Genomic DNA, 144,179 nt, shown 5'->3' on the forward strand with positions numbered 1-144,179 from the left:
GCTGGCATTGTCATAACTTTGACCATGGCAATCTTTTATATCAATGTCATTTTCCTTTAAAAAGTCAAGTAAACTTTGAGCGAGCTGTTCAGCACTATGACCTTCCATATCCAAAAACTTCACAAACCTTTGAACTGGTCCAGACGGCAAAACATAGCGTACAGTCAAAGTCAGCTGGTCCACATTAGATATATCTGGAGCAGAATCCAATGAAACAGAATAATACTTGTATTGCTTCACTTCACTGATAATGAGATCCAGTATGCTGGATCCAATCAGATTGAAGAATTCCTCACATGTTGTTTTAGATTGGTATGATTTCTGTTCCCTTCCTGTGTCTGCTTGAGCATTTATATGCTCTGTCAGAAAAGAGTCAAACCTGATCAGTAATTCCAACAAACCCAAGTAATTTCCATTATGAGGAGAGCCAACAGTTTAATCGCCACACGAAATGAAAGGCCTCGCTCTGCTAAAAACTTTACAACTTAAATTATCCGCTCTAGAGGTGTGCGCCAATACTTTTGTTCCATCTCCATTTCTTTCACAATGTGGGAATCGATACGCTTAGCTTTGTTTTTGCGCATCAACAGTGAAATTAAAGCTTGTCTATGTGAGGAAGTTTCTTCATGTTGATGTAATAGATTGCTTGCATTTTTCCAGTCATTAAACCCCTCTCCCCTAAACTTTGATGAACATTCTGAAATCGTAACCTTCATGGGAAACAGAATAGGCTTCCTTTGCTTTCTGAATAGCATAACCAATTTCTTGCATGTTGCTTGTTTGTAGGTTTATGAACAGATGTAAAATAAGACTTCTGACAGTGCCGAGGTTTCTTTTCACTGTCACACAATCGCATGAATGGAGAGAAGTCGCTCCCAGCATGTTGACATTCATCACTTCCCTTGGGTATCCAATATTCACAATCACAATCATCTAGATTGTTTGGTCATTCACCAATATCATCGGAGTACTTGTTCTTTTCACTTGTTCTTTTGCAATCAATGGATGCTGGCTGTTGCTCTATCCTGCCTTCTGCAGCACTAGTACTTGTTGTTCCTATATTTCCAGCTTCAGCCATTATAGCACCATTACCATCTCCATGAACATCAAAATATTCTGTCAGTTTACATGTTTTTGATATCCCGAGTTGGTTTCTTCTTTCTTTTTCTTTCTTCGCTTTAAGTTTTGCACTTCCAGAAGCATAATGACATCCAATATCTCTGGCTCTGTTGCTCATTGCTATCTACACGAAAACAACAGCGTTGCCAGATTGTCGTTGTGGCGTGGATGAAATCACAGAGCATTGCGTTACCGGTAGGTACAAGGCCGTTTCTTTATTCAACAAAACAAGGCTACAGCAGGCAGAGACCCCTGGCAGAACAGATCTAACCACCTTGTGATTTAGGCTCGATATTTATTTGCTAAACACAAAGGACAGTTCATAGTTATAGATAATTCTTTGAAGTTTTCACATCTTTTGATTAAATTCATTCTACCAATGCCAGTATACCAAAACTGGCATTCATGGCCTTTAGAAATGCAAGTTAAAATCCATAATACACTATTTGGTATGTCACATGCTAACATAGAGGACAATTCATATTCAAAAAGGTGGTGTCTTCTCAACTACCTGTAAATTTAGCATTCTTGCCTCAGAGGTGCCAGAGATGCATTGTTACAAATGAAACTGGGTTCACAGCTTTTAGGAAATGCATTGTTATGAACTCAATCCACAGTACTTTGTCAAAGAACAGAAGTCTGATGGCTGAAGTCATCTATTTGTGTAAATGAATTGTCTACCCACAGCTCACTCTGAATTGTGAGAATACGGTGAGATGCCGATTTCACCAGACTGCAGCTTGCAAGCATTTAGTGCGGGCAGGGCCCTTGAAAATGCGGGGCCTGTAGTTTATGCTATTTTTGCTACTAGGTTAATCCGGCCCTGTGCAGGACTGCTTTAGGGACTGCAGCTCCAGATTTTTCCCTTGGGGTTTACTCCCAAAGCCTTCCCCATGACTTGGTATAGCCACAAGGCAGCAGAGGTTTGAGATCAGAGTTTTCCTTCTCCTAGATGCACTACCATCCACAGCTGCGAGCCCCATCTACCCAAAACAACTGGTTTTAAGGCTTCAGTAACCCATGCTTTCCCCTTCTCCTGTCAGTAGAAATGGTTCCACTGGGCTTAGTAACTAAGCCACACGTGAAGGCCAGCAGCTGGACTTTGTTGTAAGAGGCTATTTGAGGTGCACGCCATTAGGAGCAGGTAGGGAAAGCTTATCCTCATTACCCCAGCTATAACTAAATTAAGGAACTAAAAAATACACTATAGCTTTTCATTAGGGTACTTTGACAGAAGATTCTAACCCCTTGAATGACAAGGACATCAAATGCATTGGGAATCCCATCATCTACAGGTTCTCATCCAAGTTCCAATTCTTTTTGATCTGTAATTATACCACCCTATTCATCAGCAAGATGGGAATACCTTTATCAGAAGCATGATCACAAATCAGGATGGCGGCTGATCACCAATGTCAGATCTTGGTTATTTTCAATCCTTTGGTTCTTTTAGGAATTCAAGAATGAGTGAGAAATTTTGATTTTCATGATCACTTATTTTACAACTTAAGCAATGATAACAGAGCATTTGAAACTAAGAGAGAAGCTGAGAAACAAAGTATAGGTTAAAGGGATACCATAGATTCAATAGATGTAATATGGCACTTTGAAATGTCGATCACCTTTATACTCCAGTTAACTGACATTTCATAGATAACCAAATCCAATCAAATAGCTACACAATCAAAACAATTATAACATGTGTATAATGTGATAATACTTAGCCAATTAAAAAAATGAAAAGTTGTCAAGCCTTCTGTTAGTAAGTGGATGTGAACTACCACATACTGTGAAAAATACTCGAGTTCGTTAACAGATCCAAATTCTGTCAGTCAATAACTATGTTTAAACCTATGATTTTCGTCTTGCATTAATTCAACTAATATCTTATAAAAAGTAAAAATGTAACAACCGACTTCAACAGCAACATCTCAAGGGAAATTTGGGAATGGTAATGTATGCTGCCTTACAAGCAATCCTCAGAACCTGAAAATGAATTAATTAAAAATATTTACTTTGCTGCTTCCTGTTCCGACATTCGGGGGAAGAAAGCAAGTCCATTTCAGTGAGTTATTTTGAAAACAACGTAATAGTTCAGTTTTGCAGTTACTTTAGCAACGTTACCACACCATGACCCATCAGTAAAGAAGAAACCACAAAGTGATTCACAAAAATATCATTGGATTCACCATATTACATTAAGATTTATTTTCCTGTAGGCAGGAAAATAAATAAGTACAATCGAATTTATGAAGACATATACATAAGTAAAAACTGACAAACAATCAATTTGCAGAACAAAACAAATTGTGCAAATCAAAATATAAAAAATAAGTTAGTGATTCTGAGAACCTGAATTCTAGAGCTCCTTCACGTGAGACTGTAAGTTGTGGAATCAGTTCAGTGCTCAGCGGATGGTTGTAGGACAATTTGCAAATATTAGGATGGATTTTCCATTCCTACAAGCTTCAAATAGTCTGTAAGCATGTATTTTGTGGAACAACTCTCTGTACCCCAAATCCTAACTATTATCCTAAAAAGTTTTGAATGAATGAATGAATGAAATTAATTTATTTCAGTCAGTTCAAACATAACAAAAAGAATCATTTATGATGATTCACAGGACAAAATTTCAACAAAACACATAGATATTCTTTAAAACAGACTGAAAGGGTGTAGGCTGAAGCTACAGCTTATTACGCCTACTCCTCTTACTTAGACAACAACAACGTCAATCATCACATCAAAAACAAAAAAATTCATTATCTCTTAACACAAAATCCAAATATCATTTATTTACATTACTCCCATTCATTTTAAATCCTGTATTTTATATTTGTTCATTAAATAATTTTTTAAACTTGTTAAGTGTGGTGCATGTCTTTAAGTTCTTACCACAACTTTTCCATAGATTCATCCCTCTGACTGAAATACAATGATTCTTTACATTTGTTCTTATCTTTTGTTTTTGAAAAATACATGTTCCTCTCAAATCATGTTGACTTTCTCTCATTTTAAACAACCTTTGGATACTTTGTGGTAGCTGTCCATTTTTTACTTTATACATAATTTGTATTATTTTAAAATCTACAAAATTTCTGAATTTTAAAGTGTTTAGTTGAATGAATAGTGCATTGGTTGGCTCATAATAACATGCCCTATTTATAATTTGTATGACTTTCTTTTGGAGTAGAAAAATTGAATTTGTATTTGTTCTGTACATATTTCCCCATACCTCTACACAATAAGTCATGTATGTGACTATAAGTGAACAGTATAATGTTTACAAAGGTTCCTGATTTACGAGATCTTGCACTTTGTACAGTATTGCAACAGATTTTGACGTTTTTGCTTTGACATAATTTGTTTGTGGTTTCCAGCTAAATTTACTATCTATTACCACTCCTAAAAATTTTGTTTCAGATACCTTATCAATTTCAACATCATTTATTCTGTTTACTATATGAGTTTGGTACACGGTTTCCAAATATTATGAATTTAGTTTTACTTAGATTCAGTGATAATTTGTTAGTATCAAGCCATTTCTTTATAATTTTTAGTTCTTTCTCCACTGTATCCAAAAGTTGTTTCAGATGTTCCCCATTACAAAATACAGTTCACTCATTCTCCCTTGTAATGAGAGAACTGTTGTATTCCTTGTTGTATTCTACATAATGACCATTGGAAATTTAGGAAAATAATAGAAATAAAAATGTTAAGAGTTAGTGAAACACTGATTGTAGGTGAAAGAAGAAAGGGAGATTCAACCAATTGCTCTAACTAAGTGATTTATAAAAATATTCTGCACAGCATTATAATTAATTATACCTGTGTGATCTTAGCCAAGACACAGTGGATAGCTTCAAAATTGAGGATATAGTGAAGGGAAAAATATAAATGAAAATATTCCAACTCTTTCATTTCAGCTCCATTCACACACTGGTTTACCAGTTAATAGAAAATAATGACTTCAAATACTTTAGAAAAATATTTACCCATTCTTTACACAGAATTCAACATAATGGCATAACCAAATTACAGCAATATGATTCACAACTGCTCACTAAAGAAAATGAAAGGAGCATTTCATTCAACTCACAGTACATATATAATAAGGGATAAGATAGTAAGCAAAAGAGCAAAATTTTCACTTAAACTGAAGAAGCCATTCAGCACCACTATTGTTTATTAAGAACTTTACAAATTGCTTATGTCTGACCTGACAACTTAATGTTCAGGATTCCACTTATCACTGAAATATAAGAATTGGTCTTTGCTGGTGGTCTCTCTATACAAAATTGGCTCTTAAAACTTCACCTGGCTGTAACTGTGGAAAACTTGATCAAAGATTATAATACCTCCCTGCCTCCCTAGCACCTATCCTTACCTCATCTGACATGTTCTGGTTGTATACTTTTGGTCCTTCTCCATTAGAGCATTGAGTGGTTAGGAAAACAGAAATTAGTAAATATTGTGATCACAGTTTGTACCTCTAAAGCTATAAGAAAGAGAAAGATCAGTTTGGTGGCCCCGATGCTTCCTCTTCATAGCAGTCATTCAGACTGCTCTAGCATAGGTCTATGTGCAGGAGTATGGAAAGAGAAAATGCATTAAATAAGAAAACATTCCAGAAAATCGAATAAGTTCTGACAAATAGCAAAAAGACATTCCAGAAAAAAAAAGCATTACGATTCTAGTTCCTTTCATTTGCATTAAAATTCTGGGCATTTAATCCTGGGATAGGATTTGAAGTCCCAGATGGCAACTGGGGAATTTAAATTTGAACTATTAATTTGAAAGAAATATAGAGTTAAACACACATCTCAGCTGGCCTCTATTGTAAAGACTCTCATTTGGATTCAGTCAGAATCTATCAATAGTATTTTTGGCCTGAGCAACACTAATGAAAAATTGTTTTTGTTTGTTTAATAAAAACTTCCTGTGGTAGCAAGGTCAATCCCATTCAAATGCACTACACAAGCTGTCCATGGAGCAGAGATATAAAACTATTTACTATTTCATCTTTTAAGGACTATTTCATCATGCAGTTGTGAGTCTGTACTCAACTTGCCAACTGCTGGGTGTACAAACTTCAGCCACCGACTTCATGTTCCAAAAGTCATGTGTATACTGATGTAATGGAAAAACTTACTTGCAGTAGGATCACGTGTACATAGGATTAGAGACAAAGCATTCACAAGAAAAATGAAAATGAAGCATTAATTATACAAAATTATACAATGAACAATGTAATCTGAACAAATAAAAAGCAAAGCCCATTGTGGTAGAAAGTGGTCAACCTAGTCACCTTGTTGGTGCACTGAGGTGATGATTAGAGTTGTGCAGGTGATGCCAGGGTGGAATAGTTGATGGAAAGTAGCTGCTCTTGAAACAAAATCTATGATTATCTGGAGACAAATAAGATGTTTAAACCTGAGTTTATATGCAGTGGAAGCTCACCTCTTAAAATCAGTACTCACAAGTAAAGAAGAAATCACTTGTCAGAAATGCACACTTTTTGTCTTCTTTAATACGCAAAAAGCTCTTAAAACAACAGTGAATGTCATCGTGTCCATTTATGTATTATCTACAAAAGAAATCTGCCTACTGATTTATAATTCGCCTCTTCTCATTAAATTCAGCTGCCTTTCAAGACTACAGTTTCTAATTCATATTCATAGATGCCTCACTGGTACAGCCAACAGATTACACACCGGTCAATTAAAATTAAAAACTTCTTTGGTAAGTGAGGCCGATAATAGTGACACTGAAAATATATGCATTTAAGACGAACAGTGGTATGTTCAAAGGAGAAGTGCAGGGCACGTATTTCTTACATGTAAAACAGTGGGTGCCTGGAACACACTGGCAGGAATGCTGGTAGTGGGGGATACAACAAAGTCTTTTTAACGGCTATTAGACATGCAGAGAATGGAGGAATATGGCACCTGCAGGCAGAAGGAATTATTTTAATTCAAGTCATTCGTTTAATTAGTTTGACACCATATTATGACTTAAATGGCTTCTCCTTTTGCTGTGTTCTAAGCTCTATGCCTGGTATGGATTCCAAAATTCACAGCACTCATTAACTGTCTCTATAAACTGGAAAAATATGGATCAACTAATGATACTTGTCATCATTGATCTTAATGGGAATTGCAAACATGCCTTTTGACTTTCAGATTTCCTTCTTATCTCCCCAAATCAAGTCTCCAAAGATTTTATAATGAAGGTAGAAATCCAGCTTTAAAACTCCACTCAATACCAGATATGGATCATGTAAACAATAATCAATAGCTGAATAGCCACTGCTCAACTAAACAGTGTTCGATGTGTACACAGTATGTAGTTAATGTCTAGTGAAATAGATGTATCTGATTGCCATGTGATAAACCTTATCATTCTTGAAATTTTCAGCAGGGTCTTTTAAATCCTCTTGATGTGATTTTCATAATCTTCCTCCTATACTTGTACTGAGCCCTCCAGACCTGTGTGGGCAGCCGAGCATTTTTCTCCTACGTATCTAGAGAACCTTAATTGGTTAATTGTTGTTTAACCTTATTAAGTTTATTTTGATGGCTGCTGGTCACCCGTACTATTTTAGCCGACATCCCTTTGCACTTAGTTTTGGAGAAAGTTTTGTTTCGCAGTGTCACTCTGCCAAGCCACTGATATTCTTTTGAAATTACCACATAGAAATTCTGTTTGCTGTCTCTACATGGGAGCCTGTTTTCCTCCGGATTTGGGTTCAATCATTGCCAGCACCCATTCTGACAACACTAAAAAGAAGCGCATGGCAGAGGACCCCACGATATAATGGACCCTGCAGAGGTAGAACAACAGCTTGGACATCATTTAGCTGGAGGCGAGGATGCCATCTATTCTCAAGTCCATATTCTGATCCTTGTCTTGACTGCTTCTAATCTTTGTTCCAAGTTTCTCTGGTGCCTCATTCTGAGATCCTGTTCTGTGCTTTTCTGGTCTACGTTCAAAGCTTTCTTAAAACTTCTTAAGGTCTCCCTTGGCCTTCCATGTTTCCAAAGTTATTTCTATGCTTCTGAGACTTATTTAATATTCCCATTTTATTTCACACTTCTGAGTTATATTCAATGTTCCTGAGTTTTATTCCATGATGCCAAGCTTTATTCAGTGTCTTGAGTTATCTAGGCCTGCCTCAAGACCATCAGCCCTGTCTCGACTTTACCAGCTATTTCTCCTGTAGTGCCTGGATCTCAAGTTGCCCAGGACTCCTCAGGCTGTCAGCTGCTGGCTGTAGGGCGTGTGGTACTATAATGAACTCTCCAGGCTTGTGCGGGGAGCTGGAGAGCATTTTGTTCCTAAGTTTCGAGAGTATTTGGTTAATTGCTGTTTAACTTGGGTTATTAATTGTTTAACCTTGATAGGCTTGGGGCTTCTGGATCACATGTACTATTTTAGTGGATGCACTATCTTAGCACTTATAGTGGGGTTCCAGTTTTGGAGAATGTTTCGTCTCATGGTGTTGTTCGGTCAAGCCACTTTTGTTCTGTTGGAGTTCCTATCTATAAACTCTGTTTGCTGCCTCTACATATCTTTTCTCTGAACTTTGCTTCCATCATTGCCAGCACACAACGTGACAATACTTGAAGTTATCATTGCCTGATTAAAGATAATATTACAAAGTTTTAACAATTAGGAAAAGTAAAGGAAATGTTTGAATTCCTTTCTGAAAAGCAATCACACTGTAAATTAGTGGTTGCCAACCCGTCGATCTTTTGATCGACTTTCCCAGTAGATCCCAAAAAAAAAAGAAAAATAAATACACAAATACTGTTGAGAGATTGTTTCTGGGTTGCGGGGTTTTAGTTCCGTTCTTTCTGCCCAGTGCGCATGCGTGTAGCTCCCCTGCATTACACAGTGTACTTCAGTGGTCCCCAACAAGGAAACAACATGAGTCAGTTGCACCTTTCCTTGTTCCCTGTCATGCCCACTGTTGAACTTGAACCCACGCGAGGTCATCAATCGCCTAAACCAGGGGTCAGCAACCTTTACCACTGAAAGAGCCATATGGACCCGCTTCCCACAGAAAAGAAAACACTGGGAGCCACAAAACCCGTTTGACATTTAAAATGAAATAACACTGCATACAACGTTTTTTTTTGCCTTTATGCTATGTATAAACAAACTATAATGTTTTGCATTTATGAAATCGATGAACTCCTGCAGAGCAAACGAAATTACATTTCTGCATGCAACAAAAACATTTTGAACTCCGAAAAAAGACCTTGGGTTGAAGGTTACTACATCGTTAGCCTACCTTGGATCGAAACATTAAAAGAAATCACGCACTGGCGGGTGTCAGGCATTGGCAGTGGTGACGTATATTAATAGCGATAAAAACACGATGTAGCAGCGCTAAAATAACGACACGGAGTGGGTAAACTGCAGTCAAAGATAACTTTTTTCGAACTACACAGCCTTGCTTTTAAGCCTCTCTCAACCTGCCCCCCACCCCCCCCCCCCGTGGGCGCGGATGCTCCAAAAGACAAGTACTCACAACCCCCCATAGGTTATCTCCCTTAGCCAGAACGCTGGCTAATTGTGAGCCGGTTCGGATGTGCCAGGAAATGGGTCGCCACAACGTTTTATTTAGATTGTGCAAGATCACCATAATCTTCAAATTTAGAATTACATTTCAAAAACTAACAAACTAACATAAAATACGTTTTAATTAAATACTCATTTATTTTCCAAAGCCACAGGGAGCCGCAGCACAGAGTTGAAAGAGTCGCATGCGGCTTCGGAGCCGCGGGTTGCTGACCCCTGGCCTAAACGCAGTGATACCCTTGCGTCAGTGTGTTCGCCTCGCGAGTCCAGCGAGAACTGCCGATGCTACTGGCCTGGAGAGTGGCCAGCAGGCAGTGCCAATGCTATTGGCCCGGAGCATGGCTGGTGAGAAGTGCCGATGCTACTGGCCGGGAGTGCGGCTGGTGAGAAGTGCCGATGCTACTGGCCTGGAGTGCGGCTGGTGAGAAGTGCCGATGCTACTGGTCCGGAGTGCGGCCGGTGGGAAGTGCCGATGCTACTGGCCCGGAGTGCGGCTGGTGAGAAGTGCCGATGCTACTGGTCCGGAGCGTGGCTGGCGGGAAGTGCCGATGCTACTGGTCCGGAGCGTGGCTGGCGGGAAGTGCCGATGCTACTGGCCGGGAGTGCGGCTGGCGGGAAGTGCCGATGCTACTGGCCTGGAGTGCGGCTGGTGAGAAGTGCCGATGCTACTGGCCCGGAGTGCGGCTGGTGAGAAGTGCCGATGCTACTGGCCCGGAGTGCGGCTGGTGAGAAGTGCCGATGCTACTGGCCCGGAGTGCGGCTGGTGAGAAGTGCCGATGCTACTGGCCCGGAGTGCGGCTGGTGAGAAGTGCCGATGCTACTGGCCCGAGTGCGGCTGGTGAGAAGTGCCGATGCTACTGGCCTGGAGCGTGGCTGGTGAGAAGTGCCGATGCTACTGGTCTGGAGCGTGGCTGGTGAGAAGTGCCGATGCTACTGGCCTGGAGCGTGGCTGGTGAGAAGTGCCGATGCTACTGGTCTGGAGCGTGGCTGGTGAGAAGTGCCGATGCTACTGGCCGGGAGTGCGGCTGGCGGGAAGTGCCGATGCTACTGGTCTGGAGCGTGGCTGGTGAGAAGTGCTGATGCTACTGGTCTGGAGCGTGGCTGGCGGGAAGTGCCGATGCTACTGGTCTGGAGCGTGGCTGGTGAGAAGTGCCGATGCTACTGGTCTGGAGCGTGGCTGGTGAGAAGTGCCGATGCTACTGGCCGGGAGTGCGGCTGGCGGGAAGTGCCGATGCTACTGGCCCGGAGTGCGGCTGGCGGGAAGTGCTGATGCTACTGGCCTGGAGCGTGGCTGGTGAGAAGTGCCGATGCTACTGGCTGGGAGCGCAGCATGACCCTGAGCTAAATCTAGAATCAAACGATCTCTCAACTGTGCCTGATCTGTACTCTTTTGGTTTACAGCTAGGAGTATTTTTATTACTTCAATAATATTTGAGTAATATTGAAGAATTAAACGATTTGATTAACCGTTCTTTGTTGTTTACAAATTCATTACATGTCATATGTATGAAGTATGTGAATAACATATGTCATTATGCCACAGCAACATGTGTGCAAGCCTCAACAAAGTAAAATGAAGCGGCTCTCATGTTTTTTCTTTCGGTGAGTTTTGGAGTTACAAAACATAACAGCGGCATTGAGGAAGTTCTAAAATGAACCTGAGGTGACTGACTCCCTTCTTCAGTTGTCCATTGGAATCCGATGACGACGTCCACTCCTTTAACGGTGAGATCTTTGATGACTATACAGTCCTATCCCGGACCCACAAGTTCCGTTGCAAGTGGGACATGTATATGTGGTAGTGATGGCAACCATGGCTGCATTTCTCCTGGCTCTCTTCTGCTGTCTTCTGGTTGTTCTTTCCATCTCCAGAATATGAACCCCGACCCTATACAGCTGTCGCCAAGTGTTACGGTCAGCAGCAACATCCTCCAGGTCCTCAGGTCTGATCTTGCACTTCCTTAAAGCATTCTTCATCTGATCCTTATAGCGCTTCCTCGGCCCTACAGCTGAGCGACGACCATGATGTAGTTGGCCGTGTAACACTCTGCGGGGTAGATGACATGGGGGCATCCTTATCATGTGCCCAAGCCACTGCAGCTGAAACTGGGCAATCATGGCCTCAATACTTCTGCAGTTGGTCTTTACAAGTATTTCAGAGTGAGGCACCCACTCACGCCAGGTAATTCCCAGGATGCACTGAAAGCGGCTTATGTGGAAGCGCTCCTAGGGCTTGATGTGACGGCTGTAGGTTACCCAAGCTTCACAGCTATAAAGGAGGGTGGTGACACAGACCGCTTGGTACACAGTAACCTTTGTGGAGGGATGAAGACTCCTGATCTGAAAGACTGTACGCCGAAGTCTCCCAAAGGCAGCTGATGCCTGTTTAATGCGGCTCTGGATATCGTTGTCAATGCCGCTATCCTCAGAGAGAATGCTCCCCAGATATTTGAAAGATGGCACTACTGACAGCTTTTCATCACCAACAGTGAAAGCAGGTAGGGTGGGTGGGACACTGGTACTCCATTGGCAAACCACTTCTGTCTTGGTGGTATTGACAGTCAGCCCCATCCCACTGTACACTCTCACCGCAAGGACAGTCTGAAGATCCTCCGGAGTCTGGGCCACAAGAGCACAGTCATCTGCATACTGCAGCTCCAGGACCCATTCTGTACGGAGTTTGGTGGCTGCGTGGAGCTTCCTGATGTTAAGGAGGTTTCCATCTAATCTGATGTCCACGGCCACACCACTGCTGTCCTCAATCTCGCTTCTCAATCTTGAGAAATGCAAACATCGTTGTCATTTATAAGAACAAGGGTGACAAGGCCATCTGCGGCAATAGTAGGGGCATATCACTGCTTTCTGTTGCTGGAAAGGTCCTGGCTAAGGTGACGCTTCAGAGGCTCATCAGCACCATCACCAAGTCAATGCTGCCTGAATCGCAGTGTGGATTTAGGAAGAACAGGAGCATGATCAACATGATCTTCACAGCCCGGCAGCTTCAGGAAAAGAGCCGGGAGCAACATCAGGACCTGTTTCTGGCCTTTGCCAATCTCTCCAAGGCATTTGACCCCGTGCAAAGAGAGTCTTATGGGATGTTTGGCTGTCCCAATAAATTTGTTAACATCCTCCACCAGTTCCACGATGGGATGACTGCTCGGGTGACAAGACTGACTACCTACCTGTTGAAGTACAGTGAGACATTTGAGTTAAAAAAAGCCACAAGAAGGTTTTTCCTTCAAGAGGGGAGAGAGAAACGATCAAATTAAAGTAAGTGCAGCACATGTTTCTCTGAAAGGGGAGAGAGACCGTTGAATTTAAAGAAAGCCGAAGTCAGATAAAATTCATGGGTTCATAAAGAGTGAGTACTGGATGATAATAGTAATAAATAAATAAATAAATAAATGGAAGTAGCTGGCTACATCATAAAAGTAAACATGTTTGATCGCATAACATATAACTGGATAACATACACTGAACAAATTGCGCAGTGTTTTAAAGCAAATAAAGCCAACAAAAATTGAGTGGCAGTTTTGCTGACTGCCATTGGTGAAAAAACATACAGCTTGCTTAGATGTTCAATTGCTCCAAACAAATCAGCTAACGTAATCTTTGCTGATATTGTGAAAATAACAAAGGAACAGTTCAACTGGTTCAATAGGTACATTTAGTGTCAGAGAAATGTACACAATAGACATCCTGAAATTCTTTTTCTTTGCAAACATCCACAAAAACAGAGGAGTGTCCCAAAGAATGAATGACAGTTAAATGTTAGAACCCCAAAGCCTCCCCAGCTCCCCCTCCCATGCGTAAGCAGCAGCAAAGCAATGACCCCCACCAGCAAACAAACATCTGCACCCTCCACCAAACACTCAAGCGTGCAGCAAAGCATCAATAAAGACACAGACTTGCAGTACCCCAAAGACTACTCGTTCACCCGGTAATTCGACATACCACAGGCTCTCTCTCTCTCTCTCTCTCTCTCCCTAATAAGGAAAAAAGAGGTGTCCCCATCTCACAGTGAAAGTGGAGACATAACAAACAACTTGCTGACTTAAGATGTTAGAAGTCCGTTGAGTCGCTTTTTCCGAGCTCTGCCCAGAGAGTCAGCACCAAAGAGCCGCAGCTCTCCGGACACACAGCCCACGGCAGTTAACCCGCTGCTCATGATGTTCCATGTTCTCCCGCGATGCTTCAGTCAGGGGCACCGGCCTAGAATCAACACGTCACCAGAGCCACGAAAATCCAGAACCCTGCAGGTGTGGTTGTCTTCCCTGCCGCATCCTTGGGGTATCAACAAACAGCCTGGCCTAAGAAGTTGTGTTGCTGTTGTGGCAGTGGCTCATATACACCAGACCAATGCAAGATTAAATGCAGCAAAGTAGGACACACTCAGAAAGCATGTCAGGCAGACAAAAATAAATGGACTGCGGGGAAGCGAAAAAGATAAAAAATCAAGTTGCAGTTTCATAAAGAGCATTAATCTGCATGTTGTTGATGAAAAATTTATAAATGATGGAAGTGACACAGGGACTAGGTAGCCTTGGGATTTATCATACGAAAACTAGCAGGAAACAAGCAATATGGCGTACACCAGAAGTGAACAGCAAATTAATTAAAATGGATTTGGACACTGGTTCAGCTGTTTCAGTCAATTCCCAAAATGATTCTGAACAACATTTCAAAGATACCAAGCTGAGGCCTGCAGATATCCAACTAAGAACTTATACTGGAAGAAAGATAACTCCTGTGGGAATGACATTAACAGTGAAATACAGCAACTAACAAGCCACTTTGGGTTTGCAAGTGGTAAAACAGGAGGGCCAGCATTGTGAGACAATGCTCAGAGAACTGACTGAGACAACTACAGATAGATTGGAGATCCATCCGCTATTTACATGCCACATCCCATGCAATCGATTCAACTGAAAATTAATTAAGAAAGGTTCTAGATGATGCCACAGTAGTGTTCAACCATGGTATTGGAAAACTCAGAGATATCAAAAATAAAATAGTGTTAAATAAAAATGCCACACTCAACTTTTACAAAGCCCTTCTTGTTCTCGATACCATTTGTGAGAAGTTAGCCAGTGAGCTAGATCACATGGATGCTGAAGGAATTCTTTCTGAGGTTGAGTGGAACTCAGAGGTAATGCCAATGGTCCCAGTAGCCAAGAAGGATGGGTCTGTCAAGATCTGGGATGATTTTAAAGTCACCATCAACCTAGTACTGAAAGTAGATCAATACCCTCTGCCCAGGATAGAGGATATTTGTTCAAACCTTCCCAGAGGGAAATACTTCACTAAAGTGGACGTAACTGAGGGCTACGTAGAGATGGAGATGAAAGAAGAGTACAAAGTGTTCACTACCTTAAACATGCACAAAGAGCTTTATTGCTATAATAGGCTTATTTTTGGAGCAGTATCTGCACCTTCGCACTGGCAGAAAGCTATGGACCAGGTGCTGCAAGGCTGGCCAGGCACTCAGTGTTATCTAGATGATATCATCGTTAACAGTGAGGATGACAAGGAACATCTCCAAAACTCAACACAGTGTTAAAAAGATCAGAATTTATGGGCTCAGCGCATGATGCAACAAACATGAACTCTTTAAACCAGGCATCACTTACTGTGGTCACACTATTGATGCACAAGGCTACACAAGTGTGCTGAGAGAATTCAAGTAGTGGAGGATGCCCCAAAGCCAAAGAACTTGTCCCAGTTATGGTCCTTTTCAGGATTTATCAATTGCTATATCAGGTTTCTGCCAAACCTAGCTTCTGTTCTGCACTCTATCAGTCTCAGACCGGACTATGATGCACGTCAGTAATCGTGACACAGCAGTTACTGTCCCATGATAATCTAAGAGTTGACATAAAGCAAATACGAAGTATCTCTGTCATCTCTTTCATACTTAAAGAATTGGATCTCCAAACAAAATGGGAGATTGTGTAACAGAATCCCAACAATAGATGAGGTTTTGTTCAGTTTGATATCATTACTTTACAAGTAAGTATTACTCAGTATTGTCATTAAAAAGAACAAGTATCTAACCGTAGCAGAAAAATTATAGGAGGATTTCATTTTATGGAGAACTGGAAGGGAAACATTACAGATCTTTTAGACTTAAACCAGAACGGTGACTTTGGACACAGGAGAATTGTGTTATCAGACAGAGCAATTAAGGAGGACAAGGAATACAGCTTAAAGTTGATGTTATTTAAAGAATCTATGTGGGGAAAAATAATTTTAGAATTGTGTAACAAATCATCAGCAGAAAAGCATGGCAATCCACATGAGTTCCTATTGATCAGAAAATTTACCACGTTTCTCTGATCAGTGATCAATGAATTTACCTAAAGGCTGCTGCCAAAAACAATGCCCCTCCTCCCCAACACATTGTATCATCGGCATTCACAGTTTCCTTTTATATAGTCCAGAGAAGAGCTGAATGAAATCAGGTTCTGCAATTGACAATGTCCTAACTGGGTATGAGGAAAAATGTTCACAGAATTTTTGCATTTTGTGGTGAACTATGTGCCTGTCGGGACACGCCCCCTGCTGACTGCTCCTGTGGCTCCTCCCACAGGCCCCTGTATAAAGGAGATCTGAGGCCTGACGCTCGGCCTCAGTCTCCAGGACATTGTATGATAGACACTCACTCCTGGTTCCTTCTTCCAGTCAATAAAAGCCGATATCTCGCCTTACGTCTCAGTGTGAGTTATTGATGGTGCATCAATTTTATTGACTGGAAGTTTTAAAACATGGAACCCGTTTTGCGTCCGGACCGGTTGGATTTGGACCCTCAAGACCCTGACGCGGCTCTCGCTTTTGAACTCTGGCTTGCATGCTTCCAATCATACTTGGCGGAGCTTCGTGCGACTGAACCCGCCGTTATGCACAGAATCCTACTCTCGAGGGTCACCCCCAAAGTTTACTCCATTATCCGGGACCTGCCGACCTACGATGGGGCACTGGACGCCCTCAAAAGACAGTACCTGCGGCCAGTGAACACCGTCTACGCAAGACATCGTTTAGCTACCTGACAACAGCGGCCTGGCGAATCGTGCGCTGAGTTTCTCCGAGCACTACAGACACTCGTCCGAGCTTGTGACTGCAAGACGCTCACGGCAGAACAGCATGCGGTGCTGCTGGTGTGAGACGCCTTTGTGACGGGACTGAGGTCAGTGTACATGCGCCAGCGCCTGCTGGAAAACTCAGACCTTACCTTAAGCTCTGCGATCGAGACGGCCAATGCTCTGGAAGCTGCTTTGCATAACGCCGACGCTGTCCAGTCGCGCGATTCCCCGCCGGTTCCGTGGACACCTCAGACCCCGCCACCGCCGGCTCCCGGGAGCGAATTCGCCAACGCCGCCGCCAGTCGCAATTCCACGAGCTCCCCGACCCTGACCACGGCTGTGGCCCGTCAGAAGCTCATGCTTTGTTATTTCTGTGGACATAAAAAACATCCTCGACAACGCTGTCCAGCGCGAGAAGCGACCTGCTCCAGCTGCGGAAAGCGGGGCCACTTCGCCAAGGTCTGTAAGTCTCAACCTTGAGCGGAGTGCAGCGCTGTGGGTGAAACGTGGGGCCGCCATCTTGCATGCCCGGATGTGGGCGGCCATCTTTGTCGACGTCAGCACGCCCCGCCCCCGACCCTCCGATGCTGACCGGGTACCCCGGATGTGAGCGGCCATCTTTGTCGACGTCAGCATGCCCCGCCCCCGGCCCTCCGATGCTGACCGGGTCTCTGGCCACTGTAACTCTCGACCAAAGCGCCCCACACCAGCTTGCAAGGTCCATGATGGACATCCGGGTGGAGGGGCACAGGACTAGATGCCTGTTTGACACGGGCAGCACTGGGAGTTTTATTCACCCGGACACAGTGCAACGCTGCGGACTCGCAACGCGGCCGGTCAGTCGGAGGTTCCATTTGGCTTCTGGGTCGCAGTCCACAGACATCCGGGCGGGTTGTGTAGTGACATTGGTGGTGCAAGGCACAGAGTATCGGGACTTTGAGCTGCTGGTCATGCCTAATCTGTGCGCACCTGTGCTATTGGGGCTGGACTTCCAGAGCCATCTCGAAAGTGTGACTATGGTATATGACGGGCCCCTCCCACCACTCACTGTCAGGAATCCTCAGTTTTGAGGGACTTCTTCACATACCCCGCTACTGACCACACACACACACGGGCACACACATCCCATCGAGCACCAGGCCGACAGCTGCGCTACCGACACCACTTGCAGCCTCTCCACTCTCAAGGTCCCTCCCCCACCGCTGTTCGCCAACCTGACCCCCGACTGTAAACCTGTGGCAACCAAAAGCAGGAGGTACAGCTCGGGGGACAGGGCCTTCATTCAGTCGGAGGTGCAGCGGCCGCTCAGGGAGGGGATCATTGAACCAAGCTCAAGCCCTTGGAGGGCCCAGGTGGTTGTTGTTCGGACTGGGCAGAAAAATAGGATGGTGGTGGACTATAGTCAAACCATCAATAGGTTTACGCAGCTTGACGCATACCCCCTACCCCGCATCGCGGATATGGTCAACCAGATTGCTCAGTATAAGGTGTACTCGACAATAGATCTGAAATCTGCTTATCACCAGCTCCCCATCTGCCCAGAGGACCGCCCCTACACCGCCTTCGAGGCGGGCGGCAGGCTCTATCACTTCCTGCGCGTCCCTTTCGGTGTCACGAATGGTGTCTCTGTCTTCCAGAGGGAAATGGACCGGATGTGGACCAGTACCAACTGCAGGCCACATTTCCCTATCTGGATAACATCACCATCTGTGGTCACGACAGGCCAGATCACGACGCCAACCTCCAACGATTTCTCCAAGTGGCCGCAGCTCTGAACCTTACTTATAACAGGGACAAGTGTGTGTTTGGTACCACCCGCCTTGCTATACTTGGGTATGTCATGGAAAACGGGGTTATTGGCCCTGATCCCAAACGTATGCGCCCCCTGTTAGAACTCCCTCTTTCCACCACTCTCAAGGCCCTCAGACGGTGCCTGGGTTTTTTTTCCTATTACGCCCAATGGGTCCCCCATTACGCAGACAAGGCTCGCCCCCTGGTCAAGTCTACCTCGTTTCCCCTCTCTGCTGAGGCCTGCGCGGCCTTCAACTGCATTAAGGCGGACATTGCCAAAGCTACAATGCATGCAGTGGACGAGACCGCTCCCTTCCAAGTGGAGTGTGATGCCTCCGATTTCGCTCTGGCTGCTACCCTCAATCAGGAAGGCAGACCAGTAGCAATCTTTTCTCGCAACCTCCAAGGCTCCGAAATTCTGCACTCCGCGGTGGAGAAAGATGCCCAGGCCATAGTGGAGGCTGTTAGGCACTGGAGGCACTTTCTTGCTGGCAACAGGTTCACCGTGCTGACCGACCAGCGCTCGGTTGCGTTCCTGTTCAGCAACCAACAGCGGGGCAAAATCAAAAATGATAAGATTTTGCGGTGGATAGAACTCTCCACCTACACCTATGATATCCTGTACCGGCCTGGCAGACTCAATGAGCCCCCTGATGCCCTATCCCGGGGAACATGTGCTAGCACACAGCTCGACCAGCTATACGCCCTTCATGCACAACTTTGCCATCCGGGGGTCACCCGATTTTACCATTTTGTGAAAGCTCGGAACCTGCCATACTCCCTGGAGGACATCAGGACGATGACCAGGGACTGCCAAATTTGTGCTGAGTGCAAACCGCACTTCTACCGTCCTGACACGGCACCACTTGTCAAGGCCACCCGCCCTTTTGAACGACTGAGTGTTGACATTAAGGGCCCCGTTCCCTCCACTGACCGCAATGTCTATTTTCTCAGTGTTATCGACGAGTACTCACGGTTCCCTTTTGCCATCCCCTGCCCCGACACCGCTGCCACGTCCGTCATAAAAGCCCTGCGCCAGCTCTTCACTCTGTTCGGGTACCCCTGCTATATCCACAGTGATAGAGGGTCCTCCTTTATGAGTGAGGAGCTGCGCCAGTACTTGCTAGCTAGGGGCATTGCTACCAGTCGGACCACGAGTTATAATCCCCGGGGTAATGGCCAGGTGGAGCGGGAGAATGCCACAGTGTGGAAGGCCACACTTTTAGCCCTTAAGTCAAAAGGGTTGCCGGTCTCTTGATGGCAGGAGGTCCTCCCTGAGGCACTGCACTCTATCCGCTCTCTGTTATGTACGTCCACCAATGCCACCCCTCACGAACGCCTATTCTCTTTTCCCAGGAAGTCTGTCACTGGGACCACCCTACCAGTTTGGCTGACATCCCCGGGGCCAGTGCTGCTCCGGAAACATGTGAGGAGCAATAAATACTCCCCGCTGGTAGAGAGGGTTCACCTTCTCCATGCGAACCCCCAGTATGCTTACGTGGTCTTACCTGATGGGCGGGAGGACACGGTCTCCATCCGCGACCTGGCACCCGCAGGTGCAGCAGACCACTACCCTGAAGGCTCTCCGGTAGCTATGAACCCTGCACCAGAGGTGACACCGTACTCACCAGGCCCTACACAGACTCCTCACGACACTTGTACACCGGGCGTTTCGTACGTATTTATACCAGGCGCCTCGCACATGCATGAGGGATCACCGGCGCCTAGTGGGCAAGAACAAGCGCAACCTCCGTCCCCTGTGCAATCACCAATGTTGCCGGCATCTATGCGGTCACAGCCGGTGCTACGTAGATCGCAGCGACAGATTCGACCACCTGATAGACTTGACTTGTAAGAAACTTCGCCACATGAGGACTCTTTCAAACGAAGGGGGGGGGGGTGAATGTGGTGAACTATGTGCCTGTCGGGACACCCCCCCTGCTGACTGTTCCTGTGGCTCCTCCCACAGGCCCCTGTATAAAGGAGATCTGAGGCCTGACGCTCGGCCTCAGTCTCCAGGACATTGTATGATAGACACTCACTCCTGGTTCCTTCTTCCAGTCAATAAAAGCCGATATCTCGCCTTACGTCTCAGTGTGAGTTATTGATGGTGCATCACATTTCCTAAGACCTGATAACTAACAAAAATCATAAAAGAAGGTGTAACCCTCGGGTTCTGTCGCCTGCATAAGTCCAGGGAAGACAATCTCTGGCCCCACCAAACATGTGAGATTGAGGTGCAAAACCTCCTGTTTGTGTGGATGCTGTGTGATTTGTTCCCCTGTTACAAATCAGTACCACAACCAAACAGACAGTACACCAAAAGCAATTAAACAATTTAGCTTTATAGTTCTTAATTTGACTAAAGGGTTAGTAAAACAACACAAAGAGAAGGGCCCGTTTTTATGAAACAGTCTAATGCTCACATTGAAGCTCACAGTTTCCCTTTTACCAATCCTCCATCATGTTCCCCGGGCTTCATCGACTCCCAGCCTCACTCTAGCCCACTCCTTTTGGGTGTCTACGACCTCCCCTTTCTGCTGTCTTCTCTCTCCATCTCCCACCAAACAAAAGCCCCAGATCACCTCAGAGTCAGGCACACAGCACAAAAACACTCCCCTCATTGGACAGCTCACATTCTAAAACACTCTTTATCTTCAGTCATAACCCAAGCACTGCTTCTACAGAAAGACCATTACATTAGCAGTGAAACCTTTCCCAAGGTGTTACACTCTCCCTCCCCCCACCATATTTAGTCACGTCCTCATGACATTGAGATAATTTGCCAACCCTTCATACAAAGCACAAAGTCTAACCTGGGGTAAAAGGCAGTGACATAGCTTTCCAAGGCAATAGATGCCACACCCTGTTCCCCCAGTACTACATAGGCCAGCCTATGGTCTCCTGATTCTTTGAGACATCCTTACCCCCTCATCTACTACTTCAGGTTCAGACACTCCTTGGGATACTTCTGGCCTACACGGTGAGGCCTCCCCGATCTATTACTGATGCCCTCCTGTAACATGGACTTCTCTGTCCCTTGGCTGAGCCCCTCTTCATCCATTTCATGGTCCTGTTGAAACCCAGTCTGTCCACCGATAGCACACCCCCCTCCCCAGCGATTTCACCTGACTCAGTGTGAGAAGGGTTGGGAATCTCCTCAATCAGTGAGGAGTTAGCAAAAGGCAGCATGTACCACACCTCCATATCCTCATCCTCTGAATCAGTATCCCATTCAGGGGTGGGGGCCAATTTAATCTCTCTTGCTATTGGTCCTTCAGTCACCCCACGTTGTCGCAGAGTTCTTTCGTGAGGTGTAGGCTCCAGGTCAGGCTCAGGGTCAACCCACACTTCACCGTGATGGAAAACTGGCACTCCCGGGGTAGAAATGCTCTCCTGTATCAGGATCAGTATCAATGTTCTTACTTCCCGGCTGGTACTTCAGGCTGAAATCCCAGGCAGACAATGCCACCAACCACAATTTTGCTGGTGTCAGGATATAAGTTGGGGGGTTGTTGTCCGTCCTCACCTGAAACTTGGCACCATTGAGCTAGTCACTCAGCTTATCCACCACAGCCCACTTCAATGCTGAAACTCCAACTTGTGCATGGGATAGTTTTTCTCAGAAGACGACAAACATGACATGTCTCAACCTGGTACCCTGATCCTGAAACAGGACACCCCCTAAGCCCTCCCTGCTGACATCCATATACAGTACATACAGCATCAGAGGTGTCCAAAAGCCAGCACAGGTGCCTGTGCCGGCAGCTCCTTCAGTGATTGAAAGGCCTCTTCACACTTCATATCCCACCTTGCTCCAAAAGGCTCAGAAGGGCTAAGCTACTCTTTACCCTCCTCTCCTTTTGTCCTCCTCCCTTTCTTCTCCAAGGGAGGGTAACCACGCAAAAGCTGATTTAAAGGGGGACTCACTTTCATGTAGCCCTTCATGAATCTCTGGTAGTACTCACAGAACCCAAGGAAGGAGCACAAGGTGCTCACTGTCTGGGGCTTTGTCCACAGGTCAACACAGCTATCTTGGACAGATCCATGGCTACTTCATCCCATGAGACAATGTTACAAGTTACAAGTCCATCAACATTGCTGATGGATGTCTTACAGAACTGGCATTTGTCAGGGAAAGTCTTAAACCTTCAGCTTTTAGTCCGCCCAGCACCTTCAGCAGCCTCGCTTTATGTTTCTCGAAAGTAGTATACAACTTTAGATATTATCGAGAGGGACGACCTAGCGGGGGAATCACGATGACCAGTTCTCTGGCACTGAATCTGGTGCTGTGGCTCAGAGGAGCAGAGAGGTGAAGAAGACTGCAGTATTGACAAGAAATTCCCTAGACAAGAAACAGAGATGAGGTTCTGTGAGTGTGATAGAGTTATCCGGATGGTATGTAGTCTCCTTGGTGCCAGGATCAGGGTTATCTCCGATTGGGTCCATAGCATTCTCAAGGGTGACGGTGAGCAGCCAGAAGACTTGGTACATATTGGCACCAATGACATAGGTAGACAAGATGAGGAAGTCCCGAAGAAAGAATTTAGGGAACTAGGTAGAAATCTGAGAAACAAGTGCTCTAGGGTAGTAATCTCAGGATTGCTGCTTGTGCCATGTGCCAGAGAGGGTAGGAATAGGATGACTTGGCAGGTGAATGTCCAGCTGAGGAACTAATGCAAGGAACAGGTGTTTAGATTTATGGATCATATGTATCTCTTCTGGGGAAGGTATGTCCAGTACAAAAGGGATAGGAACCGTAGTGATAGTGCTGAAGATGAGGTAGTTGGTTTACAAACAGAGGCAATGTGTAGTGAGGAAAGGCTGTTGCTAAGGCAAAATTGCAATCCACTGGATGCAATGTAAAAGGTGGACAAAGTCAAAAAAGGTGAATACAGGACTAAAGGTGTAATATTTGAATGTGTACAGTATATGGAATAAGCTAGATGAACTTGTAGCACAGTTGTTGGTTGGCATGTATGATGTTGTAGGCATCACTAAATCATGGCTGAAAGAACGTTACACTGGGAGTTTAATGTCCAAGGATACACATTGTATTGAAAGGACAGGTAGGAAGGCAAAGGGGGCAGTGTTGCTCTGGTAAAAAAATAAAATCAAAAGATGGGAGTTGTATACAGACCCTGAAACAATAGTAAGGATGTTGTCTCCAAATTACAACAGGAGATAGAAAATCAGCTGTTCAGGATAAGGGGTTGTGCAATGAACTGGAATTAGAGTACTTAAGGTAAAGGAATTCTTTGGGGACAGTGATCATAATATGATAAAATTTGTCCTGCAATTTGAGAAGAAACAAAGTTTGATGTATCGGTATTACAGTGGACTAAAGGGAATTACTGAAGCATGAGGGATAAGCTGTCCAAAATTGATTGGAAGGGAACACTAGCAGGGATGATGGCAGAGTGGAAATGGCTGGAGTTTCAGAAGGCACAGGATAGGTACCTCCCAAAGAAGAAGAAATATTCTAAAGACAGGAGGACATAACCACAGCTGACAAGAGAATTCAAAGCCAACATAAAAGTCAAAGAGAGGGCATATAATACATCAAAAATCAGTGGGAAGTTAGAGGATTGAGAAGCTTTTAAAAAACCATCAGAAGGCTAATAAAACACAATAAGGAAGGAAAAGATGGAACATGAAGTGAGCTAATAATACTAAAGTGGATACTGAAAGTTTCTTCATATATATAAAGTGTATAAGAGAGGTGAGATCAGGTATCAGATATGCTGGAGAGTTAGCACGGGGGACATGGAAATGGTAGACAAACTGAGAAAGTATTTTGCACTAGACTTCACTGTGGATGACACTGGCATATGCCAGAAGTTCAAAAGAGTCGGAGGGACAAAAGTGAGTGAAGTTGCCATTACTAGGGAGAAGTTGCTTGGGAAACTGAAAGGTCTGAAGTCAACTGAAGCAAATGGACTACACCACATGGGTTCTTAAAGAGGTGGCTGAAGATATTGTGGAGGCTTTCATAATGATCTTTCAAGAAACAATGGATACTGGCATGGTTCTAGTGTGCAGGAATATTGCAACGGTCACTCACTCTTTAAAAAGAGAGAGGGCAGAAGAGAGGAAATTATAGGCCAATTAGTCTGACAGTGCTTGAGCAGATATTGGGGACAATTTTTAAAGATGTTGTTTCAGGGTAATTGAAGGTACATGATAAAATAGGCCAAAGTCAACATGATTTACTTAAGGGAAAATATTGCCTGACAAATCTGTTGGAACTCTTTGAGGAAATAACAAGCAGGATAGAGAAAGGAGAATCAGTGGATATTGTGTACTTGTATTTTCAGTAAGCCTTTAAGAAGGTGATGCAGATGAGACTGCTTACCAAAGTATGAGCTCAAGGTATTTCAGGAAAGATACTAGAGTGAATAGAACATTGGCTGGCTGGCAGGAGGCAAAGAGTGGGAATAAAGGGAACCTTTTCTGGTTGGCTGTCAGTGACTAGTGGTGTTCCACAGAGGTCTGTGTTAGAAATACTTCTTTTTATTATATGTCAGTGATTTGGACAACAAAATTGATGGCTTTGTGACTAAGTTTACGGATGATATGAAAATACGCAGACAGGCAGTTAGTTTTGAGGAAGCAGTGAAGGTACAGAAGTACTCATACAGATGAGGAGAATGGACAAAGAAGTGGCAGGTGGAATACAGTGTCGGGAAATGTGTGGTCATGCACTGTGGTAGAAGAAATAAAAATATCGACTATTTTCTAACTGGAGAGAAAATTCAAAAATCTGAGGTTAAAAGGGAGTTGGGAGTCCTTGTGCAGGGTTCCCTAAGGGTTAATTTGTATGTTGAGTCAGTAGTGAGGAAGATAAAAGAATAGAGTATAAAAACAAGGATGTAATGTTAAGGTTTTATAAAGCCATTCATGGGGTATATTTAAAGCAGATCCTCGATTAGTCAAGGCATGAAAGGATAAAGGGAGAAGGCAGAAGACTGGGGCTTAGAGGGAAATGGATGAGCCAGGATGAAATGGCAGAGCAGACTCAATGGGCCAAGTAGCCTAATTCTGCTCCTGCATCTTATGGTCTTAAACCTTAGGGAATTCTGCATGAGGACACCCAGGACTCTTTGTACCTCTGGATTTTGAATTTCCTCTCCATTTAGAAAATAGAATATGTTTTGATTTTTCTACCAAAGTGCATGACCATACACTTCCTGACACTATTCCATCTGCCATTTCTTTTCCCATTCTCCTTATCTGTCTAATTCCTTCTGCAGCCTCTCTGCTTCCTCAACATGACCTGCCCTTGCACCAGTCTCCATATAGTCTGCAAACTTGGCCACAAACCCACCAAATCTGACATTGATATATAATGTAAAAGGAAGTATTCACACACTTTGACTTCTGCCAATCAGTCAATGCTCTATCCATGCTAGTATCGTTCCTGTAATACCATGGGCTATTATCCTTTAAGGAATCCATCTGATTTCAGCCTATTTTATCATGTGCCTACAAGTGCTCTGAAACCTCATCCTTAACAAGCAACTCCAACACATTCTCAACCACTGAGTTCAGGCTAACTGGCTTATAACTTCCGTTCTTCTGGTTCCCTCCCTTCTTGAACAGTGGAATGACATCTGCAAATTTACCAGTCTCTGGAACCATACCAGAATATACTGACTCTTAAAACATGCCTGCGTTTTATTAAATCTTGTAAAATACTGCATGAATGTTTGAACAGTTCAGAATGACAATTTAGCTCATTGTGACCTTTCAGCATACAAAGTGTCTGCACAAGGATTGACTATAACAGTGTAAGTTTGTTAATGTTTTATGCTTGCTGATAGCAGCTGGTGTTTTTCTTAGTCTCAAGCACCATTTAACAAGAGGATGTCTTTTAATGACTAAATGTCTGTTGGTCACTTTGAGAGCTAGGATAATGGATCCTTACCCTTTAGAAAAGAGAAGAGAAGGAATTTCTTTAGCTAGAGAATGGTGAACCTGAGGAATTCATTTCCACAAACGGCTGTGGAGGCCAAATCATTGAGTACACTTAAAGCAGAAGCTGATAGGTTCATAATCAGTAAGGGTGTCAAAGGTTACGGGGAAAAGGCATGTGATTGGGATTGAGAGGATTAATAAATCAGTCATGATGGAATTATGGAGCATACTCAAGGGGCAGAATGGCCTGGTTCTAATGGCCCAAGATGAATCATTAGATCTGGAGCATTATAACCAGTAAAATCCCAACAATGTAAAATTAAACTAATTTTATCCACAGTTACAGTTTATACATTTCTGGAGGACTGAAATGAATTTCTGATATGCAAATTTAAATAAAGAATCACTGGTTGAGATTGAAGATTAAGGAATTTGAAGAGCTGATTATCAGGTACACGTGGAAAAAATCTGAAGGTCCATGAGCCAGTCCTCATCAGGGGAACTGATGTAGAGAGGGGCAACAACCTTAAGTCCTTGATGTTTACCCAAAACAGCACATCTGTCCTGGGTCCAGTACATACATGTCATCACAAAGAATGTAGACAGCACCTCTACTTTCTTCAAAGTTTGCATAAATTCATCATGTCAGCAAAGACTTTGACAAACTTCAGTCTGTCACAGGCAAAACCCTTCCCACCATTGAGCACATTTATGTGGAACGCTGCCCCAAGAAAGTAGCATCCATGATCAAAGGTCCCCACCATCCAGACGATGCCTTCTACTCACTACTGCCATTGGGCAGGAGGTACAAAAGCCTTGGGTCTCAAAACACCAGGTTAAAATTCAAAGATTCAAAGTATGTATGCAGCATACAACCCTGAGATTCATCTTCCTACAGACACCCTCAAAACAAAGAAAAACCATGGAACCCTTTCAAAGAAAAACATCAAATCCACAAAATAAAAAAAAAGAACAAATTATGAAAATGGCAAGAAAGAGCAAAAACACAATATATATAAAACACAAAATCTACAGCACAGTCCAGGAATGTTCAGTTTCAGCTCAATTCAGTCCGAGAGGGAGAGAGAGAGAGACTGAACGCAGGCACCTTCCTCTGGGGGCAGTGACCAAGAGCAGGAGAGAGACTGGTCACTTGCAGACAGACAGCGCTGAACACCCACATGCCTTCCGCTCTCATGCTCATTGATTTCAATCTTCCTCAATGCTTTAATCAGGGAGATTGGTGAGAAATGGAGTCAGTTATTGGCGTCTTGGACTCCAGGTTGCACGGTTCTCTCAAAACTTCATCAAACTCCTGCGGAGACAGCAAAGTGCCAGATCCCTCAATCAGTCTGGATATACACCATCAAACTGTGGTTCACAGGTTCCAGTAGCAGCTGAATCATATTTGGAAGAAGTAGTGAAGGAAGTACTTTTGTGAACTATCTGAAAGATCTCGCCTTTGATCATGTTGTACACTGGCGCCATTTCTTCAGGAACAGTTATTAGCCTACAGCTGTCAGTTTCATAAACTGGCATGGATAACTTCAGTCACCTCTGTTCTATAGACCTATAGTCTCACTTTCAAGGATTCTGTACAACTAATGTTTTCAGTGTTCTTTTAAAATTCAGTTTCTTTATTTGTACAGTTTGTTGTCTTTTACACATTGGTTGATTGTCAATATTTGTTTACATATGCAGCTGCTTGTCATAAATCCTATCGTATTTCTCTTTATCCTGAAAATGACAACAGAGAAAATGAATCTCATGGTAGTATATGGTAATATATGTGGACTTTGATAATAAGTTGGGATTCATGGAAATTATAATCTGCTGAACATGATAGGTATTAGTTCTGATCAGGTTGAAGTTTGTGTTGGTGGTGGGAATAGCCTACGACCACCTTGTTGTTGCTGGAAGTACAGGACTTCTGTCCTCCTGCGAGTAACTTGCAATTTATTATCATCAATCAATCCCAACCTGCTGGGTCAATTCCTTATTTGTGTTTGCGGGCACCCCCTCATCTGACCCTCCCCTGAGCAATTGACATTCACAGTTTTTTCATTTCCCTGATCAGCCAACAGTGAATAAGCACCACCTACCCAGTCATAGGGGACGGAGACCCCAGTGAACATCTCTGCAGTTTTTACAATTCTCTGTAGGGCCCTGCCAGCCAATGACTCGCAAACTCCCTGCCATACAATGATGCAGCCAGACCGCTCATCCTTGATGGTTGTCCAAATGGGGGCAGGAAACCTTGCACACCTTTATCTCCTCAGAAAGTGTAGACACTCCTGTGAACTACTGAGGAAGTGCTGTGGGTCCAGGTTGGATCGTCCATTAGGTGCACACCAAGGAATTTTGTGTTATTCACGCTCTCCCTGGCAAAGCCATTGATGTGCAAGGGAGAGTGGTCGACCTGCACCTTCCTGAAGTCCACAATCACCTCTTTCGCCTTCTCCATGTTGACACTCAGGTTGTTGTTCTCACTCCATTTGACAAGCCTCTCTACCTCCATTCTGAATACTGACTCATCATTGTTGATATTGAGGCCAATAGCACAAACTTGATGATGTGTTTTGAGCTGGATCTGGCAGTGTGTTCATGAGTCAGCAATGGGCTGAGCTCTCAGCCCTGGGAGCACCACTGCTCAGCATGATAGAGCTTGAGATGTTTGCTGTCCAGAATGACTGGACTACTTCCCCCACCCCACCCTGCACTCCAAAATGAAAGGAGTTGAAATTGCCAGTTTTGGCAGCTTTTCATGTTATTCTAAATAGAAATAAAAGCAAAAAGGATAATAAGTAGAATAATTTACAAATCTGAAAGTTATAACAATGATTTATTCACTTACAGTATGTGTCTAATAGAAAGAGACGGCAGAACCTAAATAAAACATAGCAACACACACAAAATGCTGGAGGAACTCAGCAGGCCAGGCAGCAGCTGTGGAAAAGAGTACAGTCAACGTTCTGGGACAAAACCCTTTGGCAGGACGTTTCTCAGCCCGAAACATCGACTGTACTTTTTTTGCCATAGTTGCTGCCTGGCTTGCTGACTCTCTCCAGTATTTTCTGTGTGCTGCTTTTTTTTTCCAGCATCTGCAGATTTTCTCTGGTTCCACATAAAACATTTATGTTAGTATTACTTAACTCACTGTGAACAATAATGTAAGTTCCACATAAGACATAAGTTTATTCTGAATTCAATCATTTCTATCAAAGTTATTATATATCTGCACCCACACCATCCTGTCCCACACATGATTGTATTTTGAGATGGTGGGGATTATTAGCAGTCACAATTAGAAGCACAATAGAAGACACTGAAACTAAAATATTTTGTGAGGCTTAAGACAATAAGTGCACAGTATTACCTCACCTGGCTGTGGTGTAAGGAACCATGAGTCACAATCTCAACATAACACAATCCAAGTCAGAGTTCAAGAGTTCTAGAAATGCTACTTCTCTCCAACCACTCAGTTCCTGAACCAACCTGCAAAACCCTAATCACTACAGTTCAGCAAAACTGTAAGCTTCAACCATTTTATACTAAAATGGATTTAGCTTTTTTGCTCTTTTATGTTTTCTTGTAAAAAATATGTATAATTTGTTTATTTTTCCTGTTGTCTTTGTTCTAGTTGTGTTTTAACATAGTAACATGCATAATGCATATAAAAAAGAGCTTTGACCAGTGACCAATCGGGACATTGGAAGTTTTGAGAGGAGGGAACTTCAATCGGGTCCACTGCCCAAGGATAAAAGGCAGCAGCAGGTGAGTACAATGAAAAAGAACTTTGACCAATGACCAATTGGAGTGTGGGATTGATTAGCAAGAGTAAATTTTAAAAAAGGCAGAGGGAAGTGCTACGGCCATTGTCTGAGTGGACAGAGTCAGAGTGGTGATCTTGAGCCTTTGGCTCTTCGGGGCTTTTGCAAAGAGAGGCTTCAGTCAGAGAGCAAAGGAAAGAAAAGTTCATGTTTTCTTCATTCTCTTCTTTATATCTGCCCAGCTAGGACAGTAGAGATACCGGGCAGGATAGTGGAGTACACCTCTTGCGGGATGTGAGAAGGCAGGGAGACCTCTAGTGTCCCTAACGATTACAACTGTGAGAACAGCATCCAACTGAAGCTTCTAACAAACCACATTAAGGAACTGGAACTGGAACTGGACGAACTCCGGATCAGTCAGGAGGCTGAAGGGGTGATAGATGGGACATATAGAGAGGTAGTTACACCCAAGGTGCAGGACACAGGAAACTGGGTGACAGTCACAAATGGGAAAGAGGTTAAGGAGCCAGTGCAGAGTACCCATGTGGACATCCCCCTCAACAACAGATATATCACTTTGGACACTGTCGGGGAGGAGGGTGGAGGGAAATGACCTAACAGAGGAAAGTCACTGTGGGTGACTCTCTGGCACTGAGTCTGCACCTGTGACTCAGAAGGGAAGTAGGGAAAAGTGGTACTGTGTGAATTCATTAGTTAGGGAAACGGACAGGAGGTTCTGAGGGCAAGAACGAGATTCCCAGATGGCATATTGCCTCTCAGGTGCCAGGGAATGGCATACCTCAGACTGAGTCCTCAACATTCTTAAGTGGGAGAGTGAACATGTAAGAAGTCATGGTCCATGTAGGTACCAATGACATGGGTAGGAAGACTGACAAGGTCCTGCAAAGGGAATTCATGGAGTTAGGTGCTAAGTTAAAGGGCAGGAACCTCCAGGGTTGTGATCTCAGGATTGCTACCCATGCCACATGCTGGTGAGGCCAGAACTAGGAACATTATGCTGTTCAATGTGGCTAAGGAGTTGGTGTAGAAGGGAGGACATAAGATTTTTGGATCATTGGGCTCTCTTCCTGAGAAGGTGGGACCTGTATAGAAGGGACAACCTGAAATGGAGGGGTCTAATATCCTAGGGGGAAGGTTTGCTAATATTGCACAGTGGGGTTTAATCTAGAGTTGTAGGAGGATAGGAACCAGAGTGCCAGAGCAGTTAGTGGAGAGGTTGTGGAGGCAGATGTTGGTAAAACCTCACACAAAGTTAGGAATCAAAAGGTTGAGCATGGTGTGACTAGTATCCTGAGGTGCATATATTTCAATGCAAGAAGTATCAAAGGAAAGGTGAATAATAGTGCTCATGATGAGGTAGCTAGTTTACAAAGAGAGGCAAGGTGTACTGAGGAGAGGCTGTTGATAGGGCAAAATTGCAGTCAACAGGAGAAGTTGCAAAGTAAAAGGCAAACAAAATCAAAAAGGGTGAATAAGGGACTGAAGATTTTGTATCTGAATACACGCAGCATATGGAATCAGGTAGATGAGCTTGCCGCACAGTTGCAGATTGGCAGGAATGATGTTGTCAGCATCACTGAATCATGGCTGAAAGAAGATAGTTGCTGGGAGTGTAATGTCCAAGGGTACACACTGTATCGAAAGGACAGGCAGGAGGCAGAGGGTGCAGGGTTGCTCCGTTGGTAAAAATGAAATCAAATCATTAGAAAGAATTAACGTAGGGTTGGAAGGTGTTGAATATTTGTGGATAGAGCTAAGGAACTGCAAGGGTAAAAACACCTTGATGAGAGTTGTATACAGACCCTCAAACAGTAGTAAGGATGTGGTCTACAAGTTACAACAGGAGATAGAAAATTGATGCTAAAAAGGTTATGTTATATTGGTAATCGGGTACATCAATTTGCAGGTAGATTGGAAAATTCAGATTGGTGCTGGATTCCAGGAAGGGGAATTTCCAGAGTGCCTACAAGGTGGCTTTTTAGAGCAGTTCATGGTTGAGCCCACTAGAGGATCAGCTATTCTGGATTGGGTGTTGTGTAATGAACTAGATTTGATTGGAGAGCCTAAGGTAAACAAAATTATCAAATTAACCCTGAAATTTAAGAAAGGAGGACCTAAAATCAGATGTATCAGTATTACAGTGGAGTAAAGGGAATTACAGAGGCAGGAGAGAGGAGCTGGCCAGAATTGATTGAAAAAGAACACTGGCAGGGACGATGGCAGAACAGCAATAACTGGAATTTCTGGAACCAATTCGGAAGGCACAGGATATATACATTCTAATGAAGAAGTGCTCTAAAGGAAAAATGACACAACTGTGGCTAATAAGAGAAGTCAAAACCAGCATAAAAGCCAAAGAAAAGGCATATAATAAAGCAAAAATTAGGGTGAAATTACAGGATTGGGAAGCCTTTAAAACCAGCAGAAGGCAACTAAAAGCATCATTAAGAAGGTATAAATGGAATACAAAAGCAAGCTAGTCAATAATATTAAAGGGTATACCAAGAGTTTCTTCAGATACATAAAGTATAAACAAGAGGTGAGAGTGGATATCAGACTGCTGGAAAATGTTGTTGGAGAGGTAGTAGTGTGGGACAACAAAATGGCAGATGAACTGAATAAGTAGTTTGCATCAGTCTTCACATTCAAATACACTAGCAATATGGTGGAAGCTCCAGGTGTCAGGTGTCATGAAGTATATGAAGGTATCATAACTAGAGAGAAGTTTCTTGGGAAACTGAAAGGTCTGAAGGCAGATAAGTCACCTGGACCAGGTGGTATATACCCCATGGTTCTGACAGATGTGACTGAAGAGATTGTGGAGGCATTAATAACGATCTTTCAAGAGTCATAGATTCTGGAATGATTCCAGAAAACTGGAAAATTGCAAATGTCATTCCACACTTCAAGAAGGGAGAGAGGCAGAAGAAAGGAAGTCATAAGCCAGTTATTCTGACATTAGTGGTTGGGAAAATGTTGGAGTTGATAATTAAGGATGTGGTCTCGGGAATATTTGGAGGCACATGATAAAATAGGCCAAAGTCAGCATAGTTTCCTCAAGGGAGAATCTTGCCTGAAAAATTTATTGGAATTCTTTGAAGATATAACAACAGCATAGACAGTGGAAAATCAGTTGATGTTATGTACTTAGATTTTCAGAAGGCCTTTGAAAGGTTGTCACACATGAGGCTGCTAAACAAGCTACAAGCCCATGGTATTACAGGAAAGATTCTAGTATGGATTAAGCAGCGACTGATCAGCAGGAGGCAAAGATAAAGGGAGCCTTTCTGGCTGGCTGCCAATGTCTAGTTATGTTCCACAGGGAGCTGTGTTGGGACTGATTCATTTTTACATTGTATGTCAATGATTTGGATGATGGAATTGATGATTTTGTTGTAGAGTTTGTAGAAAATATGAAGGTGGGTAGAGGGGCAAGTAGTTTTGAGAAAGTAGAGAGGCTACAGAAGTACTTAGACAGATTGGGAGAATGGGCAAAGAAAGGCAGATGGAATACAGTGTCAGGAAGTGTATGGTCATGCACTTTGGTAGAAGAAAAGAAAAGGTTGACTTTTTTCTAAATGGAGAGAAAATACAAAAAACTGAGGTGGAAGTGGTCCTTCTGCAGGTTTCCCTAAAGATTAATTTGCAAGATAAGTCTGGTGAGGAAGGCAAATGTGATGTTAGTATTCATTTCAAGAGGACAAGAATATAAAAGCAAGGATGTAATGTTGAGACTTTATAAAGCACTGGTGAGGCCTCACTTGGAGTATTGTGAGCAGCGTTGCGCCATTTATCTTACAAAGAATGTGCTGACACTGGAGATACTTCAAAAGAGGTTCACAAAATGTGGTGAACTATGTGCCTGTCGGGACACGCCCCCTGCTGACTGCTCCTGTGGTTCCTCCCACAGGCCCCTGTATAAAGGAGATCTGAGGCCTGACGCTCGGCCTCAGTCTCCAGGACATGGTATGATAGACACTCACTCCTGGTTCCTTCTTCCAGTCAATAAAAGCCGATATCTCGCCTTACGTCTCAGTGTGAGTTATTGATGGTGCATCAATTTTATTGACTGGAAGTTTTAAAACATGGAACCCGTTTTGCGTCCGGACCGGTTGGATTTGGACCCTCAAGACCCCGACGCAGCTCTCGCTTTTGAACACTGGCTTGCATGCTTCCAATCGTACTTGGCGGAGCTTCGTGCGACTGAACCCGCCGTTATGCACAGAATCCTACTCTCGAGGGTCACCCCCAAAGTTTATTCCATTATCCGGGACCTGCCGACCTAAGATGGGGCACTGGACGCCCTCAAAAGACAGTACCTGCGGCCGGTGAACACCGTCTACGCAAGACATCGTTTAGCTACCCGGCAACAGCGGCCTGGCGAATCGTGCGCTGAGTTTCTCCAAGCACTACAGACACTCGTCCGACCTTGCGACTGCAAGACGCTCACGGCAGAACAACATGCGGAGCTGCTGGTGCGAGACGCCTTTGTGACGGGACTGAGGTCAGTGTACATGCGCCAGCGACTGCTGGAAAACTCAGACCTTACCTTAAGCTCAGCGATAGAGACGGCCAACGCTCTAGAAGCTGCTTTGCATAACGCTGACGCTGTCCAGTCGTGCGATTCCCCGCTGGTTCCGTGGACACCTCAGACCCCGCCACCGCCGGCTCCCGGGAGCGAATTCGCCAACGCCGCCGCCAGTCGCGATTCCACGAGCTCCCAGACCCTGACCACGGCGGTGGCCCGTCAGAAGCCCGTGTGTTATTTCTGTGGCCATAAAAAAACATCCTTGACAACGCTGTCCAGCGTGAGAAGCGACCTGCTCCAGCTGTGGAAAGCGGGGCCACTTCGCCAAGGTCTGTAAGTCTCAACCTCAAGCGGAGTGCAGCGCTGCGGGTGAAACGTGGGGGCCGCCATCTTGCATGCCCAGATGTGGGCGGCCATCTTTGTCGACGTCAGCACGCCCCGCCCCCGACCCTCCAATGTTTACCGGGTACCCCGGATGTGAGCGGCCATCTTTGTCGGCGTCAGCACGCCCCGCCCCCGACCCTCCGATGCTGACCGGGTACCCCGACGGCGATTCAACTCTGGCCACCGTAACCCTCGACCAAAGCGCCCCACACCAGCTTGCAAGGTCCATGATGGACATCCAGGTGGAGGGGCACTGGACTAGATGCCTGTTTGACACGGGCAGCACTGGGAGTTTTATTCACCCGGACACAGTGCAACGCTGTGGACTCGCAACACGGCCGGTAAGTCGGAGGTTCCATTTGGCTTCTGGGTCGCAGTCCACAGACATCCGGGCGGGTTGTGTAGCGACATTGGTGGTGCAAGGCACAGAATATCGGAACTTTGAGCTGCTGGTCATGCCTAATCTGTGCGCACCTGTGCTATTGGGGCTGGACTTCCAGAGCCATCTCGAAAGTGTGACTATGGTATATGACGGGCCCCTCCCACCACTCACTGTCCGGAATCCTCAGTTTTGTGGGACTTCTTCACATACCCCGCTACTGACCACACACACACACGGGCACACACATCCCATCCAGCACCAGGCCGACAGCTGCCGACACCACTTGCAGCCTCTCCACTCTCAAGGTCCCTCCCCCACCGCTGTTCGCCAACCTGACCCCCGACTGTAAACCTGTGGCAACCAAAAGCAGGAGGTACAGCGCGGGGGACAGGGCCTTCATTCAGTCGGAGGTGCAGCGGCTGCTCAGGGAGGGGATCATTGAGCCGAGCACAAGCCCTTGGAGGGCCCAGGTGGTTGTTGTTCGGACTGGGCAGAAAAATAGGATGGTGGTGGACTATAGTCAAACCATCAATAGGTTCATGCAGCTTGACGCATACCCCCTACCCCGCATCGCGGATATGGTCAACCAGATTGCTCAGTATAAGGTGTACTCGACAATAGATCTGAAATCCGCTTATCACCAGCTCCCCATCTGCCCAGAGGACCGCCCCTACACTGCCTTCGAGGCGGGCGGCAGGCTCTATCACTTCCTGCGCGTCCCTTTCGGTGTCACGAATGGTGTCTCTGTCTTCCAGAGGGAAATGGACCAGATGGTGGACCAGTACCAACTGCAGGCCACATTTCCCTATCTGGATAACATCACCATCTGTGGTCACGACAGGCCAGATCACGACGCCAACCTCCAACGATTTCTCCAAGTGGCCGCAGCTCTGAACCTTACTTATAACAGGGACAAGTGTGTGTTTGGTACCACCCGCCTTGCTATACTTGGGTATGTCGTGGAAAACGGGGTTATTGGCCCTGATCCCGAACGTACGCACCCCCTGTTAGAACTCCCTCTTCCCACCACTCTCAAGGTCCTCAGACGGTGCCTGGGTTTTTTTTCCTATTACGCCCAATGGGTCCCCCATTACGCAGACAAGGCTCGCCCCCTGGTCAAGTCTACCTCGTTTCCCCTCTCTGCTGAGGCCTGCGCGGCCTTCAACTGCATTAAAGCGGACATTGCCAAAGCTACGATGCATGCAGTGGACGAGACCGCTCCCTTCCAAGTGGAGTGTGATGCCTCCGATTTCGCTCTGGCTGCTACCCTCAATCAGGAAGGCAGACCAGTAGCATTCTTTTCTCGCACCCTCCAAGGCTCCGAAATTCGGCACTCCACGGTGGAGAAAGAAGCCCAGGCCATAGTGGAGGCTGTTAGGCACTGGAGGCACTATCTTGCTGGCAAAAGGTTCACCGTGCTGACCGACCAGCGCTCGGTTGCGTTCCTGTTCAGCAACCAACAGCGGGGCAAAATCAAAAATGATAAGATTTTGCGGTGGAGGATAGAACTCTCCACCTACACCTATGATATCCTGTACCGGCCTGGCAGACTCAATGAGCCCCCTGATGCCCTATCCCAGGGAACATGTGCTAGCACACAGCTCGACCAGCTATACGCCCTTCATGCACAACTTTGCCATCCGGGGGTCACCCGATTTTACCATTTTGTGAAAGCTCGGAACCTGCCATACTCCCTGGAGGACATCAGGACGATGACCAGGGACTGCCAAATTTGCGCTGAGTACAAACCGCACTTCTACCGTCCTGACACGGCACAACTTGTCAAGGCCACCCGCCCTTTTGAACGACTGAGTGTTGACTTTAAGGGCCCCCTTCCCTCCACTGACCGCAATGTCTATTTTCTCAGTGTTATCGACGAGTTCTCATGGTTCCCTTTTGCCATCCCCTGCCCCGACACCACTGCCACGTCCGTCATAAAAGCCCTGTGCCAGCTCTTCACTCTGTTCGGGTATCCCTGCTATATCCACAGTGATAGAGGGTCCTCCTTTATGAGTGAGGAGCTGCGCCAGTACTTGCTAGCTAGGGGCATTGCTACCAGTCGGACCACGAGTTATAATCCCCGGGGTAATGGCCAGGTGGAGCGGGAGAATGCCACAGTGTGGAAGGCCACACTTTTGTCCCTTAAGTCAAAAGGGTTGCCGGTCTCTCGATGGCAGGAGGTCCTCCCTGAGGCACTGCACTCTATCCGCTCTCTGTTATGTACGTCCACCAATGCCACCCCTCACGAACGCCTATTCTCTTTTCCCAGGAAGTCTGCCACTGGGACCACCCTACCAGTTTGGCTGACGTCCCCGGGGCCAGTGCTGCTCCGGAAACATGTGAGGAGCAATAAATACTCCCCGCTGGTAGAGAGGGTTCACCTTCTACATGCAAACCCCCAGTATGCTTACGTGGTCTTACCTGATGGGCGGGAGGACACGGTCTCCATCCGCGACCTGGCACCCGCAGGTGCAGCAGACCACTACCCTGAAGGCTCTCCGGTAACTATGAACCCTGCACCAGAGGTGACACCGTGCTCACCAGGCCCTACACAGACTCCTCACGACACTTGTATACCGGGCGTTTCGTACGCATTTATACCAGGCGCCTCGCACATGCATGAGGGATCACCGGCGCCTAGTGGGCAAGAACAAGCGCAACCTCCGTCCCCTGTGCAATCACCAATGTTGCCGGCATCTATGCGATCACAGCCGGTGCTACGTAGATCGCAGCGACAGATTCGACCACCTGATAGACTTGACTTGTAAGAAACTTCGCCACATGAGGACTCTTTCAAACGAAGGGGGGGGTGAATGTGGTGAACTATGTGCCTGTTGGGACACCCCCCCTGCTGACTGCTCCTGTGGCTCCTCCCACAGGCCCCTGTATAAAGGAGATCTGAGGCCTGACGCTCGGCCTCAGTCTCCAAGACATTGTATGATAGACGCTCACTCCTGGTTCCTTCTTCCAGTCAATAAAAGCCGATATCTCGCCTTACGTCTCAGTGTGAGTTATTGATGGTGCATCGTACATAACAGAGAGCAGATAGAGTGCAGTGCCTCAGGGAGGACCTCCTGCCATCGAGAGACCGGCAACCCTTTTGACTTAAGGGCCAAAAGTGTGGCCTTCCACACTGTGGCATTCTCCCGCTCCACCTGGCCATTACCCCGGGGATTATAACTCGTGGTCCGACTGGTAGCAATGCCACCCCTCACGAACGCCTATTCTCTTTTCCCAGGAAGTCTGTCACTGGGACCACCCTACCAGTTTGGCTGACGTCCCCGGGGCCAGTGCTGCTCCGGAAACATGTGAGGAGCAATAAATACTCCCCGCTGGTAGAGAGGGTTCACCTTCTACATGCGAACCCCCAGTATGCTTACGTGGTCTTACCTGATGGGCGGGAGGACACGGTCTCCATCCGCGACCTGGCACCCGCAGGTGCAGCAGACCGCTTCCCTGAAGGCTCTCCGGTAACTATGAACCCTGCACCAGAGGTGACACCGTGCTCACCAGGCCCTACACAGACTCCTCACGACTCTTGTATACCGGGCGTTTCGTACGCATTTATACCAGGTGCCTCGCACATGCATGAGGGATCACCGGCGCCTAGTGGGCAAGAACAAGCGCAACCTCCGTCCACTGTGCAATCACTAATGTTGCCGGCATCTATGCAGTCACAGCCGGTGCTACGTAGATCGCAGCGACAGATTCGACCACCTGATAGACTTGACTTGTAAGAAACTTCGCCAAATGAGGACTCTTTCAAACGAAGGGGGGGGGGGGGGTGAATGTGGTGAACTATGTGCCTGTCTGGACACGCCCCCTGCTGACTGCTCCTGTGGCTCCTCCCACAGGCCCCTGTATAAAGGAGATCTGAGGCCTGACGCTCGGCCTCAGTCTCCAGGACATTGTATGATAGACACTCACTCCTGGTTCCTTCTTCCAGTCAATAAAAGCCGATATCTCGCCTTACGTCTCAGTGCGAGTTATTGATGGTGCATCACAAAAATAATTCCAGCTTGTCATATGAAAGGTTTGAAGGTTCTGGCTCCATATTTACTGGAATTCAGAAGAATGAGGGGTGACTTCATTGAAACTATTGAATGGTGGAAGGCCTTGATAAAGTGGATGTGGAGAGCATGTCTCCTATGGTGGGAGAGTCTAAGACCAGAGGACCCAGACTCAGAATAGAGGGGCATTATTTTAGAATGATGAGGAGGAATTTCTTTAGCCGAAGTTTTCTTTGCCACAGGCAGCTGTGGAGGCCCATGTCTTTATATGTATATTTAAGGCAGTGGTTGATAAATTCTTGATTGGTTAGGGCACAAAGGGATACAGGGAGAAGGCAGGAGATTGGGGCTGTGAAACAAATTGGATCAGCCATGATAAAATGGCAGAACAGACTCTATGGGCCAAATGGCCTATTTCGCTCCTATATCTTATAGTCTTATGGTCTTATAATTTGTGTTTAATTTATATATGTAATGCTATTTACACGATGCCAAATATCTGTTGATGCTGCCAGTAAGCGTTACTTAGAAACTGTGTGTATGTGTTTCTGCACATGACAATAAAATTAACTCTCGACTGTAGAGCCAACAAGAAATTTCAATTTCAAGTTTAATTGTCATTCAGCCAAACATGTGAATACAGCCAAATGAAACAGCATTCCTCTGAGGCTAAGGTGCAAAACTCAGAACCAACAGTCACACATAGTGCAGCACATATAGTGCATATAGTATTGATAGCAGAAGTACATAGTTACAAAAATATTCAAAAATATTATTTTAAAAATATTAATATAGCCCAAGTCCCTGAGTGCCATGGCCTGAGGGTTGACAAGGCATGGATGTGTCCAGGAGCCATATTTCTGCAAGAACAGACCACTACAGTTCTTCATATTGAGTAGTGCAGCTGGAGACATAATGCATCCGAGCTTGTCTTCCCTGAAGCAAACACTGGAGAGCAGCACTGGGAGGGAAAAACCTCCAACCTAGCACAGAATACAGAAGCATACAGCTGACTCTGGTATCTCCTTCCTCGGCATCCACGAGTGACCCCAAGGCATGAATGAGGCCTGATCTGTGCCACTTGCAGCTCCCCCTGCCATCAGTCTCACCAATGAACCAGTGAATCAGACTCGCAGTATTCCACATTACCAATGTCCAACAAGGTCTGTGATCACAACAAAAGCCTCCAAGACAGTCAGCTGTACTGCCTGCTGGATGGCAGACTGGCTTCGTACACTGCCACTGAAGGGGAATTCTTCCCTGGGTAGCTGAAGCAAGCTTCAACATGGTACACAACAACCCCATCTCCACCGCTATCCAGCAACTCGCTTGTGGGGCAGATCAGCAGTACTTGATGTTCTTCATCATCGGCAATGGCTTACAATCGTGAGAAAGAGATAACAGACAAACAATTGCATCTTTGGTTGGGCCCAGAGAAGTTGCTGCAGCTGAGCACGTCAACATCTTCCTGGAAAATGTGCAATAAGTCTATGGAAATCTCTACTCAAGAGGGCTGCGGAAGCTCAGTCACTGAGAAGGCCAGGACAGACATCGACTGACTATCAGTATTAAGAAAGTCAAGGGATATGGGTTAATACGGGATAGTGGTACAGAGGTAAAATGTCATTAATACGTGAAGGGCCAAACAGCCTCTGTTCTTATCATCAAATGCAAGTATGGGGGGGAGAAACTAAGAGCTGCACCTAGAATCTTCTATCATTCCTGTGGAGTTTATCAGCTAATTTTGTGAGCAAAATCATCTTCTTTGAATGTGTTAAGATCGCTTTTGATAATCTCCTTGGGAGTTGCAGTTCCAAGCTTTCTACTCGTGTATGTGAGCTTAATATCACCATCTAGAGGACCCTGTTAGTATTTAAGCCCGATATTCAATGTTAGCTGAATCTGATTTGTTGACACATTGGAAAAGCTGAAACGGAACATTTTTCTTTATGCTCTTCAAGAAGCAGGCTCCAAATTGAAGGCTGCTGATCTGAGGAGAAAGGGAAGTTGTTCTGTTTATTTTTATTTTATGTTACAAACATGTTAATTATCTATAATTAATATTGTTGAAATCTCTAACAACAGCTTGTGGCACCGTGGTAATACAGACATTGCCACATGCACACAATTCCACTAACTCAGCTTGATACTGACATTTTCCCTGGGTAGTCTGGTTTTCTCGCACATCGAAGTGATATGCTGGTTATTTGCTCACTGTAAAGTACTGTTTACACCGTGAAGTGTCAGAATGGTTGTAGTGATGCATCTAGTCCGGGAGTGTAGTGGGTAGTGCTTGCCCCTTTCACTTTCAGCTTCCACCTCTGGCTAACAGCCTTGCGAAAAGCAGAGTCAAGTGTCTAAGTTTCTCCCTGGAAGTACATAGCCTCTCCAACAGCAAGCCTCATGTAGTGCCTCCTCGTTGGTGACAAATGGAAACTGAACTCCTTTCATTCACAGGCTGAACTACAAAGGACAGGGAGGAGGTCTAGTCCTTGTACATGTAGCATGCAGGTAAATTGCCCCTCTGCCTTGTGGGTAGCCTTGGGAGAGACAAAGACTATGCTAGAGTGGATCCCCCAAGGCAGCTGGATGTCATTGAACATCCTTCCAGCAGCTCCTGCAGCCAAGCATTGCTTTATAAGCTTTTCTTTGGCCCTCAGTGGTGAGGCCGAAAGCAGGATCTTGATGACTAGACATCTCAGGACGTCCATATCTTCTGCCCAGGCTTGTGGTGATAGTGATCATCACCCATTGTCCTTTGAGACAGACGAATGCCAACCACCAAAGTACCCTTTGTGATGTTAGCTGGTGGGAGAATCAGGGCACATATAAGTGAATAGATTACAGAGAAATAAATGGAGGAGTGGGATTAATGGTACAATTCTGAAAGCCACTGCTGAAGAAGGCTGTTTAGCCAATTGATTCCATGTTCTGGAGAAATATGGAACTACTTGAGGAATTAGACTAAATTATTATATTGTCCCTCCTTGTGTACTTTCTGTGGAGTTTTCATGTTCTTCTTGTGACTGTTGTTGGATTCAACTGTTTAATTCTTAGATCAGACTGCTTAATTGTTATGTTCTTTGCAGTTTAAAATTAATTTAACGATTAGTGCTGACAACGCTCACAATGGATTATCGAGCAAAGGGTGATTGAGGAAAGCGGTGGTGAAGGAGGAGGCACAGGTGAGGCCTGGCTGTGGCAAGCAGGGTTGGGCTCGGAGAACAGTCAAGTCAGAATTGAGGTGCGCTTGAGAGTGAGGAAAGTCCCGATGTCTGATCGATTTAAGCACCTGGCTGAATTGGAAAGGTTGGTATGGGATGAATCGTGACAGCAGGGATAATACCCCACAGTGATCCAAAAGCAACAATTTAAGCACCGGACAAGATTGAAAAGCTTATGATGTCCAGACTAGGGGTGTGGTGAGTGCCAGTTCACAATGTGTACTCACTCTACGCGGAACTGCAGTGATGCCTGGCTTCAGGTCTGTGATCTTCTGACACTTCTTCGGCTTTGCAATGAACTGTGGCTGTTGCCTGCTCCAGCTGCAGTGAGGATTTGCTTTGTGTCTTTTGTAAAACTTCAGTTCTGAATGCTATTCACTAACTTCTATTGTTTGCACAATTTATTTTTGCTCTTCTATGCTTTGGGTGTTCGACAGTCTTTTTTACAGAGTTCTTTTGAGGTTTCTTTGTTATGTGGCCGTCTGCAAGGAGATGAATCTCAAGACTCTATAATGTATAAATACTTCAATAAAAATATACTTTGAACTTTGAACTTTTGAACTTTAATTATCTGCTTGTATTTTAAGTAGATTTTTATATGCATAACAGTTTATTATCCCTTAGTGGTTATATAAAGTATAATTGTGGAAGGCTCTGGCAGTTTTTGTTCTGCATTAAGTGAATAAGTGTTCTTTCATTGGTTAACTTGATACTACAGTATTTGAATAGGTACTTTCTAATTGGTTATCTCTTACAGATTTGAATGGATTTTTTTCTTCTCTCAATAGTATACAAACAGTTTTATGTCAGGCGCCATCTTTAGTTTCTCTATTCTTCAGCTAGTAGACCCCCGATCACTATCTGTTCAATTTCTCTCATTCTATCAACTCTTAATAAAACAATTGTGAAGCAACAAGTTTGCCTTGTTCCTGACTTCTCATTTTAAATCTTTTTTATTAATTATTATTGATTAACTACAAAAGATGTATTAAGTCAATGTCATTATGTACAATAAAGAATTGAATTAACAAATAACTCATTAACAAAGCTAAGCGATATAAGCAATATATCAATAATAAGAAAAATAAAGTGTTAAGAATATTTTTTTGAAAGAATAAGAAAGAGAAAAAAGAACCCCTACTAACTGAAAAAAAGACAAAAACAAAAAAAAACCGTTGGGAGCACAACCCCGGAGCTATACATAATACAAGCTTCCAAAAAAAAAAATCAATCTGCCAACTCAAATCTACTTCTAAAAGAACTTTGGATGAAAACACCAGAACCCATAGGTTCCTTCTGTGTGGCTTGGTTCTTCCCACATCTTAATGAGATGCTGGTTATTATGTTAATTGACAATTATAAATTAACCTTTGTGTAAGTGACTATTGGAAAAATCCAGGGATGATTTATGATAGATAATCACTATTCTGGGAAAGGGGACATTTTTTTGCCAAGCTCTGCTTTCTGAGCACAACAGCTATGAGCTTGTAAAGATCAAAATGAATCTAGGGTTGTGGATGATGACATGTATGTACTTCCATGATAAGTTTACTTTCAACAGTTGAACTTTGAAGTGCTGTTTTTGAATAAATTAAACTTCCAACCAATGTTTATTGTTTAGTTGCTCATCATAACTGGGAGCCAGTCCTTAGTCCTTAATGTAAATGAAAAGCAGTAATCAGTCTGAAGATAAAAATTTGTAAACGGCACTTTCTATAGAGTTACAGACGTCCTGGCCTAACTGCTGGAGAGATGTATTAGAGAATGGGTTATTTAATTTGCCAATGCTGGCTAAATTATTTTGTTCAAGGAAACTTGCAGATCATATGGATATTATCATTGGGCATATCAGTAGCTGATCTGTTAATAGTTGGAAAATTTATACATTCAAGGAGAAAGCTTTGCAGCATTAATTATGGATACCGGAGAACTGTCTGGAGAAGCTTTTTGACCTTTGTGTTAAAAGGTATCTGGAAAAACACCACATGGTTGCCAAGTTACCCAAGTGGCAGAAATAGGGTTTAAATGTAGAAAGCAGTTCAGGCTTATTAGGAATGGTCCAGGAGCATCAAGAAGTATGACAGAAACATGGCACGAATTAGAATCTATTCCTCTGCCTTCGATCTGCAATGGACAACCGGTTTGATTGCAACTCAGGGGTATATCTTTTTAGCTTATAGGAACTGTACCTGTGTTTTGGAAATCCTTTGTGCTTTAGAAGTGGTTTGCAATTTGGAAGTCTTTTATAAGATTAAAATCCTGTGGGTTATAAATGTATTCTAAGAATGTTGCTTGAAAGTAAAGTTTATCAAAGAAAATAAATGAATTGTGTTTTAAGCTACTTTGTTAGCTGGAAGTATCTCCTCCTTGGTAGGGAGGGAGGATCCACCACTTGAAAAGTGGATATTGGCAGGAAATCACGAAGCAGGGATGTTAACTATTCTTTGAAGTTTGGGTAGTTACATTATAGCCTGCCTTTAGTGAGGGAGGCTAGCTTTATTGGATAGGGCTTAAAGTCTTTGAGTTTAAAAATTCGCAGTCAGGAAACCCAATACCATTACAGTTAGCACCCAATTTAATCACTTTATTCTGAAAATATTATTTCAGGAAGAATTATTATTTTGTAGTAGTTCTAACTGTGTACTCAACAAGGGCTACAGCAATGCACCTAATACTATAAAATGGCTGACATCCTGGTTTCCAGTAGTTGAGCAGGCAATTGCTGGTCTATATTATGAATATGTAAATAGTATAGTAGAAATGTGGTAATACTCTAACTGCTCCTCAAATATTTTATTCTTCACGTTAGAGACAGGAATGATGAAGGGATACAGATTTGAGAGACCAAACCTCTTGTACGATCCTGCCATTTTGATACAGACATTACAGTTAAATTCTGATATTATTCAAGGTGATTAATTACGGGAGATGACAGGAAAAATAAAATTATATGCATACATGGAAACATGCCAGAGTGTCCAACTTATAAATTTCCTGTACAAACAATAGAAGTAGCTTTAACATTCTTACACCAGCTTACCACAGATTGCCATAAACTAGCATTTCTAATAGGAACACCAGATGCTTCCTATTGGATTCATACTATAATCAAACCAACAGCCAATGCAACTGCACTGGATGAATAAGACCTGCATATTCATAATCAGCTAGACTACCATCAGGATAAAATAATCAGAGCACATGTAGAAATATCATGACCTACAACAGCCTCCTAACCACTGACTAAATTGGAATGCAGCCCTTTCCCACAGCAGAAACAGCAGCATTTTCCTGACTATAGAGGAAAGTAATCTTTACAGGATTTCCTTTATGAACAAGGTGTTCTGATAAAGCAGCCTTCTCGATTTAACACACCCATGATCGGTGCAGTAAAGCTTGATATGAGTTAATGATTGGTCATTGACTACATCATCCTGAATAAACGCACAGCATCTAATTTGGCCCAGCGACAGCAAATGCTGCAAGGATTGACTCGTAAAAGGCATAAATCTTGTACAGATCTGGCCAATGGTTTCTGGTCACACCCAGTTTTTGAAAGTGACAGACATTGCACAGTCTTTACAGCACCCAATGGTTCAGTGGATCAGACCACAACAAGGTTTCTGGAATAGATCAGATATTTTCTACAGGACTCATTCAGACTCTACACGGAACATCAGATACTTGTGCATTTGTGGATAACAAACTCTGCATAGTTGACACATTTGACGAGCATTTAACACAGATTGAAACTATCATTAAAAGGTTGGCAGACAGAGGCTATGTTAACTAACATTACAAAGTCTTAACTCTGTTGTACGGAAGTAAATTTCCTCAGCAATTACCAATCAAGGATGTGGTTTAACCCTTGAACTTGCTCTGGTAGGATATTTAAAGACTCTAAAAGCCTTACTATCAACCTAAGGCCTATTGGATTATGCTAGAGCTTTCACAATTAACTATACTCAGTTGTCAAAACCGTTATATGACAGATGTAAACTGAAAAATAAACCTTTTGATTTCACCCCAGAAGATTATGGGGCACTAGAGAAATTGATGAATGTGGGCCAGCAAACAAAGGATCACTGAACAAGGGACCTAACAAAATCTCTTTTTCTGCAAATTCGTGTTTCTCCAAAAGTTACCGCTGTAATGTGGGAGACCATTGGAAGCAGGGTTATACCTGGTGACATATATGTACTTCAATAATAAATGTATGAAAGGTGATTGATAAGTTTGTGGCCTAATGTAGAAGGAGTCAATTTTAGAAAACCTAGCACATTTATTTTTCAACATAGTCCCCTCCTACATTTACACACTTAGTCCGCAGTCATGGAGCATACGGATCTTGGACCTCCAGAAAGTGTCCACAGCAGGGGTGATTGATAAGTTCGTGGCCTAGGGTAGGACACATAGAGTTATTAACTTCAAATTTCTGCATAATCACTCAAAAAGTTGACCTGCATGAGCGTGTAACAAGAGCTGTATAACTCATCTCCTTCTACCTCAGGCCACAAACTTATCAATCACCTAAATCTGGACACTTTCTGGAGGTCCGAGATCCGTATGCTCCACGACCATTGGATTAAGTGTGTAAATGTAGGAGGGAACTATGTTGAAAAATAAATGTGCTAGGCTTTCAAAAATTGACTCCTTCTAACATAGGCCATGAACTTATCAATCACCCCTCGTACTTTGAACTTTAAAAAAAAACTTTGAATCACATGACTTGCAAGTTCATCCTTCAGGAAATCAGAAGCTCAGTTTGCAGTGGCTAAATCACTGGAATTACATATAGAATAAGTAAATACAACAGAATCATCCCTGATACCTATACATTCTGACTATAATTATGTTTGGAAGTAGCAGAAAGAGATCTTCCCATATGGACAGCTACCAGATGGAAAACATACAGAGGTAAACCACTTCCACATTTGTTCTCATGAAATAACATTTGTGAATTATTATTGACTCGGCCGTTAGTACACGTGTTACACATCCTGGGACATACTGCAAGCCTCTTATACAGCTATGGTAATCGATTAGCCAATGGACAAGCAAAACAAGCTGTAGGGGATGGATCTCCCTATGGTAAAGGAGGCCAGGGCTTTGGTAGTAACTAAGCAGCAAATAAAAAAATAACCAGGATGATGTTTTTGGAATTCTCCTGTATACTATGAAACTGAATTCTAAAGAATTTCCAACACGGTACAAATATGAAGCTGATGGTGAAGGTAAGGTTTGGGTATGTCACGCTAGAAAGGATAAGAAGCAAATACTTCCTGTCCACAGGGGGAAGCACTGATTTGAGAAGCCCACCAAGGATCCAGACACTATCATGGTGAGGGACAATCCACATGCAAAATTAGCCATGTTATACTGGTGAGCTCACTTGCTAAGTGATTGTAAGCCATTCATTGCAAATAGTAAAGAATGTCTGGACTATGATAAAGCAGAAGTCACAAGACCACCTCCTATAAGACAAACAAATCCAACTGCACCAATGCAGGTGTGGCAAACTGAATATATAGGCCTTTTCCAGCAACCCAAGGCAACCCACCTCATTAGAATCCTATTAGGTATATCTTAGTGATAATTAATCTTTGTATGGGATATACCTTGTTGGTCTCCACAACCTCTTGTCATGGTTACACAACCCTCTCAGCACTCCAAAATTCCATATCCCCATATGCTGGCACCCCACCTGTATACATTCCAACCAAGGGTCTTCCTTCATTGGTAAAGGATCTCATGCCATGGGGGGACAAACAGATATACACGTGGAATACAGCTCCCAATTTCTGCCACTGTCTAGTGGTGTGGTGGAGTGAAGGAATCGAGAGATTAAGGAGGCGTAGCAAAACTTGTCTATGCTGGAGGCTAAAAGTAGGCTGCACTTATCCCTGATGTGCAATTGTCCCTAAACAATATGACAATTGTGAAAGTAGGAACAGACAGGAATGTTAGAGCTTGTTTCACCATGTACAATGTCCACCTAAATACACCCCTGATTGCTAACTCAGACCAGCCAACCATCGCCTATACCTGATACAAGTCTCCTCAAAGAATCGAGAGAGATTATGGGAATTCTGTTGAAGTGAGTGACTGAAGCGAACCCAAGTGCAGGACACAGGCATGGAGATTGAGTTTAGATCCTTACACCGGCGTAAACACCGAACAGCAAGCAGGAGGGATCTTGACACGGAGCCCTGATTTAGAACCTTGACATGGATCTTTGACTCAGAGACCTGACGCGGAGCCTTGACTCAGAGAAACGGAATCTCATAGGTAACCCTTGAAACTGGGGCTAAACTTAGAACAAACAGTTCTAAGCAGTCAGGAAACATAGTTTACTCACAGGATAAAAAGACCAACGAACTGGCGACTAGTGGTTGTAACATAGTGGTTGTTGTACTGAGTTTTTGATGGAAACCAGGTGTGCCATCATTAAAGAGATTTGGAAGCAATTTGGGAAATTAACGATCAGGACCATGGTATAATCAAAGAAAATTAGGAGTAAGATAGGGAATTAATGATCACGACCATGTCAAATTCAAGAGAAAGCAAAAGAATTTGACAAGACAGTTTGGAGACTACAAAAAGTTTGACTGGGTCCAAGAAAAGAAATTGAATAAAAACTTTTCTAAGGATTTAGTTTCATTTTCACTTGAGGAAGACCTCGTAGATACATTGCCCAAGAATAATACATCCAGAATGTGCTGTTGTTTTTGGAGTAAGAAAGACCCAAACTCTAGGAGGAAATTGTGTTATTTTACTTTTCATTTTTGTTTTTTATAATAATGTTATTCAGTGCTGCCTTACTTATCATTTGCTTTGTAGCAGTCAAAGTTGCATTTACTATAGAAATTGCCTCAACTGGCTCAGGCAGCCCTAACTCAATAACTCAATAAGTAATAAATAAAAAAGCTCTGCAAGTAATAATGATGCTGGTTTCTATATCACCAGATAGTCTTACCCCTTGGTTATCTGTGAAATAATACACTGGAACCCTTAATCCTTGCATCTGGCAAAGTGTTTGTCCCTGTCCACTTAAAATTCACTCTGAACTGCATTGCAGATGAAAGGAACATAAATACATGGCAAGGCAAGAAATCATTTGCAGAACTGGTTAATGACACCAACCAAAACGGAAAGATTCCAGCCAGGTATTGAAGGTAAGCTAATCCCTCTATGCTTGAAGAGAAGTATGCACACTGTTATGTCATTGAATAGTCCCACTCATGGGAACATGGCATTAAATTGTTAGACTAGAACATTATGAAAGACCGTTATTCTTTGATGAAGACTCTTCTACATTGGACTTCCCCTTTATGGCCAACAAGAATATGAACGGACTTACAACACGGATTTTAGATGTTTCCATTTCTCCAACTATAGCCACTTTTCCACTCCATTGATAAATGTCAAAGTAACATGACAATTTACTGCATTACTGGTTTAATGGTTGAGTGAAGCCCTTGATCTGGGTTTTTGCTTGGAAAATTAAGGTGGAAAGGTGCACTGAAGATTAAGGTAAGATAAAACAAAAATGTTTTCCTCCCTGGTCAACTGCAACTGAGAAGTCCAATGATCTTTTTAGAGATTTTAGTCTCATAGACTATTGAATCTACCCAGATTTCCTATTTCCCCTTAATCAAACAGTTGTGAATAGTTTATATCATGGTGAGAAAAATACAACAAAAATAGTTCTGAACTATTGGTGTCCTTATGAATCCAATTATATTTACAATAGACTTTGACTACAAGTTGAAAACTGGAATAAACAAGTCTATGATAGATTTTACTGCTGGAGACCAATTGATAGTGCCAAATTTTCAGGTTCCACTGACAGTATTACTCCCCAAATAGACAAAGTTATATACACAGACAAGCCTTCAGCTAGTGCTATGTATTTAATTGGATGGTGTTATCATCAGCCGGCCGGAAAAATCTATTCAACCTTGAACAATTTTCATGATTTTTAAAAAACTGTTAGAGTCAAACTGCCTGTACAGCCACACTCTCATACTAGCTAGCACTGATGTGATCCTTTGGTTCACTAGGAAGGGAGAAATTTCTGATGGCCAAGGTTGTTAAGACATTCGGCTGTCAATGGATCACACACGTTTTAAGGTTTGTAAAGGAAATCACTCTTAGATTAATTTAATTATTCAGTCTATGTTGCGTATTGCAACATTCAAACAAAAGTCCAGTTTGAAGGAATGATTTGTGATAACTGCAGCAAAGGATATCCTAGAAGATAAAGAATGGAAATATGATCTAAAATTTGGACTTATTTCAACAGCTTGCTTTTCTAGAGTACCACTCATACAGGTTACTGTGTTTCAAATGTTGTATGCATTGGGACGGACATCAAATATAAAAGACCAGGAAGAGAAAATGAGATCAGGTAAGTTTAATGAAAACAGAGTCAAAGTGGTTTATTTTAAGCAGAAATATGAAAAAAGCATAGTGGCTGGATGCTGGCACAAAAAATATTCATTTAGATCTTAAACATATATTAATTTTTGGCAACAGTGGAAATATATATGTGAGCAATATTCCACGTGAGAAATTTACTTGAACCGAGAACTTCAGTAAAACCTTTGATAAGATCCCATATGAATGGTCCAAAAGGGAGGCTCCTGGGATCAAGGTAAGTTGTAAATTAGATCCAATATTGGCTTGGTAATAGAAGGCAGTGATTGATGGCGCCGGGTAGATTGGAAGTCTGTGACCAGTAGAACACCGTAGGGTCAGTGGTGGAACTCCCATTGTTTGTTATGTACATTAATAATCTGCTTAGGAATGCAGGAAGTATAATTAGTGAGTTTGCAGATAAAACCAAAAAGAGTAGTGTTTTTCGAAGAGAATGCTTCATGATGATATTGATCAATTGGCAAAATGGGCAGAGCTACAGCTGGTGGAATTTCATCAGCTTAAGTGCATTTTTGAAGGAGATAATATCAGAAACACAATCGCTGAAATCAGTGTTAAAACTGACTTTCACTCTCTACAGAAGCTGTATGGCCTGCAGAAACTTTCCAGTGTTTCCTGGCATCTTTCCACTTTTCTTTTCAGTCCTGAAGCAGGGTCTCAGCCCAAAACATCAACTGTTTATACAGTTCTGTAGATCATTCCTGACCTGATGAGTTCCACTAGCGTTTTGTGGGTGCAGCTTCCAATGTTTTCTGTTTTATTTCATGTTTCTAGCATTTGCACTATTTTGCTTGAGATTAAAGTCAAGAGTCATCTTTGCATAATTAAGAGTTTAATCTGTTTACTGGCAGCTTTACCAAGGAGATGCAATTAGATGAAGAACAGTCGAGGTATAAAGTGCTAGACTATTCCTGAGATTACTACATGAACATGTACTGATGATAAACATTAGCAAATATTTTAAATTAACAAAGTGCCTTAAATTAAAAATTCATCCTCATCTTCCAATCTGTGATGCTGAAGTTGTGTTCCTGCAATTCTAGATTTGTGAGCCTGTCTCACTTTGTAATAGTATAAGTGACTCTGGCTGTGGTCATCTAGACCCCATATTATCTTAAATCTCTTCAACTTTCTATTTCCCTTTCCCCCTTTATACACCTGCATAAAATTCACTTCACTTACTCTACTTCTGTTCCCAGGGTATAGGCAGACACTGAGGACTACAGTACCAGAAGTGAGGACACTGAAGGAATTGTCATGAGAGAAGTAGGATCATTTACAGGATGGCTTTGAATTGTTGGACTGGACCATATTCAACAATGCGTCTTCTGATCTGAATGAATATTCCACGGCCATCGCCGACTTCATCAAGACCTATGTGGCTGAATGTGTGCCTTCAGGAATATACTGAGCTTTCACAAACTAGACCCTGGATGAACCAAGAGATTCCCAGCCTGCTGAAGGATAGATCTGTGGTGTTTAATACCAATGATTCAGAATCCAAGTATGACCCACAGATGGCCATTGTGAGAGTGAAAAGGCAATTTTATGTGAGTTAGCGACATAATCGAATGCACAACTGCTATGGAAGGTTTGCATGCCATTAGTTCCTATAAGATGGACTGTAGCAGCATAAACAGCAGTGATTCATCATCCTCCAATGTGCTCAGCATCTTTTATGCATGTTTTCAAATGGAGAATAACACTACACTTATGCGAGTCTCCACAGTACCCGATGACAATGTGGTCTTTGCATCAAAGGTCAACATCAGAACATCCTTCAAAGGACATCTTCAACCTCTCGGTGTCAGAGTTTGAGGTTCCCACCTGTCTCAAAAGGGAATCAATCATACCAATGCCCAAGAAGAGCAGGGAGAGCTGCCTTAATGACTACTGACTAGTAGCACTCACATCTACTGTAATGAAGTGCTTCAAGAGTTGGTTATGAATAGAAATTCATACCTGAGGAAGAGTCTGAACCCACTACAATTTTTCTACTGTTGCAGAGCTCTACCCCTTATATTCACTCGTCCTCTTGGTTGGTATTCGTTAATATCCAATTTTGTGGTTTCTGTTAAGTCCTTGCAATGCTATTCCATATTAAAGGCACAACAAAATGCAAATTGTTGTTCAAGCACCCTGGGCAAATTACAGAAATAAAACACCTGCCAGAGAGAAGGTGGAAAGAATAAAATAGCTTAGGGTAGGATAGTATAAATGGCGTTTTGATGGATACATCACAGTGAGTGTGCTGAAGAGCCTCTTCATTCTCATGCTTTATCTCTCTCTCCCACTCTCCCTTTCTCTACAGCAAGGTGATGCAAAATAATGAAGGGATGAAGCCTCAGCATTTGGCTCTTTGATGTGCAGTTTTTGCTTCATGCTTGCTGAATCTTGTCCAATAAGACACCTAGTGCATGTTTTGGGTAGCTACTCCATCAATGGCTGATAGTTGGTCCATAAATGCAAAGTATTTAAGGTATTAAAGAGCTTGCCAAAGTAAGGTACAATAGAAAGCTGTTGGTAGAGAGGAAGAAACATTGAGCACATGTCTTCAGGCTCTTCTACCTCCTCCTTGAGGTTAGCAATCAGAAGAGGGCATGTTCTGGATGATGAGGGACTTCATTGATGGATGCCACCTCTTTAAGGCATTGTCTTTTGAAGGTGTTCTCAAAACCGGGGAGGCTGATGCCCATGAATGAAACTGACTGAGCTTACAACTTCCAGCAGCTATTTCCAATCCTGTGCAGTGGTCCCTCCATACGTGACAGTGATGTAACCAGTTGGAGTGCTCTCATCTGTAGAAATCTGTGAGTGCCTTTGGTGACATATTGATTCTCTTCAAACTCATAATGAAGTATAGCAACTGGCATGCTTTCTTTGTAATTGCATCAGTATGTTGAGCCTAGGATAGATCTTCAGAGATGTTGACACCAAGGAACTTTAAACTGCTTACCCTTTCCTGCTGATAAAGACTAGTTGTGTTCCCTTGACTTCCCCTTCCTGAAGTCCACAATCTGATTATCAATATACATTAGTCTCTTGCATCCTACCAAAGTCAATAGTTTCACATTTGCCCACATTACTCTCCAACTTCCACCTTCTGTCCCAATTGTTCGGCGTGTCCAAACCACTTTACAGTTTCTCTGCATTCTCCTCACAGCTTACTTTCCATTCTGGCTGTGTACCATCAGAAAATTTCATTTAACGTTCGTGATTTGCAAACTCTCTAAGCTTATGGCTTGCACATCTTTGGAATGTTGTTTCACCATGGATGCAATCTCTCATCAGAAGGTAGACTTTTAACATGTAATATGTATACCTTTTCAAATTTTGCAGTTGGGTATTTTTAAATGAGGAGGCACAAGAAACTGCAAATGCTGTAACTTGGAGCAATAATCAATCTGCTGGAGGGATTCAGTGGGCAGGGTAGCATCCATGGAGAGAAAGGAACTGTCCTTACTTTGGATTGAATCTCTGCATCAGGAGATCAGGAAGGGCTAGATTAGGAGAAATAGGAAAACCGGAAATCCGGGGAAAATAGAAATTAAAATACCTGGGAAGAAGCAATACTTGAGTCTGGGGAAGTGGAGATCAGGCAGGCTGAGGTTCATTGGAGGTCATGGAAACATCCAAAATCAGGGAGACAATGGAGCTCAGAAGGGCTGGAAACTCCATGTGGCACCTTGCCACAGCAGTTACTGCTGCTTTATCAGAGCCACATGATCTAGTTTAGTTCTGTGCTAGAGTGGCATCCCTGTCACCTAACACACTCTACAAATGACCGCTCTGGTATTCTTTGAGTTCTCAAATGGAATGAAGTCCTATTCTAGTCAACCTTTCCCTCTTACTCAGGTCCTTAATTCTTGGCAACATCCTTGTAAATTTTCTCCATGCGCTTTCAATCTTATTGACGTCATTCCTGTAGGTAGGTGACCAAAACTGCATAAAGTACTCCAAATTAGGCCTCTTCAATGTCTTATACAGCATCAACATAGCATTGCAACTTCTATACTCAACACTTTAATTTATGAAGGCCAATATTCCAAAAGTGTTCTTTACAAGCCCACCTACTTGATACACCACTTACAAGGAATTATAGGTCTGTATTCCCAGATCCCTCTGTTCTACTGCATGCCCCAGTTCCCAACTGCTAACCATGTAAGTCCTTCCCTGGTTTGTCCTCCCAAAGTGCAACACTTCTCACCTGTCTCAATTAAATTCCATCTCCATTTTTCAGTCCAATTTTCTAGCTGGTCCCGATCCTACTACAAACCTTGATAGTCTTCCTTGAAGTCCACCACACCTCCCATCTTGGTGTCACCCAGTTTGCTGATCCAGTTTATCACTTTATCATCCAGATCATTCATATAGATGTAAACAGCAAAGGATCCAGCACCAGTCCCTGCAGCACATCTCTAGTCTTGGGCCTTCAGTCAGGGAGACAACAATCTCTGACTTCTCCCATGAAGACAATGCCTAACTGAATTCACTTACTTGTCTTCATCAACTTTCCTGATAGATTATTTGAAAAACTCTGAAAGATTGTTTAGACACAATCTACCAGGTACAAACTCTCTATCTCTAATCATTCTCTGTTTATCAGAATATTTATACAGTGTATCTGCTCCCTTAAAATACATTCCGATAACTTACCCACTTCTGATGTCAGGCTCACCTCTCTATAATCTCCTGGCTCATTCTGAGCCTTTCTTAAACAAAGGAACTATATTAACTATCCTCCAATCCTCCAGCACCTCACCCATGGCTAAGGGATGTTTTAAATTTTACATGTTTTAATTACTTTTCAGCAAGGCACACACTTGTCGCATGCTAGAATCATGACATATGGAATTCATATATTTTTTACATATAAGCTGTAACGAATTATTAAAACAAAGAAGCTTAACCACAACATATTTACAATATTACTGAAATATTAAATACACAGCACCACCGACATACAACAGCCCGACATCCACAGATTTGATTTGTTTCATGCCCACGTCATTGATCTTCCAGCGTGGAGGGAAGGCCTAGGCTCTAGATTTCCATCCATGTCACTGACCTTTCAGGCATGGTCTCCTTCATCCGATGCCTAAGTCATGTCCATGTCTACGTGTTCAACAAATTTCTCTCCCAATATGTTTTGGTTCATGACTTTTTCTCAAAAGTTTCTTCTTAACTTGATCATTTATGATTGCACCAAGCTCTTAGTCATACTAGAGGAGAGTAATGTTTTTAAATACAGGAGATGTTGGAGATCCTGGAAATCTAGAACAACACGCACAAAATGCCGAAGGAACTCAGCAGGCAGGCAGCATCTAAGAATAAACAGTTGACATTTTGTGTCGAGACCCTTCATTGAGACTGGAAAGGAAAGAGAAAGATGAAAAGGTTGTGAAATGATTTGATAAAATCTGACAAGTTTTCCACATGGGAAAATAATTTTCTCATTACAGTGATTGTAGAAAAAATAATGCAATTTCCCGGTGAAAGTCTTTCATCATTCAAAATCCCTGTTTAAATTAGTTCTCTGACTAATAACTAACTACACTAATACATTTCACAAAATTTTAAAAAACAAATTCTCCACAGATTAATTTGAAGTGGATAACAGTGGTCAACAACAATTTTGCTTCCTGAATACTTTTGAGTGTATCTTATGGATTCTGGGCTACTGATCATGAAAATCGCCTTGAAATTTCCCTAGTACGCATTATTTTGTTAAATTGCCTGTATTTGCTATTTTAATTCATCACTCATATCAATTAAAATGTTGTCCAAATTGTAAAATGATAAGTTTTCTATTGCTAGGCAGGACAGATGCAGTATGACAGGACAGTTTTAGAAAGACAGCTATTAGGATTACAGCCCAGAGACACCAAGTACTATTGTTTCTTTTGCAAATCAGACAGCTGTGCTAAAGAATCTCATTATATGAAAAAGGATTGGCCGCTCCATAAACACTTGGTTCCAGGGCAGAAACATATGGTACATAAGCCAAAATACTTTTGCTTCATCTTCATATAAAAAATGGTTTTATGAAAACTTTTGTGAAAGACATGAACAAGGAAAGGGAAGGATTTTGACATTTGAGACAGATGTTTTCCAGAATAACTGGTACCAAGATTAAAGGTGGCAAATTTTTGGTCCACAAATCAAACAGGTCATCAATGACAGGCAATTCAAAGAACTTCTAGTGGGACCAAAGTAAAAAACAGAGACAACATTTTAGGATGTTGTGTAAAAGTTTCTTGGCAAGTACAGAGCAGCAAATCACATGCAGCTGGTTGACAACATGCTTCAAGCATACAAAATCATGAAGCGCAACATGTCGCAACATGTCGCTGAAGATTCATTTTCTGCCTTCCCATTTAGACTTTTTCCCTGCAATCCTTGGTGCCATCAGTGACGAGCATGGTGAAAAATTTCACCTGGATATTGCAGTCATGGAAAAACAATTTCAGGGCAACTGGAATCCATTAATGCTGGCTGATTATTGTTGGACACATAACCAAAAACAGTGAGAAGACTCAGACACTGAGTGCAAATGAAGTCATGAACAAAACATTTTTAGCTCAGTTGAACTATTGCAAAGCATCAGCATCGACATGCAATTAAATGCATTATATTCAATAAAAGTTAATTTCTTGTGTTTCCAAATGTCTACGTCATACAAGTAGTCTGAAATTATATTTGTTTTTAGTTTCAAGCAATCTATCAGAACCAAAAAAAATTTCTGAGGAAGCAACATTTTCAAAAAAATTAGTTGTCCTGTGTAATTGAAATGATACACTTCCCAGAAATTCAAAGTGCAAAGTAAAAATTTATTATCAGAGTACCTACATATTACCACATACAACCCTGAGATTCTTTTTCCTATGGGCATACTTAGCAAATCCGTAGAACACTATCTGTAAACAGGATCAATGAACAATAAGCTGTGCAAATATAAGTAAATAGCAATAAATAATGAGAGTGTGAAATAACAAGGTAAAGAGTCCCTAAAATGAGACCATTGATTGTGGGAACGCCAGAAATAGAATGAGTGCGGTTATCCCCTTTCATTCAAGAGCCTGATGGTTGAGGGGTAGTAACTGTTCTTGAACCTGCTGGTGTGAGTCCTGAGGCTCTTGTACCTTCTACCTGATGCCAGCAGTGAGAAAAGAGCATGGTCTGGGAGGTAAGAATCTTTGATAATGGATGCTGTTTTCCTACAGCAGATTTTAATGTAAATGTGCTCAGTGGTGGCGAGGGCTTCACCTGTAATGTACTGGGGTAAATCCACTACCTTTAGTAGGATTTTCCACTCAAGGGCTTTCGCGCTCCCATACCAAGCCGTAATTCAGCCAGTCAGCACACTTCCCACCGCACTTCAATAATTTCTTTGCAATTACCCGTATACGATGTACTCAGGCCAGACCTCTGAGATAATGACATCCAGGAATATAAAGTTACAGACAATCTCCACCTCTGATCCTCTGGTGAGCACTGGTTCATGGACCTTCGGTTTTTCTCTCCTGAAGGCTACAATCAATTCCTTGGTCTTACCGACATTGAGTGAAAGGTTGTTGTTATGACACCAGAATCAGAATCAAGTTTATATCACCGGCATAAGTCACGAAATTTGTTAATTTAGTGGCAGCAGTACAATGCAATATTTCATAATGTAGAAAATGATGAATAAGTAAATCAATTACAGTAAGTCTATATATGTACATTAAACAGTTAAATTAAAAATAGTGCAAAAACAGAAATAAGATCAAATGTAGTGGTTCACGGATTCAATGTTCATTTAGGAATCGGATGGCAGAGGAGTAGAAACTGTTGCTGAATCACTGAGTGTGTGCCTTCAGGCTTCTGTACCTCCTAGCTGATGGTAACAATGAGAAGAGGGCATGCCTTGAGGGGTGGGAGTCCTTAATAATGGCTGTTCAGTTTCTGAGGCACCATTCCTTGAGATGTCTTGGATACTACAGAGGCTAGTACCAAGATGGAGCCACATAGTCATAGATATAGAGAGAGTTGAGCAGTGGGCTAAGCACACACCCCTAGGTGCACCAGCGTTGATTGTCAGTGAGGAGGAGATATTAATAGCAATCCACACAGACTGTGGTCTTCTGCTTAGGAAGTTGATGATCCAATTTCAGAGAAAAGTACAGAGGCTTAGGTTCTGTAGCTTATCAATCAGGACTGTGGGAATGATGGAGTTAAATGCTAAGCTATAGTCAACAAACAGCATCCTGGCAGATGTTTGCTTTGTCCAGGTGATCTAAGACTGTGTGATCAGCCATTGAGATTTCATTTGAGATTAGACCTACTAGGCAAATAGGCGACAGGCAAATTACAGTGTGTCCAGGTCCTTGCTGAGGCAGGAATTCATTCTAGCCATGACTAACCTCTCAAAGCAAATAGGGGTGCAACTGAACAATAGCCATTAAGGTAGCTCACACTACTTTTCTTGATCACTGCTATAATTGTTGCCTTTTTGAAACAGGTGAAAACTTGTGTGCAATGAGAGGTTGAAAATGGCCTTGAATACACCCGCCAGTTGGTTGGCACAAGTTTTCAGAGTCTTACCAGGTACTCCATTGGGGCCTGCCTCCTTACGAGGGTTCACCCTCCTGAAAGATGGCCTGACATCAGCCTCCAGTGACAGGGTCACTGGGTGCAGCAGGGATCTTCACAGCTGTAATTACATTCTCCCTTTCAAAATGGACTGACAAGGCATTGCGCTCATCTGGTAGTGAAGCATCGCTGCCATTCATGCTATTGTGTTTCACTTTGTAGGAAGTAATGTCTTGTAAACCCTGCCAGAGTTGATGTCAAATTTTTCAATTTTCCTGCTGTATGCTGATTCATCACCACTTTTGACATGACTCACAGCAACGGTATCATCAGCAAACTTGTATATGGTGTTGGAGCTGAACTTAGCCACATAGTCATGGGTGTAAAGCGAGTGGAGCAGGGGGCTAAGTAGTCATCTCTGTGGTGCTCCTGTGTTGATGGAGATTATGAAGATATTTTTGCTAATCTGAACTGACTGGGGTCTATAGGTGGGGCAATTCAGGATCTAGTTGCTCATGGGGCACAGGTCTTGGAACTTATTTTGAGGGGATGATGATATTAAATTCTGAGCTGTAATTGATAAAGAGCATCCTGATGAAAGCATCTTTGCTGTTCAGATGCTCCAGATTTGTGTAAAAAGCCAATGAGATGATATCTGCTGTGAACTTGCTGCTTTAGTGGGCAAATTGGAACGGATCCAAGTCACCACTCAGACAGAAGCTGATATGTTTCAACAGCAGCCTCTCAAAACAATTCATCACTTTAGATGTAAGTGCCAGTGGGCAATAATCATTCAGGCACCAGTATGATTGAAGCCTGCTTAAAGCAGGAGGGTACAACACACTGCTGGAGCAAGTGGTTGAAGATATCTATGAACGCACCGGAAAGTTGGTCAGCACAGGTCTTCAGTACTCAGCCAGGTACTCCATCCAGACTGGATGCTTTCCTTGGATTCACTCGGTCAGCACAGGTCTTCAGTACTCAGCCAGGTACTCCATCTTGACTGGATGCTTTCCTTGGATTCACTCGGTCAGCACAGGTCTTCAGTACTCAGCCAGGTACTCCATCTTGACTGGATGCTTTCCTTGGATTCACTCGGTCAGCACAGGTCTTCAGTACTCAGCCAGGTACTCCATCCAGACTGGATGCTTTCCTTGGATTCACTCGGTCAGCACAGGTCTTCAGTACTCAGCCAGGTACTCCATCCAGACTGGATGCTTTCCTTGGATTCACTCAGTCAGCACAGGTCTTCAGTACTCAGCCAGGTACTCCATCCAGACTGGATGCTTTCCTTGGATTCACTCGGTCAGCACAGGTCTTCAGTACTCAGCCAGGTACTCCATCCAGACTGGATGCTTTCCTTGGATTCACTCGGTCAGCACAGGTCTTCAGTACTCAGCCAGGTACTCCATCCAGACTGGATGCTTTCCTTGGATTCACTCGGTCAGCACAGGTCTTCAGTACTCAGCCAGGTACTCCATCCAGACTGGATGCTTTCCTTGGATTCACTCGGTCAGCACAGGTCTTCAGTACTCAGCCAGGTACTCCATCCAGACTGGATGCTTTCCTTGGATTCACTCGGTCAGCACAGGTCTTCAGTACTCAGCCAGGTACTCCATCCAGACTGGATGCTTTCCTTGGATTCACTCTCTTGGAGGCAGCCAAGACCAAAGGATCATCGGGAGACATGGGGGTGCACGATGGTTCCTCCCTCTTCTGGTGGTCAAAGTGTGCATAGAAGGCATTGAGCTCACCTGCTGTCCACCATGTCACTAGATTTTACTTTCTAGAGGTTATGGCATTCAAACTGTGCCACTGCTGTCGAGCATCCCTCATAGATTCCAGACTAGTCCAGAATTTCCATTTTGCCTGTGAGATGGCTTTCCAGAGAACATACCTGCACCTCTTGTAGCATTCTTGATTTCCAGACTTGAATGCGTCTGATCTGGATCTCAGCAAGTCCAGATTTCATGGTTCATCCAGGGCTTCTGATTGGAGTAACGGCTGAATGATTTCATGGAAGGGGACACACATCCACAGCTGTTTTAATAAATTCTGTTACATGCTGGTATAGACATTCAGATCCTTGGATGAGTTCTTGAACATGGCCGAATCCACTGACTCAAGGCAATCCTATAACCGTTCCTCAGCCTCCCATGACCACCTCTTAGCTGTCTTGATTCTGGAGCCTTGCTTTTTAGGCTCTGTCTGTATGCAGGTAGCAAGAAGAGAGCAAAATGGTCCAATTTGCCAAAATGCGGTCTCGAGAAGGAATGATAGGCATTCCTTATCATAGTGTATCAGTGGTCTAGTACATTGGGACCTCTGGTTCAACAGGTTCTGTACTGGTGATAATTGGTCAAGGTTTTCTTCAAGCAGGCCTGGTTAAAGTCACCGACTATAACTTGAAATGCATCAGGATGGGCTGTTTCTTGCCTGCAGATAACATCGTGCAGTTTCATGAGTGCTTGCTTATAATCAGCCATTGGTTGTGTATTAACTGTGGTCAGGATCATGGATGAGAACACTTGAGGCAAATAGAAGATACTATATTTGATTGTTAGGTGTTCTATGTCCGGGGAACAAGAGGACGACATAACCCCCACATCTGAACACCTATGAGAATTGACTAAAAAGCACACGCCGCCACCCTTTTCCTTCACAGAGTTTGCGGTTCAATTCGTTCTGAAAATCGTAAAAACTTGTTTGGATCGCTGCGTCTGGCGTGTTTGTTGTTAACCAAGTCTCGATGCAGCAAACAATTGAGATGTGCCTCATCTGCCTCTGATTCAGGAGCCTTGCCCTGAGATCGTCAGTTTTATTTTCCAGCGACTGCACATTTGCCAACAGGATGCTAGGTAGAAGAGGCCTCATCCCTCTGTGTTTCAGCCTAGTTTGAGTTCCGCCTCTCCCACCACACTTCTGCCCATAGCGTTGACCTTAAAGGCATCACGCTTAACTGCTCTGCTGGAGCTCCTGACTTCTGCTCCGCATTCAAACGTTGATTGTAAAATCTGAAGATCATTGATATAATGTTGTTAAGAGGAAATTTACATGCTGCAGATTGCAGTGAAATTAATTCAAAACAAGTATATTTAAGATGAAAACTGCAACAATTTTCTTCAACCTACTGAGAGTCGCCAATATATGCCAGTGCTGTCTTGGGAATTCCAAAATAATAATTGGTTTAATGGAGAATGTACTTAAATGCGTGCAGAACCCAAATGGACATTTGTACAGTAGTTGCAAAATCTGAGGCTGGTGGTGTGGTGTAGGTTCTTTTTGCTACACTGGAGTTCTTGATTCTAATCTGAATGTATTGGCAGCAGATGCTGACTGCAGTTGGGACCTGCCTTCTCCTGCATTTTGTCAGTGGGTATTTATTAGATATGCACAGCATTTTGCAAATATGGCCCTATCTCAACCACAAGTGTGCACATAGGTGGCAGGGTAGTGTAGTGGTTAGCAAGACGCTTTACAGTATTCACAACCCAGGTTCAGTTCCCTCCACTATCTGTAAAAACTGTGTACCAAGTGTGTCTGCGACCACGTGGGATCCTCTGGGTGATCAGGATTCCTCCCACAATCCAAAGGCATACCAGCTAGTAGGTTAATTAGTCATTATAAATTGTCCCATGATTAGGCGAGTGTTAACCTGGGGGTTGTTAGCAGCACAGATCGAAGGGCTGTGATGTAATTCAACAAATAAATAAATGTGCATTATTTATCATCTTAGAAGGAATTTGATACCTCTGCGGTGCCTATGTACTTGGTGAAATGGAGCTGAACTTAATAGTCATACTTTTTTTTGTAAAATGAGAATGAGAACCTGGTAGATAACCAGCTGTTCCAGGAGCCCAGAACCTATTTTCCTTCAGACTCTACTTCATTCACAAAAGCAAACATCAGCTTCTTTCACTGGGGTTTGAGATTATTCTCAGCTCTCCAGTATATTCTTGTGAGAATGTAACATTTGACCATTTCAACATCCATTTGCTTCTCAAAGATTTCAGAACATTTGCCTTCTCTATTTCACCGGAGAATATTCCACAAATTCATTTTCACTTCTTGAGTTCCCGAGGAGTTTTTGGATTGTGTATCAGGAGAGGTAATTTAAAAGAAGTGACTGGAGGCAGTTGGGACATCCTACATCCTGAGGGGATGTTGGATTGCATGGTGGGAGAGAGAGAGCTCCAAAGAAGTGAGCAGGAGCAGTCGAGACATACCGTTGTGTGCCACTGTCTCCCAGGAGATGTTGAGTTGTGCACAATTAGGCACTTGGCAAGTGTAAATAAAAGAAATTAAGTTTAAGTGGAGCAGCCATTGTGGAAGTGGGCCAGTGTTAGAATGGGAAGTTCAGACTTCAGTTCATAAAGGCTTTGGCAAGGTAAGGCAATCAATTTTTTTAAAATTTCATTTTTCTTTCATTCAATAGACAATAGACAATAGGTGCAGAAGTAGACCATTTGGCCCCTCGAGTCTGCACCGCCATTCTGAGATCATGGTTGATCATTCACTATCAATACCCAGCCCCTGCCTTGTCCCCATATCCCTTGATTTCCCTACCATCAGATATCTATCTAGCTCCTTCTTGAAAGCATCCAGAGAATTGGCTTCCACTGTCTTCCAAGGCAGTGCATTCCACACCTCCACAACTCTCTGGGAGAAGAAGTTTTTCCTCAACTCTGTCTTAAATAACTGACCTCTTATTCTCAATCCATGCCCTCTGGTACTGGACTCTCCCAACATCTGGAACATATTTCCTGCCTCAATCCTATCAAATCCTTTAATTATCTTAAACGTTTCAATCAGATCCCCTCTCAATCTCCTCAATTCCAGTGTGTACAAGCCCAATCTCTCCAATCTCTCTGCGTAAGACAGCCCTGGCATCCCAGGAATCAACCTAGTGAATCTACGCTGCACTTCCTCAATTGCCAGAATGACCTTCCTCAAACCTGGAGACCAAAACTGTCCAGGTGTGGTCTCACCAGGGCCCTGTACAAATGCAAAAGGACATCCTTGCTCTTGTACTCAATTCCCCTTGTAATAAAGGCCAACATTCCATTTGCCCTCTTCACTGCCTGTTGCACTTGCTCATTCACCTTCATTGACTGATGAACTAGGACTCCTAGGTCTCTTTGCATTTCTCCCTTACCTAACTCTACACTGTTCAGACAATACTCTGCCCTCTTGTTCCTGCTTCCAAAGTGGATAACTTCACATTTATTCACATTGAATGACATCTGTCAAGTATCTGCCCACTCACCCAGCCTATCCAAGTCTCCCTGTAGTCTCCTAATGTCCTCTTTGCATGTCACACTGCCACCCAGTTTAGTATCGTCAGCAAACTTGCTGATATAGTTTTCAATGCCCTCATCTAAATCGTTGACATAAATCGTAAAGAGCTGTGGTCCCAATACAGAGCCCTGTGGTACCCCACTAGTCACCTCCAGCCAGTCCGAGAAACACCCATTCACTGCTACCCTTTGTTTTCTATCTGCCAACCAGTTTTCTATCCATGTTGAAACCCTGCCCCCAATGCCATGAGCTCTGATTTTACTCACCGATCTCCTATGTGGCACCTTATCGAATGCCTTCTGAAAATCTAAGTACACTACATCCACTGGCTTACCCTCATCTAACATCCTTGTTACACCCCCAAAAAACTCCAACAGATTAGTCAAGCATGATTTGCCCTTGGTAAATCCATGTTGGCTCGGCCTAATCCTATTACTGCCATCAAGATATGCCACTATTTCGTCCTTAATAATGGACTCAGGCATCTTCTCCACGACTGACGTTAGGCTAACAGGATGATAGTTCTCCGTTTTCTCCTTCCCTCCCTTCTTGGAAAGTGGGAATGCCATGCATTGCACAGATAGAGCAGTGGGAATGCCATGCAGGATAGTGTGATGTTCCTCTTGCAGGACATGGGAAGGCAGGAGACCTCCAGTGTCCCTGATGACTGTAGTTGCAAGAAGTGCATCCAGCTGCAGCTTCTTTCAGACCATATTAAGGAACTGGAGCTGGAACTGGATGAACTCCAGAATATTCAAGAGGCAGTGGGGTTCATTGATACAGGGAAGTAGATACACCCAGGGTGCAGGACACAGGTAATTGGGTGAAGGTCAGGAGGGGAAAGGGAATAGGCAACTAGCGTAGAGTACCCCTGTGGCCAGCCCCTCAACAACAGTAGAGCACTTTGGATCCTGTTGGGCGGATGATCTAACAGGGGAAAGTCCCAGCAGTCAGTTTTCTAGCACTGAGTCCTACTCTGCAACACAGAAGAGAAGGTGGGAGAAGTTACAAGCTGATGCAATGGTTAGAGGAACAGACAAGAGGTTCTGTGGGTGAAAACAAGATTCCCGGATGCCATGTTGTCTCCCAGGTGCTGTAGTCAAATTGAGCCCACAGCATTCTTTAGTGGTTGAGGTTGAGCAGCCAGAAGTCATGGTCCACATCAGTACCAATGACGTGGATAGAAATGGTGACCAGGTCCTACAAAGTGAGTTCAGGGAGTTAGGTACTCAGTTAGAAGAGAGGTAAATAAACTTGCATTCCTGGCTCTCTTGTTTTCCTTTCAATTAGTTTTTATGTCTTGGAGTTACAAAACTTAACAGTGGCGGCAAGGTACTTTTAAAAATGAACCTGAGATGACTACCTACTTATTGAGGTGCAGCGAGATATTTGCAGTGAAACAGTAGCCAAATCCTCACCCGTATACTGAGATGATGGCAACGAGGTATTACAATTGGGTCTTGCACCCCAGGACTAGGCACCAACAGTCTGTGTTTAGGAGTCTTCCCTTTAGTAGGGACCTGGCGACTGGACCCCTTAGGCTTCGCTGCTAGAATTCCAGCCTGTTCAGGCACCTCCTTGGTTTGCTCCTGAACTAGTGATCCCCACTCTCAAGTTCCAGCACATCCCGGACTAGAAAGGCTGAAGACTTGCAGACTTGTTGGCCAGAGCTGGCTTGTCTGTCCTTGAGGGCAGGACTGGGTCTCCAGAAGGCTTCAGGTAACCCAAAACCAAAGTCTGCTCCTAGTCAGTGGTTGGTCTCAGGAAAGTCTGAGGGTTAGAACATACTGAAAACAAACCCTTGCAATGACTGGACTAAGCAGTCATCCAACCCTCCCATCCAGTTCATGGAAGGGTTGTCTTGGGACAGCCAAGGGCGCCCAAGGACCAGGGGTATGAGGGGTGAATTAATGATAAAGAAACTAATGTCCTCCACACAACCCTCATCCACAAAGTTGACGTCTGCTGTTGGATCGGCCTGTTACCAACCAGATGACCTTCCGGGATATGATCTGGCTCAACTCCAGCAGCGGTGTGTTGAACCGACAGGCAGTCGCCAAGTACAGGAAATTAACAGTTGCCCCAGAGTCCACCAAAGCATTCACTTCTCTTCAGGAGGTCTCCACCTTCAGCATGACACCCAAATCTATGGGGTTGGGAGTAATGGCTGCTACCGTCACAGTCCTCCCGACACTGGACAGTGTTAGCAGTTTCCCGATGGCTTGAGTATAAATCTGACCAATAATCTCAAATACATTTCGCATTGGCAGCCAAGAAGATTCTCCTCAGTGATAATGCAAAGTGTTCAGAAATTATTTTGGGCAAAGATAAAAACAAATACTGAATAGGTGTCCCACTTTAAAAAAAAAGATCTTGTTTGAGAGTTGAGGTTTAGCACGCAAATGTTGGTCTAATTTATAATTTAAATATGCCTGCAGGTGATAGAACAACTGCTGCATGTTTGGTGCTCAACCATTGAAGTGGTCCAATTTTCCTGCAGCTAGACATGTTGATCTAATTCGATGACTCCCTAAGTGTGGAGTTTGCCTGCTCTGGAATAGAATGGCATAGGCTCTGGAAATCCCAATTCTTCAAAGCAGCAGTGGTTTTTTTGAAGGAATGGGAGTAGAAATGGTACTTGTGAAAAAGAGAAACTACAGAGTAGCTATTAACATACTGGACGATATCAGTTCTAAGGTGACAACCAGGCACTCTGATCTTGGACAATGAGTTACTAGCTACTGTTACATATGCAGTGAGCAAGAACAACAATGTAATGTGATTAAACATTTTTTACTGAGTCATGTAAGGAGCAGTACATCCTTGGAAACTTACAGTTTCACACCTGGGCCTGCAGAGATGAAAACGCATGCACACTCAAAAGCTTGTGTGAAAAGAGAGAGCCCTCCAATATAGGAGGCCCAATTGATCTGATGTTCATCCCTCTCCCCCTGTGGATGGGAACCACAGAGGAAGGGAATAAGTGAGGTAAATTGAGAACAATGCTGAAATTTCTATCCTGCTTGGTACCGGTCAACTGGCTGGTGCACCCACATAGTCCGGCAGCTTCTCTCTCTGTGCCTTCTTCATCAGCTGATGTCAAATTGCTTCTACTCTGCCATCTGCTGGGATGCTGGCTTCTTCAGCAGAGGAAGTTTCTGTAGCTTCCCTGAGACCCCTGTCACTTTGCTGCATATATGATCCAAATGTGGCCTAACAATTCATTTGTCTGTCAGCTACTTGACTGTGATAATGCTGGTCAACAGCTGATAGCCAGTTTTCCTCCTGTGAGATGCATTTTTAAGACTTTCTTTTCGGTACCAAATATTCATGGTCTACTGTGTATATCGTATTTTTGTTTCACGTCTTCTTGCTGCCATATTTGTTCCTGGACGGCTGGGTGTAGGAGATTAATCTCGAGTAGAGTCTGCTTAAAGATTAATTCAGCAGCTGATGCAACTGTAAGTTCGTCTGGGGTAACGTAGTGATGTAAAGAGAAACAGCTTAATTTTGCCATCAAGTCACTCTGCGTTTGTTTAGAAAAGCATCGTATCACTGTTGACACTATTCGCTCGGCCAGACCATTTGACACTGTGTGATACAGAGCTGTTGACAGGTGCCTAATACCATTCTTCTCAACAAATTCCTTGAACTCTGACCTTGTGAAGGCCAGCGGTATCAGATCTGCTCTCTGCAGTCGGTTAAGTCCTGCTACCTTTGGGCCCTCTACATACCTGCCTTGTATGGCAGTTGTATGGCATACTGGCAGTTCTGTCTACACTTGAATTTACCTGCCAGACCACAGTATTGAGCCAAAATCATTCAGAAAACCCACTGGTCCTTTTGTTTTAGAGAATTCGATGTGGGGTTTTCCCCCCTGCCCCCCAAACACTGATAGCATTGTTTTAATTGAATTTAAGACCAGCAAGTAAGGTCATTGACCTCCCTGGACCAAGTGCATGGGTAAGTGAAATAGGGCCCCTTGGTGAACCACTGCTACAAAGACACCACACTATATCTAGTACTTGCAGAATACTGGATTCGGAGGTCATAATGTTGGAATCTGGCATAAGGATAACTTGATAACAAAACTGACAGCTGACTTAGTACCCAACTCAAATTTCATAGGAGTATAAACACATAAGGATGCTGGTTTCGATGGATCATGTCATGGGTTTTGAAAATAGTGCTCACTTCTTCACTCCGGCCATGCCCTTGCAAGGAGCTGATTATTGAATACTGCTGCTTTCTAATGATGCATTACCTCATGAAGCACCCCTTCTCGAGGTGCCCTACCTTTTGACAGACTGTCTTTTGATGCTTTCAATCAGACCATCAGGCATGACTTCCCCCATAGCGATGGCAGTTCTATAAGTTGACGTGACCTCTGTGGAGTGTAGGCTGTGGGTCACTTTCTGCTGCCAAGCATTAACACTTTCAGGAGGGCTCTTGTTCCAGTACTGCTTGAATCAGTGGTGCTGTGGGTGGCTAAATCTGCATAAGGCCTCTCTTGACTGCCTGGTTGGTGGTGAGCTGTGGAGCACGCTTTGTCCTGGGACAAATGTGATTTTCAAGTGGATTGGGTGCTTAGAATAGAGTGGATATTCGTGTTTTGATCCTCATCACCAAATGTTGTATATGCATGGAGCTAGAATGACAATGGAGTAGTGTGATTAAACATTTTTTACCAAGTCGTGATAGTAATGGTGCACACATGGCAACTTAAAATGTGGGAGCTATGAACCTGGCCTGCTGAGTCAAAAACACATACTCACTCGAAAGCCTGTGCAGAAGTAGAGAGCCCTCTGTGTGTAGCTGGCCCAATTGAACCAAAACAGTTCATTCACTGACAAGCAAATTTGTATGCAATCATTCTCATCAAACAAATATTGTTAAGTTGATTCACCTAAAACCATGCAGCAACTCTAATTCCTGACAAATTATTATAATTCTTCTTCTTAATCAACCAAAGCAATTCTTGCTCCAAGTTCTGTATGCTCACATTACGTTCATTTGCAATGGACCTCAATGCCTTCAGTTTTATCACTGCTCATGCAAATACTAGATGAGTGAAAGGGAATCTTGGAGAATAGGAAGAACAGAGCAAATGAGAATAAGAGCTTAAGAACATAAGAAATAGGAGCAGGAGTCAGCAGTCTGGCCCATTGAGCTTGCTCCACCGTTCAATAAGATCATGGCTGATCTGGCCATGGACACATCTCTGCCTACCTGGCTTTTTCCCATAGCCCTTAATTCCCCTACTATGCAAAAGTCTATCCAACCTTGTCTTAAGTATATTTCCTGAGGTAGCCTCCACTGCTTCATCATGCAGAGAATTCACCAGTCTCTGGGAAAAGCAGTTCCTCCTCATCTCCATCTTAAATCTACTTCCCCGAATCTTGAGGCTATCTCCCCTAGTTCTAGTAATGGTGCACAATTGGAATGTACTACACAAGGGGAAGACCACAAGCACAAGAGATTAGCACCAGAATTAGGTGGGGTCACACTTGGACCAGTGGGGCAATTGTGGGTAATAGTTCCAGCCTTCCAGGTGCATTTACCAACATCCTGAAGAAGTTCTCAGGGGCTATTTGAACTACCCCTTTGTATTCTCAGCCACAAGTCACTGTGATTTCTCTTGATCCAAACAAAAGATTACAGCGCCCAGAGGCTATGCAACACATTTAACAGTTTAATGTTTGGAAATGTTCCTGGGGATGTTATCAATGGTATTAATGTGATTATTGTGATTATATGGGGCAGGGGTTGATAAAAATCAGCAATGATGAACTGTACAGTGGAATTCAAAACTGTTGGCAAGAAAACACTGGAAGCTATTGGCAGAATGTCTATTTATCACTTCTGTTTAGAGGCAACAGGCCAAATATTTCTCCGATTTGCAGAAGTGCTCTTCCTCCTTCCTCTTCTTGTAAACTTTCACTTCTAGAAAAGAAAATGCTGATTATATTGACTGGTGTCTCACAAATGCCTGCAGCGACCATGGGCATGGTATGCCTACAGAAATCTGGCACCGAGGTGTGTAACAGAACAAAGGGGCCTGGGAGGACAGATCCACAATTCTCGGAAAGTGACATCACAAGTAGATAGGGTCAGACAGAGAGCATTGGCACATTGGCCTTCATAAATCAGGGTAGTAAAACAGGAGCTGGGATGCAGAAGTTGTATAAATGCTTCTGAGGCTAAATTTGGATTATAGCGTACAGTTCTGCTTATTTACCCACAAGGAAGTTATCAAGTAGAACATAGAACACAGAGAAGTCCAGCACAGGAACAGACCATTCAGCCCACAACGTTGTCCTGAACCAGTTAAAAGCAAATCAAAAACGTCCGAACACTAATCCTTCTTACCTACACCATGTCCATATCCCTCCATCTTCCTTACATCCAAGTGCCTATCGAAACGTCTCGTAAAAGCACTAATGAATTTGTCTCTACCACCATACCAGGCAGCATATTCTGGACATCCACCACTCTGAGTAAAAACTTACCACTCTCTTCCCCCTTGAACCTACCCCGCCCCACCTTCAATGTATGCCCTCTGGCATTAAATATTTCAACCCTAGAAAACAGATAATTTCTAACTTCTCTATCTACAATATGCCTCTCATAGTTTATAAAACTATCAGATCGCCCCTCAGCTTCCACAGCTCCAGAGAAATCAACCCAAGTTTATCCAGCCTCTCATGATAACACATGCCCTCTAAACCTGGCAACATCCTGGTAAACCTCTTCTGCAACCTCTCCAAAGCCTAAGCATCCTTCCTATAGTGGGGTGACCAGGACTGTATGCAATTCTCCAGATGTGGCCAAACCAGAGTTTTATAAAGTTGCAACATAACCTCTTGACATTTGAACTCAATGCCTCAACTAATAATAGCAGGCATTCCATAAGCCTTCTTTACCACCTTATCGACCTGCGTAGCCACTTTCAAGGAGCTATGAACTTGGATCCCAAGAGCTCTCTGCTCAGCAACAATGTAATGGACCTTAGCCTTAACAATGTACTGTCTCCTTGCATTTGCCTGACCAAGGTGTAACACCTCACATTTATTTGGGTTAAACTGCATCTGCCATTACTCTGCCCATACCTACAATTGACTTATATCACACCAAATTCTTTGTCAGTCTTCTACAATATCCACAACTCCACCAATCTTTTTTATAATCCTCTAAATTACCAACCTTTCCATCTACATTTTCATCCAGGTCATTTATATACATCACAAACAGCAGAGATTCAAACACAGATCCCTGCAGAATACCAGTAATTTCAAACCTAAATAAGTTCCTTCAGCCCCTACCCTCTGTCCTCTAAGCATAAGTCACTTCTGAATCTGAACAGCCAATGACCATGGACCACATACATCCTAATCTTCTGGATTTACCTCCCATGAGGGACTCTGTCAAATGCCTTACAAAAATCCATATAAACAACATCCACTACCCTACCCTCAATCTCTCTCACAACCTTGTCAAAAAACTCAATAAAGTTGGTAAGGCACAACCTGCCACACACAAGACCATGCTGCCTCTTCCTAATTTGGCCATGGATTTCCAAATGCTCATATATCCTATCCCCAAGAATTTTCTCCAGTAATTTCCCTACATCTGAAATGAGACGCACCAGTCTATATTTCCCAGGATTTTCCCTTGTTTCCTTCTTAAATAGAGGTACAACATTAGCCACATGCCAGTCTTCTGGGACCTGACCTATCTCTAGAGAAGTCACAAAGATAATGCTCAAAAGCCCAGCAATCTTGTCTCTTGCCTCCTTCGATAACCTTGGGGTAAATCCCTTCAGGCCCTGAGCATTTATCCACCTTAATACTCATTAGGAGGCTTTACACTTCCCCTGATGGAATGGCGGAGCAGACTCCGTGGGCTAATTCTACTCTTATGTCTTATGGTCTTATGATCTAAAGCACCATGTCAGATCATAGGCAAACTTCTCATTCCTGGAATCAATCAGGTGAATCGTTGATGTCATTTCTTTGTCATGAGTACTCTATGTACTCCCTTTGCTAGGCAGATCTGAGCTGTCCATAATGATCCAGATGTAGAATACGACAATTAATGCCCTCATCCAAATCACTGATCTACAGTACATTGTGAACAACTGGGACCCAGCTCCAGACCTTGAAGCATCCACCCACCAGTCATAACCTCCCAACCGGAAAATTATCTGCATATTCTGACTATGTTAACTTCCTTAACCAATCCTTAGTCAACACCTATATATTATCCATCACTCTGGGTGCCCTAATTTTGTTTAAAAATGCTTTGTATGCCATGATAGAAAACTTTTCAGAAGTCCAACTATTTGAAACAACTGCTTTCTGTTCTTCTAATTACAACCAAAAAACATTCCAAAAGATTTGTCATCCGTGACAAAGATGTGATCTCAATGGCTCTCCACGCAGGCTTGGATCTCCTGGACAATGCAAACACCTATGTCAGGATAATGTTCATTGACTATAACTATGCATTTGACACCATCATTCCTACAGTCCAGTTAGAAGAGCTACATAAACCGGGCCTCTGTCTCTAATCAGAAGACCACAATCTGTGCAGATTGGAAATAACATCTTCGACGCTGGTGCACCACAAGGGTGTATGCTTAGCTCACTGCTCTACCCTCTCTACACCCATGACTATGTGGCTAGGCACAGCTCAAATGCCATCATAAATTTGCTGACGATATGCCCATTGCTAGCAGAATTTCAGATGGTGATGAAAGGGCGTACAGGAGTGGTGAGTTCAGTGGTGCCACAGCAACAATCTTGTGCTCAGTGTCGGCAAGACCAAGGAGCTGAATGCGGACATCAGAAAAAGTAAGATAAGAGAACACAAACAAATCCTCAGAGGGATTGGAAGTGGAAAGGGTGATGAATTTCAGGATCTGAGGTGTCAATATCTCTGATGACCTAATTGGATGAAGCATATTCCAGACATCCCATCCTGAAAAAACTAATTTCAAGGACGTAGCACCGTCAATTTGTGGGAGACTCCCGGGAGAAGTGGGATGTCTGCCATGGAGTACCTCCTTAGCAGCTAGCCAGCTAGTTTAAATAACATTAGCTATGCTAATGAATGAATCGCTCCCGCTCCTTCTCCATCTCAAAAAAATCCATTTCCGGGATATTGTATATAATATGCGGGCGACAGGGAGCTGCTATTAATTTGCAGGAGACTCACTGAACTTCCAGGAGGGGTGGGATGTCTGATATTCATGCAGCTATAAAGACAAGACAGCTGCTGTTATCTTTCATAAGGAGTTTGAGAAGATAATTCATTAGGAGTTTGAAAAGAGCTATAATAAGGTTTCACTCACTGCTACATTGCCATACGATGTATGTTGTTATCTTTCAACAGGTAGGAACCATTTCAAATCTATAAAATTTTGGAAGCTACATCCACAATCTCCATCATTATCTTCTTCAAAATCCTAAGATGCATGTCATCAAGGTCATCTCACCCATTCATTTTTCCAGCTAGCTTTGATAGTTTCTTTGAGCCCTTGTATTGCTCGGTCATTTCTTATCTCAGAACATAGAAGACACACGTTCACCTGAGGGAACCCTTTCTTTTTAACATATCTGTGGTTTTCAGTCTGTCTTTTCTTAAAACTTCTCTCATATTTTTCCTTTCGCATTCCTTTGAATACCTCTCAAAATTGTATAAGTCCTAGAGTCTTCTTGGCAACCGGAAATAAAATATAATTATTTCCCCAGGCTTATAGCAAGAGTAATCGACTCTTCAATGTCTTTTAAACTATTTTAGCAACCTGCTCAGTTTACAAAAATAAAGGCATAAAGTCTGTGAGTGAATTAATAAATAAAATAAATTCCAAGAACATAAATGCTGTTTCTCATAAATATCATGTAACCAATGTCATTGGCATGGTCATATTACAGTATCGCTCCCATACCTTGCTCAGCACATGAAGCAAGAGACTGCAGATGCTGAAACTCAAATAAAATCAGAAAATGCAGGAAGCTTTCAACAGTTCAGGCAACATCAGTAGACCAAGAAACAGTGCTGGTTTCGAGGCCATGACTCAGCACTGGAGCCGGAAAAGTATGTTTTAAATTGGAGAGCAGGCAGAGGGTGGAAAGAATTCTGTAGGCAAGTTACATCTTGTCCCATGAATCTCTTTTCCTAGCATGTCAATTCCAGGATCCTCCTGACTCTGTAACTATGTGTAATAGAAGTAAATCTTTGGGACTGTCCCAAACAAATGGAGCTTACATTTGCAAATGCAACTTACAGTAACTTAAGAGTTATGCCTTAAATTACAAAAGCAATATTTCTGAAATTATAATGACAATTTGAAACCAGAGATCTTATTTTGCTGGTTAGTCACTTTTCTGTAGCTGTTATTTCTTACTCAAGAGAACCAGTTCAGAATATATAACATCAAAACATTTCAAAGTCTAAAGTTCAATGGAAATTTTATTATCAAAGTACTGTGCATATATGTCTCCCCATATGACCCTGAGATTCATTTTCCTGCGTGGATACTCACCAAATCTATGCAATGGTAACTATAAGAGGATCAATGAAAGAACAACCAGAGTGCAGAAGACAGCAAACGGTGCAAATGAAAATATGAATAAATAACAATAAATTATGAGAATATGAGACAACAAAATAAAGGGTCTTTAAAGTGAGAGCATCGGTTGTTGGAACATCTCAATGAATGGGCAAGTGAGTGTAGTCATCCCCTTTTGTTCAAGAGTCTGATGGCTGAGTGGTGGTAACTGTTCTTGAACCTGGTGGTGAGAGCCCTGAGGATCATGTAACTTCTACCTGATGGCAGCACTGAGAAAAGAGCATGGCCTATGTAGTGGGGGTCTCTGATATTGGATGCTGCTTTTCTATGGCAGCTTTTCATGCAGATATGCTCAATGGTTGTTAGGGTTTTACCCGTGATGTACTGGGCTGAATCCACTACTTTCTGTTGGAATTTCCATCCAACAGCATTGGTGCTTCCATACCAGGCCGAAATGCAGTCTGTCAATACACTCTCCACTACACATCTAAAGAAGATTATCAACATTTTAAATGTCAGAATCAGAGTCAGAATTATTATCACAGGCATGTGGTGTGAAATTTGTTAACTTAGCAGCAGCAGTTCAATGCAATACATAATATAGAAGAAAATAAATAAATAATATATAGGTAACTCAATTACAATATACTTATATTGAAAACATTAAAACATGCAAAAAACAGAAATAGTGTATATTAAAAAAGTGAGGTAGTGTCCAAGGGTTCAATGTCCATTTAGGAATCAGAAGGCAGAGGGGAAGAAGCTGTTCCTGAATCACTGAGTGTATATCTTCAGGCTTCTGTACCTCCTACCTGATGGTAACAGTGAGAAAAGGGCATACCCTGGGTGCTGGAGGTCCTTAATAATGGACACTGCCTTTCTGAGACACCGCTCTCTGAAGATGTCCTGGGTACTTGCTGGTACTCAAGATGGAGCTGACCAGATTTACAACCTTCTGCAGCTTCTTTCAGTCCTCCATACCAGACAGTGATGCAGTCTGTCAGAGTGCTCTCCACAGTACATCTATAGAAACCTTTGAGTGTTTTTGGGTGATGCCGTGCCAAATCTCCACAGACTCCTAAGACAGTGGAGGCATTTCTGATTGTGAGTCTGTGGCCTACTCCAGGCTTCATGTCAGTGTACTCACTTTTGTTCTGAAACGCTGTTTGTTTACTTTTGTTGCTTACATGATTTTTTTTCCTCTCTACATATTGGGTGTTTGATGGTCTCTTTTGATATGGGTTCGTTTGAGTTTGTTGTGTGGCTACCTATAAGGAGAGGAGTCTCAGAGTTGTGTAATGTATACATACTTTGTTAATTAATGCACTTTGAACTTTAAACTAACTGGGGTCTCCAATTGAAGAAATCAATGATCCAATTGTACAATGAGGTATTGAGGCCCAGGTCTTGAAGCTTATTGATTAATTATGAGTGGATGATAATGAAAACCAGGCTGTGGTTGACAAAGAGCATCCTGTCATAGGCATCCTTCCTGTCCAGATCTTCCACAGTTGACTGAAGCCAATGAGATGGCATCTGCTGTGGACCTGTTGTTCAGGTAGGGAAATTGCAGCGGATGCCATTAATTCTCAGGCAACCTCTCAAAACTCTTCAAAACCATAGGTGTAATTGCTACAGGGTGATAGCCAGTGAGACAGGTCACCATGATCTTCTTGGGCATTGGTATCAACAAAGTCTGCAGATAGATACCCCAGTCTACTGAAGCGAGAGGTTAAGGATCTCAGTGAGCACTCCAGCCAGCTGAGCAGCACAGGTCCTCAGTACAGTATTTGGCCAGCTACCCCACCCAGGCCAGATGCTTTTCGTGGGTTCACCCTCCTGAAGGCTGCCTGCTCATTGACCTTGGAGTCTGAAAGCACAGGATCATCGGGGGCTGTGAGAATTAGTGATCTGATGGTCAAAGCAAGGATAGAAGGCATCGAGCCCATCTAGAAGTGAAGCCCAACTGCCATCAACATTGCTTGATTTAATTTTATAAGGTCTTGTGGGATATGGACCAACCTCAGGCCAGTGGGAGTAGTTCAGGTAGACAACCCGGTCAGCATGGACAAATTGGACCAAAGGGTGTCACTTGTCTAAGGCAGCTATTCAAATACAGGTGGCCTTTGGTGCCTCAGTAAAGTGCTGTGGAAAGATTAACAGTTGTGATGGGAGTGAACCGAAACATTCTGTGAGCATGGTTCGATCAGAAGTCTAAAAACAGAGAAGATGGCAAAATGATGTTAATGGTAAAGTTACGTGGAGGGATCAGGAGCAGAATCAGGTTTATTATCACTGACATGTGTCATGAAAATTAGTTGTTTTGTGGCAGCAGTGCAGACCATACCTATAATTTGATTTATCAAACAATTAATTATATAATCATAATTATATTGTATAATTGAGTAAGTATTGCAAACAGAGCATGAATAGTGAGTGCGAAGAGGGGTTGGGAGTAGAATTAGAGGAAGTAAGGCCCCATAATAAACCTATCTAGTGTAACTGAGGGGGATAATATGTGTGAGACGAGGGAAGTTACGAGGAATGTTGACGAGGGTAAGGCAGTGGATGTAGTCTATATGGACTTCAGCAAAGCCTTTGACAAAGTTCCACATGGAAGGTTAGTTAAGAAGGTTCAGTCGTTAGGTATTAATGCTGGAGTAATAAAATGGATTCAACAGTGGCTAGATGGGAGATGCCAGAGAGTAGTGGTGGATAATTGTTTATCGGGATGGAGGCCGGTGACTATCAGGGTGCCTCAGGGATCTGTTTTGGGCCCAATGTTGTTTGTAATATACATAAATGATCTGGATGATGGGGTGGTAAATTGGATTAGTAAGTATGCCAATGATACTAAGGTAGGAGGTGTTGTGGATAATGAGGTGGGTTTTTAAAGCTTGCAGGGAGATTTATGCCGGTTAGAAGATTGGGCTGAACATTGGCAGATGGAGTTTAATGCTGAGAAGTGTGAGGTTCTACATTTTGGCAGGAATAATCCAAATAGAACATACAGGGTATATGGTAGGGCATTGAGGAATGCAGAGGAACAGAGAGATCTAGGAATAACAGTGCATAGTTCCCTGAAGGTGGAGTCTCATGTAGATAGGGTGGTGAAGAAGGCTTTTGGAATGCTGGCCTTTATAAATCAAAGCATTGAGTACAGAAGTTGGGATGTAATGTTAAAATTGTACAAGGCATTGGTAAGGCCAAATTTAGAATATTGTGTGCAGTTCTGGTCACCGAATTATAGGAAAGATATCAATAAATTAGAGAGAGTGCAGAGACGATTTACTAGGATGTTACCTGGGTTTCAGCACTTAAGTTACAGAGAGAGGTTGAACAAGTTGGGTCTCTATTCATTGGAGCGTAGAAGGTTGAGAGGGGATTTGATCGAGGTATTTAAAATTTTGAGAGGGATAGATAGAGTTGATGTGAATAGGCTGTTTCCATTGAGAGTAGGGGAGATTCAAACCAGAGGACATGATTTGAGAGTTAGGGGGCAGAAGTTTAAGGGGGTATTTCTTTACTCAGAGAGTGATAGCTGTGTGGAATGAGCTTCCTGTAGAAGTAGTAGAGGCCAGTTCAGTTGTGTCACTTAAGGTAAAATTGGATAGGTATATGGACAGGAAAGGAGTGGAGGGTTATGGGCTGAGTGCGGGTAGGTGGGACTAGGTGAGATTAAGAGTTCCGCACGGACTAGGAGGGCCGAGATGGCCTGTTTCCGTGCTGTGATTATTATATGGTTATATATAGGAACCTGAGAATAAAACAGGATTGATGTAAATGAGTGTTTTATGGTCTGCGCGGACATTGCGAGTTGAAAGCCGCACACACACAAAATGCAGGCAGACAGCATCTACGGAATAAACTTCAATAAAGTTCAGTCGACGTTTCGGGCCGAGACTCCTCCGCTTGTTTGCGAGTTGAAAGACAAGTCTCCATACTCGGCGACTCTCTATGCCATGTGTGTCATTTCAACTTAACAAAGTTAAATAAATGCTCCACAGCTGTTGTTGCTTATATTGTCTCTTTTTGGTTTCACTGTTTTCCCAGAAGTTCTCATGCGCACGGGAGCGCGCATCGCAGTCACTCCGAAGTACATTTTACTGCATTCAAAAGAAAAAGATTGTATCTTAAACACGACTCATGGAATGATCAGACATCTCAAAAAGAAATCGCCGGTTTAAACACTTCTGATCCATGACTGCAGGAGGAATTCCACGACAAATACAATCATTTTCGCCAATGGGGTTTACCCAACCCCCACCGGCCGGGAGCCGGAGCCGGAGCCGGAGCCGGGGCCGCAGCTGCCGGCAGTGACGGCTTTGCTCCGGGGTTACCCCCTTCCTCGCAGACGTCAGGCGTTTCTGTTGCACTTTGTCAGGTCATTTCGGTTAATAAATTTTTTAAAACAGCAAGCACGGTACAGTAGGAAATGACTAAAACTGAATAACAAACAATGGCTTGGGGTGAGGACTAGGTAAATGCGTAAGCGTGAGGGGTTGCGGAGAGCTGAGTCACAACACTTCCTTCCGTGCAGTGGCAGAAATGTCATCATAGCGTTCAGAAGCCGAGTATCGGGCTCTATGGAGGGCAGGTTGAGAAAATTCGGACTATGAAAGATGAGGGAGTGATTAGAAATAAAGTGTTGCGGTGGAGAAACGTTGTGAGGGCACCAGATGGGGTTGGGGGGGGGGGGGTGCGAGTGTGGCAAATCGAGCGAATGGGAAGAAGCTTTCAATTACTTAGTATCATCAACGGTGTTTGACAGACCTGACGAGAAGCACACTACTGTTACCGTAAAGTTAGGGTAACTGTTGTATTCACCACTGACTCTTGGGTGAGCAATGAGTAAAGTTGCCCCCACATTGCACAGGTTATGGCATTTATGTGTTCACTTGTAACATTAGCTGGAGACATCAGGGGTAAGTATTTTTTATATATATAGAGGGTTATGAGTGCCTGGAAAGACTTGCCAGGGATGGTGGTGGAGGCTAAAACATTAGGGGTATTTAAGAGCCTCTTGGACAGGCACATGGATGAAAGAAAAATGGAGGGTTGTGGGGCACTGTGGGTTTAGTACTTTAAGGATTAAATGGGTAGGTACAACATGGAGGACTGAAGGGCCTGTACTGTGCTGTAGTGTTCTATGGTTCTATTAGTTATCCATACTTGCCCTGACAGTAGTCATTTAGAACATCAACTACACTGACGGGGCTGAGGTCACACACCAGCGGTTTGGGTAAGGGTTTTCTGAAGAGGATTAGTTAAGCAGCTGGGCTCTAATATAGATTGCTGATTTGATAAACATATAACCATATAACAACTACAGCATGGAAACAGGTCATCTCGGCCATTCTAGTCCGTGCCGACGCTTACTCTCACCTAGTCCCACTGACCCACACTCAGCCCATAACCCTCCAATCTTTTCCTATCCATATACCTATCCAATTTTACTTTAAATGACAATACCAAACCTGCCTCTACCACTTCTACTGGAAGCTCATTCCACACAGCTACCACTCTGAGTAAAGGAATTCCCCCTCATGCTACCCTTAAACTTTTGCCCCTTAACTCTCAACTCATGTCCTCTTGTTTGAATCTCCCCTACTCTCAATGGAAAAAGCCTATCCATGTCAACTCTATGACCCTCAATTTTATTTTTTTTAAATAAATACCTCTAATCAAGTTCCCCCTCATCCTTCTATGCTCCAAAGAATAAAGACCTAACTTGTTCAACCTTTCCCTGTAACTTAGGTGCTGAAACCCAGGTAACATTCTAGTAAATCTTCTCTGTACTCTCTCTATTTTGTTGATATCTTTCCTATAATTTGGTAACCAGAACTATACACAATACTCCAAATTCGGCCTTACCAATGCCTTGTACAATTTTAACATGACATCCCAACTCCTGTACTCAATACTCTGATTTATAAAGACCAGCATACCAAAAGCTTTCTTCACCACCCTATCCACATGAGATTCCACCTTCAGGGAACTATGCACCATTATTCCTAGATCACTCTGTTCTACTGCATTCTTCAATGCCCTGCCATATACCCTATATGTTCTATTTGGATTATTCCTGCCAAAATGTAGAACCTCACACTTCTCAGCATTAAACTCCATCTGCCAATGTTCAGCCCATTCTTCTAACCAGCATAAATCTCCCTGCAAGCTTTGAAAACCCACCTCATTATCCACAACACCTCCTACCTTAGTATCATTGGCATACTTACTAATCCAATTTACCACCCCATCATCCAGATCATTTATGTATATTACAGACAACATTGGGCCCAAAACAGATCCCTGAGGCACCCTGATAGTCACCGGCCTCCATCCCGATAAACAATTATCCACCACTACTCTCTGGCATCTCCCATCTAGCCACTGTTGAATCCATTTTATTATTCCAGCATTAATACCTAACGACTGAACCTTCTTAACTAACCTTCCATGTGGAACTTTGTCAAAGGCTTTGCTGAAGTCCATATAGGCTACATCCACTGCCTTACCCTCATCAACATTCCTCGTAACTTCTTCAAAAAATTCAATAAGGTTTGTCAAACATGACCTTCCACGCACAAATCCATGCTGGCTACTCCTAATCAGATCCTGTCTATCCAGATAATTATTAATACTATCTCTAAGAATACTTTCCATTAATTTACCCACCACTGATGTCAAGCTGACAGGTCTATAATTGCTAGGCTTACTTCTAGAACCCTTTTTAAACAATGGAACCACATAAGCAATACGCCAATCCTCCGGCACAATCCCCATTTCTAATGACATCTTAAAGATCTCCGTCAGAGCTCCTGCTATCTCTACACAAACTTCCCTCAATGTCCTGGGGAATATCCTGTCAGGATCCGGAGATTTATCCACTTTTAAATTTCTTAAAAGCACCAGTACTTCCACCTCTTTAATTGTCATAGGTTCCATAACTTCCTTACTTGTTTCCCACACCTTACACAATTCAATATCCTTCTCCTTAGTGAATACCAAAGAGAAGAAATCGTTCAAAATCTCTCCCATCTCCTTCGGTTCCACACATAGCTGACCACTCTGATTCTCTAAGGGGCCAATTTTATCCCTCACTATCCTCTTGCTTTTAATATAACTGTAGAAACCTTTCGGATTTACCTTCACCTTATTTGCCAAACCAACCTCGTGTCTTCTTTTAGCTTTTCTAATCTCTTTAAGATTCCTTTTACATTCTTTATATTCCTCAAGCAATTCCTTTATTCCATATTGCCTATATCTATTGTAGACATCCCTCTTTTTCCAAAACAAATTTCTAATATCCCTTGAAAACCATGGTGCTTTCAAACCTTTAACCTTTCCATTCAACCTAACAGGAACATAAAGATTCTGTACCCTCATAATTTCACCCTTAAATGACCTCCATTTCTCTATTACATCCTTCCCATAAAACAACTTGACCCAATCCACTCTCTCTAAATCCCTTCGCATCTCCTCAAAGTTAGCCTTTCTCCAATCAAAAATCTCAACTCTAGGTCCTGTCCTGTCCTTCTCCATAATTATATTGAAGCTAACACTATTGTGATCACTGGACCCGAAGTGCTCCCCAACTCATACATCTGTCAGCTGACCTATCGCATTCCCTAACAGGAGATCCAACACTGCCCCATCTCTAGTCGGTACTTCTATGTATTGTTGCAAAAAACTACCCTGCACACATTTCACAAACTCTAAACCATCCAGCCCTTTTACAGAATGAGCTTCCCAGTCTACGTGTGGAAAATTAAAATCTCCCACAATCACCACCTTGTGTTTACTACAAATATCTGCTATCTCCTTACACATTTGCTCTTCCAACTCACGCTCCCCATTAGGTGGCCTATAATACACTCCTATCAGTGTTACTACACCTTTCCCATTCCTCAATTCCAACCAAATAGCCTCCCTAGAGGAGCTCTCTAATCTATCCTTCCAAAGCACCGCCGTAAGATTTTCTCAGACAAGCAATGCAACACCTCCTCCTCTGGCCCCTCCTACTCTATCACACCTGAAGCAACTAAATCCAGGAATATTTAGTTGCCAATCACACCCTTCCTGCAATCATGTTTCACTAATAGCTACAACATCATAATTCCAGGTATCAATCCACGCTTTAAGCTCATCCACCTTTCTTACAATGCTCCTAGCATTAAAATAGATACATTTAAGATACTCTCCACCTCCTCCTCTCTTTTCATCCCTAACAATGCATTCAAATTTATTATCCTTTTCTTTCTTCTCCCCTACATCTTCGGGCTGAGCGCATCCCTTCTCCATCACCTGCCTTTCCTCCCTCACACAATGTCTATTTACTTGCTCTACTGGTGAACTAACCTCCTCTCCCATAGTTTCCTCAAATTGATTCCCACCCCCCCCCCCCCCATCTTACTAGTTTAAAGTTTGCCCTGTAGCCCTAGCAAACCTCCCCGGTAGGATATTGGTCCCCCCAGGATTCAAGTGTAACCCGTCCTTCTTGAACAGGTCACTCCTGCCCCAGAAGAGGTCCCAATGATCCAGAAACTTGAATCCCTGCCCCCTGCACCAATCCCACAGCCACGTATTCATCCTGCACCTAATTCCATTTCTACTGTCACTGTCGCGTGGCACAGGCAGTAATCCCGAGATTTCTACATTTGCGGTCCTTCTTCTTAACTGCCTTCCCAACTCCCTATACTCACATTTCAGGACCTCTTCCCCTTTCCTACCTATGTCATTGGTACCTACATGTACCACGACCTCTGGCTCCTCACCCTCCCACTTCAGGATATCTTGGACGCAATCAGAAACGTCCTGAACCCTGGCACCAGGGAGGCAAATTACCATCCGGGACTCCCGATCACCTCCACAGAACTGCCTGTCTGACTATCGAGTCCCCTATTACTATGGTCCTCTTTCTTCGATCCCTACCCTTCTGAGCTACAGGGCCGTCCTCTGTGCCGGAGGCCCGGCCACTGTCACTTCCACCAGGTAGGCTGTCCCCCCCAACAGTACTCAAACATGAGTACTTATTGTCAAGGGGTACAGCTGCTGGGGTACTCTCTAGTACCTGCCTCTTCCCCTTCCTGACCGTGACCCACCTATCTGCCTCCCGTGGCCCCGGAGTGACCACCTGCCTGTAACTCCTCTCTATCACCTCCTCACTCTCCCTGACCAGGCGAAGGTCATCGAGCTGCAGCTCCAGTTCCCTAACTCGGTCCTTCAGGAGCTGCAGTTCGGCGCACCTGGCACAGATGTGGATGTCCGGGAGGCTCGGAGACTCCAGGACCTCCCACATCCGACACCGAGAACAACAAGCTGCCCTCACACTCATACTTCCCGAATAACTGAAAATAACAAGAACTAAAAGATAAGCCTACTGTGCCCTCTTCCGCCTAAGCCCCCTGAGCCCAAGCTCTGCTCCAATGTTGATACAATGATACAATGTTGAGAAGTGTACCGTGGTACATTTTGGAAGAAGAATCAGGCAGACTATTATTTAGATGAGGAGAAAATTCAAAAATCAGAAGTACAAAGGGTCTTGGGGGTCCTAGTGCAGGATGCCCTAAAGGTTAACCACCAGGTTGGATTGGCAGTAAGGAAAGTGAATGCTATGTTGGCATTCATTTCAAGATGAATAGTGTATACGAGTAAGGAGGTGTTGATGAGGCTCTATGGGGCACTGGTGAGACCCCATTTGGAATATAGTGTGCAGTTTTGGGCCGCCCTATCTTAGTAAGGATGTGCTGATGTTGGAGAGAGTTCAGAGAAGATTCACAAGGATGATTCCTGGAATGCAGGGACTAACATGAGCTTTTGTTAGCTCTTGGACTGTATTCATCAGAGTATAGAAGAATGAGAGGGGATCTCAGAAACATTTCGAATGTTGAAAGGGTTGGACAGAGTAGATGTGGAAAGGCTGTTTTCCCTTGGTGGGTGAGTCCAGGACAAGAGGTCACAGTCTTAGGATTAGAGGTTACCATTTAAAGCAGAAATGAGGAGAATTTTTTTTAGCCAGAGGGTCATGGATTTATGGAATTCATTGCCACATACATCTGGAGGCCCAATCATTGAGGGTTTTTGAGGAGATTGACAGGTATCTAATTAGTCAGGGTATCAAGGGATAGGGGAAAAAAAAAACAGAAATTGGAACGAGACAGGAGAATTGTTTAGCTCATGGTGGAGTGGCAGAGCAATCTCAATGGGCTGAATGGCCTACTTCTGCTTTGTCTTGTGACTTCATAAATCACAACAATGAGTACAGCAGTTGGGATTTTATGTTGAAGTTATTTAAGATGTTGGTAAGGCTGAATCTGAAGTATTATGTATTTCTGATCACCTACTACAGAAAGATAGCAATAAGATTGAAAAAGTACAGAGAAAATTTACAAAGATGTTGTCAGGATAACCCATCATTTCTGTTAGTTATTCAACTTCATTTCAAATCCTTGATGCATTCATATACAAAATCCTTCATTTTTCTTCCTTTTCACACATCTTAAAATTATTCTGCTATGGTTTTTTTTGCCTTGAGATCACTATTTTCTGCCACAGATCCTATTTGTTTGTGTAATTCGTGTACGTTTTGCCTTTCCTGTTGCAGTTAATCTTACTGCAGATCACCTTCTCACACTGAGTATTAGAACAGTACAGCACAGGGATAGGTCCTTTCCCCCCATGTCTGTGCTGATCATGATGCCAGTTTTAACTAGCCCTATCAGTGTGCACATGTTCTATAACCCTCCATTCCCTGCCTGTTCATGTGCTTTTCCATAATATATAGAAGCAGAAGTAAGCCATTTGGCCCATCGAGTCTGCTCTGCCATTCAATATCAGCTGATCCAATTCTTCCAGTCATCCCCACTCCCCTGCCTTCTCCCCATACCCTTTGATGTCCTGGCAATCTATCTATCTGTCTTAAATACATCCAATGACTTAGCTTCCAGTCACTCGTGGCAACGAATTCCACAGATTTACCACTCTGACTAAAGTAATTTCTCTGTATCTGTTCTAAATGGATGTCCTTCAATTCTGAAGTTGTGCCTTCTTGTCCTAGACTCTCCTATCATGGGAAATAATTTTGCAATATCTAATCTTTTCAAGCCTTTTAACATTCAAAATGTTTCGATGAGATTCCCCCTCATTCTCCTGAACTCCAGGGAATACAGCCCAAGAGCTGCCAGGCATTCCTCATACAGTAACCCTCTCATTCCTGGAATCATTCTTGTGAATATTATCTGAACCGTCTCTAATGTCAATATATCCTTTCTAAAGTAAAGAGCCCAAAACTGCACAGTACTCCAAGTGTGGTCTAACGAGTGCCTTATAGAGTCTCAACATCACATCCCTGCTCCTATATTCTATACATCTGGAAATGAATGCCAACATTGCATTCACTTTCTTCACCACTGACTCAACCTGGAGGTTAACCTTTAGGGTATCGACATTACTATCATATCTGCTTCCATCATTTCCCCAGTAAAGCATCTCCAGCACCTACCTCTCTCTGTATATAAAACAATGTTGTGTAAATCTTGTTTAAACTTTTGCCCCCTCACGAAGTCTTTGCCCTTTAGACATTTACATTTCTATCCAAACTACCTACCCTGCCCATGTCCCTAATCATTGTACACTCAGTGGCCACTTTTAGGTATACCTTTGCTTTAAGGCAAATATTTAATCAACCAATGACATGGTAGCAACTCAATGCATAAAGCATGCAGACATGGCCATGAGGTTCAGTTTTGTTCTAAATGATTGACCGTGGACCAATTGCTGATACCAGATGTGGTTGTTTGATTATCTCAGAAACTGGTGATCTCAGTAGGTTGCAATATGTACATTTAATGTCAGAGAAATGTATACAATATACATCCTGAGCAAACACGAGGAAGTCTGCAGATGCTGGAAATAAGAGCAACACACAAAATGCTGGTGGAACACAGCAGGCCAGGCAACATCTACAGGGAGAAGCACTATTGATGTTTCAGGCCGAGACCCTTCATCAGGACTAACTGAGAGGAAAGATAGCAAGAGATTTGAAAGTAGGAGGGGGAGGGGGAAATGCGAAGTGATAGGAGAAGACCGGAGGGGGTGGGATGAAGCCAAGAGCTGGAAAAGTGATTGGCAAAAGGGATACAGAGCTGGAGAAGGGAAAGGATCATGGGACTGGAGAACTGGGGAGAAAGGGGGAGGGGAGCACCAGAGCAAGATGGAGAACAGGCAGAGTGATGGGCAGAGTGAGAGAAAAACAACTATGTCAGGGATGGGGCAAGAAGGGGAGGAGGGGCATTAACAGAAGTTAGAGGTCAATGTTTGTGCCATCAGGTTGGAGGCTACCCAGCCAGTATACAAGGTGTTGTTCCTTCATCCTGAGTGTGGCTTCAACTTGACAGTAGAGGCAGCCTTGGATAGGGTTTTTCCCCCTCTGCCCATCATTCTGCTTGTTCTCCATCTCCTTCTGCTGCTCCCCTCCCCCTTTCTTTCTCCCTAGGCCTCCCATCCCATGATCCTTTCCCTTCTCCAGCTTTATCCCTTTAGCCAATCACCTTTCCAGCTCTTAGCTTCATCCTAACCCCTCTGGTCTTCTCCTATCATTTCACATTTCCCACCACCCCCCACTTTCAAATCTCTTAGTATCTCTCCTTTGAGTTAGTCCTGATGAAAGGTTTCAGCCCGAAACATCGATAGTTATTCTCCTACAGATGCTGCCTGGCCTGCTGTGTTCCAATTACATCCTGAAATTCTTTTTCTTCAAACATCCACAAAATCAGAGTGCTCCAAAGAAGGAATGATAGTTAAATGTTAGAACCCCAAACTTCCCCACCACCCCCTGCTTCCCTCCCCCTCCCATGCACAAGCAGATCTTCTGGAATTTTCAAAGAAACCAATCCAAATTTTAGAGAATGGAGTGAAAAAGAAAAAGTTCAGTTACCAGCAGTTCTGTGGGTGAAAACACCTTGTTAATGAAAGAGATCAGAGGACAATATCCAGGCATGTTCAAACCGACAGGAAGGTGACAGTAATTCAAATAACCACATGTTAAAACAGTGGTTTGCAGAAGAGCATCTCTGAACGCACATGTCAGTGGATGGGTGACAGCAGCAAGACTACAAACATACATGGAGTGCCCACTTTTAGTATCTACTGTACATACATATATCACATCACTCCTCAGCCTCCAATGCTTTGGAAAAAACAAGCCAAGTTTATGGAACTTCTTGCAGGTAATGCCCTCTAAACTAGCCAAGTTAATTTTGAATCCATAGATCCACAGGTCCCTCATGCCATAATCTTCTGAACCAAATTACTGAGGCACTTTGTTCAACACTTTACTGAAGTCTGTCTAAAGAATATTTTCACTGACCTGTCTGCATCAATCATCTTTGTTAAATCTTGAAGAAAAATCAAGTTTTAAGACCTGACCTCCCCCACACAATGCCATGTTGGCCATTTTTAACAAGCCTATGCTCTTCCAGATATAGTTTTTATCCTTAAACCTATGGTGATAATTTCCTTATCAATAGAGGGATCAGAAGTGGAGAGAATGAACAATTTCAAGTTCTTGGCTGTCAATATCTCTAAGGATATCTGGCACGCAACAGATTGATACAGCTATAAAGACTGCAAAACAGTGACTATATTTCATTAGGATTTTGAGGAGATTAGGTTTGCCAAACAAAACATTCAGCAACTTCTGTAAATGTACTGTGGAGAGCATTGAAATAAGTTACAGAAACTTGTAAGAGTAGTCAGCACTACCATGGGTATCAGCCTCTGTAGTATCCAAGACATCTTTAAGGAACGATGCCGTAGGAAGCAAGCATCCATCATTAAGGACCCCCAACACCCAGGACATACCCTCTTCACATTGTTACCATCAGGAAGGACTTACAGAAGCCTGTTAGAACACACTCAGTGATTCAGGAACAGCTTCTTCCTGTCTGCCACCTGATTGTTCATGGGTTTAATGCCCATTTAGCAATGTCTCACTACTTTTTATTTCTGATTTGCACTACTTACTTTAACTTAATTTTATATATATATATATATATATAAAGTAATTTAGTTTTTTCTCTATATTTATCATGTATTTCATTGTACTGCTGTTGTAAAGTTAACAAATTTTACCACAAATGCTAGTGATATTAAATCTGATTCCAATTCAATGATGTAAGGTCTCTCAATTAGTAATTTCACCATTTATCTATATTGCCCTTCTTAAACAAAGAAACAGTAATCTCTAGTCCTCTGGGACCTCCACTGTGGCTAATGAGGATACAAATGTTTCTTCCAAGGCCGTAGTTATCTCCTCTCTTCCACCTCTCTATAACCTAGGATAAATCCCTTCAGGCACTGGCGACTTCATCTAACTTGATGTTTTGGGATAACTCTACACTTCATCCTCAATCTCCAAAGATATCAGACCACTTCTTGACCTTGCTACCTCTACGTCATTAGAGAATACAGATGTGAAATATTCATTTAGTACCTTGCCCACTTTCACTGGTTCTGGGTATAAATTCCCTCTTTTGTGCTCAAGTAGACGTAACCTCTCTAATTACTCTTTGCTTTTTAATGAATATACAAGATGGCTGGGAATTCTCTTTAATCCTATCGACCAGAAATATTTCAAGGCCCCTTTTATCCCTCTGCTACCCTATTGATCATTTCTCCTGCTTCCTTGACATTTGTCAAAGGCCCGACTGATGTTACAATTCTAAACATCACATACACTTTTACTTTTGGACTAAATTTTTAACATCTGTCATCCAGGTTTTCTGAGATTTGCCATCTTCGTCTTTCTATGAAATATAAATACATAACATTAAAATAATAAAATTAGTAATTATTAATGATTACAGAAAACTTTTGTCACAGCATCTGCAGCTCAAACTGAGGGGAAGCTTCTTGAGTTGCAGACATTTGCTACAAATAGAGTCACTTGGAGAATGATCTCAATAATCTCCCATGTGCCACAGCACCAACACATCTCTTGTTCTACTATAGATAAATATATACTTATGTAATTGGATTAGGTGATCAAATTATTTGCCTCATTCTATTTACTGCATTATTTAAATTAAAACCATGAGACTTGGAGCAGAATTAGGCCATTCAGCCCATTGAGTCTGCTCTGTTATTTGATCATGGCCAATCCATTTCTCCCTCAACTTCATTCTTTGGCCTTCTCTCCGTAACATTTAATGCCCTGACTTATGAAGGATCTGTCAACCTGTCTTAAATACACTGAATGACCTGGCCTCCACAGCTGTCTGTGGCAACAAATTTCACAGATTCATAATTCCCTAGCTATGTCACACAGGGACATGGAGACTGGACCCAAATGCAGGACACAGGCACTGAAGTCCTAGGGGCAGGACAGGAACAATTACAGGATAGAACAAAATGGAGAGACCATGGCATGCAAAAGTGATCCTGGCATTCAGAGAGTTCATGGCAACAGCAGGACCCTAGCTAGGCTAAAGGGTGGGTCTACGGGACAAGGAATGCTGGGAGGATAGCCCCCAGGCAGGCCACATTACTCCTGGGCAGGGCCCAGCCTCCCAGGCAGGAGCACAGGGGCCTGGGCAGGATGCAGGCCACAACCCATCAGACAAGAGGGGTAGGAAAGGGTCAGAGTCCTGCCAGGCAACTGCAGTCCTGCCTACTTACCCAACAGAGGCAAGGGATCAGAAGGGAGCTCAGTCCAGGGTGACTACAAGAACAGACTTACAGAACTAGATGATTAACAGTGGGTACTCCAAGCCAGAATCAAAACAAGATAGCCAGGCAAACAGCACAAACAAGGCAAACCAGACAGAACAGCAGGTACAAGAAAACCCCCAACTTGACTCAGTCCCAGAGCCCCTTATACACACCTTCCAGCCAATAGGTTGTAGGTGTGCCTCTTTAAGCTAGGATGATCCTATTTGGGCTTAAGGGTGAAAGGATGGTCAGCTACAAGACCCAGAGTCCACAGACCAGATCAACCCAGAATGCAGGCTCCAGACCAGACCATATCAGTATTCCCCCATTAAAGGGAGCCTCCAGGCAACCAAGGAGAGTCTCTAGAGCTGAAGATACAGGTGGGTGGGGGATGTTCAGACAAGAGGAGACTCCAGGGTGACAGGAATAGACTCAAAGGCCTGCATGCTGGGTCCATGACTGGGGGGTCATTCTGTCACAGGGTGACTACAAGAACAGACTTACAGAACTAGCTGATTAACAGCAGGTACTCCAAGCCAGGGTCAAAACAAAATGACCAAGCAGGTACAAGACAACCCCCAACTAGACTCAGTCCCAGGGCCCCTTATAAACACCTTCCAGCTGAGGTCTCAGGTGCACCTCCTTAAGCCAAGATGATCCAATTTGGGCTTGCGGGTGAAAGGAGGGATGGCTACAAGACCCGGAATGCAGGCTACAGACGACCATAACAAGCTAAAGAAATTCCTCCTTTATCTTCATTGTAAATGAACATTCCTCTATTCTGAAGTTGTGCCTCTGGTCCCAGATCCCAACCCCCTCACGATTGTAAACATCTCCACATCTACTCTAGCACTTTCAGCACTCAATAGGTTTCTCTGAGATACCTCCTCATTCTTCTAAATTCCAATGAGTACAAACCCAGAGTCATCAGATTGTCCTATATGATAAGCTCCTTTGAACTCTTTGCAATGGTCAGCACAACCTCTTTTAGAAAAGGGGCCCAAAACTGCTCACAATTGTCCCAGTGAGAACTCATCAGTATCTTATAAAGCCTCAGCATTATTTCTTTGTTTTTATATTCCAGTCCTCTCAAAATCAATGCTACATTACAACAACAACCAGTCTTCAGTAATTGACGTAAAATGTAAATTGCAAGCAGTAAATTGATGTTAAAAGCACAGGCTAGACTCCAGACTAAGAGGTGTGGATATCAAAATGGTGACCATGTGATTCTCACATGTGCATCCGCCAGTCATTAAGACTACGATGTTGTGTTCCTTGGCCGCCATCAAACCAGACTACATGGCTCAATGATTAGCAGCTTTGTGACATGATTAGCAGCCAGTGAACTCAGCTGATGCCATCACCTAATATATCGAACATGGTCATAGGTACAGATGCAATCAATAGATAATGTACTGTGTACTCAGAGAATTAGCTCACACAAACACTATCCTTGGGCATCTGGCTCCCTGTCTTTAGAAGATTTTGGAATATATCTGTCAATTAGTTTGTCCCAGTGTTCAGACGTGTCTCCCTCTGTAGAGGTGAAATTCAATGGAAGCATTGTGAACCCAAAATACTGAAGTAAGCAATGTCATTGTAACTCTTGAAATTGTATGGTATGATCTACTGATTTTAAAGGAAATTTTGAGTTTAAGAGACTCTATTGCGAGTGTGTCCAGAAGAATGCCTGCTTGTTGTGATGGATAAAGACTTCTACATGTATCACCAGCTTCAGTATCTCTCTGGTCACTTCGATCACAGTCACAACAGGTTCAACTGCATAGAGCACTTAGTTTGTGCCCTGATGTGGAAGAACAGATTTGTTCTCCAGTTTTGTTTTCCGGATGAGATTGTCACTTTGTTGCCTCTGAGTTATTGCAGGTGGATATGAACAATATGAGAATATTGCAATTTGGAATGCGGATTGATGCCAAAATTGTTTTATGCTAGCACTTTAAAATGAAGAGAAGTGGAAGGTGGGCCCATTAATCTCAGTCCTGAAATAAAGAAAATTTTGAAAATCTGTCGTGTATAACCGGAATATTTCAAAATTTCAAAAATCTAACCCAAGTTCAATAACTATTTCTATACTAATTGTACCATTTTGAAGGTTATTTTTTCACAGTAATCAACAGAAACAGATGCAATGTACCCCAGACTTGTAAGAGAATAAAAAGAGGAAAAACCAAAGAATGACAATTTAAACCCTTAGGTCTTTCAGTAACGTTCAATTTGATCATAGCTGGCCATCCACTTCAGTTCTTGATCTCTGAAGCATCAGAAAGTCTACCTCCTTCCTGATATTTTTAATGATTTAGCTTCCCTTGCTTTCTGCACTAGAGAATGCCGTAGGTTCACTAGCCTCTGGCTGAAGTATCTTCTGATTTCAGTTCACAATGACACACCTTGCATTCATTTCATTATGTTTGAATTTTATTGGTTTACATGAGAGCCACTCTCATTCTTCCAAACTCTGTTGAATATAAGCCTAACTGATCCATTCTATACTGTCAGTCATGCCATCCTGGGAATCAGTGTGGTAACCATTGTGGGACTTTCCATTGCCAAAAACATCCTTCTTCTGATTCAAGTCTGAAACTCCAATGGAGACTTGGCTAGGTCCTATGCAATTGCTGTAAACCGTCCTCATTCCTGTCCTTGAGTCTTGTCACCATGAAGGGGAACATATCACCTCCATTGTTAAATCCTTGCTGCAATTGGTGTATAATGACAACCAGGCCTCAGTGCACCTCGACCTTCCACTCTCTATCACCATGCAGATAATATGCCTTTTTGTTTTTGGGACGGAACTGGATAATGTGACACTTGTAGGCATAGACTAAGTAATAAATGTAGCACATAGAACAGTACATAGTATGGCCTTTCAGTCCATGAATTTGTGCTGATCTTTTAACCAACTTCAGGATCAATCAAACCCTTCCTTCCCACACACCCTCTATTTTTCTTTCATCCATTGCCTATCTAAGAACCACTAATGGCCCGAATATATTTACCTTCACCTCCGCCCCGGCAATCTACCCTCTGTGTATAATAACCTACCCCTAACGTTCTCCCTACACTTCTTCCAATCACCCTAAAATTATGCCCTCTCACATTAGCAATTGCCTCCCTGGGAAAAAGATGCTGACTGTCCTCTCTATCTAAGCCTATAATCATCTTATCAAATCACCTTTGATCCTCCTCTACTCCAATGGGAAAATCCCATGTTGCTCAATCTTTTTACATAAGACATGCTTTCTCATCCAAAAAGCACCCTGGGAGATCTTCTCTCCACATTCTCTAAACTTTCACATCCTTTTTATAATGAGGCAACCAGAACTGAGCACAATACACCATGTGGTCTAACCAGAGTTTTATAGAGCTGCATCACTACTTTGTGGCTCTTGAACACAATCCCTTGACTTGCAACTAGCACACTCTACATCTCCTTAACCACCCTATCATATTGCAAGACAACTATGAGGCATCTATGGACTTGGACCCCTGGAGCCCACTGTTCCTCCACACTTTAATAAACTTACCATTAGCCTTGTACTCTGCCTAATAGTTTGACTTTCCTACGTGTATCATTTTACACTTCTCTAGATTGAACTCCGTCCACCACTTCTCAGTCCAGCTCTGCATCGTGTCAACATCCCATTGTAGTTTATGACAAACTTCTACACTATCAACAACTTCATGTCATTTGCAAACTTATGAATCCACCCGTTCCATTCCTTTTGTGAGCTGTTAATAAAAATAACAAAGTGCAAGGGTTCTGGAACAGGTCCCTGTGGAACAGCACTAGTCCTGGACCTCGAGGCAGAATGTACTCCATCTACCACAACCCTCTGCCCTCAGTGAGCAAGACATATCCGAATTCATGCAGCCATGTTTCCTGGATCCCATGCCTCCTGACTTCCTGAATGAATCTGCAATGGGGAACCTAGTCTAATCTCTGTAGTGTATTGAGAAAACTACTGGAAATTATTTTGAAGTTAATAATAATTATGAAGTATTAAAGTTAATATAGAGGGGTGCATAAATTTTCTTAATTGGATTGATTCACCAACTTGATGTTTACAAAAGGTTACATGGAAGATTAGAAGGAGAAAATTACACGAAATTTGCTCACTTTTAATAAGAATCTGGAGAACCAGAGGTCAATGAGGTTAAAGCCATTGAAATCCAAGCTAAATAAAGGATACAAGAAGGGATCTGGAGAGGGTGGAGGAAGATAATAATAAGTCAAAGATAAGCCTTGATCTTAAAGATAACATTTGATTATGCACACAAATAGGCCCTTCATTGAGTCTAGTTACTTCAATAGCAGAACAAGAGCAAGAGGCAAATGGTCCATATCTATGATTTCTTATATTTTGAGTATAAAATCGATGAGGTATTGATGGAGGAAATGGGGAAAACAGACTTTTTAATAAGTCAAAATGAAGGGACAATATTAAAATAAAAGGTAGAAAATCTAGAGGGAGATCTTTATCCTGAGAATGTGAAGACATGGAAATCATTAGCTTATAATAGGTGTGCACATATAAAGCATGTAAGGCTATAAATATGTTAAATGCCATAATTTGACTGATTTGCTCTTTTTCATCCTTTATGGAGAATTCACTCAATAGATTCCTTCTGTGATTCTAGGTAAAAGTATACAAACATGTTAGAAACATAGGAAATGTTATGACAATAATGTAATCATATTAGATGAAATTCCAGCATAGTAATGAAACTACTGTATGCTTTAATATATCTGATACTTTAAAATATTATAATTTACATCATTGAACAAGTCTTTATAACCATATACAGTGCCTTGAAAATGTATTCAGTGCCCAATCCTTTGTTCACATAAATGAGGATTACAACCAGGGATTTCGATCAATTTAACTGAGAATTTGTATTTGTGAATCTCATGCTCCTTTTTTCACAGTAGAATCCAAAAAGCAGGGAAATTTGTAAAGCATGAAAAACTAAACATTCAAAAACTCAAATGTCAACAGTTCAAAAGTTTTCATCCCCATTTACTCAGTTCTTAGCTGAACCACCTCTATAGGTTTTACAGCCAGTAGTCTTTTTGGTATAAGTCTCGGAGTTTTACAGAATGAGATGGAGCAAGATGTCCGGATTCCTCCTTGCAAACTTGCTCAGGCTGTGCCAGTTGGGGAGCGGCAGTGGACAGCAATCCTAGAGTCTTGCCAGAGACGCTCTATCAAGTAGAGGTTATAACTCTGAATGGACCACTCAAGGACATCAATTTTCTTCACTTGAAGCCATTCCATGATTGCTCTAGCTTTGTGCTTTGGGTCATTGAAAGCTGAAAAAGAAACTTTCTCCCCAGACTAAGCTTTCTGGCAGAAGCTAGGAGGATTTTATCCAGGATCTCTCTATATTAATCCAGGATCTCTCTGGTCATCGATCCTGACCAGAGCTCCAGTTCCTGCTGCTGAAAAGCATTCCCATAGTATGATGCTAGCAACACACTTTATGCTAGAGATGGTGTTACCTGGCTCCTGTGTAGTATTAGATTTACACTACACATACCACTTTCCATTGAGGTTAAAAAGTTCCATTTTAGTCTCATACAATTATAAGACCTTCTTCCACATTTTGGCTGTATATTGCAAAGTCTTCATGGGCAAGGATAAGCCTTTTATTCAGTGGTGTGTGTTGCATAAATCTGCTACTGTGGATCAGCCAGGTAACACCATCCCTATTGTAAAGTATGGTGAAGATAACATCGTGCTATGGGAATGCTTTTCAGCAATAACACCTGGAAATCTGGTCAGGATAGATGGGAACATAAAAGCTGCTAAATGTTGAGAGATCCTGCATAAAATTTGGCTGGTGTCTGCCAGAAAACGAAAACTGGGGAGAATGTTTGTCTTTCAGCAGGACAATGATCGGAAGCACACTGACAGAGCAACCATGGATTGGGTTCAAATGAGGAAAACGGATGTTCCTGAGTGGGCCAGTTCAGTATTGATCTTGATCCAATGGAATGTCTCTGGCAAGACCTCAAGATTGCTGGTCACAGCCACTCCCCAACTAACCTGGCACAGTTTAGCAAACCTGTAAGGAGGAAATGTTGTGCAAAGATAGCAGAGACTTATCCAAAAAGACTACTGCCTGTAAAAGCTGTGACAGGTGGTTCAACTAAGTACACAGCAAAGGGAGATGAATACTTTCAAACTACTGAAATTTCAGTTTTCAAAATTTTACTTTTTTATGCTTTACAACTTTCCCCGTTTTTTGGACTTTATTGTGAAAAAGGAGGATGTGATTCACAAAAAAGAATTGCCAATTAATCAAAATCCCTGCTGTAATATTGATTAATGTGAACGAAGAGTTGGGGGCTGAATACTTTTTCATTGACCTGTACAGCATGAGCAGAAAGTTTGAACCGAGACTCATTAGTAGTTTTAAATTCAAACCATAAACAATAATCGATAATAATCAATTAGATTCCGATTCCTGGTCATTCAAACTAGAACATTATGTTTGTTGCGTGTCGTGATTTTGCAGTGACTCTTTTCTGTCTATACGAGTGATCAGTTCTCAAAATTTAATTAAAGGGTCTCGTAATACTGCGGGCTCCTTTTGACGGTTATGGAAGGTGAACGATTGGTATCGTCACTGGGCATTTCCACGTTTGACAATCACGCCGATCAAACACGATTATCCTGATCGATCACGTCAGAAGGAAGAGAACTGGAGTGGAAGTCATCTTCAACGTAGCGGAAGGACAGCCACATGGGAAGGAAGAATCCAACAGTGACTAATAGGTGCTGTAACACAAACATTGCGAAAAAAAATTAGTAACTGGATTTTCCCCAAAGGGGGCGATTAATAAATAGTGGGGAGAATGGAGCTTGGGGAGTTAAAGATCGAACACCTTTGTACGGGGAGGACAACATGGGACTTGCTGAAAGTCAGTGAATAAAGCTTCCGGTTATCAGTTCAACACATTTCGGAGCGGTTGCAGGAAGCGGGAATTCTTATTCCGTTCTGTCTCTTTCCCTGCAGGTTTTTACCTTCTACTCCTGGTGCTCTGTGGAGGAGTCGCCACTTTCCCGCTGACGGAGCGGACCGCTGCAGCCGCCCCGGGCTGCGCAACCTGCGACTCCCTGGCGCTGGAGATCCAGAGCTCAGCGGCCGAGCTCCGGGATGCTCAGGTGAGTGAGTACGAGGAGGTGAGGGGGTGGCGCCCCGCAGACTTTGTCCTGGTCTTCACTATGCAGCTCACTTATTCGCTGTCTGATCTCTCTCCACCCCTCCCGTCCCTCTCCCGCAGCTGTGTGAGTATTTCTCCTTCTGTGACGGGGACCAGGGATCGCTGCTCACCCACGACTTCAACCTGCCGCAGATCCGATCTCAGGACCGATGTACAAAGATCAGTTTCCATAAGGTGAGTGAAGCCCGACGGAGCAGCCGTTTCCTTGTAAAGTAGGGCATTTCAGTCTGTGGAAAAGTGTACCTCCAGGGTAAACAAAAAGGAGTAGGCATTTCGTTTGTAGTTTACGATAGTTAGGTTCCAACAAAGCAGCGTTTAAATCGATTTGCACAACCCGGCAAAATTGTCAGTTTTACAAACGAAAGTTCTAGAATGCATATAAATTCAGCTACAAGTCGTCAAACTGAAGAGCCCGAGCCAAGATGATTTCTTACTTGTAGTATTTTTCCTGTTTAGGAAACGTGCCTGAAAGCGATTGCAAAAGGCCTCCATAAATACAACCCTTTCTTATTGCTGGTGGAAACATCCATCGTGCGTTCAAGTGAACAAATAATATGGATGCGGTCCAGTACCCAACGCCTCGCGGAACTGATAATGCACCAGGTAAGTGTAAACGAAGCGGCGCGATTATGGCTGCGGCAAACCCATCTGAAACTATGGAGACTCAAGTCACAAGCCCTGCTGTCCTCTTTATATTTCAGTTAAATGTCGAGTTTGGCATCAGTACGGTGAGCGAGAGCGAGGTGGAATCATCTGCCTTAGGCTTAGTGACAACAACAGAGTGGAACAGACAAGTGAATGCGCATGTCATCCTGCGAGACTTTGTCCGGTTCATGGAGAAATCAGCCCGAGCTCTTCGCTTTATGAGTCTGTGAAAGTGGGATCACCACTAGAATTGGCAGAACCACTTTTTATATATACCACGATCTATTTATTTATTTATCTATCTGTCCACTTATTTATTTATTTATTTATTTATTTATTCATCCATTCGTTTATTTATTTATTTGTTTGTTTGTTTGTTTGTTTGTTTATCTATCTATCTATCTATCTATCTATCTATCTATCTATCTATCTATCTATCTGTCTGTCTGTCTGTCTGTCTGTCTATCTATCTATCTATCTATCTATCTATCTATCTATCTATCTATCTATCTATCTATCTATCTATCTATCTATTTCTTTATTTATTTCCCAGTGATGAATAACTAGGTGGAGTGAGAGAAACAAAAGAGCGATAACATTAATGAATGGGTTAGCCATGCAAGCCCAACCTCTCTCCGTGATTTCTGCTCCACACCAGGATTTTTTAAATTATCCTGTTAGTATTTGGAGTGGACGTTTTGTTCGCGACTGATAAAAAAGCTTGCTCCTACTGGCACACATATGCCACACGTAGAGTGGTCAGAGCAAAGTCACCTTGGGAGTTTGCAATTTTTTCCAGTTCCATTACCCGTGCAACGTGTAAAATATGGTTAAACAGAGGCAGTAACCGCCTTAAAGTATGAACGTTCTAGTTCAGCATTTGGTCGTACAATTGTAAAAGTTACAGAGGTTAATCTGTAAAAGAAATTACATTGTAAACTTAAGAAGTTGTATGTTAGCAATTATTTGCAAAATGTTATTTACAGTGTTTAATTTTATTTATATTTATTTTGACTAATTCAACTTTTAGAAATATTTAAAAACGATTGCATTTATTTATTGATATTTATAACGTAGACCATGAGATTATTGTCTTTGTTTTTGAAGTATCAGAACCTTTGATTTGGATATATTTAATAAACTATAAATATGAAAAGATTTCAAGTTAAGTTTCATTCCGGCTGTTATTATTTTGAATGATATGTACAGACAGCAAATGTTTCTAGCGATACAGTAAATTTGCTAGAATTTGCAAAAGTAACGCGGAGTGCTTTCTGTGAATCTGGAAGTGATCCCCACAGTACTTCTGTACCACGGAGAGCGTTCTAACTGGCATCGCCAACCGGTAATGCGGGGGATGGGGGATTGGTGCCGCAGAGAGTTGTAAACTTAGTCAGCTTCATCCTGGGCACCAGCCTCCGATGTATCCAGGAGCAATGCCTGAAAAAGATGGCTCCATCACCCCAGGACATGCCCTGATTTCATTGCTACCATCGGAGAGGAGATACGGGAGCCCGAACGCGCACACTCAGTGATTCGGGAATAGCTCTTCCCCTCTGCCATCTGACTTCTGACTGGAAATTGAACCCATGAACACTATCTCACCACTGTTTTTGATTTTATTTCTGCACTGCTTATTTAACTTAACAATTTAATATATTTACTCCCTGTATTTCACAGGGTTTTTTTTTCTCTATTATTATGCATTTCATTGTAATGCTAATGCAAGGACAATAAATTTCACAGAATATGTTGCTGATATTAAATCTGATTCTGAAATGTTACGTTCACAAGCCACTAGATGGGGTGTGATCAGAGATCATATATACACCCAGAGGCCACTTTATTAGGTGCCTCCTGTAACGACAACATGCAGTGAGTGGCTGTTCTGTGGGTGAAAACACCTTGTTAATGAGAGAGGTCAGAGGGGAATGGTCAGACTTGTTCAAACTGACAGGAAGGTGTCAGTAACTCCAGTGACCAGGCATCACAACAGTGGTGTACAGAACAGCAGCCCTGAATGTACAACACATCAAACCTAGAAATGGACAGGCTACAGCAGCAGAAAACAATGAACATACCTTATCAGTGGTCACTTTATTAGGCACAGGAGGCAGCTAACAAAACGGGCACCGAGTGTAACTGAGTATTCCTTTCCTAGCCTCTCTAATGTCCCTGACTATACTGATTACTAGACCTGGTCTTACTGACTCCTGCTTTCTGCCATAACTGCTCAGACAAAACTCACCCCAGCAATCTTAGTCTTAACTCTACCCTTCTAGCACCAGTGAATTTTGCAACAGGATGGGAACCAGAGAACCAGAACTGATAGTGGGGAGACTGTGGAGATGGGCGTTGTTAAGACATCTGACAATGTCTGGAATCAAAAGATTGAGCATTGTGGAACAAATGTCCTGAGCTTTATATAATTTCAGTGCAAGTATTGTAGGAAAGGCAGATGAGCTCACAGCATGGACCAACACTTGGAATTATGATCTTGTAGCCAACAGTGAGACTGGTACAGGAGGGGCAAGTTTGGCAGCTCAGTGTTCTGGGGTTCCGTTGTTATTGAGGTGTCAGGTCTGGAGGGATTAAAGGAGGATGGGTGGTGTTCCTCGCCAAAGAAAATATCACACACAGCATGCTGGTTTAACACAGCAGGCCAGGCAGCATCTATAGGGAGAAGTGCTGTCTACGTTTTGGGCCAAGACCCTTCGTCAGGACTATCTGAAAGGAAAGGTATTAAGAGATTTGAAAATAGTGGGATGAGGGGGAAATGCAAAATGATAGGAAAAGACAGGAGGGGTTGGGATGAAGCTAAGAGCTGGAAACGTGATTGGTGAAAGTGATACAGAGCTGGAGAAGGGAAAGGATCATGGGACGGGAGGCCTCAGGAGAAAGAAAGGGGGGGAGGGGAATATCACAGCAGTGCTCTGCCAGGACATACTGGAGAACTTGTCCAGTGAGGCTGAGAAATAAGAGAATATGTAGACATTGGAAATCCGAGCAACAGACACAAAATGCTGACAGAACTCAGCAGACAAGGCAGCATCTATGGGAAAGAATAATCAGTGGCGTTTCAGGCCAAGACCCTTCATCAGAACTGAAAAAAAATCATGGGAATTCCATCTCATCCAATAAGTCCAATATGAAAGGTATCACCACATTAATGGGGCTATATCATAGACCACAAAACAGCCCACAGGATTTAGAACAACATATTTGTAGAGAAAACATATTGAATGGGATTCCCATACTGTAAAATGACTAGATGGGAGAAAATGAGTCAAATGTGTTTGGAAAATGTTTTCTCAATCAGTACATTGAAGTCCCAACGAGAGAGTGTATGATACTTGACCTGTTATTATGAATGAGACAGTGCAGGTTACAGATGTGTCGTCACGGGAGTCAGAATATCTGCTGTGCGCCTGGAGGCCTAGGATCTTTGTGATCTTTAGGAACAGAACTGGAAAAAGGTGACGTAACGAACTTTTAACATAATAAACCAGCGAGCTGTTTGTTATGTCTCCATGCTCACTGGGAAAATGGAGACACCTCTTTCTCCCTTATTAGGGAGAGAGAGAGAGCCTGTGGAATGTCAAATACCGGGTGAAAATGACATATCTGGGGTAACTGCAAGTTTTGTGTGTCAGGTCATTTTGTTTAATAATTTTTTTAAAGAGCAAAGCACAGTGGAGTAGGAAATGACTAAAACTGAATAATAAACAATGGTATTGGGTGAGGACTAGGTAAATGCATAAGTGTGAGGGATTGCGAATAGCTGAGTCACAACACTTCCTTCTGTGCAGTGGTGGAAATGTCAACACAGCTTTCAGAAGCTGAGTGTTCCAAACATTGAGAATCGGGCTCTATGGAGGGCGGGCTGGGAAAATCAGGACTATGAAAAATGAAGGTATAATTAGAAATATTGTGTTGTGGTGGAGACAATCAGTCAGGGCACCAGATGGGCTTGGGGGAGGATGAGTTTGGTAAATCGAGGGAGTGGGAAAGAAGCTTTCAGCTATTTAATATCATCAACGGTGTTTGACAGAATTGACGAGGAGCAGTCAAATGTTTCGGTAATGTCAGAAACTGGTGATCTCAATATGTTTCAATAGGTACATTTAATGTCAGAGAAATGTATACAATATACATCCAGAAATTCTTTTTCTTCACAAACATCTACAAAGACAGAGGGGTGCCCCAAAGAATGAATGATAGTTGAACGTTAGAACCCCAAACCTTCCCCCTCCCCAGTTTCCCCTCCCATGCACAGGTAAATCTCCTGGAATTTTCAAAGAAAACAATCTAAATTTTACAGAGAATGGTGTGAAAAACAAAAGAAAACATTCAGCGAGCAGCAGTTTTGTGGTTGAATATGCCTTGTTAATGAGAGATCAGCGGAAAATAGCCAGTCTGGTTCAAACTGACAGGATGGTGACAGTAATTCAAATGGTGGCATCCGTTCGTCTCGCGAGACCATGGATCTGCATCTGAAATGGATTCCAGGACACAGGCAAGGTTTATGGAAGACCAGGGCAATGTTGTATGGAAGACCAACAGCTGCCCGTGCAGCAAGTCTCCCCTCTCCACGTCATTGATGTTGTCCAAGGGAAGGGCAAGGGCAGATACAGTTTAGCACCAGTGACGTCACAGGAGACACCAGAGCGAGAGTGAAGGCAACGTCGGACAGCCTTAGGGACTCCAGCTCCAGATTTATCCTCAGTCTTTACTCCCGAAGCCTTTCCCATGAGTGGGTATCGCCACAAGGCAGCAGAGTTTTCCCTTTCTTAGGTAGACTGCCTTCCCAGGCTGACGAGATCCATCTACCCAAATTCAAATAACCATGTGTTATAACAATGGTTTGCTGAAGAGCATCTCTGAATGTACAACATGTCAAACCTGGAAGTGGATGGGTGACAGCAGTGGAAGATCTGAAACATACATGGAGTGGCCACTTTATAGGTTATCTCCTGTACATCTGCATATCACGTCACTCCTCAGTCTCCAATGCTTTGGAGAAAACAAGCCAAATTTGTGCAACTTCTTCTTATAGGGAATGCCCTCTAACCCAGCCAAGTTACTTTTCAATCCACTCTAGTGAGTATCCACAAATCCCACGTGCCATAATCATCTGAATCAAATTACTATGAGGTACTTTGTTCAACACTTTACTGAAGTCTGTCTAAAGTTTAGTTTCACTGACATGTCTGCATCAATCATTTTTGTTAACTCCTAAAAAAAATCAATTTCAAGACCTGACCTTCCCCACACAATGCCATGCTGGGCATTTCTAAAAAGTCTATTCTCTTCCAGATACATAATTCTTATCCTTAAAAATATTTGGTGATAATTTCCTTATCAATAGAGGTCTCAGAAGTGGAGAGAATGAACAATTTCAAGTTCTTGGCTGACAATATATCTGTGGATATCTGGCACGCAACAGATTGCTACAGCTATAAAGACTGCAAAACAATGTCTATATTTCATTAGGACTTTGAGGAGATTAGGTTTGTCAAACAAAACATTCAGCAACTTCTATAAATGTACCATGGAGAGCATTCTGACTGGCTGAATGAAATAAGTTACAGAAACTTGTAAAAGTAGTCAGCACTACCATGGGTATCAGCCTCTGTAGTATCCAAGACTTCTTTAAGGAACGATGCCGTAGGAAGCCAGCATCCATCATTAAGGACCCCCCACACCCAGGACATACCCTCTTCACATTGTTACCATCAGGAAGGATGTACAGAAGCCTGTTAGTACACACTCAGTGATTCAGGAACAGCTTCCTCCTCTCTGCAACCCGATTGCTAAATGGACATTAAACTCACGAACAATGCCTCACTACTTTTTGTTTCTGATTATTTGCACTACTTACTTTAACTTAACTAATTTATATATAAAGGTACATATATATTTAATGTAACTCAGTTTTCTCTCTATATTTATCATGTATTTCATTGTACTGCTGTCGTAAAGTTAACAAATTTTACAACAAATGCTAGTGATATTAAATCTGATTCCAATGCAATGTAATATTATGTCCCAATCTGTAATCTCACAGTTTATCTATATTGCCCTTCTTAAACAAAGAAACAGTAATCTCTAGTCCTCTGGGACCTCCTCTGTGGCTAATGAGGATACAAATGTTTCTGCCAAGGCCATAGTATCTCCTCTCTTCCACCTCTCTATAACTTAGGATAAATCCATTCAGGCACTGCGGACTTCATCTAACTTGATGTTTTGGGATAGCTCTACACCTCTTCCTCAATCTCCAAATATATCAGAACACTTCTTGACCTTGCTACCTCTACGTTATTAGAGAATACTGATGTGAAGTATTCAGTTACTACCTTGGCATAAATTCCCTCTTTTGTGCTTGAGTAGACCTAACCTCTCTAATTACTCTTTGCTTTTTAATGAATGTTATAAAATGGCTGGGAATTCTCTTTAATCCTATCGACCAGAAATATTTCAAGGCCCATTTTATCCCTCTGCTACCCTATTGATCATTTCTCCTGCTTCCTTGACATTTGTTGAAGGCCCGACTGATGTTACAATTCTAAACATTACATACACTTTTTTCGCTTTTGGATTAAATTTTCAACATCTCTCGTCATCCAGGTCTTCTGAGATTTGCCATCTTTGTCTTTCTATGATATATAATAAAAACATAAAAAATTAAAATAAATAAAATAAGAAGTAATTATCAATGATTACACTGGGTATATTTGCTCATGGATCAGGTAATAATCCAGAGATTGTTAACTTCATGGTTCTATTTTTTTAACTTTACTTTGGCCCATTCTAGTTACTCTTAAGGTCTAAGTAGGTACTCCTTACTCTGGCACCAAGTAGGCAAGATAGATCATGCTTCAGAACAGTGTCTATCCTTCTAACCCCACTGTCTCCTACTACAATTATTTTCCTTTTTATTCTCCCAACCAGCATGTTTTTCATTGCCCCTGTCAGTCTGCTTGGTGTCTCTGCAGTTATACCCAAGGACTGCAATAGTCCCAGTGTGAACTCATCAGTATCTTATAAAGCCTCAGCATTACATCTTTGCTTTTGTATTCTAGTCCTCCCAAAATGAATGCTAGCATTACATTTGCCTTCCTCATCACTGAATCAACTAATCAGTTAATCTTTAGGGAATTCTGCACAAGGACTCCAAAGTCCCTTTGCAACTCAGATTTTTGAATTTTCTCCCCATTTAGAGAATATTTTGTGCTTTTATTCCTTTCACCAATGTGCATGACCATTAACTTCCTGACACTATATTCTATCTTCTTTGTCCATTCTCCTAATCTGTCTGTCATTCTGCAGGCTTCCTGCTTTCTCAAAACACCTGCCCTTCCACCAAACTTCATATCATCTGCAAACTTGGCCACAGAGCCATCAATTCCATCATCCAAATCAACAACATAACAATGTAAAAAGAAGTGTCTGAACACCAATAGTCACTGGCAGCAAAACAGAAAAGGCTTCCTCTATTTCCACTCTTTGCCTTCTCCCAATGCTTTATCCATGCTGGTATCTCAAAGTCAAAAAACATTTATTATCAAAGAATGTATAAATTATTCCTGCAATACACCGGGCTCCTATCTTGTTATACAGCCTCATGTGTGATACCTTGTCAAAGGCCTATTGAAAATCCAAGTACACAACATCACCGATTCTTCTTTCTCTGCTCCTTGTTATTTCTTCAAAGAACTCCCACACATTTGTCAGGCAAGATTTCCCCTTAAGGGAACCATGCTGCCTTTGACCTGATTTATCACGTGCCTCCAAGTATCCTAAAACCTCATCATTAACTTCCAACTCCACCATCTTCCGAGTGACTGAGGTCAGGCTAACTGGCCTATAATTTCCTAGCTTCTCCCTCCCTTCTTGAAGAGTGGAGAGACACTTGCAATTTTCCAATCCTCTGGAACCATCCTAGAATCTAGTTTTCCTGTAAAGATAATTACCATTGCTTAAGCAATCTCTTCAGCAACATCTTTCAGAACTCTTGGTTGTAGTCCATCTGGTCCAGATGAATTCTCTACCTTCAGAGCTTTCAGCCATGTCATCTGAGTAACCCTTGAAAACCACAATTTAACCCCAACTTATTTACAGGACAATTTATAATGACTATTTAATCTACATGGTGCATTTTAATTTGTTGGAGTGAACTGGAGCACCTAGGGAAAACTCACACATTACAGAGAATGAACGTGCAGAGACTCCTTAAAGAGAATATTGAATTGAACTCTGAACTCTGTTGCCTGAACTGTAATAATGGCACGCTGACTGCTGTCCTGCCATGGTGCCCGTGGTAGGTTAGTGATTGGCACACACTATTACAGCTCAGTGTACCACCCAGAATTTAGTTCTATATAATGATAGCAAATAAACGCAAAGAACATTATTTATTACCTGACCATCATTGAAATGAAGAGAAAGTCATTCAGATTACAGACAGAGTTTTTCTATAAATAAGAACAAAAAGGAAAACTTTATACCTCATTTGCCTTTGTTAGGGAGTATTCTGGACTTAACGTGGATATAGCAGATATTAATTCAAACAAGAACCAGTTTTCAGAAAATCATGTAAATTGTAAATTGCTAGCAGTAAATTGATGTTAAAAGCACAGGCTAGCCTCCAGACTAAGAGATGTGGTTATCATAATGGTGACCATGAGACGCTCACATATGCATCCGGCAAGCGTTAAGAATACAGGGTGTGTTCGTTGGCCGACGTCAAACCAGACTACATGGCTCAATGATTAGCAGCTTTGTGACTTGATTAGCAGCCAGTGAACTCAGCTGATCCCATCACTTAATATATTGAACATGGTCATAGGTACAGATGCAATCAATAGTTCATGTATTGTGTACTCAGAGAATCAGCTCACACAAACACTATCCTTGGGCATCTGGCTCCCTGTCTTTAGAAGGTTTTGGAATATATATGTCAATTAGTTTGTCCCAGCATTCAGACGTGTCTCCCTTTGTAGAGGTGAAATTCAATGGAAGCATTGTGAACCCAAAATACTGAAGTAAGCAATGTCATTGTAACTCTTGAAAATGTATGGTATCATCTACTGATTTTAAAGGAACTTTTGAGTTTAAGATAATCTATTGTGAGTGTGTCCAGAAGAATGCCTGCTTTCTTTGATGGATAAAGACTTCTACATGTATCACCAGCTTCAGTATCTCTCTGGTCACTTCAATCACAACAGCATCAACTGCAAAAACTTAGTTTTTGCCCTGATGTGGAAAAACAGATTTGTTCTCCAGTTTTGTTTTCCAAATGAGACTGTCACTTTGTTGCCTCTGAGTTATTGCAGGTGGTTATGAACAATATGAGGATATTGCAATTTGGAATGCAGATTGACGCCAAAATCGTTTTATGCTAGCACTTTAAAATGAAGAGAAGTGGAAGGTGAGCCCATTAATCTCGGTCCTGAAGTAAAGAAAATTTTGAAAATCTGTAGCGTATAACTGGAAGATTTCAAAATGTCAAAAATCTGTCCAAAGTTCAATTGCTTTCTTCTATACCAATTGTACTATTTTGACGGCTATTTTTTCTCAGTGATCAACAGACCCAGATGCAATGTACCCAGACTTCTAAGAGAATAGAAGGAGGAAAAAGCAAAGAATGGCAATTTAAACCCTTAGGTCTTTCAGTAACGTTCAATTTGATCATAGCTGGCCATCCACTTCAGTTCTTGATCTCTGAAGCATCAGAAAGTCTACCTCCTTCCTGATATTTTTAGTGATTTAGCTTCCCTTGCTTTCTGCACTAGACAATGTTGTAGGTTCACTAGCCTCTGGTTGAAGTATCTTCTGATTTCAGTTCTAAATGGCACACCTTACATTCATTTCATCATGTTTGAAATTAAATGGTTTACATGAGAGCCACTCTCATTCTTCCCAACTCTGGTGAATACAAGCCTAACTGATCCATTCTACACTGTCAGTCATGCCATCCTGGGAATCAGTGTCGTAACCATTGTGGGACTTTCCATTGACAAAAACATCCTTCCTCTGACACAAAGTCAAAACTCCAATGGAGTCTTATCTAGGTCCTGTGCAACTGCAGTAAACCGTCCTCATTCCTGTCCTTGAGTCTTGTCACCATGAAGGGCTACAAATCACCTCCATTGCTGAATTCTTGCTGAAATTGGTGAACAGGGACAACCAAGCCTCAGTGCATTTTGACCTTTCCCATTCTATCACCATGCAGATAATCTCCGTTTTAGTTTTTGAAGCAGAAGTGGATAATGTGAGACTTGTAGGCATTTTTATTGCTTAGTCTAATAAAAATAGCACATAGAACAGTGCACAGTACAGGCCTTTCAGCCCAAGATTTTGGGCTGACCCTTCATCCAACTTCAGGATCAATCAAACACTTCCTTCCCACACACCCTCCATTTTTCTTTCATCCATTGCCTATCTAATAACCACTAATGGCCCGAATATATTTACCTTCACCTCCGCCCCGGCAATCTACCCTCTGTGTATAATAAACTACCCCTAACATCCTCCCTACACTCCTTCCAATCACCTTGAAATTATGCCCTCCCACATTAGCAATTGCCTCCATGGGAAAAAGATGCTGACTGTCCTCTCTATCTAAGCCTAAGACATCTTATCAAGTCACCTTTGATCCTCCTCGGCTGCAATGGGAAAATCCCAAGTTGCTCAAACTTTTTACATAAGACATGCTTTCTCATCCAGAAAGCACCCTGGGAGTTCTTCCCTCCACATTCTCTACAGCTTTCACATCCTGTTTATAATGAAGCAACTGGAACTGAGCACAATACACCATGTGGTCCAACCAGAGTTTTATAGAGCTGTAACACTACCTTGTGGCTATTGAACACAATCCCTTAACTTGTAACTAGCACACTCTACATCTCCTTAACCACCCTATCATATTGCAAGACAACTATGAGGCATCTACAGAGTTGGACCCCAGGAGCCCACTGTTGCTCCACACTTTTAAGGACCGTACTATTAGCCTTGTACTCTGCCTTCAAGTTTGATGTTCCTACATGCATCATTTTACACTTTTCTGGACTGAAATCCATTTGCCACTTCTCAGTCCAGCTCTGCATCCTGTCAACATCCCATTATAATTTATGACAAACTTCTACACTATCCACAACTTCATGTCATCTACAAACTTAGGAACCCACCCTTTCAGTGCCCTATGCGAGTTGTTTATAAAAATCACAAAGAGCAAGGGCTCTTAAACAAAACCCTGTGGACCAGCACTAGTCCTGGACCTCTAGGCAGAATACACTCCATCCACCACAACCCTTTGCCCTCAATGAGCAAGCCATATCCAAGTTCATGCAGCCAAGTTCCCCTTGATCCCATGCCTACTGAATTTCTGAATGAAGCTACAATGGGGATCCATGTCTAATCTCTGTACTGTATTGGGAAAACTACTGGAAATAATTATGAATTTAATGGTAATTATGAAGTATTAAGGTTAATATAGAGGGGCACAGATCAGTTCAAGTCTGCATAAATTTGTTAATAAGATTGATTCACCTAATTTGATGTTTACAAGAAGTTACATGGAGGATTGGAAAGAGACAATCACAGGAATTTTGCTCACTTTTAATAAGAATCCGGAGAATTGGTGGTCCATGACGTTAAAGCCATAGAACCATAGAACATTACAGCACAGAAACAGGCCTTTTGGCCCTTCTTGGCTGTGCTAAACCATTTTTCTGTCTAGTCCCACTGACCTGCACCTGGCCCATATCCCTACAAACACCTCTTATCCATGTACCTGTCCTAGTTTTTCATAAATGTTAAAAGTGAGCCCACATTTACAACTTCATCTGGCAGCTATTTCCACATTCCCACCACTCTCTGTGTGAAGAAGTCCCACCCTAATGTTCCACTTAAAGTTTTCCCCATTCAAGCTTAACCCATGTGCTAGAGTTTTTTTCTCCCCTAGCCTCAGAGGAAAAGGCCTGCTGGCATTCACTCTATCTATACTCATCATAATTTTATATACCTCTATCAATCCCCACATTCTTCTATGCCCCAGGGAATAAAGTCCCGACCTATTCAAACTTCCTCTGTAACTCATTTTCTCAAGTCCAAGCAACATCCTTGTAAACCTTCTCTGCACTCTTTCAACCTCATTAATATCCTTCCTGTCATTCAGTGACCAAAACTGCACACAACACTCCAAATTCAGCCTCGCCAATGCCTTTTACAACCTCACCATAACATTCCACCACTTATATTCAATACTTTATTTATAAAGGCTAATGTACCAAAAGCTTTCTTTACTACCCTATCTACCTGTAACGCCACCTTTAGGGAATTTTATTTCTGTATTTCTAGATCCTTCTGTTCTACAGCACTCCTCAGTGCCCTACCTTGTATGTTCTACCTTGGTTTGTCCTTCCAAAGTGCAATACCTCACACTTGTCTATATTAAGCACCATCTGCCATTTTTCAGCCGATTATTCCAGCAGGTCCAGATCTCGCTGCAAGCTTTGAAACCCTTCCTCACTGTCCACTACAACTCCAATCTTGGTAAAATCAGCAAACTTGCTGATCCAATTTACCAGATTATCATCCAGATCATTCATATAGATGACAAATAACAATGGATCCAGCACTGATCACTGTGGCGCACCACAAGTCACAGGTCTCCAATCACAGGAGCAATCCTCCACTACCACTCTCTGACTTCTCCCATTTAGCAGATGTCCAATCCAAGTTACTACCTCACCATGTATACCTAGCAACTGAATCTGCTTAACTAACCTTCCATGTGGGACCTTGTCAAAGACCTTACTGAAGTCTATGTAGACAACATCCACTGCCTTCCTTTCATCCAGTTTCCTTGTAAACTCCTCAAAAAACTCTAATACGTTAGTTAAACATGACCTACCATGCACAAAGCCATACTGACTCTCCCTAATATGTCCCTGTCTATCTAAATACTTGTAGATCCTATCTCTTAGCACTCCTTCCAATAACTTACCTACAACCAACATCAAACCTACCGGCCTATAATTTCCCAGATTACTATTAGAACCTTTTTTAAACAATGGAACAACATGAGCCATTGAAATCCAAGCCAAAACAGAGGATACAAGAAGGGATCTGGAGAGGGTGCAGGAAGATAATAATAAGTCAAAGATAAGCCTTGAACTTAAAGATAACATTTGATTATGCACAGAAACAGGCCCTTCATTGAGTCTAGTTACTTCAATAGCAGAACAGCAGCAAGAGACAAATGGTCCACATCCATTATTTCTTATATTTTGTGTATAAAATCAATGAGGTATTGATGGAAGAAATAGGGAAAACAGACTTTTTAATAAGTCGAGATGAAGGGACTTAATATTAAAATAAATGGTAGAAATTCTAGAGGGAGATCTTTATCCTGAGAATATGAAGACATGGAAATTATTAGCTTACAATGGATGTGCACGTATAAAGCATGTAAGGCTATAAATATGTTAGATGCCATAATTTGACTGATTTGCTCTTTTTCATCCTTTATGGAAAATTCACTAAATAGATTCTTTCTGCAATTCTTAGTAAAAGTATACAAACATATTAGAAATATAGGAAATGTTATGACAATAATGTAATCATATTAGACAAAATTCCAGCATAGTAATAAAACTACTGCTTGTTGTAATATATTTAATACATTAAAATATTATAACTTACATCATTGAACAAGACTTTATAACCATATACGGTTCCTCGAAAATGTATTCAGTGCCCAATCCTTTGTTCACATAAATCAGTATTACAACCAGGGATTTCTATCAATTTAACTGAGAATTTGTATTTGTGAATCTCATGCTCCTTTTTTCACAGTAGAACCCAAAAAGCAGGGAAATTTATAAAGCATGAAAATTTAAAAATGCAAAACTCAAATGTCAGCAGTTCAAGAGTATTTATCCCCGTTTGCTCAGTACTTAGCTGAACCACCTCTCACAGGTATTACAGCCAGTAGTCTTTTTGGATATGTCTCTGAGTTTTACACAATGGGATGGAGTAAGATTTCCCCATTCCTCCTTGCAAAATTGCTCACGCTGTGCCAGGTTAGTTGGGGAGCGGCAGTGGACAGCAATCCTAGAGTCTTGCCAGAGACGTTCTATCATGTAGAGTTTATCACTCTGACGGGACCACTCAAGGACATCAATTTTCGTCACTTGAAGATGTTCCATGATTGATCTAGCTTTGTGCTTTGGGTCATTGAAAGCTGAAAGACAAACTTTCTCCCCAGATTAAGCTTTCTGGCAGAAGCTAGCAGGATTTTATCCAGGATCTCTCTGGTCATCGATCCTGACCAGATCTCCAGTTCCTGCTGCTGAAAAGCATTCCCATAGTATGATGCTACCAACACACTTTATGCTAGAGATGGTGTTACCTGGCTTCTGTGCAGTATTAGATTTACACTACACATACCACTTTCCTTTGAGGTTAAAAAGTTCCATTTTAGTCTCAAACAATTATAAGACCTTCTTCCACATTTTGGCTGTATATTGCACTGTCTTTATGGGCAAGGATAAGCCTTTTATTCATTGGTGTGTGTTACATAAATCTAATACTGTGCATCAGCCAGGTAACACCATCCCTGTTGTAAAGTATGGTGAAGATAACATCATGCCATCAGAATGCTGTTCAGCAATAACACCTTGAAATCCGGTCAGGATTGATGGGAACATGAAAGCTGCTAAATATTGAGAGATCCTGCATAAAAATTGGCTGGCGTCTGCCAGAAAATGAAAACTGGGGAGAATGTTTGTCTTTCAGCAGGACAATGATCGGAAGCACACTGCCAGAGCAACCATGGAGTGGCTTCAAATGAGGAAAACGGATGTTCCTGAGTGGGCCAGTTCAGTATTGATCTTGATCCAATGGAATATCTCTGGCAAAGCCTCAAGATTGCGGATCACATTCACTCCCAAAGTAACCTGGCACATTTTCAGCAAACCTGTAAGGAGGAATAGGTAAGCCTTCTGCAAAGCCAATAGAGAATTATCCAAAAAGACAATTGGCTGTAATAGCTGTGACAGGTGGTTCAACTAAGTGCTCAGCAAAGGGAATGAATACTTTCAAACTACTAACATTTCAGTTTTTAAAATTTTAGTTTTTTATGCTTGACAACTTACCCCGTTTTTGGACTTTGTTCTGAAAAAGGAGTATATGATTCTCAAATAAGAATTGTCAATTAATCAAAATCTCTGCTTGTAATATTGATTAATATGAACGAAGAGTTGGGGGCTGAATACTTTTTCATTGAACTGGACAGCACGAGCAGGAAGTTTGAACCGAGACTCATTGATAGTTTTAAATTAAAACCATAAACAATAATCGATAATAAGCAATTAGAGTCCGATTCCTGGTCATTCAAACTAGAACATTATTTTTGTTGGGTGTAGTGATTTTGCAGTGACTCTTTTCTGTCTATAAGAGGGATCAGTTCTCAAAATTTAATTAAAGGGTCTCGTAATATTGCGGGCTCCATTCGCGGTTATGGCAGGAGAACGATTGGTATCGTCACTGGGCATTTCCACGTTTGACCATCACGCCGATCAAACACGATTATCCTGATCGATCACGTCAGAAGGAAGAGAACTGGAGTGGAAGTCATCTTCAACGTAGCGGAAGGACAGCCACATGGGAAGGAAGAATCCAACAGTGACTAATAGGTGCTGTAACACAAACATTGCGAAAAAAAATTAGTAACTGGATTTTCCCCAAAGGGGGCGATTAATAAATAGTGGGGAGAATGGAGCTTGGGGAGTTAAAGATCGAACACCTTTGTACGGGGAGGACAACATGGGACTTGCTGAAAGTCAGTGAATAAAGCTTCCGGTTATCAGTTCAACACATTTCGGAGCGGTTGCAGGAAGCGGGAATTCTTATTCCGTTCTGTCTCTTTCCCTGCAGGTTTTTACCTTCTACTCCTGGTGCTCTGTGGAGGAGTCGCCACTTTCCCGCTGACGGAGCGGACCGCTGCAGCCGCCCCGGGCTGCGCAACCTGCGACTCCCTGGCGCTGCAGATCCAGAGCTCAGCGGCCGAGCTCCGGGATGCTCAGGTGAGTGAGTACGAGGAGGTGAGGGGGTGGCGCCCCGCAGACTTTGTCCTGGTCTTCACTTTGCAGCTCACTTATTCGCTGTCTGATCTCTCTCCACCCCTCCCGTCCCTCTCCCGCAGCTGTGTGAGTATTTCTCCTTCTGTGACGGGGACCAGGGATCGCTGCTCACCCACGACTTCAACCTGCCGCAGATCCGATCTCAGGACCGATGTACAAAGATCAGTTTCCATAAGGTGAGTGAAGCCCGAAGGAGCAGCCGTTTCCTTGTAAAGTAGGGCATTTCAGTCTGTGGAAAAGTGTACCTCCAGGGAAAACAAAAAGGAGTAGGCATTTCGTTTGTAGTTTACGATAGTTAGGTTCCAACAAAGCAGCGTTTAAATCGATTTGCACAACCCGGCAAAATTGTCAGTTTTACAAACGAAAGTTCTAGAATGCATATAAATTCAGCTACAAGTCGTCAAAACTGAAGAGCCCGAGCCAAGATGATTTCTTACTTGTAGTATTTTTCCTGTTTAGGAAACGTGCCTGAAAGCGATTGCAAAAGGCCTCCATAAATACAACCCTTTCTTATTGCTGGTGGAAACATCCATCGTGCGTTCAAGTGAACAAATAATATGGATGCGGTCCAGTACCCAACGCCTCGCGGAACTGATAATGCACCAGGTAAGTGTAAACGAAGCGGCGCGATTATGGCTGCGGCAAACCCATCTGAAACTATGGAGACTCAAGTCACAAGCCCTGCTGTCCTCTTTATATTTCAGTTAAATGTCGAGTTTGGCATCAGTACGGTGAGCGAGAGCGAGATGGAATCATCTGCCTTAGGCTTAGTGACAACAACAGAGTGGAACAGACAAGTGAATGCGCATGTCATCCTGCGAGACTTTGTCCGGTTCATGGAGAAATCAGCCCGAGCTCTTCGCTTTATGAGTCTGTGAAAGTGGGATCACCGCTAGAATTGGCAGAACCACTTTTTATATATACCACGATCTATTTATTTATTTATCTATTTATTTCCCAATGATGAATAACTAGGTGGAGTGAGAGAAACAAAAGAGCGATAACATTACGGAATTGGTTGGCCATGCAAGCCCAACCTCTCTCCGTGATTTCTGCTCCACACCAGGATTTTTTAAATTATCCTGTTAGTATTTCGAGTGGACGTTTTGTTCGCGACTGCTAAAAAAGCTTGCTCCTACTGGCACACATATGCCACACGTAGAGTGGTCAGAGCAAAGTCACCTTGGGAGTTTGCAATTTTTTCCAGTTCCATTACCCGTGCAACGTGTAAAATATGGTTAAATAGAGGCAGTAACCGCCTTAAAGTATGAACGTTCTAGTTCAGCATTTGGTCGTACAATCGTAAAAGTTACAGAGGTTAATCTGTAAAAGAAATGACATTGTAAACTTAAGAAGTTGTATGTTAGCAATTATTTGCAAAATGTTATTTACAGTGTTTAATTTTATTTATATTTATTTTGACTAATTCAACTTTTAGAAATATTTAAAAACTTTTGCATTTATTTATTGATATTTATAACGTAGACCATGAGATTATTGTATTTATTTTTGAATTATCAGAAGTTTAGATTTGGATATATTTAATAAAATATAAATATGAAGAGATTTCAAGTTAAGTTTCATTCTGACTGTTATTATTTTGAAAGATGTGTACAAACAGCAAATGTTTCTAGAGATACAGTGAATTTGCTAGAATTTGCAAAAGTAACGCGGAGTGCTTTCTGTGAATCTGGAAGTGATCCCCACAGTACTTCTGTACCACGGAGAGCGTTCTAACTGGCATCGCCAACCGGTAATGCGGGGGATGGGGGATTGGTGCCGCAGAGAGTTGTAAACTTAGTCAGCTTCATCCTGGGCACCAGCCTCCGATGTATCCAGGAGCAATGCCTGAAAAAGATGGCCTCATCACCCCAGGATATGTTGCTGATATTAAATCTGATTCTGAAATGTTACGTTCACAAGCCACTAGATGGGGTGTGATCAGAGATCATATATACACCCAGAGGCCACTTTATTAGGTGCCTCCTGTAACGACAACATGCAGTGAGTGGCTGTTCTGTGGGTGAAAACGCCTTGTAAATGAGAGAGGTCAGAGGGGAATGGTCAGACTTGTTCAAACTGACAGGAAGGTGTCAGTAACTCCAGTGACCAGGCATCACAACAGTGGTGTACAGAACAGCAGCCCTGAATGTACAACACATCAAACCTAGAAATGGACGGGCTACAGCAGCAGAAGACAATGAACATACCTTATTAGTGGTCACTTTATTAGGCACAGGAGGCAGCTAACAAAACAGGCACTGAGTGTAACTGAGTATTCCTTTCCTAGCCTCTCTAATGTCCCTGACTATACTGATTACTAGACCTGGTCTTACTGACTCCTGCTTTCTGCCATAACTGCTCAGACAAAACTCACCCCAGCAATCTTAGTCTTAACTCTACCCTTCTAGCACTAATAAATTTTGCTACAGGATGGGATCCAGAGAACCAGAACAGATAGTGGGGAGACTGTGGAGACCGGCATTGTTAAGACTTCAGACAAAGTCTGGAATCAAAAGATTGAGCATTGTGGAACAAATGTCCTGAGCTTTGTATATTTCAGTGCAAGTATTGTAGGAAAGGCAGATGTGCTCACAGCATGGATCAACACCTGGAATTATGATCTTGTAGCCAACAGTGAGACTGGTGCAGGAGGGGCAAGTTTGGCAGCTCAGTGTTCTGGGGTTCTGTTGTTATTGAGGTGTCAGGTCTGGAGGGATTAAAGGAGGATGGGTGGTGTTCCTAGCCAAAGAAAATATCACACACAAGATGCTGATGTAACATAGCAGGTCAGGCAGCATCTATAGGGAGAAGTGCTGTCGACGTTTCAGGCCAAGACCCGTCGTCAGGACTAACCGAAAGGATAGATAGTAAGAGATTTGAAAGTAGTGGGGGGAGGGGGAAATGTGAAATGATAGGAGAAGACCGGAGGGGGTGGCATGAAGCTAAGAGCTGGAAAGGTGATTGGAGAAAGTGATACAGAGCTGGAGAAGGGAAAGGATCATGGGACGGGAGGCCTCAGGAGAAAGAAAGGGGGTGGGGGTGGGAATATCACAGCAGTGCTCTGCCAAGACAGCTGGAGTACTTGTCCAGTGAGGCTGAGAAATAAGAGAATATGCAGACACTGGAAATCTGAGCAACAGACACAAAATGCTGGCAGAACTCAGCAGACAAGGCAGCATCTATGGGATAGGATAAACAGTGGTGTTTCAGGCCAAGACCCTTCATCAGAACTGACAAAAAAATGGGAAATCCATCTCACCCAATAAGTCCAATAAGAAAGGTATGACCTCATTAATGGGGCTATATCATAGACCACAGAACAGCCCACAGGATTTAGAACAACATATTTGTAGAGAAAACATATTGAATGGGATTCCCATACTGTAAAATGACTAGATGGGAGAAAATGAGTCAAATGTGTTTGGAAAATGTTTTCTCAATCAGGACATTGAAGTCCCAACGAGAGAGTGTATGATACTTGACCTGTTATTATGAATGAGACAGTGCAGGTTACAGATGTGTCGTCACGGGAGTCAGAATATCTGCTGTGTGCCTGGAGGCCTAGGATCTTTGTGATCTTTAGGAACAGAACTGGAAAAAGGTGACGTAACGGACTTTTAACATAATAAACCAGCGAGCTGTTTGTTATGTCTCCACGCTCACTGGGAAAATGGAGACACCTCTTTCTCCCTTATTATGGAGAGAGAGAGCCTGTGGAATGTCAAATACCGGGTGAAAATGACGTATTTGGGGTAACTGCAAGTTTTGTGTGTCAGGTCATTTTGTTTAATAATTTTTTTAAAGAGCAAGCGCAGTAGAGTAGGAAATGACTAAAACTGAATAACAAACAATGGTTTGGGTTGAGTCTAGATAAATGCGTAAGCGTGAGGGGTTGCGGAGAGCTGAGTCACAACACTTCCTTCCGTGCAGTGGCAGAAATGTCAACACAGCGTTCAGAAGCTCCAAATGTTGAGTATCATCTCTATGGAGGGCGGGCTGAGAAAATCAGGACTATGAAAGATGAAGGAGTGATTAGAAATATTGTGTTGTGGTGGAGACAAGCAGGTAGGGCACCAGATGGGCTTGGGGGAGGATGAGTTTGGTAAATCGAGGAAGTGGGATAAGAAGCTTTCAGTTATTTAATATCATCAACGATGTTTGACAAAATTGACGAGAAGCACACAAATGTTTTGGTAATATCAGAAACTGGTGATCTCAAAAGGTTTCAATAGGTACATTTAATGTCAGAGAAATGTATACAATATACATCCTGAAATTCTTTTTCTTCACAAACATCCACAAAGACAGAGCGGTGCCCCAAAGAATGTATGATAGTTGAACGTTAGAACCCCAAACCTTCCCCCTCCCCAGCTTCCCCATGCACAGGCAAATCTCTTGGAATTTTCAAAGAAAACAATCTAGATTTTACAGAGAATGGTGTGAAAAAGTAAAGAAATCATTCAGTGAGCAGCAGTTCTGTGGGTGAAAACACCTTGTTAATGAAAGATCAAAGGAAAATAGCCAGGCTGGTTCAAACTGACAGGGAGGAGACAGTAATTCAAATGGTGGCGTCTGTTAGTCTCGCGAGACCATGAATCTGCACCTGAAATGGATTCCAGGACACAGGCAAGGTTTATGGAAGACCAGGGCAATGTTGTATGGAAGACTAGCAGTTGCCCGTGCAGCAAGTCTCCCCTCTCCTCATCACCGATGCTGTCCAAGGGAAGGGCAAGAGCTGATACAGCTTAGCACAACTGACGTCACAGGAGTTGCCAGAGCGAGAGTGAAGGCAATGTCGGACTGCCTTAGGGACTCCAGCTCTAGATTTATCCTCAGTCTTTACTCCCGAAGCCTTTCCCATGAGTGGGTATGGCCACAAGGCAGCAGAGTTTTCCCTTTCTTAGGTAGACTGCCTTCCCAGGCTGACGAGATCCATCTACCCAAATTCAAATAACCACGTGTTATAACAATGGTTTGCTGAAGAGCATCTCTGAATGTACAACATGTCAAACCTGGAAGTGGATGGGTGACAGCAGTGGAAGATCTGAAACATACATGGAGTGGCCACTTTATTGGTTATCTCCTGTACATCTGCATATCATGTCACTCCTCAGCCTCCAATGCTTTGGAGAAAACAAGCCAAATTTGTGCAACTTCTTCTTATAGGGAATGCCCTCTAACCCAGCCAAGTTACTTTTCAATCCACTCTAGTGAGTATCCACAAATCCCACGTGCCATAATCATCTGAATCAAATTACTATGAGGTACTTTGTTCAACACTTTACTGAAGTCTGTCTGAAGTTTAGTTTCACTGACATGTCTGCATCAATCATCTTTGTTAACTCCTAAAAAAAATCAATTTCAAGACCTGACCTTCCCCACACAATGCCATGCTGGGCATTTCTAAAAAGTCTATTCTCTTCCAGATACATAATTCTTATCCTTAAAAATATTTGGTGATAATTTCCTTATCAATAGAGGTCTCAGAAGTGGAGAGAATGAACAATTTCAAGTTCTTGGCTGACAATATATCTGTGGATATCTGGCACGCAACAGATTGCTACAGCTATAAAGACTGCAAAACAATGTCTATATTTCATTAGGACTTTGAGGAGATTAGGTTTGTCAAACAAAACATTCAGCAACTTCTGTAAATGTACTGTGGAGAGCATTCTGACTGGCTGAATGAAATAAGTTACAGAAACTTGTAAAAGTAGTCAGCACTACCATGGGTATCAGTCTCTGTAGTATCTAAGACTTCTTTAAGGAACAATGCTTTAGGAAGGGAGCATCCATCATTAAGGACCCCCAACACCAAGGACAAACCCTCTTCACATTGTTACCATCAGGAAGGATGTACAGAAGCCTGTTAGCACACACTCAGTGATTCAGGAACAGCTTCGTCCTCTCTGCAACCCGATTGCTAAATGGACATTAAACCCACGAATAATGCCTCACTACATTTTATTTCTGATTATTTGCACTACTTACTTTAACTTAACTATTTTATATATAAAGGTATATATATATTTAATGCAACTCAGTTTTTTCTCTATATTTATCATGTATTTCATTGTACTGCTGTTGTAAACTTGACAAATTTTACAACAAATGCTAGCGATATTAACTCTGATTCAAATTCAATGATGTAATCAGTAATTTCACAGTTTATCTATATTGCCTTTCTTAAACAAAGAAACAGTAATCTCTAGTCCTCTGGGACCTCCTCTGTGGCTAATGAGGATACAAATGTTATCTGCCAAGGCCATAGTTATCTCCTGTCTTCCACCTCTCTATAACCTAGCATAAATCCCTTCAGGCACTGGGGACTTCATTTAACTTGATGTTTTAGAATAGCTGTACACATCCTCAATCTCCAAATATATCAGACCACTTCTTGACCTTGCTACCTCTACCTCATTAGAGAATACTGATGTGAAGTATTCATTTAGTACCTTGCCCACTTTCTCTGGTTCTGGGCATAAATTCCCTCCTTTGTGCTTGATTAGACCCAACGTCTCTAATTACTCTTGGCTTTTTATTGAATAAAATGGCTGGGAATTCTCTTTAATCCTATCGACCAGAAATATTTCAAGGCCCCTTTTATCCCTCTGCTACCCTATTGATCATTTCTCCTGCTTCCTTGACATTTGTTGAAGGCCCGACTGATGTTACAATTCTAAACATTACATACACTTTTTTCGCTTTTGGATTAAATTTTCAACATCTCTCGTCATCCAGGTTTTCTGAGATTTGCCATCTTTGTCTTTCTATGCAATATAATAAATACATAAAAATTTAAAATAAATAAAATAAGAAGTAATTATCAATGATTACACTGGGTATATTTGCTCATGGATCAGGTAATAATCCAGAGATTGTTAACTTCATGGTTCTACTTTTTTAACTTTACTTTGGCCCGTTCTAGTTACTCTTAAGGTCAAAGTAGGTACCCCTTACTCTGGCACCAAGTAGGCAAGATAGATCATGCTTCAGAACAGTGTCTATCCCTCTAACCCCACTGGCTCCTACTACAATTATTTTCCTTTTTATTCTCCCAACCAGCATGTTTTTCATTGCCCCTGTCAGTCTGCTTGGTGTCTCTGCAGTTATACCCAAGGACTGCAATAGTTCCAGTGTGAACTCATCAGTATCTTATAAAGCCTCAGCATTACATCTTTGCTTTTGTATTCTAGTCCTCCCAAAATGAATGCTAGCATTACATGTGCCTTCCTCATCACCGAATCAACTAATCAGTTAATCTTTAGGGAATTCTGCACAAGGACTCCAAAGTCCCTTTGCACCTCAGATTGTTGAATTTTCTCCCCAATTAGAGAATAGTCTGTGCTTTTATTCCTTTCACCAAAGTGCATGACCATTAACTTCCCCACACTGTATTCTATCTTCTTTGTCCATTCTCCTAATCTGTCTGTCATTCTGCAGGCTTCCTGCTTTCTCAAAACACCTGCCCTTCCACCTAACTTTATATCTTCTGCAAACTTGGCCACAGAGCCATCAATTCCATCATCCAAATCAACAACATAACAATGTAAAAAGAAGTGGCTGAACACCAATAGTCACTGGCAGCAAAACAGAAAACACTTCCTCTATTTCCACTCTTTGCCTTCTCCCAATGCTTTATCCATGCTGGTATCTCAAAGTCAAAAAACATTTATTATCAAAGAATGTATAAATTATTCCTGCAATACACTGGGCTCCTATCTTGTAATGCAGCCTCATGTGTGGTACCTTGTCAAAGGCCTATTGAAAATCCAAGTACACAACATCACCAATTCTTCTTTCTCTGCTCCTTGTTATTTCTTCAAAGAACTCCCACACATTTGTCAGGCAAGATTTCCCCTTAAGTGAACCATGCTGTCTTTGACCTACTTTGTCACGTGCCTCCAAGTATCCTAAAACCTCATCATTAACTTCCAACTCCACTGTCTTCCCAGTGACTGAGGTCAGGCTAACTGGCCTATAATTTCCTAGCTTCTCCCTCCCTTCTTGAAGAGTGGAGAGACACTTGCAATTTTCCAATCCTCTGGAACCATCCTAGAATCTAGTTTTCCTGTAAAGATAATTACCATTGCTTAGGCAATCTCTTCAGCAACACCTTTCAGAACTCTTGGTTGTAGTGCATGTGGTCCAGATGAATTCTCTACCTTCAGAACTTTGAGCCACGTCATCTGAGTAACCCTTGAAAACCGCGATTTAACCCCGACTTATTTACAGGACAATTTATAATGACTATTTAATCTTCATGCTGCATTTTAAATTGTAGGAGTGAACTGGAGCTCCTAGGGAAAACTCACACATTACAGAGGATGAATGTGCAGAGTCTCCTTAAAGAGAATATTGAATTGAACTCTAAACTCTGATGCCTGAACTGTAATAATGGCACGCTGACTGCTGTCCTGCCATGGTGCCCGTGGTAGGTTAGTGACTGGCACACACTACTACAGCTCAGTATGCCACCCAGAATTTCACTCTATATAATGATAGCAAATAAACACAAAGAACATCATTTATTATTTTACCATCATTAAAATGTAGAGAAAGTCATTCAGATTACAGTCAGAATTTTTCTATAAATAAGAAGAAAAAGGAAAACTTTATACCTCATTCGCCTTTGTTAGGGTGTATTCTGGACTTAACGTGAATATAGCAGATATTAATTCAACCAAGAACCAGTTTTCAGAAAATGATGTAAATTGTAAATTGCTAGCAGTAAATTGATGTTAAAAGCACAGGCTAGCCTCCAGACTAAGGGATGTGGTTATCATAATGGTGACCATGAGACGCTCACATATGCATCCGCCAAGCGTTACGAATACAGGGTGTGTTCGTTGGCCGACGTCAAACCAGACTACATAGCTCAATGATTAGCAGCTTTGTGACTTGATCAGCAGCTGCTGGACTCAGCTGATGCCATCACTTAATATATTGAACATGGTCATAGGTACAGATGCAATCAATAGTTCATGTATTGTGTACTCAGAGAATCAGCTCACACGAACACTATCCTTGGGCATCTGGCTCCCTGTCTTTAGAAGATTTTCGAATATATATGTCAATTAGTTTGTCCAAGCATTCAGATGTGTCAACCTCGGTAGAGGTAAAATTCAATGGAAGCATTGACAACCCAAAATACTGAAGTAAGCAATGTCATTGTAACTCTTGAAATTGTATGGTATCATCTACTGATTTTAAAGGAACTTTTGAGTTGAAGATAATCTATTGCGAGTGTGTCCAGAAGAATGCCTGCTTGTTGTGATGGATAAGGATTTCTACATATATCACCAGCTTCAGTATCTCTCTGGTCACTTCGATCACAACAGCATCAACGGCAAAAACTTAGTTTTTGCCCTGATGTGGAAGAACAGATTTGTTTTCCAGTTTTGGTTTCCGAATGAGATTGTCTCTTTGTTGCCTCTGAGTTATTGCAGGTGGTTATGAACAATATGAGCTTATTGCAATTTGGGATGCAGATTGACGCCAAAATCGTTTTACGCCAGCACTTTTGAATTTAGGTAGGTTCACTAGCCTCTGGTTGAAGTCTCTTCTGATTTCAGTTCTAAATGGCACACCTTACATTCATTTCATCATGTTTGAAGTTAATTGGTTTACATGAGAGCCACTCTCATTCTTCCCGACTCTGGTGAATATAAGCCTAACTGATCCATTCTATACTGTCAGTCATGCCATCCTGGGAATCAGTGTAGTAACCGTCGTGGGAGTTTCCATTGCCAAAAACATCCTTCCTCTGACACAAGGCCTAAGCTCCAATGGAGTCTGATCTAGGTCGTGTGCAATTGCAGTAAACTGTCCTCATTCCTGTCCTTGAGTCTTGTCACCGTGAAGGGGAACAAATCACCTCCATTGCTGAATTCTTGCTGCAATTGATGAACAGGGACAACCAAGCCTCAGTGCATTTTGACCTTTCCCATTCTATCACCATGCAGATAGTCTCCCTTTTTGTTTTTGAAGCAGAAGTGGATAACTTGACATTTATAGGCATAGACTAAGTAATAAATATAGCACATAGAGCAATGCACAGTAGAGGCCTTTCAGCCTAGGACTTTGTGCTGACCTTTTAACCAACTTCGGGATCAATCAAACACTTCCTTCCCACACACCCTCCATCTTTCTTTCTTCCATTGCCTATCTAATAACCACTAATAGCCCGAATATATTTACCTTCACCACCACCCCTGGCAATTTACCCTCTGTGTATAATAAACTACCCCTAACATCCTCCCTACACTTTTTCCAATCACCTTAAAATTATGCCCTCCCACATTAGCAATTGCCTCCATGGAAAAAGATGCTGACTGTCCTCTCTATCTAAGCCTATAATCATCTTATCAAATCACCTTTGATCCTCCTCGGCTCCAATTGGAAAATCCCAAGTTGCTCAACCTTTTTACATAAGACATGCTTTCTCATCCAGAAATCACACTGGGAGATCTTCTCTCCGCATTCTCTACAGCTTTCACATCCTTTTTATAATGAAGCAACCGGAACTAAGCACAATACACCATGTGGTCTAACCAGAGTTTTATAGAGGGGCATCACTACTTTGTGGCTCTTGAACACAATCCATTGACTTGCAACTAGCACACTCTACATCTCCTTAACCACCCTATCATATTGCAAGACAACTATGAGGCATCTACAGAGTTGGACCTCAGGAGCCCACTGTTCCTCCACACTTTAAAAAAAACTTACCATTAGCCTTGTACTCTGTCTTCAAGTTTGATGTTCCTACGTGCATCATTTTACACTTCTCTAGATTGAACTCCATTTGCCACTTCTAAGTCCAGCTCTGCATCCTGTCAACATCCCAGTATAATTTATGACAAACTTCTACACTATCCACAACTTCATGTCATCTACAAACTTAGGAACCCACCCTTTCAGTGCCTTATGCGAGTTGCTTATAAAAATCACAAAGAGCAAGGTACTGGAACAAAACCCTGTGAACCAGCACTAGTCCTGGACCTCGAGGCAGAATGCACTCCATCCACCACAACCCTCTGCCCTCAATGAGCAAGCCATATCCAAGTTCATGCAGCCATGTTCCCCTTGATCCCATGCCTACTGAATTTCTGAATGATTCTAAAATGGGGAACGTTGTCTAATCTCTGTAGTGTATTGGGAAAACTACTGGAAATAATTATGAATTTAAAAATAATTATGAAGTATTAAAGTTAATATAGAGGGCACAGATCAGTTCAAGTCTGCATAAATTTGCTAATAAGATTGATTCACCTCATTTGATATTTACAAGAAGTTACATGGAGGATTTGAAGGAGACAATCACAGGAATTTTGCTCACTTTTAATAAGAATCCGGAGAATTGGTGGTCCATGACGTTAAAGCCATAGAACCATAGAACATTACAGCACAGAAACAGGCCTTTTGGCCCTTCTTGGCTGTGCTAAACCATTTTTCTGTCTGGTCCCACTGACCTGCACCTGGCCCATATCCCTACAAACACCTCTTATCCATGTACCTGTCCTAGTTTTTCATAAATGTTAAAAGTGAGCCCACATTTACAACTTCATCTGGCAGCTATTTCCACATTCCCACCACTCTCTGTGTGAAGAAGTCCCACCCTAATGTTCCGTTTAAAGTTTTCCCCATTTACCCTTAATCCATGTGCTAGGGTTATCTTCTCCCCTAGCCTCAGAGGAAAAGGCCTGCTTGCATTCACTCTGTCTTTACTCATCATAATTTTATATACCTTTATCAAGTCTCCCCACATTCTTCTATGCCCCAGGGAATAAAGTCCTGACTTATTTAACCTTTCCCTGTAACTCAGTTTCTCAGGTCCAAGCAACATTCTTGTAAACCTTCTCTGCACTCTTTCAACCTCATTAATATCCTTCCTGTCATTCAGTGACCAAAACTGCATACAACACTCCAAATTCAGCCTCACCAATGCCTTATACAACCTCACCATAACATTCCAACACTTATACTCAATACTTTATTTATAAAGGCTAATGTACCAAAAGCTTTCTTTACTACCCTATCTACCTGTGACGCCTCTTTTAGGGAATTTTATATATGTATTTCTAGATCGTTCTGTTCTACAGCACTCCTCAGTGCCCTACCACTTACCTTGTATGTTCTACCTTGGTTTGTCCTTCCAAAGTGCAATACCTCACACTTGTCTGTATTGATCTCCATCTGCCATTTTTCATTCCATTTTTCCAGCTGGTCCAGATCTCTCTGCAAGTTTTGAAAACCTTCCTCACTGTCCACTACAACTCCAATCTTTGTGTCATCAGCAAATTTGCTGATCCAATTTTCCAGATTATCAACCAGATCATTCATATAGATGACAAATAATAATGGACCCAGCACAGATCACTGTGGCGCACCACCAGTCACAGGTCTCCAATCAGAGAAGCAATCCTCCACTACCAGTCTCTGACTTCGCCCATTGTGCCAATGTCCAATCCAAGTTACTACCTCACCATGTATACCTAGCAACTGAATCGGCTTAACTAACCTCCCATGTGGGACCTTGTGAAAGACCTTACTGAAGTCCATGTAGACAACATCCACTGCCTTCCTTTCATCCAGTTTCCTTGTAACCTTCTCAAAAAACTCTAATAGATTAGTTAAACATGACCTACCATGCACAAAGCCGTGTTGACTCTCCCTAATAAGTCCCTATCTAAATACTTGTAGATCCTATCTCTTAGCACTCCTTCCAATAATTTACCTACAACCGACATCAAACTTACCAGCCTAAAATTTCCCAGATTACTATTAGAACCTTTTTTAAACAATGGAACAACATGAGCTACAAAATGAGCCATTGAAATCCAAGCCAAAACAGAGGATACAAGAAGGGATCTGGAGAGGGTGCAGGAAGATAATAATGTCAAAGATAAGCCTTGAACTTAAAGATAACATTTGATTATGCACAGAAACAAGTCCTTCATTGAGTCTAGTTACTTCAATAGCAGAACAGCAGCAAGAGGCAAATAGTCCACATCCATTATTTCATATATTTTGAGTATAAAATCAATGAGGTATTGATGGAGGAAAAGGGGAAAACAGACTTTTTAATAAATCAAAATGAAGGGACTTAATATTAAAATAAATGGTAGAAAATCTAGAGGGAGATCTTTATCCTGAGAATGTGAAGACATGGAAATTATTAGCTTATAATTGGTCTGCACATATAAAGCATGTAAGGCTATAAATATGTTAGATGCCATAATTTGACTGATTTGCTCTTTTTCATCCTTTATGGAGAATCCACTCAATAGATTCCTTCTGTGATTCTTAGTAAAAGTATACAAACATGTTAGAAACATAGGAAATGTTATGACAATAATGTAAACATATTAGTCAAAATTCCAGCATAGTAATGAAACTACTGTTTGTTGTAATATATTTAATACATTAAAATATTATAATTTACATCATTGAACAAGTCTTTATAACCATATACAGTACCTCAAAAATGTATTGAATGCCCAATCCTTTGTTCACATAAATCAGGATTACAACCAGGGATTTCGATCAATTTAACTGAGAATTTGTATTTGTGAATCTCATGCTCCTTTCTTCACAGTAGAACCCAAAAAGCAGGGAAATTTATAAAGCATGAAAAATTAAAAATGCAAAATTCAAATGTCAGCAGTTCAAAAGTATTCATCCCCATTTGCTCAGTACTTATCTGAACCACCTCTCACAAGTATTACAGCCGGTAATCTTTTTGGATAGGTCTCTGAGTTTTACACAATGGGATGGAGTAAGATTTCCCCATTCCTCCTTGCAAAATTGCTCACGCTGTGCCAGGTTAGTTGGGGAGTGGCAGTGGACAGCAATCCTAGAGTCTTGCCAGAGACACTCTATCAAGTAGAGGTTAGCACTCTGACTGGACCACTCAACGACATCAATTTTCTTCACTTGAAGCCATTCCATGATTGCTCTAGCTCTGTGTTTTGGGTCATTGAAAGTTGAAAGACAAACTTTCTCCCCAGATTAAGCTTTCTGGCAGAAGCTAGGAGGATTTTTATCCAGGATCTCTCTGGTCATCGATCCTGACCAGATCTCCAGTTCCTGCTGCTGAAAAGCATTCCCATAGTATGATGCTACCAACACACTTTATGCTAGAGATGGTGTTACCTGGCTCCAGTGTAGTATTAGATTTACACTACACATACCACTTTCCTTTGAGGTTAAAAAGTTCCATTTTAGTATAAGACCTTCTTCCACATTTTGGCTGTATATTGCAAAGTCTTCATGGGCAAGGATAAGCCTTTTATTCAGTGGTGTGTGTTACATAAATCTAATACTGTGCATCAGCCAGGTAACACCATCCCTATTGTAAAGTATGGTGAAGATAACATTGTGCTATGGGAATGCTTTTCAGCAATAACACCTGGAAATCTGGTCAGGATAGATGGGAACATGAAAGCTGCTAAATGTTGAGAGATCCTGCATAAAATTTGGCTGGCGTCTGCCAGAAAACGAAAACTGGGGAGAATGTTTGTCTTTCAGCAGGACAATGATCGGAAGCACACTGCCAGAGCAACCATGGAGTGGCTTCAAATGAGTAAAACGGATGTTCCTGAGTGGGCCAGTTCAGTATTGATCTTGATCCAATGGAATGTCTCTGGCAAGACCTCAAGATTGCTGGTCACAGCCAATCCCCAACTAACCTGGCACAGTTTGAGCAAACCTGTAAGGAGGAATAGGTAAATCTTCTGCAAAGCTGATAGAGACTTACCCAAAAAGACTATTGGCTGTAATAGCTGTGACAGGTGGTTCAACTAAGTGCTCAGCAAAGGGGATGAATACTTTCAAACTACTGACATTTCAGTTTTTGAAATTTTAGTTTTTTATGCTTTGCAACTAACCAGTTTTTTGAAATTCATTATGAAAAAGATGTATGTGATTCTCAAATAAGAATTGTCAATTAATCAAAATCCCTGCTTGTAATATTGATTAATGTGAACGAAGAGTTGGGGGCTGAATACTTTTTCATGGAACTGTACAGGACGATCAGGAAGTTTGAACCGAGACTCATTGATAATTTTAAATTCAAACCATAAACATGTAATCGATAATAAGCAATTAGATTCCGATTCCTGTTCCTTCATACTAGAACATTATTTTTGTTGGGTGTAGTGATTTTGCAGTGACTCTTTTCTGTCTATAAGAGTGATCAGTTCTCAAAATTTAATTAAAGGGTCTCGTAATACTGCGGGCTCCATTCGCGGTTATGGAAGGTGAACGATTGGTATCGTCACTGGGCATTTCCACGTTTGACAATCACGCCGATCAAACACGATTATCCTGATCGATCACGTCAGAAGGAAGAGAACTGGAGTGGAAGTCATCTTCAACGTAGCGGAAGGACAGCCACATGGGAAGGAAGAATCCAACAGTGACTAATAGGTGCTGTAACACAAACATTGCGAAAAAAAACATTAATAACTGGATTTTCCCCAAAGGGGGCGATTAATAAATAGTGGGGAGAATGGAGCTTGGGGAGTTAAAGATCGAACACCTTTGTACGGGGAGGACAACATGGGACTTGCTGAAAGTCAGTGAATAAAGCTTCCGGTTATCAGTTCAACACATTTCGGAGCGGTTGCAGGAAGCGGGAATTCTTATTCCTTTCTGTCTCTTTCCCTGCAGGTTTTTACCTTCTACTCCTGGTGCTCTGTGGAGGAGTCGCCACTTTCCCGCTGACGGAGCGGACCGCTGCAGCCGCCCCGGGCTGCGCAACCTGCGACTCCCTGGCGCTGGAGATCCAGAGCTCAGCGGCCGAGCTCCGGGATGCTCAGGTGAGTGAGTACGAGGAGGTGAGGGGGTGACCCCCGCAGACTTTGTCCTGGTCTTCACTTTGCAGCTCACTTATTCGCTGTCTGATCTCTCTCCACCCCTCCCGTCCCTCTCCCGCAGCTGTGTGAGTATTTCTCCTTCTGTGACGGGGACCAGGGATCGCTGCTCACCCACGACTTCAACCTGCCGCAGATCCGATCTCAGGACCGATGTACAAAGTTCAGTTTCCATAAGGTGAGTGAAGCCCGAAGGAGCAGCCGTTTCCTTGTAAAGTAGGGCATTTCAGTCTGTGGAAAAGTGTACCTCCAGGGAAAACAAAAAGGAGTAGGCATTTCGTTTGTAGTTTACGATAGTTAGGTTCCAACAAAGCAGCGTTTAAATCGATTTGCACAACCCGGCAAAATTGTCAGTTTTACAAACGAGAATTCGAGAATGCATATAAATTCAGCTACAAGTCGTCAAAACTGAAGAGCCCGAGCCAAGATGATTTCTTACTTGTAGTATTTTTCCTGTTTAGGAAACGTGCCTGAAAGCGATTGCAAAAGGCCTCCATAAATATAACCCTTTCTTATTGCTGGTGGAAACATCCATCGTGCGTTCAAGTGAACAAATAATATGGATGCGGTCCAGTACCCAACGCCTCGCGGAACTGATAATGCACCAGGTAAGTGTAAACGAAGCGGCGCGATTATGGCTGCGGCAAACCCATCTGAAACTATGGAGACTCAAGTCACAAGCCCTGCTGTCCTCTTTATATTTCAGTTAAATGTCGAGTTTGGCATCAGTACGGTGAGCGAGAGCGAGATGGAATCATCTGCCTTAGGCTTAGTGACAACAACAGAGTGGAACAGACAAGTGAATGCGCATGTCATCCTGCGAGACTTTGTCCGGTTCATGGAGAAATCAGCCCGAGCTCTTCGCTTTATGAGTCTGTGAAAGTGGGATCACCGCTAGAATTGGCAGAACCACTTTTTATATATACCACGATCTATTTATTTATTTATCTATTTATTTCCCAGTGATGAATAACTAGGTGGAGTGAGAGAAACAAAAGAGCGATAACATTAATGAATGGGTTGGCCATGCAAGCCCAACCTCTCTCCGTGATTTCTGCTCCACACCAGGATTTTTTAAATTATCCTGTTAGTATTTGGAGTTCACGTTTTGTTCGCGACTGATAAAAAAGCTTGCTCCTACTGGCACACATATGCCACACGTAGAGTGTTCAGAGCAAAGTCACCTTGGGAGTTTGCAATTTTTTCCAGTTCCATTACCCGTGCAACGTGTAAAATATGGTTAAACAGAGGCAGTAACCGCCTTAAAGTATGAACGTTCTAGTTCAGCATTTGGTCGTACAATCGTAAAAGTTACAGAGGTTAATCTGTAAAAGAAATGACATTGTAAACTTAAGAAGTTGTATGTTAGCAATTATTTGCAAAATGTTATTTACAGTGTTTAATTTTATTTATATTTATTTTGACTAATTCAACTTTTAGAAATATTTAAAAACTTTTGCATTTATTTATTGATATTTATAACGTAGACCATGAGATTATTGTATTTATTTTTGAATTATCAGAAGTTTAGATTTGGATATATTTAATAAAATATAAATATGAAGAGATTTCAAGTTAAGTTTCATTCTGACTGTTATTATTTTGAAAGATGTGTACAAACAGCAAATGTTTCTAGAGATACAGTGAATTTGCTAGAATTTGCAAAAGTAACGCGGAGTGCTTTCTGTGAATCTGGAAGTGATCCCCACAGTACTTCTGTACCACGGAGAGCGTTCTAACTGGCATCGCCAACCGGTAATGCGGGGGATGGGGGATTGGTGCCGCAGAGAGTTGTAAACTTAGTCAGCTTCATCCTGGGCACCAGCCTCCGATGTATCCAGGAGCAATGCCTGAAAAAGATGGCCCCATCACCCCAGAATATGTTGCTGATATTAAATCTGATTCTGAAATGTTACGTTCACAAGCCACTAGATGGGGTCTGATCGGACATCATATATACACCCAGAGGCCACTTTATTAGGTGCCTCCTGTAACGACAACATGCAGTGAGTGGCTGTTCTGTGGGTGAAAACGCCTTGTTAATGAGAGAAGTCAGAGAGGAATGGTCAGACTTGTTCAAACTGACAGGAAGGTGTCAGTAACTCCAGTGACCAGGCATCACAACAGTGGTGTACAGAACAGCAGCCCTGAATGTACAACACATCAAACCTAAAAATGGACGGGCTACAGCAGCAGAAAACAATGAACATACCTTATTAGTGGTCACTTTATTAGGCACAGGAGGCAGCTAACAAAACAGGCACTGAGTGTAACTGAGCATTCCTTTCCTAGCCTCTCTAATGTCCCTGCCTATCTTGATTACTAGACCTGGTCTTACTGACTCCTGCTTTCTCCCATAACTGCTCAGACAAAACTCCTCCCCAGCAATCTTGGTCAGACCTCCACCCTTCTAGCACTAATAAATTTTGCTACAGGATGGGAACCAGAGAACCAGAACAGATAGTGGGGAGACTGTGGAGACCGGCATTGTTAAGACTTCAGACAAAGTCTGGAATCAAAAGATTGAGCATTGTGGAACAAATGTCCTGAGCTTTGTATATTTCAGTGCAAGTATTGTAGGAAAGGCAGATGTGCTCAGAGCATGGATCAACACTTGGAATTATGATCTTGTAGCCAATAGTGAGACTGGTGCAGGAGGGGCAAGTTTGGCAGCTCAGTGTTCTGGGGTTCCGTTGTTATTGAGGTGACAAATCGGGAGGGATTAAAGGAGGATGGGTGGTGTTCCTAGCCAAAGAAAATATCACACACAAGATGCTGATGTAACACAGCAGGCCAGGCAGCATCTATAGGGAGAAGTGCTGTCGACGTTTCAGGCCAAGACCCGTCGTCAGGACTAACCGAAAGGATAGATAGTAAGAGATTTGAAAGTAGTGGGGGGAGGGGGAAATGTGAAATGATAGGAGAAGACTGGAGGGGGTGGCATGAAGCTAAGAGCTGGAAAGGTGATTGGAGAAAGTGATACAGAGCTGGAGAAGGGAAAGGATCATGGGACGGGAGACCTCAGGAGAAAGAAAGGGGGTGGGGGTGGGAATATCACAGCAGTGCTCTGCCAAGACAGCTGGAGTACTTGTCCAGTGAGGCTGAGAAATAAGAGAATATGCAGACACTGGAAATCTGAGCAACAGACACAAAATGCTGGCAGAACTCAGCAGACAAGGCAGCATCTATGGGATAGGATAAACAGTGGTGTTTCAGGCCAAGACCCTTCATCTGAACTGACAAAAAAATGGGAAATCCATCTCACCCAATAAGTCCAATATGAAAGGTATGACCTCATTAATGGGGCTATATCATAGACCACAGAACAGCCCACAGGATTTAGAACAACATATTTGTAGAGAAAACATATTGAATGGGATTCCCATACTGTAAAATGACTAGATGGGAGAAAATGAGTCAAATGTGTTTGGAAAATGTTTTCTCAATCAGGACATTGAAGTCCCAACGAGAGAGTGTATGATACTTGACCTGTTATTAGGGATGAGACAGGGCAGGTTACAGATGTGTCGTCACGGGAGTCAGAATATCTGCTGTGTGCCTGGAGGCCTAGGATCTTTGTGATCTTTAGGAACAGAACTGGAAAAAGGTGACGTAACGGACTTTTAGCATAATAAACCAGCGAGCTGTTTGTTATGTCTCCACGCTCACTGGGAAAATGGAGACACCTCTTTCTCCCTTATTATGGAGAGAGAGAGAGCCTGTGGAATGTCAAATACTGGGTGAAAATGACGTATTTGGGGTAACTGCAAGTTTTGTGTGTCAGGTCATTTTGTTTAATAATTTTTTTAAAGAGCAAGCGCAGTAGAGTAGGAAATGACTAAAACTGAATAACAAACAATGGTTTGGGTTGAGTCTAGATAAATGCGTAAGCGTGAGGGGTTGCGGAGAGCTGAGTCACAACACTTCCTTCCGTGCAGTGGCAGAAATGTCAACACAGCGTTCAGAAGCTCCAAATGTTGAGTATCATCTCTATGGAGGGCGGGCTGAGAAAATCAGGACTATGAAAGATGAAGGAGTGATTAGAAATATTGTGTTGTGGTGGAGACAAGCAGGTAGGGCACCAGATGGGCTTGGGGGAGGATGAGTTTGGTAAATCGAGGAAGTGGGATAAGAAGCTTTCAGTTATTTAATATCATCAACGATGTTTGACAAAATTGACGAGAAGCACACAAATGTTTTGGTAATATCAGAAACTGGTGATCTCAAAAGGTTTCAATAGGTACATTTAATGTCAGAGAAATGTATACAATATACATCCTGAAATTCTTTTTCTTCACAAACATCCACAAAGACAGAGCGGTGCCCCAAAGAATGTATGATAGTTGAACGTTAGAACCCCAAACCTTCCCCCTCCCCAGCTTCCCCATGCACAGGCAAATCTCTTGGAATTTTCAAAGAAAACAATCTAGATTTTACAGAGAATGGTGTGAAAAAGTAAAGAAATCATTCAGTGAGCAGCAGTTCTGTGGGTGAAAACACCTTGTTAATGAAAGATCAAAGGAAAATAGCCAGGCTGGTTCAAACTGACAGGGAGGAGACAGTAATTCAAATGGTGGCGTCTGTTAGTCTCGCGAGACCATGAATCTGCACCTGAAATGGATTCCAGGACACAGGCAAGGTTTATGGAAGACCAGGGCAATGTTGTATGGAAGACTAGCAGTTGCCCGTGCAGCAAGTCTCCCCTCTCCACGTCACCGATGCTGTCCAAGGGAAGGGCAAGAGCTGATACAGCTTAGCACAACTGACGTCACAGGAGTTGCCAGAGCGAGAGTGAAGGCAATGTCGGACTGCCTTAGGGACTCCAGCTCCAGATTTATCCTCAGTCTTTACTCCCGAAGCCTTTCCCATGAGTGGGTATGGCCACAAGGCAGCAGAGTTTTCCCTTTCTTAGGTAGACTGCCTTCCCAGGCTGACGAGATCTATCTACCCAAATTCAAATAACCACGTGTTATAACAATGGTTTGCTGAAGAGCATCTCTGAATGTACAACATGTCAAACCTGGAAGTGGATGGGTGACAGCAGTGGAAGATCTGAAACATACATGGAGTGGCCACTTTATTGGTTATCTCCTGTACATCTGCATATCATGTCACTCCTCAGCCTCCAATGCTTTGGAGAAAACAAGCCAAATTTGTGCAACTTCTTCTTATAGGGAATGCCCTCTAACCCAGCCAAGTTACTTTTCAATCCACTCTAGTGAGTATCCACAAATCCCACGTGCCATAATCATCTGAATCAAATTACTATGAGGTACTTTGTTCAACACTTTACTGAAGTCTGTCTGAAGTTTAGTTTCACTGACATGTCTGCATCAATCATCTTTGTTAACTCCTAAAAAAAATCAATTTCAAGACCAGACCTCCCCCATACAATGCTATGCTGGGCATTTCTAAAAAGTCTATGCTCTTGCAGATACATAATTCTCATCCTTAAAAATCTTTGGTGGTAATTTCCTTATCAATAGAGGGTTCAGAAGTGGAGAGAATGGACAATTTCAAGTTCTTGGCTGTCAATATATCTGTGGATATCTGCCACGCAACAGATTGATACAGCTATAAAGACAGCAAAACAGTGACTATATTTCATTAGGACTTTGAGGAGATTAGGTTTGTCAAACAAAACATTCAGCAACTTCTGTAAAAGTACTGTGGAGAGCATTCTGACTGGCTGAATGAAATAAGTTACAGAAACTTGTAAAAGTAGTCAGCACTACCATGGGTATCAGTCTCTGTAGTATCTAAGACTTCTTTAAGGAAGGGAGCATCCATCATTAAGGACCCCCAACACCAAGGACAAACCCTCTTCACATTGTTACCATCAGGAAGGATGTACAGAAGCCTGTTAGCACACACTCAGTGATTCAGGAACAGCTTGGTCCTCTCTGCAACCCGATTGCTAAATGGACATTAAACCCACGAATAATGCCTCACTACATTTTATTTCTGATTATTTGCACTACTTACTTTAACTTAACTATTTTATATATAAAGGTATATATATATATTTAATGCAACTCAGTTTTTTCTCTATATTTATCATGTATTTCATTGTACTGCTGTTGTAAACATAACAAATTTTACAACAAATACTAGCGATATTAACTCTGATTCAAATTCAATGATGTAATCAGTAATTTCACAGTTTATCTATATTGCCTTTCTTAAACAAAGAAACAGTAATCTCTAGTCCTCTGGGACCTCCTCTGTGGCTAATGAGGATACAAATGTTATCTGCCAAGGCCATAGTTATCTCCTGTCTTCCACCTCTCTATAACCTAGCATAAATCCCTTCAGGCACTGGGGACTTCATTTAACTTGATGTTTTAGAATAGCTGTACACATCCTCAATCTCCAAATATATCAGACCACTTCTTGACCTTGCTACCTCTACCTCATTAGAGAATACTGATGTGAAGTATTCATTTAGTACCTTGCCCACTTTCTCTGGTTCTGGGCATAAATTCCCTCCTTTGTGCTTGAGTAGACGTAACCTCTCTAATTGCTCTTTGCTTTTTAATGAACATTATAAAATGGCTGGGAATTCTCTTTAATCCTATCGACCAGAAATATTTCAAGGCCCCTTTTATCCTTCTGCTACCCTATTGATCATTTCTCCTGCTTCCTTGACATTTGTTGAAGGCCCGACTGATGTTACAATTCTAAACATTACATACACTTTTTTCGCTTTTGGATTAAATTTTCAACATCTCTCGTCATCCAGGCTTTCTGAGATTTGCCATCTTTGTCTTTCTATGCAATATAATAAATACATAAAAATTTAAAATAAATAAAATAAGAAGTAATTATCAATGATTACACTGGGTATATTTGCTCATGGATCAGGTAATAATCCAGAGATTGTTAACTTCATGGTTCTACTTTTTTAACTTTACTTTGGCCCGTTCTAGTTACTCTTAAGGTCAAAGTAGATACCCCTTACTCTGGCACCAAGTAGGCAAGATAGATCATGCTTCAGAACAGTGTCTATCCCTCTAACCCCACTGTCTCCTACTACAATTATTTTCCTTTTTATTCTCCCAACCAGCATGTTTTTCATTGCCCCTGTCAGTCTGCTTGGTGTCTCTGCAGTTATACCCAAGGACTGCAATAGTCCCAGTGTGAACTCATCAGTATCTTATAAAGCCTCAGCATTACATCTTTGCTTTTGTATTCTAGTCCTCCCAAAATGAATGCTAGCATTACACGTGCCTTCCTCATCACCGAATCAACTAATCAGTTAATCTTTAGGGAATTCTGCACAAGGACTCCAAAGTCCCTTTGCACCTCGGATTGTTGAATTTTCTCCCCAATTAGAGAATAGTCTGTGCTTTTATTCCTTTCACCAAAGTGCATGACCATTAACTTCCCCACACTGTATTCTATCTTCTTTGTCCATTCTCCTAACCTGTCTGTCATTCTGCAGGCTTCCTGCTTTCTCAAAACACCTGCCCTTCCACCTAACTTTATATCTTCTGCAAACTTGGCCACAGAGCCATCAATTCCATCATCCAAATCAACAACATAACAATGTAAAAAGAAGTGGCTGAACACCAATAGTCACTGGCAGCAAAACAGAAAACACTTCCTCTATTTCCACTCTTTGCCTTCTCCCAATGCTTTATCCATGCTGGTATCTCAAAGTCAAAAAACATTTATTATCAAAGAATGTATAAATTATTCCTGCAATACACTGGGATCCTATCTTGTAATGCAGCCTCATGTGTGGTACCTTGTCAAAGGCCTATTGAAAATCCAAGTACACAACATCACCGATTCTTCTTTCTCTGCTCCTTGTTATTTCTTCAAAGAACTCCCACACATTTGTCAGGCAAGATTTCCCCTTAAGTGAACCATGCTGTCTTTGACCTACTTTATCACGTGCCTCCAAGTATCCTAAAACCTCATCATTAACTTCCAACTCCACCATCTTCTCAGTGACTGAGGTCAGGCTAACTGGCCTATAATTTCCTAGCTGCTCCCTCCCTTCTTGAAGAGTGGAGAGACACTTGCAATTTTCCAATCCTCTGGAACCATCCTAGAATCTAGTTTTCCTGTAAAGATAATTACCATTGCTTAGGCAATCTCTTCAGCAACACCTTTCAGAACTCTTGGTTGTAGTGCATGTGGTCCAGATGAATTCTCTACCTTCAGAACTTTGAGCCACGTCATCTGAGTAACCCTTGAAAACCGCGATTTAACCCCGACTTATTTACAGGACAATTTATAATGACTATTTAATCTTCATGCTGCATTTTAAATTGTAGGAGTGAACTGGAGCTCCTAGGGAAAACTCACACATTACAGAGGATGAATGTGCAGAGTCTCCTTAAAGAGAATATTGAATTGAACTCTAAACTCTGATGCCTGAACTGTAATAATGGCACGCTGACTGCTGTCCTGCCATGGTGCCCGTGGTAGGTTAGTGACTGGCACACACTACTACAGCTCAGTATGCCACCCAGAATTTCACTCTATATAATGATAGCAAATAAACACAAAGAACATCATTTATTATTTTACCATCATTAAAATGTAGAGAAAGTCATTCAGATTACAGTCAGAATTTTTCTATAAATAAGAAGAAAAAGGAAAACTTTATACCTCATTCGCCTTTGTTAGGGTGTATTCTGGACTTAACGTGAATATAGCAGATATTAATTCAACCAAGAACCAGTTTTCAGAAAATGATGTAAATTGTAAATTGCTAGCAGTAAATTGATGTTAAAAGCACAGGCTAGCCTCCAGACTAAGGGATGTGGTTATCATAATGGTGACCATGAGACGCTCACATATGCATCCGCCAAGCGTTACGAATACAGGGTGTGTTCGTTGGCCGACGTCAAACCAGACTACATAGCTCAATGATTAGCAGCTTTGTGACTTGATCAGCAGCTGCTGGACTCAGCTGATGCCATCACTTAATATATTGAACATGGTCATAGGTACAGATGCAATCAATAGTTCATGTATTGTGTACTCAGAGAATCAGCTCACACGAACACTATCCTTGGGCATCTGGCTCCCTGTCTTTAGAAGATTTTCGAATATATATGTCAATTAGTTTGTCCAAGCATTCAGATGTGTCAACCTCGGTAGAGGTAAAATTCAATGGAAGCATTGACAACCCAAAATACTGAAGTAAGCAATGTCATTGTAACTCTTGAAATTGTATGGTATCATCTACTGATTTTAAAGGAACTTTTGAGTTGAAGATAATCTATTGCGAGTGTGTCCAGAAGAATGCCTGCTTGTTGTGATGGATAAGGATTTCTACATATATCACCAGCTTCAGTATCTCTCTGGTCACTTCGATCACAACAGCATCAACGGCAAAAACTTAGTTTTTGCCCTGATGTGGAAGAACAGATTTGTTTTCCAGTTTTGGTTTCCGAATGAGATTGTCTCTTTGTTGCCTCTGAGTTATTGCAGGTGGTTATGAACAATATGAGCTTATTGCAATTTGGGATGCAGATTGACACCAAAATCGTTTTACGCCAGCACTTTTGAATTTAGGTAGGTTCACTAGCCTCTGGTTGAAGTCTCTTCTGATTTCAGTTCTAAATGGCACACCTTACATTCATTTCATCATGTTTGAAGTTAATTGGTTTACATGAGAGCCACTCTCATTCTTCCCGACTCTGGTGAATATAAGCCTAACTGATCCATTCTATACTGTCAGTCATGCCATCCTGGGAATCAGTGTAGTAACCGTCGTGGGAGTTTCCATTGCCAAAAACATCCTTCCTCTGACACAAGGCCTAAGCTCCAATGGAGTCTGATCTAGGTCGTGTGCAATTGCAGTAAACTGTCCTCATTCCTGTCCTTGAGTCTTGTCACCGTGAAGGGGAACAAATCACCTCCATTGCTGAATTCTTGCTGCAATTGATGAACAGGGACAACCAAGCCTCAGTGCATTTTGACCTTTCCCATTCTATCACCATGCAGATAGTCTCCCTTTTTGTTTTTGAAGCAGAAGTGGATAACTTGACATTTATAGGCATAGACTAAGTAATAAATATAGCACATAGAGCAATGCACAGTAGAGGCCTTTCAGCCTAGGACTTTGTGCTGACCTTTTAACCAACTTCGGGATCAATCAAACACTTCCTTCCCACACACCCTCCATCTTTCTTTCTTCCATTGCCTATCTAATAACCACTAATAGCCCGAATATATTTACCTTCACCACCACCCCTGGCAATTTACCCTCTGTGTATAATAAACTACCCCTAACATCCTCCCTACACTTTTTCCAATCACCTTAAAATTATGCCCTCCCACATTAGCAATTGCCTCCATGGAAAAAGATGCTGACTGTCCTCTCTATCTAAGCCTATAATCATCTTATCAAATCACCTTTGATCCTCCTCGGCTCCAATTGGAAAATCCCAAGTTGCTCAACCTTTTTACATAAGACATGCTTTCTCATCCAGAAAGCACACTGGGAGATCTTCTCTCCACATTCTCTAAACTTTCACATCCTTTTTATAATGAAGCAACCGGAACTAAGCACAATACACCATGTGGTCTAACCAGAGTTTTATAGAGCTGCATCACTACTTTGTGGCTCTTGAACACAATCCGTTGACTTGCATCTAGCACACTCTACATCTCCTTAACCACCCTATCATATTGCAAGACAACTATGAGGCATCTACAGAGTTGGACCTCAGGAGCCCACTGTTCCTCCACACTTTTAAAAAAACTTACCATTAGCCTTGTATTCTGTCTTCAAGTTTGATGTTCCTACATGCATCATTTTACACTTCTCTAGATTGAACTCCATTTGCCACTTCTAAGTGCAGCTCTGCATCCTGTCAACATCCCAGTATAATTTATGACAATCTTCTACACTATCCACAACTTCATGTCATCTACAAACTTAGGAACCCACCCTTTCAGTGCCTTATGCGAGTTGCTTATAAAAATCACAAAGAGCAAGGTACTGGAACAAAACCCTGTGAACCAGCACTAGTCCTGGACCTCGAGGCAGAATGCACTCCATCTACCACAACCCTCTGCCCTCAATGATCAAGCCATATCCAAGTTCATGCAGTCAAGTTCCCCTTGATCCCATGCCTACTGAATTTCTGAATGATTCTAAAATGGGGAACGTTGTCTAATCTCTGTAGTGTATTGGGAAAACTACTGGAAATAATTATGAATTTAAAAATAATTATGAAGTATTAAAGTTAATATAGAGGGGCACGGATCAGTTCAAGTCTGCATAAATTTGCTAATAAGATTGATTCACCTCATTTGATGTTTACAAGAAGTTACATGGAGGATTTGAAGGAGACAATCACAGGAATTTTGCTCACTTTTAATAAGAATCCGGAGAATTGGTGGTCCATGACGTTAAAGCCATAGAACCATAGAAGATTACAGCACAGAAACAGGCCTTTTGGCCCTTCTTGGCTGTGCTAAACCATTTTTCTGTCTAGTCCCACTGACCTGCACCTGGCCCATATCCCTACAAACACCTCTTATCCATGTACCTGTCCTAGTTTTTCATAAATGTTAAAAGTGAGCCCACATTTACAACTTCATCTGGCAGCTATTTCCACATTCCCACCACTCTCTGTGTGAAGAAGTCCCACCCTAATGTTCCATTTGAAGTTTTCCCCATTTACCCTTAATCCATGTGCTAGGGTTATCTTCTCCCCTAGCCTCAGAGGAAAAGGCCTGCTTGCATTCACTCTGTCTTTACTCATCATAATTTTATATACCTTTATCAAGTCTCCCCACATTCTTCTATGCCCCAGGGAATAAAGTCCTGACTTATTCAACCTTTCCCTGTAACTCAGTTTCTCAAGTCCCAGCAACATCCTTGTAAACCTTCTCTGCACTCTTTCAACCTCATTAATATCCTTCCTGTCATTCAGTGACAAAAACTGCACACAACACTCCAAATTCAGCCTCACCAATGCCTTATACAACCTCACCATGACATTCCAACACTTATATTCAATACTTTATTTATAAAGGCTAATGTACCAAAAGCTTTCTTTACTACCCTATCTACCTGTGACGCCTCTTTTAGGGAATTTTATATATGTATTTCTAGATCCTTCTGTTCTACAGCACTCCTCAGTGCCCTACCACTTACCTTGTATGTTCTACCTTGGTTTGTCCTTCCAAAGTGCAATACCTCACACTTGTCTGTATTGATCTCCATCTGCCATTTTTCATTCCATTTTTCCAGCTGGTCCAGATCTCTCTGCAAGTTTTGAAAACCTTCCTCACTGTCCACTACAACTCCAATCTTTGTGTCATCAGCAAATTTGCTGATCCAATTTTCCAGATTATCAACCAGATCATTCATATAGATGACAAATAATAATGGACCCAGCACAGATCACTGTGGCGCACCACCAGTCACAGGTCTCCAATCAGAGAAGCAATCCTCCACTACCAGTCTCTGACTTCGCCCATTGTGCCAATGTCCAATTCAAGTTACTACCTCACCATGTATACCTAGCAACTGAATCGGCTTAACTAACCTCCCATGTGGGACCTTGTGAAAGACCTTACTGAAGTCCATGTAGACAACATCCACTGCCTTCCTTTCATCCAGTTTCCTTGTAACCTTCTCAAAAAACTCTAATAGATTAGTTAAACATGACCTACCATGCACAAAGCCGTGTTGACTCTCCCTAATAAGTCCCTGTCTATCTAAATACTTGTAGATCCTATCTCTTAGCACTCCTTCCAATAATTTACCTACAACCGACATCAAACTTACCAGACTAAAATTTCCCAGATTACTATTAGAACCTTTTTTAAACAATGGAACAACATGAGCTACAAAATGAGCCATTGAAATCCA

At 42.4% G+C, this 144,179-nt stretch overlaps 4 protein-coding genes across 4 annotated transcripts in view; all 4 read left to right on the plus strand.

The window, feature by feature from the left end:
- Positions 1-67,111: 67,111 nt before the first annotated feature.
- On the plus strand, positions 67,112-98,979 carry LOC132395177 (uncharacterized). The gene is made up of 4 exons (XM_059971472.1): positions 67,112-67,272; positions 79,903-80,048; positions 98,448-98,596; positions 98,716-98,979. The coding sequence occupies exons 1-4, from the start codon at positions 67,112-67,114 to the stop codon at positions 98,869-98,871; spliced, it is 612 nt and encodes a 203-aa protein (XP_059827455.1). The 3' UTR covers positions 98,872-98,979.
- Positions 98,980-110,241: 11,262 nt separating this feature from the next.
- Positions 110,242-116,415, plus strand: LOC132395054 (interleukin-6-like). Its single transcript, XM_059971368.1, has 5 exons — positions 110,242-110,257; positions 115,243-115,391; positions 115,511-115,624; positions 115,908-116,054; positions 116,153-116,415. Exons 1-5 carry the CDS (start codon positions 110,242-110,244, stop codon positions 116,324-116,326), a joined length of 600 nt encoding a protein of 199 aa, XP_059827351.1. The 3' UTR covers positions 116,327-116,415.
- A 9,702-nt stretch (positions 116,416-126,117) lies between these two features.
- Positions 126,118-132,209, plus strand: LOC132395055 (interleukin-6-like). The gene is made up of 5 exons (XM_059971369.1): positions 126,118-126,133; positions 131,127-131,275; positions 131,394-131,507; positions 131,791-131,937; positions 132,036-132,209. Exons 1-5 carry the CDS (start codon positions 126,118-126,120, stop codon positions 132,207-132,209), a joined length of 600 nt encoding a protein of 199 aa, XP_059827352.1.
- Positions 132,210-141,995: 9,786 nt separating this feature from the next.
- LOC132395057 (interleukin-6-like) overlaps positions 141,996-144,179 on the plus strand; it is a 6,096-nt gene continuing 3,912 nt past the window's right edge. Inside the window, exon 1 of the mRNA XM_059971370.1 lies at positions 141,996-142,011. Coding sequence (XP_059827353.1) covers positions 141,996-142,011 — 16 coding nt within the window. The remainder of the gene's footprint in view (positions 142,012-144,179) is intronic.

This window comes from Hypanus sabinus, chromosome 6 (genome assembly GCF_030144855.1).
Source record: "Hypanus sabinus isolate sHypSab1 chromosome 6, sHypSab1.hap1, whole genome shotgun sequence".
NCBI lineage: Eukaryota > Metazoa > Chordata > Chondrichthyes > Myliobatiformes > Dasyatidae > Hypanus > Hypanus sabinus.

Bases quoted from the DNA above. Each gene is read 5' to 3' on its own strand.
- LOC132395177 (XM_059971472.1), top strand. From the start codon at position 67,112: ATGACCTTCCGGGATATGATCTGGCTCAACTCCAGCAGCGGTGTGTTG. The intron at 67,273-79,902 runs GTTGGGAGTAAT...CCATGACTGCAG, and splicing joins ATGACACCCAAATCTATGGG to GAGGAATTCCACGACAAATA. The intron at 80,049-98,447 runs GTCAGGCGTTTC...CTTTCCCTGCAG, and splicing joins TTACCCCCTTCCTCGCAGAC to GTTTTTACCTTCTACTCCTG.
- LOC132395054 (XM_059971368.1), top strand. The intron at 115,392-115,510 runs GTGAGTGAGTAC...CCTCTCCCGCAG, and splicing joins CCGAGCTCCGGGATGCTCAG to CTGTGTGAGTATTTCTCCTT. The intron at 116,055-116,152 runs GTAAGTGTAAAC...TTTATATTTCAG, and splicing joins CGGAACTGATAATGCACCAG to TTAAATGTCGAGTTTGGCAT.
- LOC132395055 (XM_059971369.1), top strand. The intron at 131,276-131,393 runs GTGAGTGAGTAC...CCTCTCCCGCAG, and splicing joins CCGAGCTCCGGGATGCTCAG to CTGTGTGAGTATTTCTCCTT. The intron at 131,508-131,790 runs GTGAGTGAAGCC...TTTCCTGTTTAG, and splicing joins CAAAGTTCAGTTTCCATAAG to GAAACGTGCCTGAAAGCGAT.